At 40.7% G+C, this 134141-nt stretch overlaps 7 protein-coding genes and 1 non-coding gene across 13 annotated transcripts; 4 read left to right on the plus strand and 4 right to left on the minus strand.

The window, feature by feature from the left end:
• Window positions 1–5665: 5665 nt before the first annotated feature.
• Window positions 5666–34418, plus strand: slc45a2 (solute carrier family 45 member 2). The gene is made up of 7 exons (XM_004549708.3): window positions 5666–6856; window positions 9406–9582; window positions 20418–20779; window positions 22048–22191; window positions 24178–24301; window positions 24778–24983; window positions 34135–34418. Exons 1-7 carry the CDS (start codon window positions 6385–6387, stop codon window positions 34354–34356), a joined length of 1707 nt encoding a protein of 568 aa, XP_004549765.1. The 5' UTR covers window positions 5666–6384; the 3' UTR covers window positions 34357–34418.
• A 6974-nt stretch (window positions 34419–41392) lies between these two features.
• On the minus strand, window positions 41393–43446 carry rxfp3 (relaxin family peptide receptor 3). The gene has a single exon (XM_004549710.2). The coding sequence runs from the start codon at window positions 43329–43331 to the stop codon at window positions 42093–42095; it is 1239 nt and encodes a 412-aa protein (XP_004549767.1). The 5' UTR covers window positions 43332–43446; the 3' UTR covers window positions 41393–42092.
• A 13607-nt stretch (window positions 43447–57053) lies between these two features.
• btc (betacellulin, epidermal growth factor family member) lies at window positions 57054–64331 on the minus strand. 2 transcript variants are annotated; one of them, XM_004549712.4, is made up of 5 exons: window positions 64032–64331; window positions 63299–63406; window positions 59101–59255; window positions 58658–58804; window positions 57054–58511 (listed from the first exon to the last, which is right to left on the minus strand). In XM_004549712.4, the coding sequence occupies exons 2-5, from the start codon at window positions 63368–63370 to the stop codon at window positions 58367–58369; spliced, it is 519 nt and encodes a 172-aa protein (XP_004549769.3). In that variant the 5' UTR covers window positions 63371–63406; window positions 64032–64331; the 3' UTR covers window positions 57054–58366. The 2 variants fall into 2 exon arrangements, with proteins under 2 accessions (XP_004549769.3, XP_004549768.3); XM_004549711.4 differs by having other exon boundaries at window positions 59101–59221; window positions 64032–64329.
• A 2694-nt stretch (window positions 64332–67025) lies between these two features.
• On the minus strand, window positions 67026–68447 carry gng10 (guanine nucleotide binding protein (G protein), gamma 10). Of its 3 annotated transcripts, none has more exons than XM_004549714.3 (3): window positions 68231–68447; window positions 67297–67424; window positions 67026–67199 (listed from the first exon to the last, which is right to left on the minus strand). In XM_004549714.3, exons 1-2 carry the CDS (start codon window positions 68309–68311, stop codon window positions 67299–67301), a joined length of 207 nt encoding a protein of 68 aa, XP_004549771.1. In that variant the 5' UTR covers window positions 68312–68447; the 3' UTR covers window positions 67026–67199; window positions 67297–67298. The 3 variants fall into 3 exon arrangements, with proteins under 3 accessions (XP_004549771.1, XP_076742734.1, XP_076742733.1); XM_076886619.1 differs by having other exon boundaries at window positions 67026–67217; XM_076886618.1 differs by having other exon boundaries at window positions 67026–67424.
• Window positions 68448–69419: 972 nt separating this feature from the next.
• On the plus strand, window positions 69420–71780 carry nxnl2 (nucleoredoxin like 2). The gene is made up of 2 exons (XM_004549715.6): window positions 69420–69929; window positions 70768–71780. The coding sequence occupies exons 1-2, from the start codon at window positions 69628–69630 to the stop codon at window positions 70934–70936; spliced, it is 471 nt and encodes a 156-aa protein (XP_004549772.1). The 5' UTR covers window positions 69420–69627; the 3' UTR covers window positions 70937–71780.
• Window positions 71781–71909: 129 nt separating this feature from the next.
• On the plus strand, window positions 71910–111164 carry csgalnact1a (chondroitin sulfate N-acetylgalactosaminyltransferase 1a). Of its 2 annotated transcripts, XM_004549716.6 has the most exons (9): window positions 71910–72216; window positions 75694–75882; window positions 87432–88759; window positions 92993–93209; window positions 95227–95328; window positions 105251–105429; window positions 105683–105777; window positions 105993–106074; window positions 108395–111164. In XM_004549716.6, the coding sequence occupies exons 3-9, from the start codon at window positions 87949–87951 to the stop codon at window positions 108688–108690; spliced, it is 1782 nt and encodes a 593-aa protein (XP_004549773.3). In that variant the 5' UTR covers window positions 71910–72216; window positions 75694–75882; window positions 87432–87948; the 3' UTR covers window positions 108691–111164. The 2 variants fall into 2 exon arrangements, with proteins under 2 accessions (XP_004549773.3, XP_076742735.1); XM_076886620.1 differs by lacking the exons at window positions 105251–105429; window positions 105683–105777; window positions 105993–106074; window positions 108395–111164 and adding an exon at window positions 98693–99114.
• Window positions 111165–115808: 4644 nt separating this feature from the next.
• On the plus strand, window positions 115809–127695 carry plpp1a (phospholipid phosphatase 1a). Of its 2 annotated transcripts, none has more exons than XM_004549719.5 (6): window positions 115809–116400; window positions 120481–120632; window positions 121959–122239; window positions 124781–124838; window positions 126311–126487; window positions 126655–127695. In XM_004549719.5, the coding sequence occupies exons 1-6, from the start codon at window positions 116343–116345 to the stop codon at window positions 126772–126774; spliced, it is 846 nt and encodes a 281-aa protein (XP_004549776.1). In that variant the 5' UTR covers window positions 115809–116342; the 3' UTR covers window positions 126775–127695. The 2 variants fall into 2 exon arrangements, with proteins under 2 accessions (XP_004549776.1, XP_004549775.1); XM_004549718.5 differs by lacking the exon at window positions 120481–120632 and adding an exon at window positions 119053–119207 and having other exon boundaries at window positions 115813–116400.
• A 3668-nt stretch (window positions 127696–131363) lies between these two features.
• On the minus strand, window positions 131364–131435 carry trnae-uuc (transfer RNA glutamic acid (anticodon UUC)). The gene has a single exon. It is a non-coding gene; the product is annotated as a tRNA-Glu (tRNA).
• Between the last annotated feature and the right edge of the window lie 2706 nt (window positions 131436–134141).

Here is a 134141-nt window from a genome sequence, read left to right on the forward strand (position 1 = left end):
GATGTAGCCATTCTTGTATTTTGCTTGTTTACATTATTGTATTTTGCACAACTCTGTTGCTTGTGAAGCTCGCACACAAGAACATGTGATGTGACAATAAAAGTGATTTGATTTGATTTGATTTGTTTTGTTTTGTACTGTCTTTCTAGAATATCATGAAATTTACATAAGTAGACTGTGATTTTACATGTCAAAGGTAAAATAACATAACATCACTGTAAATATAGTAAAACACAATTTACTTGTTTTTTAAATATATTTTTTGTACATATGCATATATAGATTGTAAAAATACATTCACAAATGTATCATGATCTCACAAATATCTGTCCGTTATTTGAAAGATCGAACTGTTGAATTCAAATGTAATGCTATGGAAAAGTATATAACATGAGTCCTATAAGCTTGTGTTACATCACATAAGTATTATTATTGTTGCTATTTAGGGCGATCGTGGCTCAAGAGTTGGCAGTTCGCCTTGTGATCAGAAGGTTGCCGGTTCGAGCCCCGGCTCGGACACTCTCGCTATTGTGTCTGTGGTCCAGACTCTTCACCTGGTGCAATATGGCAGCCTCGCCTCTGTCAGTCTGTCCCAGGGCATGCAATCCATTATTATTTAAACCAACTGTTAACTGTATATTTGTACATTTACGTATTATGATTCATATTGCCACATTCATTGACCTTGTTTATAGGTAATTTCATTGTTACGTTAAAATGTTCCTAATTTAATGTCTAAAATCACTTGGAAAAGGCAGAATCCCATGTGAAATTAGTGCAACAAACTCTATTTTCATTACTGAAAATGACTGTATTTTCATGAGAAAGTTATTTTCTGTTATTTTACGCTAGTATTTTGGCGCCCCAGCTGCCGGAATATTACCGTTTTTTTAAGATGTTTTTGTAACAGCTATTAGGCTTAATAGTGAAAACTTGGATACGGCTCCAGCAAGGCACACACATCAAAGCGTGTTTTGGAATAGATAAAAAAAAGGCTAACATTAAACTTCTGAAATGGCCTTCCCAAAGCCCCACCAACTCTCTCTTGACCCCGCGTGGATTGGAGAAAATCCAAAATAAATTCAAACTTGTACATCTAATTCTTGTTTTTAAAGCTATTCAAGATGTATGCTGTACAATCCTGGGAAAAGAACAGTTCAAAGAAATCATTGTGAATGTGTGTGTGAATGGGTGCATGACTGGATGTGTAAAGCGCTTTGGGGTCCTTAGGGACTAGTAAAGCGCAAATACAGGCCATTTACCATTTACCATTAAAAGCTCAAAATTACCGTGACATTTATGCCCATGATGAGTGCATCTGCAGCTCTGACCACAACAACTATAATGTGAAAACTGCTTTGTATTTAGAATGTCTCTTACAGTTCTTTTAATGCCCACAGACTCCATAGTGCTTACATCGGATGTCTCTACTATAAAGCAGGAATGGGGTTTAGCAAGGTAACTTTAGACTTGGGTTTTCAAAGTTAAAGAAGAGGAAAAATAAGTCTCTAATAAGGATTTTAATTGCCTTGCAACATTTTGAGCTGTTCCTCAGACTTCAGACGCTTTAGAAGTCTTGACGCTTTACTTTGTGGATCTGTCTCTTTTTCTAATAGGCTAGATCTTTTTTTTTTAAATCTTTTTTTTATTAAGTATCACTTCAGCATTCGTAAAGCTGAATATTGGGATATATTGGTTGTCTATTCTAAATATGAACATGACAAACACAAACTAATCTATAAAGTGATATCATATGCACAATGTAGAGCAGTCTCAAAGAAAGTGGATTCTCCAGTGTAGTGGTTTACATTTTCACCTAAAATAATAAAAGCTCCCCAGTTTGATCACACAAAGAGAAACCAGTCCCTTTGGCATTGTCTCAAGAAGGGCATCTGGTGTAAAAAATAAAAAATAAAAATCTGTCAAATCAAACATGTGGAGCTGCTTGCCATGATGACCCCTTGTGTGCATAAGGGAGCTGCCGGGAGCAGCATTCATTAGAAAATGAAAATGACCTTTTTCTTCTCACTTCCTACATCTGACTGCTCCCACCTTTACCCCAAGGGATCACATGCACCATCACTTGATTAACTGAAAGTACTTCTGTAGTCAACCACAAGCCCCTTGTGATTTCATGGTTTATTGTACGAGTCGTCCATCATAGCATGTGCTTTGAGAACCCTGCTTCAGAGTTTAAATGAAACCACACATTATATATAAGTGTATGTGTTCCAGTAGTCACACATATAGACTTTTATAGATACATCATATGGAAAATATTTCCAAAAAGAGTAAAACAAAGGATTGAGTAGATGCTGACATAATTAGTTTTCAGCAGTCATTTAAAGCAAACCAGTTCACTCAGTGCATCATTTGTCCAGTGGAGGTTCTGAAGTCTTAAAGCCTGTCTCCATTTTTCAAAGGCTGTCGAGCACGGCTTTTTAAATAAAGGTCACATAGATGCATCAGATTCCAAGAAAGACTATCTTATAGATTCACCGCTGTCAGTATTTACTGACTCATCATTATAAAAGTACCTCTTACTCTGTAATTTACAGTGTTGATTAGGTGAAAGTTAAATTAAAGAATCTTTGAGAAATTGGTGATGGGGCTAAAGAGATTTATTATCTTAAAAATTATTATAAGTGTCTCTTATCCATACATCTAAGGTTGTTCCATCCATTCATTTTATTTCTGTCTGCTTATAGCACATCAAGGAGTATTTTCCAAAATCGAGGGGAAAAAAGAGCAGCTATATTTCAGACAGAAAGCACATAGGCATTAGTTCTTAAACAACAGCGTATTTGTGCCTACCTCTCATACATAATGCCATGTTTCGCCACCAGAAACTGACAATGCAGAAAACAATATGTCACAATTAAATTCATTTGAAATAAATCAAGTAGTTTTCTTAACTGACACATATTTAAACTGTGCCACTTAAAGTCATCACTGGTATTATTCCATACATTTATTACATCAACAGAAAACCTCCCCCCCTCCCCCCCCCCCCCCCCCCCCCTTTCTTTTAAATTAGTTCTTATCTTGACTTAAAAAAAAGGCATATTCATCCTAATTCATAATTGGTTGTTATTAACTGGGACATATCCCGGACACCTTGAGCTTTTTTACTTTAAACACAATCAGCATAATTTTGAAGTTTTACCCTTGTAGTAGTGAAGCTGTTGATGAATTTGGGGATGTTTTTCCCCCCAAGATGAAATAGATGGTCCTCGTTAAAGGGCACAGTCGTACTTAAAGGTCACAGATTGCAGAAATTTACTCCTACATCTGTCTTCCTGAACTGTCTGAACAAAATGTTACTGAATGACACTGGCAGTGCTTCAGTTATAGCCTAGCCACACTTTTACTTTATAAAATAGCACCAAATAACCACATGCAGCCGAAGCTTTGGCCCTGACCTCTTTTAAGGTGAATAAACTTAACAAGATGACATTGTTATTCTTAGACACAGGAGAGGAAATATAACACAATTCTGGCCAACACACTACTGCAGGATTCACAGCCGGCAAAGAGTTTGCACATTTCAGGCCATGGTTCACCATTTGAGTGTATGCAGGCAAGCGTGTGACGACTGTTTTCCCATATACTTCCATAGGACTGGAAGTCTTTTTGCACTGGGTAAATTGTTCCAACCTCAACAATTAAACTATGTTTTATTATGTCTAGAGGGTAAATTAGAGAAAAAACAATGTTCTCTTAACATGGCATCCTTGGGTAAACATAAATGTCAGCTTGTTAGCTCAAAGCATTGTCCCGTGATGCGTATTTTAACTGGCACTTGTCCTTTATATGAATCTTTTAAAGACTACCAATATGAGTTCAGCGCTTCCAAACTGCCTTTTTTTTATTTGTTTGTTTTTAGGTTAAAGGAGTGGTGACTATTAAAGAAACAGGCGGTCAAAGTAAATTCTCCTGAGCCTGTTCTGATGTCATGGAGATTTGATTAAGACCACATGAAAGACTTTTTCGTGGAAATGCTAATAATTCACAGAAATCTGAATCAAGCGGTTTAGTTAATCAAATGCTATGCTGGTTTTTTTTCTTCTGATCACTCAAGATGTTTGGAAACCGCTTAATCTTGATGATATAATATGTTGCAAGAGAAGTTCAGCTATGAGATAAGGGGCATGAAATACTATTTCAAATGAATTTAAACTCATAAAAAAGAAACAAGTACAAATAGCTCAGGATTTCCTAACTTCATTTGATGTAATTGTTAGCATTTTATTCTGGACTGGACCTCTGGGAAGTGGTACGTCACTCCAGGGTGTCCTGTCACGCTGCTTAGCACTGATTTGTCCTAAAAGATTAATCCTTTATTATAGAGATGGGGACTTATACATACTGGGGACAACTGCTGGAAGATATACTTTCAGGATGAAGTCTGAATGGTTGAAGTACGAACAAAGGATGGTTTGTGTGTCACTTGCATGCAGACTGCGTGTCTCCTGGTTCATGTCCTCTGATGATACACACAAGATGCTAATTTTGAGAAAGACGCTTAACTTTGAGACTGCCCTTTAGGTAGCAGCCTTAGGTAACTGTAACTGCCAAGTATTTAGAGGTCACAGCATTCTAAGAGATTCTGCTATATCTAATGTCGTCATCCACACTTGAAGAGCTTGACAATCAGCCTTTTTCTTCTTTACTACAACACCAATAAAAACTTGGCTCCAATAAGCACATGATGAGATGGTGACAGTAAGAGAGACAGTGGATCCACACAACAAAGTAAAAATCCCAATTGTTATCTATAATGTTTACACAAGAAGTGATTTATATAACCTTAAATTAAAGCAGGGATGGAACTGAAACTAAATGGTAAAGAAAAAAGGAGATGTTCCTTAAAATAGTAGATATGAAAGCAACAGGGGTGATGAAAAATGTAACAATATTGTAACAAAATAAACTAACAAAAAAGAGAGTTAACTTATTCTGACCTAACTATGATTAAACTGAGATTAAAACAAAATCAAGAGGTTTGGGGAGGGGGTCAAAATAATACAAAAGCACCTGAGCTGCCATTAGTGCTAAATTAATATTGATACTTATGGATTGCAGTTATAGGGATTTTTTTTATGATATAGTAGTGAGGACAGTGTTTAATGATTGTAATGGTTATACAAAAAACCCTTATTGAAGATTTAAGAAATCAAATCTATTTATCACGGCTGCTATGTCTTAAGTAAAACAGCACATGATATCATGTCATAATAGGCCTTTTTCTCCAAGTGTTTCAAAACCACCCCCATGACTTGACATTTATTGATGTCAAGTCATACATTTTGTGTTTATTTATTCTAAATTGATCTGTAGCTCAAAATTTGGCATACACAGAGGCAATAATACTGTGGAGGCATGAAATATAACCAAAATGCAAGAGTTAACCGGTAATGTTACAAAGGAAGGCTGCTTAAATGTACAATTACCACCCCTCTCCTTACCCTGCCTCCAACCAAAAACTGAATACCTGCACAAAATGACATTTATTCAGTTTTGAGTTGCATAAAAAAAATCAGTCAATTAAACTAACCCCCTAAATTAGATTTGCAACAATTAGGTTTACATCATAGCTGCCATAAATTAACAGTATTTAATTTTTTAACAATATTTCGAATGACCAGAATCATTCTGTAATTGTTCATTCATCAGTATGCACAAGCTGTTTATTCAAATGTATTATTTTTAATGCCAAAATATAATTAGTGTTGTTGTCCACAAATGTTCAAATTAATTGCTTTACAAATATGCTGATAAAAAACAGTAAAGTACACTTTTGGATTAAGATCACACATTACAAATATTTACTTGCACTCCTAAACAGATAAATATTGTTTTAGCTGTTGTTTCAGTTGTACAGCACACTAGTGTGCCGGCTCACGTTTGGATAGAAAAACATGAATTTAGCTTTGTGAATTCAGTCATCTTTACTTGTTTTAAAGTAAACACTACTGGCCAGTCATTAGTGGCCAGTAGTGCCACCCATTGCCAAAACTAACTCAGCCCCATGAGCTGCCCGAGGCCTTTACTAGACAGAATAGGAAAAGCCATTCTGTAATCTCTTTAAAACACTCCCTTCTTTTTCCTCCTCCCTTGTCTTTCTCTCCTCCTCGCCGAGTCTTGCTCAGACCTTCACATGCAAAATAAAGCTGTGTGGCGCTTGAACTCTTTGCTCAGCTATGCAGTAGTGAAGAGGATTAACTCAAGCCAAGCGCCAGTTTTGGCATTTCATCCATCCCTTGGCAGACGGAGAGAGACTACCAAAAGCTACCTCTTTGCCTCTCTTCATCTAAATCTCCTCTTTACTCCCTTCCTGTTCTCTTTTTCTCCTTCTGTCCTTTACCCCCCTCATTTTCAATTATGACTCTGTTATCAGAAGATCAGTCTGTGAGGCCCCAACCCTGCCGGATCTCTGAGCCTGGCAAACACATCAGCACTTCTCTGCACCAGGACTCAACAGACTGCAATGGCAGCAATGTGGACTACGTAGACAGTGTGGAAGACTCTGTCTTCGGAGCTGTGGAGCCTCACAGGCGCTCTCGGGGGCGCCTTATTCTCCACGGCCTGGTCATGTTTGGAAGGGAATTCTGCTATGCCGTGGAGGCAGCTTTTGTCACGCCGGTGCTCCTGAGTGTGGGCCTGCCCCAGAGTCTGTACAGCTTGGTGTGGTTGATCAGCCCCATCCTGGGCTTCCTGCTCCAGCCCATCATCGGTTCAGCCAGCGACTATTGCCGCTCGCCGTGGGGCCGGCGGAGGCCTTACATCCTGGCACTGGGCATCCTCATGCTTGTGGGAATCACCCTGTTCCTTAATGGAGATGCTGTCATCTCAGGTGAGGGATCAGTGAAGAAAACTTGAGGGTGAGGAATTCAGACAGAACAAGAGTGGTGGTAGTGTGCTATCTGTAATCTTGTTATGTCAGAAAATGCTTTGAGGCCACGCTAGCTTTGATTTAAAAGTATTCCAAAGATTTACTATCAGGCTCCACTCCTGTAGCTCCCACTTTGGATTCGGGAAACAGGCACCCTCTCTACTTTGAAGAATAGGCTTAAAGCTTTCCTTTTTGATAAAGCTCGGGCTGAATCAGGTGACCCTAAGCACTCTCTTAGTTACACTGCAATAAGCTTAGGCTGCTGGGAGGGGCTTCCTGTGATGCACTTAGCATTTTTTCTTCATTCACCTTGTTTCACTCTCTGTGTTTATACACCACTCTGCATCTAATCATTAGCCATTATTAATCTATGGCTCTCTTCCACAATAAATGAATGTCTCTTTCCCCTCACGCCCAACCAGTCAGGGCAGATGGTTGCCCCTCACTGAGCCTGGTGTGAGCCTCCTGTTAAAAGGGAGTTTTTCTTTCCCGTTGTCACCAAATGCTCCTGTGATCATTGGGTTTCTTTCAAATATTGTAGATTCTTTATGTTACATACCTTATATAAAACGCATTGAGGTGATTGTTGTAGGAATTGGTTTGATATAAATACATATGAACTGAACTGATTTAGGTTTTGCTGTCTTCTTTTACCTTCAGGACAAGGTTAAGGGCAAGTTTCAACCTCTTTGTAAGACTTTTAAAGACTCTGAATCCAAATTTCTACTTGTGCACAGATTTTGGGGGATAAAATGATACATTCATCATGAAAGGAAAAAGTAGGGCCCAGAGATGCTCCATTTGAATCCATTAGACCAGCGGTCCCCAACCCCCGGGGGTTGGGGTATAAGCCTGGTATAAGTTTTATTTTGTTGTATTTATCCGCGACACCTTAAAGGCCGGTCCATGAAAATATTGTCGGGCATAAACCGGTCCGTGGCGCAAAAAAGGTTGGAGACCGCTGCATTAGACTCCAAACAGCATCACAAGAGCGTCTGCACACGAAAGAATCTGTTACCATTAAAAGCAATATTAGGTTGGGTAAAAAGCCTTCTCTTAAAAAACAGAAACACTAACTGATTCACTGCTGGCAGTGACAGCGTGTGTGTGATTGTTCAGCATCCTGTGGAATCATTCAGAGATTAAATGCACATTTGGCCATAATTTAAGTCACTCTGATTTGAAGCACATCATCCACTTAACCCGAATCATTGTTTTTGATTGAAAAATCATGAAAGCAACACTCTGCAAAAATGTGACAAACTCAGATTCAGAGGTTTGCTTTGTGAGGAATAATGGAAATCGGTGTGTATGGGCAGCTTTATTTGCTGTAAGCTGTACATTTAAAATGCAGCAATCAGCTCAACAGTAACATTCGTTAAGTGTCTTAATTGTGTGTAGTTTGAACCTTTTTCACTCTTGTGCCGTCTTTGCCTGGATATCAGCTGTCAAAACACAATTAAACTAGATGCAGTATTGTCGTGGTTAATTTCCTTTTCAATCAAACTTAGTAGCGCAGATGTTGAGAGTTTTTATACCATGCTGAACATCACATTCACAAGTCACTGCTATGAGTTTGTTGGGTTTTTTACCTCTTCATTTATAATTTTGATGGTGCAAAAATAAATGTAAAAAACCCACTCTGTTCTGATATACACACACAAAGAGAATTGTTTTTCTTCAATATCATCCAAAGTGTTCAAGGTGGTTCAGTTTAGCCTGAAGCTGTTAGAGGATTTTTTGTGCGTGTTTTCAGGCAAAAATTACAAAAATAGACAAATAAACAGCCAAGGAATTAAAGATAAAGGCTCCTGGCTTTCTTATAGCGCTCTTATGAACTATAAAGTATGTCTCCTGACGTAGGCTGGATAAGCTGATTATCTCTCCATGTTCCCCGGGGCCGTAGTAAATGCCAAAGCGGTCGTTTGACATAATGTTTTCTATTGTTGTAGCTGCCCTCTTCTTAAAGATGAAAAACCTAACGCTGGCCTGCATCTCCCAGAGTTGCTCTTTTGGTGTTAAATTGTTTTTTTACTCTTTTTTTTTTTGCGACTTCAGACTTTCTTTTTAAAGAAGTGACAAGTTAAAAATCCTTCCTTTACCTGTAGTTTTAATGGAATGATAAACCTGTCTTTCAGTATTCACTTGTATCTCTTAATGAAATGGTAAAATTGTCTTTAATAACTTCTAATTACACTTTCTCTTGTGGTGTTATTTGACATCTTTCATATCTCTAAAAGAGCAGCTTAGTGTTCAAGCATTCAGGTTTTAAAATATAATTGCTATGGCGTCAGTTGTAATAGGTTTTCTTTTTTTAATTATTGTATTGTTATTTTAAGTGCCTTCTGACGTGCTAGTCCTCTGAGGTTCTTGTGATGTGTATCAAGACTAATTAAACTTGTGAATGTGACAGATAAGGCTCCTTAGTGTACTGATGTAGTCAGTGTATTATTATTTTAATCTTTCTCTGTGGTACGTGCTGAGTGCTGATGTGTACTGTTGTTTTCCAGCACTCGTCAGAGATAGGTCTCTGAAAAGCATATGGGCCATCGTGGTGGTGATGTTTGGAGTCGTGCTGTTTGACTTTGCTGCAGACTTCATCGATGGACCCATCAAGGCCTACCTGTTTGATGTATGTTCACATGAAGACAAGGAAAGAGGTTTACACTACCATGCTCTCCTCACAGGTATGTAGCACAAACACTGTTTGGTTCTTGCTTCAATACTCACAGCTTTTGTGTTTTGTTTAGACTTATTAATGCCGGTTACGTTGGTGATTGTTTCCTTTTGATGGATTTGGACTTTAGTTTGGCAATAATTTTATGTTCATTCTGCATCTGAGCAACTCACAGTAACGCTTTATGGAAGTAAGCCTCCAAAACTTCTCCTGCTGTGACTGAGTGGGCGGAGATGCACATATAGAGGGAGTGTGAAAGTTTCAGTGAACTGTGTCTGTTTGTCAGCGTGTTAAACTGTGGGTGGAAGCTATGTCTGTTTTTTTTATTTGTGAGTGCAAACAAGAGTTCACTTGGGAAATGTTCGATAATTTCAGATATATACATATATGCTTTTCTTAGTAAATTTGTCTGTAACAATAAAAGTTAGGTCAGGCTTGGTTGAAGCACGAATATAAGAGCACAACTGATAAAACAGCTGGCTGATGATATTAGCCAATATAATGGTATAGATAAATAATTTTCATTCATCAACTAATAAATGAAAATTTAAAAAAGTAAAGAAGAGATGGGTATAAATGTCCTTCAACCATGTTATGAGTTTGGGCCTTTTCCCACTAGCGGGCACTCTTTATGACACAGAAAGAAATTTTTTTAAGGTTAATTAATAGAAAACAAGAATGTTGTACTCATAAATATACATTGATTTGTGTGTAATTTTGTCTTTCAATAAAGTAATGCATACTCTGGAAATAATTCACTAAAAATACATGCGGTTTGCCATCATATTGCGCTGTCATCTTTAATTCCATCACTGTATGCTTCATGTATATTGCTAGAAACCAACCACATAAATAATACATCCATAAGTTCCTTTCAATTTTAAAATCCTCTTTCTTCTTACCTCACGCCTCATCTCAGGGCTGTGACAAACAGAACCATGCATGCACATGCTATTTTTTTTACTGATAATGTCATAATTGCTAGCTGTCAGCAGATTAGATTTACCCTCCCATCTCCGGACAACTGACAGCGAGCTGGCTAAACAACAATAGCAACAGTTCGTTATAAGCTAACATTATGCCAGCTAATCTTAGGCTCGAGTGTTCTAAAAATCACCCTTTGATTAACAGTGTGATGATATTTCCACATAGTATGAGCTCTAACAAAGTTAGAGCTACTGGCTAACAGCAAAAACTGCAGCGCTTACTGCCTGGCTCTTGTCGTCAGGGCATGAACCACCACAGTGCCTCTTGGTGTTTCTGTCCTTGCTTGACTGTTTGCCTTCTAGTTTTAATTGTGGTGTATTTTGCCCTCTTTGAAGGCTGTTGGTGAGAACCATGCGCACATGACGTATCAGAAGAATACAATGTGATGGATGTTTCAAAATGCAGTTGGTGGCACATATGAATTTCAGTTTGCTCCCTGTTTTTCCTACAGGGTTGGGACACCTGTCAATACTCATATAAAGCCAAACATAAGATGTATAAATATCTACACAAATGTTTGTGTCATGTGCCTGAAGAAAAGAAATATCAGCCAATTTTTTAAATTTTTAAATCACCAAATGTTGGTCTCAAATTTTCTGTATCAGTCAGGATCTACTGCCAAAAGCATTTGTTAATCTGTTTTCACATGCATATGAACTTAAGTGACATCCCATTTTTAAGATCTTGCTTTGTGTACTGGCGTACAGTCATGTTGGAAGAGGAACAAAGCTAGGAGCATGAAATTGTCCAAAATGTGTTGACATGGCGTTAGCAGTTCCTTTCACTGAAACTAAGGGGCAGAGCCCAACACTGAAATCCTTGTTCTTTTACCTAGCCTACCTCTCTGTGGCTCATTTGCTGTTGTTCCAATTCACTTGGGTGGAAAGACTGTGGAATATGTAGCAAGGAAATTTCACGACTGGACTTCATTTTGCTCCTGAGAGCAATCCATTCTTTCACAAATGTTTCTAGAAGCAGTCTGCATGCATAACTGCTTGATCACCTGTGACCACGGTGACTGGAACACCTGCAATTCAATGATTTGGATGGGTGAATGAATACTTTTGGCAATATAATGCATCTGAAAGTAACAAAATAAAAAAACTGTCTCCAGCGCATCTTGCTTTATTGTTTATATTCATTTGATGATATTTCTCATGTTAAGCATAACATCTGTGTTTAGTAGAGAGGATAATGCTCTTTACAGTTTAAATGCTCTGCTCAATTTAAAAATTGCAAACACGCCAATATAAACTGTTCATTACTACTATAAGAAAAGTCTAAGCATTAACAAAGGATGGTGATTGTGTGTATTCATAAGGGATTGCTCAAATACTGTGAAAACTGTAGGGTTTTAGTGTTTTTGAGCTCAATTCTACAGTATAGTTTTACAGTTAAAAAGTCGAACACCAAACCAAAATGCAGGACAGGTGAATGAAAAATTGAGCACAACCCATCATTCAAAAGCCTGTAAAACCACTTTTAGGAGCAATAAATTGAGATGATCATTATCAGTCTCTCACATTATTATGGAGGGTTTTGGGCCCAGTCTTCTTTTTATAGTTGTTTCTGTTTATTGAGGTTTGCAGACCTTCATTCACACACATCTCTATTAAAGGTCCACTACAGCATTTTTAATCAAATTGAGGTCTGGGCTGTTCGGCTATTTTGTTGTAGATTTGCTGTTGTGCTTGAAAACGTTGCAGTGTCTCATGACCAAATTTTGATTAATCTTTCGCTGTTGGACAGATGGCTTGACATTTGACGCTGGAATACTTTGGTATACAAAGGAGTTCACTGTCGACTCAATGACTGAAAGGCCCTGTGGCTACAAAACAAGCCCAACTCATCAGCCTTCCACTACTTCTGCATGTTGCAATGTACACTATGACCAAACATCTTCACTTTGGACTGCTCTGTTCCAAAGGTCTTGTAGTTCACTCAGGTGCAACGCTGTAACCTGTGAGGTGCTCAGCGCAGGTTGTGGGATTTTTGAGTTTTGGGGCATAACCCTCTTGTCCAAGGCCAGAGCATGGAACTGCAGTGGAGCTTTTGTGTGAGTGCTCTCGTGCCTTTCATAACTTTGCTCACTACATTAGCTTTTACCCAGCACTTCATGTTATGGCCAAATGGTTGAACTGATGAATATATTTTCCCTTTTGCTGAGCAGGTTTGCACTACAAAAAGTTCTCAGGCACATATTGGATGTAGCATGACATCAACCAGCACATCAGTTTCTCCTATCAGTTTTCATTTCCGTCTGATCCTTACTTCTGATTAAATAACACGTTTAGGCACACAAAGCTGCTGCTGTGCTTTTGACAAGACTCTTTGGCAGGAGGGCGAGTTAAACGCTTTTCAGTGTGGTAAATTCATTTGCACCTCAAAGAAAAGGGGTAAAAGATTAATATTATCACTTTATTTACGTTGCTGGAGGTATAAATTCAAATATCCTTTAAAAAGTTAGTATGTATACTAGCCTGCTTGAAGATTAAAGTTAAATATAAAGTTGAATATAGTTTGATGTGCAGACTTTAAGATCCCCCCTGCTTCCCCCAATTTCCATTTCCAACATTTCTGGAAGGCAGTGTAATTCTTTTTAATAATTTGAACTGAATATAATTTGAATATAATTTCCATGTCGATACCCATAATATTTTCACATTGGATGAGTTCACAATGAACAGATAAACCTGCAGCATATTGTAGTGCAGTAAATGTGATATCTTTGTATATTTTTGTTATTTCCGATGCACTAATGAAGCATTATAAACTTAAAGAATATTTCCCAAAGTAACTCACAAAGAAAGACAGACAGGAAGTTTCTTTATGGACATGATGATGATGTTTTCGGTGTGAGCGTAGTGGTGTGCTCAGCTCAAATGTCAGCAGGCACTGGGTGGTGTGAGCATTTGAGTGAGGCAGTAATCCAGCCGTGAGCTAGTCATGTGTTACAGTCATGGGTCTTAGCTGAGAGAGACCGGAGCCAGGCACATGACTGCCATGTCTGGTATGTGAAGTTTTAGTACTGTACTGAATACTTTTACATCTGAAAGTCACGTTTTTAAACCATGTTAATCAGTATAACATGCATATTATTACTGTACAACAGGATTTCGTAAAAAAATAATTCCATCGATAGCAGGGTTGAGCTAAGACTGAGATGGTCATATGAATCCAGTTTATCAGCAACATACTAATAACTGTTTGACGAGTCATTAGTCAAGCTGAAGGCTAAGACCTCTATGTGCATGTTAAGTATTAATCTATAAAGATTTGTTTTCTAATGTTTTCGGACTTTTTCTGTGCCCTGAATCACCAGAACAGCGTGCTCTCTGTGGGTGTAGACCTCCTGATTTCCAAATGAACCTCTGGGTTTTCCTCTCCTACTTAACAAAACATAGACACAGTGGAGCTGTGACTCCCTCCATCGGAGACAGGGGAGGGTTAGGCAAGGACAAATTTGCATGTTAAGATATAATTTAGTGCAAAGATATGAGTTTTAGGGTTGTAATTAATGTCAGGAGATGAACTTTATCTGTGGACTTTTGTTTGCAGCAGTGCTTTTTAAAGCTTGCTGTTTTGCTCAGATGAGGTTGTTGGTACCACCAGGGGTACTTTGGAGAATTGGAAAAGGTGTGAAACTTGGGTTTTTTTCTTATTTATAACAATGTTAGTCCTGCATTATTCCTAAACGAATTAGGATTCTTTTTTAAATGTAGCTTTGATAAACTGCATTTGATATTCAGCATTCTTGTTTTCATTGCTACGGCAATGTGTGAGTAGGAACCCTTGATTCTAATATTTAATGAAGGATTAAATGTTACAACAGTATTCAGAGTATAGTGAAAGAACGCAATTGTATGAGGCCTTTTTGTGCAATGACAAAAGAAAGCAAAGAAATAAAAGAGACCAAGAAAAAGACCTAAGAAAGCATGTGATCATTGCAGAGAATGACAAAGACTTTATAAACCCTGTTTTTTAGATTATACAGCCAATTCTTTGTCATAAATAAGGAGATGTTTTTTGAACTATTGTATGTAAGTGATTGTCATAACAGGTTTGTTGTTTAAAAAAGCTCAATGGCTCAATCCTTTATTGTACTTTTTGTGGTGGCAAGGGGGTATTTGTCCTAATAAAATACTTCACGCTGGGATGCAGTATTTATGATGACAAAAGTTTGATAACCATGGGTTTACATTTTTACAATAAATCTATGCGCTGTTTGCAGCACCATCACGACTGAGAACAATCAGCCTTGAGTCTAACCACTTCAGCCTTTTTTTTTTACTTTTTACTTGAGTGAAACTGTAGGTGCAGACAATAGAAATCTCAACTATTACAGTGGTAGACAAGACCAGAAAGAAAAGAAAGGAACTCTCTTGAACCAGGAATTGATCCCACATCAATCTTCAAGTCATGCAGACATAAGTGAAGCGTGACTCCTGAAGTGGTTATTACTGTACCTGCCAATGACTAAAATGTAGAAAAATAGCCTCTATTGAGGTGAGCAACTATAGAGGGCTGCAGAGGCAAGAGTTAGTGGACAAAGTTAGTGATTCAACAAAAACAATCAAGTAGTTTTATAACACCAATTCATAAAAAGTTTGGATGCTGTGTAAAAACAAAATGAGACAGTCTGCAAGTCTAATAAAGTTTATTCACAATAGAGCACAAAGAACATTTTAACATTTTACTATAAGATATGAGCTCATTTTGAACACATCTCAAAATGTTCAAAGTAAGAGGTGCTAAAAAGAAAGAGCTGAATGAACATTTTACAATGAATTAGGTTATTTGGAAACATGTCAGTAACACGATTGGGTATTTAAAAAAGTGTCTTAGAGAACATCATCTACAGTTCATAGCATCCTGAAAAGATTTGAAACTCTGGAGAAATCTCTGTGGGCACAGGACAAGGCTGAAAATCAATACTGTCTGCCCGTGAACGTCTGGACCTCAGACTGCACTACACTAAAAACAGGCATGATGCGATCATTGAAATCACTGCAGGGGCTCAGAAACGCACAAAAAAGCCATATATGAACATGATCGAAGCTCATTTCAAACGGGCAAAGTGGAAATTAGAAAATCATGGGATTTTCTAATGTAGGATGGCCCCTACATCTTTCTTTGTCCTCATTCTAAACAAGTTTTCTGTGTGCTAATGTGAATAAAATAAAATTGATGAAATTTGTAAATCACTGAAATCTATTTTTTGATTAACATGTTACACAGTGATTGCCTACATTTTTTTTGAATTGCTGTGTAATTCTGTCTTTTTAATTTTGTTATTTGGTTATTTTGCTTATGGCATGTGGTCAGTTAAACACGTAATCACGTTAAAAAAGAAAACTCAGTCTCTTCCTGCCATTTTAGAATAGGCACTTTATAAGAATAACTTCATCACATTATAAAAACTATTAGTGGTGTACTTTTATGTGTTGCAAAAGCCACCAAGTTATAGAGAGGCAGTGATTCACTGAGGGTTCACTGAAGGTTCACTGAGCTATCCATAGCTCAGCAAAATTATGACGCTGACATAAAGAGACAGCTGTCTCCATTAAGCAAAATGCTCGATAATGACGCGGTCCATCTCGAGTGTGGAGGCTGTGTCGTTAATCAAAGACTGGTGTGATATGTCTCTCCAGCGTTGTGTGCGGGTGATAATTCGCTTCATAATAGTACGCTGCGACGGTGACAGACAGGCTAAATCCAGATTCCTGATGAAATATATCCATTGCCTGGATGTTGATCTTAGCTTATGTCATCTAATCTTAACACTGACATTAAAGTACAGACAATCTACATTTGAGCTTAAGCACAAACACTTGTGTTAGAAATACTCTGGTAAAAATGGAAGTATTGATTCAGGTTCTTCATGCAAATAAAAGTGAAACACTAAAAAGTAACTCTTTTTCAACTCCACAAACAGCTTTTGTGCAAACCTCATTGAACCTCCACCTGCCAATTTCATTTAACAAGCAACACTGCAAGAGTGCAAACCTTCACCGTGGCAGTTCACTCTCTGGGCAGTATTTGTATTTAAGAAAACAGTGTTGTATTTTTTATGAATTCATTTTGTTTTCATTGGGGTTTTTTAAACACACTTTCAGACGTTTGTAGTGCAGTGAAAAAAATTGCAAAGTTCAGGCTTTTGTTGTTCGTTTTGTTGAAACCTATTTTGATATACTTGACAAAATTTAGAATATATATATATATATATATATATATATATATATATATATATATATATATATTATCAATTTTATTGTTATGGATATAGTACATGTGTAGCATTCATTTAGTATTTTTTTAATATGCAATAATAAATGCCAAGTGAAAGTTTTTGCTCACCAGCTTATTTGGTTTTCCAAAAAAACAATACAATAAAATAAATTTAAAATGTATTCAGGAGCATTATACTGTAGTCTGTATAATGTATTTAAACAGTTAAAACCTGTAGTACACACTTGCAAGAATCATAGTTTCTAAGTTGTAAAGCTTTTTTGTCAATTTTTGACCAACAAATCATTAAGTTGACCTTGAAGACCTTTTATTTGTTAGCCTGACCCCACTCTACACCCCTACACAGTTTTACCAGAATTCATTCAAAGCTTTTCAAGCTGTTGTGAAAAGCTATCGTGTTTACAGACAACATGACTCATGCTACCAAAAACATAAACACTTTGGCAGAGTTAATAAAAAAATATTAATTCGTGGGAATATTTTTTCAGCCTTGACTCTAATGAATGTACTCTGCTTAAACATCTGCTATGTAGAACGCAAGCAGAGGAAAACAAGGGAATTAAAAAAAAAAACTATTTGCTGTTACCTACATTATAGATGGGCCACTTTGCCTAAACAGAAAAAGTTAGGAATGGATTCAGAAGTTGTGGGAACACTAAGATCAATTTTCAGTTCAATTCAATTTTATTTATACAGCACCAAATCACAACAACAGTCACCTCAATGCACTTTATATTGTAAGGCAGACCCTACAATAATAAATACAGAGAATAACCCAACAATTATATGACCCCCTATGAGCAAGCACCTTGGCGACAGTGGGAAGGAAAAACTCCATTTTAACAGGAAGAAACCTCCGGCAGAACCAGGCTCAGGGAGGGGCGGGGCCATCTGCCGCGACCGGTTGGGGTGCGAGAAGAAAGACAGGGTAAAAAACGTGCTAGGAAGAGAGACAGAGATTAATAACAAGTATGATTCAATGCAGAGAGGTCTATTAACACATAGAATAGAAGAAGAAACACTCGATGCATCACGGGAATCCCCCGGCAGCCTACGTCTATTGCAGCATAACTAAGGGAGGATTCAGGGTCGCCTGATCCAGCCCTAACTATATGCTTTAGCAAAAATGAAAGTTTTAAGCTAACGTTAAAAGATCAATGTTAGTGGTACAGCCTGGGACAAAAACAAAACAAAACAAAACACTAGAAGTAAGTCACATTCATTTCTTTTGTGAGTCCCAGTGGAGTTTGTGTGCATGACGTGATCAGTTGAGCAGCGCTGCCTTAGGTCTGATTTAACCCACCGAATTTAACAAGATATAACCACACGATCCACAGTGGGTGATTTCCAGTCCCTAGACAGCATAAACCTTGTATAAAGGTGGGATTCAGTGAGTAAATCTAATAAGCATTATCATCTTAAATTTATATTGATGCCTACTACCCTTGGTATAACCAAACTCTCTGCACCAGTTCAACAGTGCATCACTGTAAACTTCACCACAGCAATGAAAAGTAACCAGTGTATCTTGCACTAAATTGCCCAGTATTTTCATGTTATCTTTGAATAGCGCAAAGATATACTTAAAGTTGTTTTGCAGGATATTTCACAGTATGAAAAAAAACAACTAATTTCATCAACACATCAGGTATAAAGCTGATATCAAAAGCTTATGAAATTGAGGACATTTAAGCTTTAAATTCTGAGTCTATCAAATGTCACTGAGCAGCACTTAAAAACAATCTCTCCTCCCCCTCTCCTCTTTCCTCATCGTTGAGTAAACTTCGCTCTCATTCTTTTCTCACCCTGGGAAATACAGCAGTGATCCTTCACACTGTCTGACAAACTGCACAGACTGTTGTGTTTGCTGACATTTGTTGAGCTCTTTAAAAGATGCATTTAAAATGACTTGCCACTTAAAAAAATATTACTCCCTTTGTGCTCGCTCCTCTTCTGCAGCGCTATTTCATCTCGTCATGTGTCATAAGAACCGATGTGGGATACACCAAAAGGATTCCCTTTTATATGTTACTGTTTCTCCATTTACAGTGAAATCAGTTTGATGTCTGGAAGGTGAGTGAGGTCAAATAGCTCCCGTTTGAATAAACCTAAAGTAACAAGTGTTTAAATACTCAAATAAAGCACAGGTATCCAAAAACTCTATGTAAGTACAGTAACAACATATTACTTTTCCCACATCTGAAAATATTCAATTTTTTTCTGTCATGAGTTTTGAAATGTGCTTGTCCAGTGGTGTGTGCCAGTAAAAGTAATAAAATTACTTTTCTATTCATTTATGGAACATACTGTATGTACAGTCACATTTGGTTCTTTTAAAGAGTGTCAACAGATAAATGCGGTTTGCTTGAATAATATCTCAGATAAAATCCACTTTTGAATCGGTTATTTGATCCAACTGATTTAATAATTTAATTTTCTTTTATGGGAAAAAGTACGTTTATTCTCGGCACCAGAAGCTGTTAGCAAAAACTAGCTTTTGTAGCTTGTTTCTTTTGACTATTTTTCAATGCATAATTCCCAGGGTTTCAGGGTTTTTTGGAGGGGAATGTCTTTCATGTGCTGCCTGTTTCAAATCCATCACCTTACACTTTCCTGCAGATGGCCTCTAATCATCTTCCTCTCTTCACTCTTTGATATGATGCAAAATTCATAGTCGTTTCAGAGATCACAGCAGCCCCTCAGGCACTGAAGCAACAACAAACCAGAACATTTCTACCATTATAAAGGAAATGTCAAGGCATTGAGTCACATAATTGTATGTTCAATGACATGTTCACCAAATGTTTTCTTTTTCTTTGCACCCTTTCCATAGAGGTCAAATTTAACCAGTCTAGTCCTGATGACATACAGATTTAAGAATTACCTGATGGAAGATTTTGGGATGAATCTTCTTCTGGATGCTCTTGATTTGAATTTGGATAAACTGGTTTAATAATAAGCAGAAGCCCACTTTTTCTGATGTTTTTAGCCTGGATAAAAGATCAGATAGAGATTTTTAGATCTTGGTATGATGACATTACCAGAACAGTAGGCCCTGGATGTCAGAGGTTAAAAAAGATGGGCTCCACTGCCTACATAACAAAAGGCACTAGATAATAATGTGAAATAGGTTTATCAGAGGAGATAAACTAGTTACAGCTAGTTGAGTTAAGCTAGTTGGTTTACACCTTAACTGCTTTGGTTACTGTCAAAGGTGTCATGGAGTCATTTATCCACATTATTACAGCTTTAAGCAACTACAGAAAGCCCGATAGAGACTAAAAACAGAGCTTAGAATCAAGGAGATGTTTGATTTGCATTCTTTAGTTGGTCTTAACACAACACACAATAAATGTCAGTGCAAATAACTGTTTTCTAGCTACTTCGCCATATCAGTTCAAAAGGAGGTTTCCCAACTCTTGATGCTGTCCCCAAGCAGTTGAAAATAGTAGTTATTTCATCAGTCACCGCTCTAGTCACCATGTATATAACTAATAGAGAACAAGTGCATTTGATTCCTCCCCTTTACCTCTCACTGCTCTCAGCCATGCTTCTAGAACAATTCTTGGATCTACGCATTGTTTTAATCTTTCATTCTGTGTGCACCAGGCCTGGGCGGAGCATGTGGTTACCTGGTGGGAGCTATGGACTGGGGTCACTCCGCGTTGGGCCGTCTCTTTGGATCCGAGTACCAGGTCATCTATTTCTTCTCAGCGCTGACCTGGGGCATCTTCCTCACTGTGCACCTCTTCAGTATTCCAGAGCAACCTCTGGGCAAGGCACCATCTCCATCTGATTCACCATCCAGCCCTCTTCGCCTGCTGAGCTCTCATAGCAATAGTTATGGAGCACTTAAGGAGCCTGTCTCTGCTGTAGTCTCTCCATCTGTCACAGATCTCAGGCCCAGATCTTTCTCAGCCCTGGGAGAAGCCAATTCAGTGACCTCAAGTGTCAAACAGCCAAACAAAGAGGTATGTAACATGCATAAAAAGTCTTTCAGAGAGTTTAGTGCATTAAGTGAATTACACAATACAGAGAGCCAATAAAACTAGTCAAACCTTGAAGTTGCCACAGACTATATTGAGATTCAAATGGTTAGTCAGGGTACGCTTGGCAGAGGCAACTATGGAAATAACACACTGAGTCTTATAGGAGTTTGAATACTTTCTCTACAGTAGTAAATGATGTGAGATGCAGTATTCAGGGAGTTTCAAGACTATTGATACACCTGCCAGTTCATCTTACTACTCCTGCTTTGCTGAATGCTTTGCAGAATATCTTAGTACTTGATTTGCCCCCCCCCCCCCCCCTTTGCTTTATTGACACCAGCCATGCAGCTGGCATGAACTCTCCAAGTTTGTATAAATCCTGAAAAACTATGCTATCCCAGCAGGATCTAAGAGGGTTCCACAGAGTATCCCAAAGGCCGCTGAGATGCAGGAATGCCTTTCAAGAACCCCTATAAGTACAGAGTGAGGCTGGGGTCAGCGGAGTGTTCAGGAAAGACCAATAGAACACATCTGCCCGAGTGTCATCTCAACAACTGCTTCAGTGCAGACAATACAACTTCCAACTTTATAAGTTCCTGCATTAAAAGTATATCCAAACTTTCCAAAGATTTTCTAGACTTATATATTTGACTGATGTGATCTCAGTCTTTTACATTTCAGAGGGATTGATGTGATCACCTTCCTCAAAATCACCTTTAAAGTTTTCATTTAAGTGTTTGATGAATTATCTCTATGATGTCGACTTTTTGCCTGAATATTCTTCCTCCTTCTTTTGTAGATTCAGCTTTCCATTGATGCTTCACATTTGTTTGTTTTTTGCCTGTTATATTAGAAAGGTTTAAGAAAAAAGATGCTAAAAGAATTGCTCTGTATATATCTGCTACACTAGAAAATTAATAAGGGATGATTGTTCCAAAGAGCGTAGTTGTTTTTTTCTTTTTCAAGTCTTCCTTTTGCTTTAATCATCTCCTATCCTTAATCCTAAAGCCAACTCCTTAGTAGTAGTCCTTTATGCTGAATCCCTTCATTCAATCTAATTACAGCCTTTTATGGGGCATGCATGTTTTTTTAATTGTAGAGTCTTTTGAAGTGTTGTCACTCATGGGCTAAAAACACCACTAGCCGTGAAATACCAGCAGACTAATGAGCACTCTGAGAGGGTTTTTTTTCCTCCTGTCAGTTTTTTAGCTGCTGGCACTGATGTCTGTGATGTTTTTGTGTATTTGCAGGACCAGAAGAAGATGACGTTCAGGTTGCTGATAAAAGCTATTGTCAATATGCCAAGTCACTACCGCTGCCTGTGTGTCAGCCACCTGCTGGGATGGACAGCGTTCCTCTGCAATATGCTTTTCTTTACCGATTTCATGGGACAGGTATTGATTTGCATGTGTCTCCAGTGAGCTTTTTAGAATTTCAAATAGTAACCAATCAATAATCTTATTTAGGAAGCTGGGCCATTTGCGACCTCATAAAGGTTACAATTCTACTTGATATTTATCATCGCTGCGTCCTTTCTTTCACATGTTGCTGTCAGATTGTGTTTCTCGCCAAGGCCTTTGTCTGGTGGAATAGATGAGAAAAAAGTGTTTATTTTTCTAAAGCCTTGAGTTTAGAATTACAGCCAACTCACCACAACGTTTTTGAATGAGGACTGCTAAAATGCCAGCTGTTGCTAGACAGCTGCAACTATAAACTGTACCAATAAAACTTCAGAGCAGATGTCTTCAGCTGGATATTAGTCCAATTAACCACACTGCAAGTGTTATATTTGCACTAAAAATGCTACAAAAGGCACTAACAAAAATGGATCCAGTTCAATTTCTCAAATTAACTGAGCTGATTTCTAAGGTCTACCAATCTCAAAGCCCTTAATGATGCATTACTTTAATCAATTTACATACCAACAAGCAATTTAAGCAAGTTAAGAAAATCATTTTTTAAAAAGGTCATGAATAGAGCCCAGCCAACATGCAATATTTGATGAATTAAAAATCAAATATTTTGATATATTGCTGTTTTCTTCTTTTAGATACAGGAAACCTAAAAAAGATTCCCCTTACATTAATACTTATTTATTCACGATATTACACACCATTTGTTGTTCGTGGTGTTCTGAACACGTCTTCCCGACAGGAAATTGCAGAGTACCTGTTGGTGGATAAACTCAAGTGGTGTTATAAAGAACTACTGTTATTTTTTGCATATCCAAGTGTCAATTTTTAAACAGATATGCACAATATCTGAACAATAGAGGGTTTTTTTCCCCCAATATAAGGTTATTTTCTCTATTTTATCAATTGTTTTACAATTTGTGTGTGTGTGTGTGTGTGTGTGTGTGTGTGTGTGTGTGTGTGTGTGTGTGTGTGTGTGTGTGTGTGTGTTGTGATCTAAATGTGTCAAGTAAAATATAAAGGTGCTGCTTTTATTCCAGTCTGTTACAGCTAGTGGTCTGTCTATAGGTGACCATTGGCTTTTGGAAGACTCCTTCCTTCACACTCATTGGCTAACAACGTAGTCATTAGCAATGATTGTTGTGATGTCAGACTGTGAGCAGCATTAGTGCTTGTGAGCTTCTGATTGGCCATCAGATCTAGGAGTCAGGGTTTAATCACCACCTGTTCAATGGCCTTGGTGTGTTCTTGACGGTGATTTTTTTGAATTTTCATATGAACAGCGATAATTTTTCCAAATAAAAACAGAAAATCCTTGCATGTGGAAACCGTCTCAATAATCCAAGCAAACAAAACAAAAACAAATAACATATAATTATCTAATTTACTCAGTTAGTTTGGTTTGCTTTGTTTGAATATGGCAATTTAGTCTTTGGCAGAAACAATTAACAAAAATCATATCAGACTTATGTGATATCCCTTAAAATGACTTACGTTCAAATGAGGTAAGGTTCAAAGCAATTCAAAGCAACAACATTAGAGAGGAAAAGCAACATACTGCAACATGTATCTGCGTTCAAGCTCCATTAAGCTGCCTGCTTGTGTGGGGGCAGATGGAGGGTGAAGGGAGGTGCGGCGTGTTGTTATTGTTGTGTGCAATCCTCTGTTGACATGTGCCATTATGATGAATGCTTTCAGTGTCACAGTGTGAATGCTGATCAAAGGATGCTCTTCACACCATGACTCTGCCTCGCTTCATTAAGCACAGATGCACCAACTTATCTAAAATTGCAGGCTTATTTCTTATCTGCAATGAGAAATGCATAGTCAGGCTCCCTGTTCTGCAACAGGGCTACAGATGTTTTGTTCATAAGGAAAATAAAAAATAAAAGCCTGATTTTAACAAGAAGTTGGCCAGTATCTGATATACAAATCCTTCCTTTTTAAATGACCCTCCTCTCGTTTCAGATTGTGTATAAGGGGAATCCGTACGCCGATCACAACTCTACCGCCTATGCCACATATGAGAGGGGAGTAGAAGTTGGCTGCTGGGGATTGTGCATTAATGCAGTGTCCTCTGCTCTCTACTCATGTAAGTGGCAGTAATGTGTGAGGGGAAGCTATGTGAGAGAGTGGCAGGTGGAAATGGATAACAAAGGGAAATTACTGCTTTTGCTTTGGGATTGCAGGGAACTCCCTTAGCATGCTTTTGCCAAGGCATCCTGACCTGCGTTATTCTGAACACGTAAGTCCACATGTATGCTTCAAACATCCCCTGTTAAACAGCACATGTGAACCTGAGAGAACTGTTGTGCTACATACAGGGTAAAGCTCAGCCAAATAATGAAGGCTTGGCATGAACTCAGCTTTTTTAGTCTTTTGCTGTTGAGAAGGAGTCTTGGCTTCTAGGAAATGTCCAATTATATGTACAGACGGTTTTGGTACATCTAATGTACGCTAATCTAATGTTCACATAATTATCTACCCTGACTCCACACGCCTCATGCGGGTTTGTTGATCCACCAGTAATTTTAACTTTCCGTGACGTACATGTCTGTGTGTTTTCAGATGTGCAGCGCTTCCTCCTCTCATACATCGGGCTGAAGGGATTATATTTTATGGGCTACCTTGTGTTTGGATTGGGCACCAGCCTGATTGGCCTTTTCCCCAACATCATAGCAACGCTCGTCCTCTGCAGTGTGTTTGGTGTCATGTCGAGCACACTCTACACCATCCCATTCAACCTGATAGCAGAGTATCAACGTGAGGAGGAGGTAATAAACTGGCAGTAGAAACACTCACTAGCTAAGGAATTGTTCAGGTTTCCTCAGTTTAAAAGGATCACATGGTTCTTAAATGAGCACATTTGTATATTGTACACGATACTGCATAACTATAGTATTGATTTTCCGTTTTTTCCACAGTGTAAAACATGTTTTGTTGTCAGTTTGCAGATAAATAATAACCCCATACTCCAAAATAATTATCTTTTTCCTAGTATAACTTTTGGTTTTGGGAATGAATCAAATGTAGCCCTAATGTGTCCTTATGTGAAACTGTAACAGGAACAAATTGATTGACAAGCAATCAATCAAGAAAATAATTTGCAGATTACAGTAAAAACATAAAAAGAAATGATTATTTCTGGTGTTTTTTAAGAAGCATACTGTAAGAATTAAGATGATCGAACATTTCTGAATGATGTGAATGAAAACTTCGATTTAAAAGGGTACATAACGACTGGAACATTTAGCGTAGCTACTTCCTTTAATCATGCTTTCCGATCAAAATTGGAGACTAAGATAAAGCATTGCAGTGATGTGCAAAATCTTAAGCCACACCTCAATCTTTATATTTTCGTCAGAAAATGTGCAAAAATATGTCAATATACATGGGAACACGGTATGTAAGGCAAAAACAGAGTGTGTCTGATTCTAATTCGTTTGAAAGTCAATGTTTCGTACGACCACTTTGGTGCTTCAATAGGGCCTGAGCTCTCTCAGGCGGCTTTCTTGTCATGTCTTAGTCTTCAGGCAAGTTCTCCAGGCGCCTTGAAGGACATTCAAAGCCCTTCTTTGGATGTTGGCTGCCCTTTATTCCATGGTCTGTTGAGATGATCCCACACTGCTTCATTTATGTTGAGGTCTTGGCTTTAGGGGGGTCCTTGGTGGCTGATTTTATTTTGTGTTTTTCTATCCGATTTTTCTACCCTGCACTGGCAATGTCTTTGGGATCATTTTGATGCTGGAAAATGAAGCCTCTGCAAATAAGCAACTTTTCAGATGGTATTCCATGGAGGATTAAAATCTGAGGGTACTTTTCTGTATTAATAATTCCATTCATTTTGATAAGAACCCAGACACCTCATGCAGAAATGCAACCTATCACAGAGCCTCCGCTGTGTTGTTACAGATGGCTGTACCAGTCACTGTTGACCATGCCTCCTGACCTCCTCTTTACATTCTGATTTGAACCAAAATTTTCAAATATGGATCCATCACTGCATAAGACCTGCTGCCACTGATTTTCCAGTTTTTATAATTTGGTATTCCTCTGCCTTTTCTCCTTTTCCCTTCCTGCTAACCTTCGACTGAGAACATTTGCATTGAGGCTGCTAAATCTGTCAGGTATGTCAGGTCTCTGCTGGTTTCTTTTTTTTTTTTTTTATTTCTTAAGGACATGACTTTCAGATACTGTACATCTGCTGCAGATTTTTTTTATTTTTCCTTTAGGCCTGCAACTTTTGTCCTCAACTTGGTGTATAGTTTTCTTAAGCACAAACTGCACGCCATGGTGAGATATTCTGAGTCTTTGGATGTTGTGTATCTGTGTTATCTTTGGCATTTTTCATAGATTCAACTAAGGAAATGAGGAAAACAATCCAAAGTTTTTTCATCAGGCTGCTGGTAACAAAGTGTTTAAAGTAACAAGTTAAAAACTGGTTCTTTTTTTGTCTGATATGTGTAGACACGACGCTGGTTCATCTCTTGAGTTAGGTCTCTTTGTATTCTTAAACAAGGTCAGTCAATCTTCTAAAAATGTGGACTGAAAATGAGTGAAAAGGTAGCCAGCATGCACAGACAAACTCTGAAAGATCTTCAGAAAGTCTAAAGAACTATTCCAGGAAAATCTGGCTCCTTGGAAGCAACATATAAAGAAGTGAGGTGTGTATTTACAAAAGACAGATCAAGAATGAGGCACTTTAAAGCCCCCGAAAAAACTATCCTAACTATTAATCCCATAACACAACTGACTCTACTCCTTCTGGCGGTTTTCTGTAGAAGTATTTAAAGTCCTAATGGAAACCAGAGATATTCACGAGGCTCTCCAAAACCATAAATATATGTCATTATTTATTCATCAATAGAACGAACGACTGAACTGACGTTTTTGTGTTAAATTGTTGTAATGCACCTTTTATACCTGTTAAATGGGGAATTAATTGGTTTAAATATATCAAACAGTAGCAATCATCTGTCAGTCAAGTACACAGGCATTCATATTTTATTGTGAATTTGAAATTGCATCATTCAGTGTTACATCATTGTTAGAGGCTGTTCTGCAGAACAAGATTTTTGGCAAGATTTTGCCACTTATGTAAGTTACATTTATGCATTTAAATACCAAAAAAATAACCGTATTTCCCGGACTACAAAGCGCACCTGAATATTAGCCGCACAAGCTAAAATCAGGGGAAAATCCTGTTTTGTACATACTGTAACGATGGTTAAGTGTTACTGGACAGTGACATGTTGGTTTTCTCTGCACACTGTTGTTGTTCCTTTAAGATTCATGTTTGGTTGGGCTGCAGGAAGTAGTGAGGGTGGTGTACAGGAAGGGGTGGGGGGACCTGGTTGTTCTGTGTGGGTGCCAGGCTGAAGAGAGGTGTAGTTCGAGAGCGCTTCCCCCTGAGTTAACAACCCGCTGGCTTATGTGCCGAATAAACGGACAAACTGAGACCCCAACCGTCTGGTTCTTGTGAACGTTACATTGGTGTCAGAAGTGAAGAAAGAAAAAAGAACCCCAGAACGCCCGAGACCCTGTTGCCGGCGACGCTTGCCGTTACGAGACGAGGATGTTGCCGGGCAGGATTAAGAAGGAGACGGAGGAGAGGGAGGTTCGTCCGCGCTCGCCCGCCCATGGAGTGAGGGAAACGGCGCTGCGGCTGTCTGCCGAGGCTGGATTTTCTCCAGGTTTGACTAGGCTCGGGAACTGTTCGCACAGCGGCCGCGATTCCGGCGGGAAGGCGCCAAGCGAGGAGTCGACCTCGCTTGGCGCGCCGTCACGTGATGTAAACAAACATGGCGGCGCCCAGCAAGCTGCAGCGAATATAAAAACGCCTAAGTTCAGCGGCAAGACGCCATGGGAAGTGTTTATCGCACAGTTCGAGCTGTTAGCTGTTGCAGCTGGCTGGTCTGAGGAACATAAAGCTCTCCAATTGGCTTTGTGCCTGTGTGAGGATGCAGCTGCATGCCTGCTGCTGCTGACCGAGGAGCAGAGGGGAGATTATAATGCTCTGGTCGGAGCACTTCAGAGGCGCTTCGGGCAGTATAACCAACCAGTGCTGCTGAGGTCGGAGTTCCACAACAGACGCAGATTGCCAGGTGAGCCCCTCCGCATTTTGGCCCATGAAGTCGAGTGCCTTTGCCGGAGGGCGTATGACAGCATGCCACCATCAGTGCAGGCGGAGTTAGCTCGGGACCAGTTCCTGCAGGCCCTGAGCCCTAAAGAGCTCCGCATGCAAACTCAGCTTTCTCGGCCGGCCACACTCAGTGCAGCCCTGGAGCTAGCGTTGGAGAGGGAGATGCTTGCAGGATCCTCTGGGGGCGCTGACGACGCACACGTGGTGAGGGCTGTGTCAGCACCTGTGGAACAGATGGAGACGCCAGCGGGCCTGTGCAGTTTGGTGCAGACAGCTTCGCTGCAGTCGCCTTCCCCTCGGGCTGGCCCACACCGCCGACCTCAGAGCTGCTGGGGATGTGGACAAGTCGGACACCTCATCAGGCAGTGCCCTAAGCTTGCAGCGGTTCAGGGAAGCGCCCACGGGCCCGTGTAGGCGGGAGTACACGGGCCTGGGAGAACGACATCCCTACACCACCGCCACCTCCACCCGGTGCGGCCATCACTGTGGGCTGGACCCAGGTTGGCGGCTTTTGCCATGTTCCAGTGACGATTGCGGGGGTGTCCTGTACGGCCCTGCTGGACACGGGATCCAATGCAACGCTGGTCCGACCCGATATTGTCCCAACCGGAGCTGCTGTACAACCGACTAATGTGCAACTTAAGACTGTGACCGGTGATCTGGCCCCAATGAGAGGGAAGGGAGTGTTCCAGTTCAAGGTGGGGGACCTCGGTGTGTCTTATGCTGCCTGGGTGGCTGACGTGCAGGACGCCTGCATCCTTGGGCTGGATTTTTTACGAGCCATTGGTGGTGTACTGGACTTAGGCAAAGGCCTCCTCGTACTCTCTGATGGGAAGAAGGTGCCGCTTATTCCTCCCCCGGTCTGCACAGCATCTGCCGCGGCGTCCACCTCCACCGCAGAGACCCCTGCAGACCCGCCAGCAGAACAGCGAGCGGAGGAGGAGGAGGAGGAGAGGCTCTCAGCAGTGAGGAGTATCTGGTCAAAGAACTGTGAGGGGCTGACTCCACAGCAGCAAGAGAGTCTATGGCAGGTACTAAAAGAGTTTAGTGACATTTTTGCCCTGAAAGAAAGTGATGTTGGCTTGACACACTTGGTAGAGCACGTCATTGAGACCGGGGATGCCCAGCCTATTAAAGTGCGCCCCCGCCGCCTGCCCCTGGCTCATCAGGAGGCTGCAGACAGGGAGCTGTGTGAAATGATGAAGGCGGGCATCATAGAACCATCTGATAGCCCGTGGGCCTCCGCGGTGGTGATGGTGCCTAAGAAAAAAAGTCCTAGGATGCGTTTCTGTGTGGACTACAGACCACTCAACAAAGTGACGAAGAAAGACTCTTACCCCCTTCCCAGGATTGATGAGTCCCTCGACTTAGTAGCCGGGTCCTCCTGGTTTTCCACCCTGGACCTGCGGAGTGGCTACTGGCAGGTGCCACTGTCCCCGGAATCCAGACCGAAGACAGCCTTCTGCACTAACAGGGGACTATGGCAGTTCAAAGTCCTGAGTTTTGGCCTTTGCAACGCTCCTGCGACCTTCGAGAGGCTCATGGACAGTGTGCTGGCTGGCGTCCCACGGCAACGGTGTCTGGTTTACCTGGATGATCTTCTAGTGCACGGGAGCTCCTTTGATGCTGCCCTGGATGCCCTGAGACAAGTGTTGGAGAGGGTGGCGGCTGCAGGCCTGAAGCTGCATCCCGACAAGTGCCACTTCATGAGGAGGGAGGTGGAGTTTCTGGGCCACAAGCTGGGTCGTGAGGGCATCAGCACTTTGGAGGAAAAAATTCACACCATTACCGAGTGGCCCACACCAGCAGACCAGAAACAGCTCAAAAGCTTCCTAGGACTGGCATCTTATTACAGGAGGTTTGTGAAGGGCTTTTCCTCCATAGCCGCACCACTCTTCCACCTGCTGCAGAAGGACCGTGACTTCATCTGGACCCAGGACTGTCAGCAGGCGTTCGACACCCTCCGCAGATTGCTGACAGAGTCCCCAGTCCTTGCCCCCCCTCACCCCGCCCTGCCTTTTGTCCTGGACACTGACGCAAGTAATGTGGGGCTGGGAGCGGTGTTGTCGCAGGTTGGACCGGAAGGGGAGAAGGTGGTGGCGTACTTCAGCCGGGTCCTGAACAGGAGCGAGCGGCGCTACTGTGTCACACGACGAGAGCTGTTGGCTGTGGTGGCGGGGGTGAGACACTTTAAATACTACCTGTGCGGCAGCATTTGTTGTCAGAACTGATCATGCTGCCCTTCAGTGGCTGATGTCTTTCAGGGAGCCAGAGGGACAGGTGGCTCGCTGGCTGGAGGAGCTCCAAGCCTTCAATTTCACCGTGGAGCACAGAGCAGGGACGCACCATTCTAACGCAGACGCCCTCTCTCGCCGCCCATGTGCTGCAGCTGGCTGCCGTTACTGTGAGAAGCGAGAGGAAATAGAGCGGGAACTCACGACAATAGACGGAGCAGCACAGCTCGCCTGCAGGGTTCTTCTGGTGGTGGATGCAGCGGAGTGGAGGGCACGGCAGGAACAAGACACAGACCTGCTGCCGGTCCTGCAGTGGCTGGAGAAGGGGGAGCAACCCCTTTGGGATGAGGTCACTGGGTTTTCCATCTGTACCAGGGGGCTGTGGGCCAAGTTTGCAGCTCTCAGGCTGAAGGAGGGGGTGTTGGAGCGTGCCTGGAAGGATCCTGCCACGGGGGAGGAGAGGTGGCAGGTTGTGGTGCCAAGGTCGCTGAGGTCAGCTGTGCTGGGAGCCTGCCATGGGAGCACTGGCTCTGGCCACTTTGGGGTCTCCAAGACTCTTCGCCGCCTCCGCCAGGGCTATTACTGGGGTCAACAGCGGAGGGATGTGGAGGACTTTTGCCGCAGCTGTGATGCATGTTCCTCACACAAAGGGCCACAAGACCAGTCCCGGGCTCAGCTTCAGCAGCAACCAGCAGGAGCCCCAATGGAGCGAGTAGCTGTGGACGTCATGGGCCCATTTCCTCGCACAGACAGAGCAAACCTCTATGTTCTTGTGGCCATGGACTATTTTACCAAGTGGCCGGAAGCATACGCCATCCCAGATCAGGAGGCTGAGACGGTCGCTGATGTATTAGTGGAGGGGATGTTCAGCCGCTTTGGAACAGCAGAGACCCTCCACAGTGACCAGGGGCGTAACTTTGAGTCCAAGGTATTTGCTGCCATGTGTGAACGCCTTGGGACTAAGAAAACCCGCACCACCCCACTTCACCCCCAAAGCGATGGGTTGGTGGAAAGGTTTAACAGGACGCTGGCCCAGCAGCTAGCCATCCTTACCTCAGAACACCAACGGGACTGGGATTACCATCTTCCCCTTACCCTCATGGCCTACAGGTCGGCAGTGCAGGACTCCACCCAATGTACGCCTGCCCTGCTCATGTTAGGGAGAGAGCTGAGAACTCCTGCAGAGTTGGCTTTTGGGAAACCCCCGGACGCGCCAGAGGCACCACCGGGCCGGGACTACGCAAGGAAGCTGCAGGACCGGCTGGATTCTGCACATTCCTACGCCCGGGAGCAGCTGGCGAAGGCAGGCCTGCGCCAAAAGAGGAATTACGACATCACCACTAAAGGGAGGCACTTCCGTGCTGGGGAGCTGGTGTGGGTCTACAGCCCAAAGAGGAAGAAGGGACGGTGTCCTAAACTGGATAGCAGCTGGGTGGGGCCTTGCAGCGTCCTAGAGCGAGTGGGGGAGGTTGTTTACAGGGTGCAGTTGCCTCCTAGGGGGAGGATAGTAGCGCTGCACAGAGACCGGATGGCCCCCTACAGAGGACAGTCCCTCCCCTCCTTTCCAGAGGGACGTGTACAGAGCGTCCATGACCCTGCTCAGAGGGGCCCCCGACCGGGGCTGCGTTCCCCCCCCTCGGACTCTTCACCCCAAAGCCCCGAAGCTCCGCGTCCTCCTCAGGGGCTCAGGAGGTCAAGGAGGGAACGTAGGCTACCGCCCCGCCTCAGAGACTGTGTCGTTCCCTCGGGGACGAGGAACTTATTGCTGGGGGGGCAGTGTAACGATGGTTAAGTGTTACTGGACAGTGACATGTTGGTTTTCTCTGCACACTGTTGTTGTTCCTTTAAGATTCATGTTTGGTTGGGCTGCAGGAAGTAGTGAGGGTGGTGTACAGGAAGGGGTGGGGGGACCTGGTTGTTCTGTGTGGGTGCCAGGCTGAAGAGAGGTGTAGTTCGAGAGCGCTTCCCCCTGAGTTAACAACCCGCTGGCTTATGTGCCGAATAAACGGACAAACTGAGACCCCAACCGTCTGGTTCTTGTGAACGTTACAATACATTAGCCGCACCTGACTAAAAGCCGCAGGTGTTTCAATGTTGACTTATCATATGTAAGAGAATATGCACAAAGGGAATTGTCAGGAAAGAGATGGCTGTTTGGAGACACATCCCTTTTATTAATATTTTGAAAAACAAGTTATGGGTACATATTTGCACAACTTTTTAGGTATATGTAAAAGTAGCGGTAATTACAAGTACGAAACATGTGCTGTGCTTCATAAATGAGTAACAAATGTAGTACATAACAATAACCTACAGCACACCAGAAAAATAGATTCGGACTACCTTTTAGGCTCAAGAAAAGTCAGTCATTCACCACCATCTTCCTGCGCACTAAAACCACCAAAGTCCTCTTCTCCAGTGTCGGATATGAACAGGCTCAGGGTGGCTTCGTCATCCACTCTCCGCTTCTCTCCTTTGTTGTCACTTTCAAAACCAAAGAAATCCTCGTTGTCAGTGTCAGAGTCGAACACCCTCTGAAGGGCCGTGGCGGTGTCCTCCTCTCCATCATGCAGCAGTCCAGCCCTTCGAAATCCGTTGGTGATCGTGGATGTTTTCACACTTTTCCACGCTGTCAGATTCCACCGAAGTTGAGCATAACTTGCTTTTCGCAAGTTTATTGCCGCTCGTCATCCACGCCTCCCGCTGAACGCGTAGCGCTACTTTGAAGCTTGTTTTTCGCGCTACTTGTAGGGCACTATGTTGCCTGGCGGATGGACATGTGACCAACATACCACTCTTGAACCCCGATACTGTGTGTCTGATCACATGCCCTTCCAGGCAACGTAGTGCCGTACAACAGCAGAACAAACAAAACAAATCGTCTTACGATATCACAAAAATCATGGACAATCCATAGAAAAGCCGCACCTGACTAAAAGCCGCAGGGTTCAAAGCTTGTGCAAAAAGTAGCGGCTTATAGCCCGACAATTACGGAAAATAAAAGATCAGATTTTCATTTTAAAGGTTTGGAATAACACTAAACTTCTTTTCCCTTTTTTTAAGTGTCCACATAAATGTTTTAATACCGCTTATAGTATTGCTGCAACATTCTCAAAAAAGTTTATATAGTTCATCTATAAAACATTGGTTTATAATGGAGCACTGTAACAAAAAATAATTTCCCCCAGGGATCAATAAAGTATTCTGATTCTGATAAACTGCAATGTCATTCATAAGTGGTTGCCTCAAAAATCAATTGTTTATTTTTTTCTGTCACGGTCAATCAATACCTGATTGAACTAAATCAGGTGAGAGTTTGATGGAATTCAACTTGCAACAACTGAAGCGAGGCTGAAAAGAATCTATCTTTTTAAGAAGCTGTTTCTTCATATTCTCAGAGCCGTCTGTTTATCCAGCTGTTTGTTTGTGTTTTTTGCCACAGCCTCTCTGATTAAACTGAAATTGATGTTTCCATATATTGCTCTCTTGTTTTCCCCTCCCCGCCATCCTCCTCTTCTCTAATAAACCTACAACCTCCTGTGCTTCCAGCAACAACTGAAGCTGCACGGAAGCAATAAAAGTCCTCGAGGTTCGGGAATGGACTGTGCCGCCCTCACTTGCATGGTCCAGTTGGCTCAGATCATCGTGGGCGTGGGGCTCGGTGCTCTGGTCAACGCGGCAGGAAGTGTGATCGTGGTGGTCCTCTCGGCTTCGACCATGTCTCTGCTCGGCTGCATCTTCATTGTCCTCTTCATCAGATATGTGGAATGAATGATTCTGCTCAAATACAAATTTTAATGATATTGTTTTAAATAAACAATGATTGCTAATTATATCATCATAACGTCTGCAATTTTTAATCTTACCTCAGTGGCCAATTAACTGCTAATTATGACAATTTTTTTTAGGTTTCTCTGGTCTGATAGATCCTAAAAATGGTCTTTTTTGGCTAAAACAGCAACTGATATCTTCTTCAGCTCTTGTCTCGTGGTGCTGCAGGCCAGATATTTGCCACATTACAATGCACATAAACAATTTCATGTAGCTATTGATACTGTTAGTTCATTAAGCAACAAAGTTTCACAGCAGTAGTCTAAAGTGCTTGCAGGCATCTGGATCTCTTTTAGCTTCTTGGAGACATTTCACCACCCATCTGCAAAGGGTTCATGACATGAAGACACCAAACCAAGAGGGGTTTTCACTGAAATCCACATTGCTGAATGATCTGTGCGCCGGCATGACTGGTTGACAAATGGCCCGGAATAGTGAAGGGACCAATAGTGAAGGAATTGGACAGGAACAGATCAATAAGATCGAAAAAATCAACAGCACAGCAGAAGTATAGACAGTGGTTGCAGTGGATGACTTCATTACTTTTAAAACTCTGCTTCAGCTCTTTGTATGCTATAACTTCACTCATCTCTGCTCTGCCACGTCTGAGCCATAATATCATTCATTTCATTTCATTTCATTCAGTATTACAAAAAAGCCAGAGTAGCCTTGCAGGTCAAATTTTATCAGTCACACCTGTTAATGCAGCTCCCGTCTCCTAGATCGTGGCACTTGTTAGTGTGGGTTGGTTTTACAGGCTTGTACAATTGGTCCCAATGGAAGATATTAAAGGCTAGAACAACCAATTAGAGCTTTTTGGACAAAGGGTAAGACACCTGGATGTCAAGTCAGGCTCGTCCACATCAGCTCCAGAACCCTGTATTATCTACAAGGTAAGACTCATAGATTAAGACTTTTTTTTTTCAGAGAGCCAAAATCAACTTCCTGTATAGGAGTTTTGTGGGTGTACTGATCAACAGTATAAAGCATTGCCAATAAGAGCAGAGGATCCTGCAAACTGATGCACGACATGGTTGTAAATACTATCACTAGGAGTTTTTACGGCAATGACGGATCTTGGAGCCTCTCTCCTGGAAGTTAGCATACGCTAGCAAAGACATGGCAGCAAAAGGTTAAGACATTAGCAAGCAAGGCTTTATATTATCAGCACACATAAATTACAATAATTTGTGCCTGAAAACATGTTAGTTGATCAATCACCAATGACGTACAATAGATCTGGGACTTACAGATGAATTGCAGTTAGCAATACTAAACAATACTACCCAGTAAAACTATCCAATAACATCTATTTAATTTTAATCTACCTACAAATACCTGTAATTCACCATAGTTGATTTTAATTAGAGATCTTGTCTTTATCCCTTTTTTCTAGTGTTCATGTTCAGCTAAGCCGAACAACTGGTGACTTTAGCCCTTTCAGTGTTGTACAATTGAGAAAGAGAGTGTTAACAAGTTTCATGACAAACTATTCATTTATGGACTGCTGTTTTTTTCTTCTATTCGGGTTGCAAGGAGTGTTAAATTTGCAGCTGCATCATTAGAAATCATGTCAAATTTTGACATATTTTCGATTTACTGTCCAAAGCTATGTCCCATTTAGGTAATTGGTAACACAACGACCGAGACTGCCCCGGCTTGGACAGTCTCGGTCGTTGTGTCCTTGGGCAAGACACTTCACCCGTAGCCTACTGGTGGTGGTCAGAGGGCCCGGTGGCGCCAGTGTCCGGCAGCCTCGCCTCTGTCAGTGCGCCCCAGGGTGGCTGTGGCTACAATGTGGCTTGCCATCACCAGTGTGTGAATGTGTGTGTGAATGGGTGGATGACTGGATATGTAAAGCGCTTTGGGGTCCTTAGGGACTAGTAAAGCGCTATATAAATACAGGCCATTTACCATTTAAAATATTTCTCAAAGGCTCTCAGGTTAATTTTTTGAATCTAACAGACAATTTTTTTGACTCAAGGATGAACTGATTACAGTTAGTTAGTTATCAAGGTGACTCCCACACAGAACACAGTGAAAATTTTTAACAACAAATATGGACATTAGGACAAAATATCACACCACTGTCTAAAATGATCAAATAAAGAAGTAACAGCATTTTGAATCAAACCAACTCGTGTTTATGTTATTGTTTTTATTATTTATTTAGTGCACACCCAAGAAGGGTAGAGACAAATGCTCTGTTATATTGTGGTTCACCAATTACATGATAAATAAAACAGAAAATCTAAACTCAAGAGAATGCAATTTGACCCGCGTATGTTTGCCCATTTACAGAAAACATATTTCTAAAGGTGCTGCTGAGATTAAATTTTCACCTGATGTCGGTAACAACTCAATCCAAGCATGCAAAGAAATCAAACTATAAATGTCACTAAAATTGAACTCGTTAGATGCCATAATACACCACGTTTGGAGGTCAAGAGGCACTGCAAATCACCCCCAAAACACCATACCAACAGTCAGGGGCGATTTTAGCCCATTTTTGGGGTGCTTCAGCACCCCAAAAATGAATCAAAGCACCCCAAAGATTTCTTACTTTTTTTGACAATATTTGCTGTTTGTGAAACACACTACTAAAAATATAAAAAGCATACAGTACTTAATTGAGATGGAACACTTTAACAACAAAAGTATAGATAACCCAGTGTATAGATAACAGTGTTTCAATATTTATATCTTTTATTAGATGTGCATGTGGTTTGGTTATTTGCCTTTTGGTTGAAAGTACACTGAGAGAGGACTTTTTTATTAGTGATTTTAAAAATATATATTTTTTTAATCTAATTGAATACAATCTATTTGTGTATGATTGTCAGTCCAAAGAGGGAGAGAGGAAAGAGGAGAACATGAGGAGAAAGTACAAGGTCAGGACGAACCAGGTAAGAAAACAGACAGGGAACAGTGACAGGCACAACAGAAACTGTTAAACTGCCAAAGGAAAAAAAACACAACTAATTTTACTCGTACAATCTGGAAGTTGTGTTCTCCCTATATTAAAGCTGCTATACAGAGTCTGCAAAACAAACTGGGTTGTCAGCCCTAGCACTGCATTACCATGTTGAACTTCAGTCAGAGGAAGTCACGGTTGCCAAAAACTTTTTGAATCTCAAGAGTGAGGCTGGTGCCATTCCAGATATGTTAACATTGTACAATCTTCTGGATAATCAGATCTTCCCCACACTGAAAACTGTTATTCAGGTTGCCCTAACAAACCCAGTTAGCAGCTGTAGCTGTGAGAGGTCTTTTAGTGTCTTGAGTCAGCTCCATACCTGGCTGAGAAGGACCATGGGTCAAAGCAGACTCCAGCACCTGGCTGTGATGTCAGTTGAGAAAGAGATGCTTGAGAGACTTGACCACCAAAATGTGATAGACAGATTTGCCAACCTCAAGGTGAGGCGACATAGGATAAAAGAAAAGAAAAAAATCTGCAGAGCCATAGTAGCATCTGCACTAAACATCTTTTCATACATTGTATACATTGTACCAAAGGCCAAGGTGTCTCATTTTTCTAATTTTTTAATAGTATTTTGTACATTTGTACATTTCAAGGACTCTATTTTTGGATTGTATTTTTTTATGTATCTGTATTATATCATACATACACTTTAAAAGTGAATCTCTGTCCAAAAAATGCACCCAGTTTACTTTTTACTCACTATGAGAATCATTGTCATGATCAGTTTTTGTTTTTTTGTTTTTAAATTCCAATCCATTCTTCTTTAGAAGCATTTAAATAACCTTTATCAGATTTGATGGTTTTGTTACAGACTGGTCAAAAAAGTGTTTAGCTTTTCTTGCACAAATGTGGGATTAAATTGTGTTAAAATGTACAAAACAGTGATGTCATGTTTTGTGACGAGGACCCAGGCACAGAGAGACTTGATGAATTTAAGAATCTTATGATTTAATAAAGAAATTTGCAGACTTGCACAGAGATGGTAAAATTATGATGACTGATAATGGAGATGAAGACAACAGACGATGAGGACAGGGAGGAACGGGGGTTTAAATGCACTAAGGAGACAGTCAGAGGGAACTCAGGAAACTGGAGACATTTAAGGATGCAGGGACTGACAGAGACAGGGAAGAAGGCTCATCATGACGAGTAAAGTTTTTCTTGCCTGGATGGGCAGCTCTCTGGGTGCTCAGCACCCCCAAAAGCTCTGATTCTAGCCAACAGTGTAGTTTGGAGGTGGGAACATCCCCGGTGTGGGGCTGATTTTCAGCATACGTGAATGAACTGGACGAATGAACGGAAAACGCACTGAGACGTTCTTGATAAAAATATGCTGCCATCTAGCAGGATGATGAAGATGAAACGAAGGTGGACGTCTCCCGTTTCAAGACAGTAATCCCAAAAGCACAGCCAAGGAAATTCTCAAATGGTTTCCGAGAAAGAAAATTAAGTTGTCATCTAGAAAGTATTAAATACATTTCATCAAGCTTGCTCAGTACTTTTTCTCTGTGTCATTTCTCATTATCAAACATAATTTATCGACATCTATGGTTTAATTTCATTGCATGTGTGGATTGGATTGTCACCAACATCTGGGGAGAATCTTTAGAAATATATTTACTTGGCAAATTGGTGACATATTAAATACTTATTTTACCCACTTCCTATATGTATTTGGAGATTATGTATTGGAATTTCAGGAGCGGGGCCACGCCTCCAAACCCGCGTCTTCCGGTTGTCATCTATATAGGTTACCCCCTTCGGGGCCTTCCCCAGACCGCAGCTCAATTCATGTCCAAGCGTTCACCTTTACCTACTAAAACCTAAAAATGAGGACGTGAGCCCAGCTAGTGAAATATAATAACTGGAAAGTTGCTACATCTGAAACCTACACAAACGCAGTATTTCACAGATTTGAGGTAATTCCAAAAAAGTTGGGAAGAATGTAAATAAAAAAGGATCTGCAAATCCCATAAATCCAGATTTTATTCACAATAGAACATAGAAAACATGTCAAGTGTTTGAACTGAGAAAACATTCAAGCGAAACATTAGTTCATCTTGGGATTTGATAACAACAGCATGTCTCAAAAAAGCTGGGCAATAAAAATAAAACGCTTGAAAAACATTTGGTGCTAAAAAGAAACGGTTGGAGAAACATAATAAACTAACTAGGTTCATTTGCAACAGGTCTGTAGCCTGAGTGGGTATAAAATGAGCGTCTTAGGAAAAGTTCCACGTGGACAAAAACTGGTGAAATTGCACTTCTTTTTCTTATACTAAAATTTACTGGTTTCACTGGTCTGGCCGTACATGGCCTTGGATGCAAAATGAGTTTGACATTCCTGGTCTATAATATCATCAAAAAGATTCATAAAATCAGAAAAGTTGATTTGAATTAGACTGAGGCAAAGTGGAAAACTGTTCAGTGCTCCCATCAGTGCTCATTTAAAAAGTCTGCATCTCTGATGGAATTAAGGTGCATTAGTACCTATGAAATTGGCGGATCTGAAAAGACACCATCATTGATGAAAGCTTTTAGAGTTCCATCCAGGTGACATCTTTTTCAGCGAGGTTCTCATGTATTTCAGCGAGACAGTGTAAAACCACACCCTGCATGTATTACAACAGAATTGATCATAGTAGAGTCCAGACACTGAACTGAGCTGTCTGCAGTCAGACCTTTCACCGGTTGAGAACATTTAATGCAACATGAAATGGAAAATATGACAAAGAAGAGCCAGGAATGGAGCAGCATCCCTCTCCCAACTACTCTCCTCAGTTCCCAGCTGTTTATAGACTGATGTGAAAAGAAGAGAGGATGCCACACTGTGGCAACTTTTTAGACATGTGTTTGATGCAGACAAGTTTTCCTCAGTTTATTATGTCTTCTGCGTTCTACTGCGAATAAAATATGGCTCTACAAATTACTGCATTCTGCTGTTATTTACATTTTGCACAATGTCCCAACTTTTGAAATTGGTGTTGCACATTTATAGCCAATTGAGTGAATAAGATAAATAGAGTTCACAACAAAAAAGCCTTTGCAGATTATCTAATCATATTTGCATCAATGTCCTTTACATCCAGACCCATGTGAGGAGGAGATATTAGATCGCCTTCTGAGCAATGAATATTACATTAAAATTTCTAATCATGATTTTAATTCAAGTCATTTTTTATTACTTCCATCAAAGGGGATTTTACTTACTTTCCACAGGTCCCATGATATGTGTGCGTGCACTGTGGGTTTCAGATTGAACACCCACATGAATCATTTCTCTGGTGTACTAATTTAAAACCGAGGTCCTGGAGCTGTTTGGCATTCACTTCACTAGATTAGCCTGTTGCCATGTGTATATATATTCTCTTCATTCCATAATGTTGGTTATTTTTGTGGGTTTGCAAGACACCTGTTAGTATTTCGGTGTTTTTGTTTCTTTTTCTGTCACTGTTTTCTGTCATGGGCTCACAGCTTGAACAGACGACGAACTGAAGGCTCTGGAGGCATATTAACCAAATGAGTCTTTAAATGGTCTTAAGCACTTAATTGACTGTATTATTTATTTATTTATTTTTTGGGGGGGGGGGGGGGGGGGGGGGGGGTTCAATGTGGACACATAAATAGCTTTTCAGGGAGGATTTTATTCTGCTCACACTGCATCATTAACACGTGAGAAAGGGAGGAGAGGGAGGAGACTGAAGCTGTCAGTGAAATGCCATTTTTGACTGCTTTTAAATTCGATTTATATTTACTGAGAACTTTGCTCTCTGTTTATTGAAAGTCATCGCTGCCCTCTCAGCGAATGGATGTGAGTAAATGAGATCTGATTATGTGCTCCCATCTAGCAGTCACAAGTGGTGGGGTTGAGTGGGGTGGTGTTTTTAGAGGAATTATTACTCATTCTGTGATAGGTTGTGGTCACTCTCATTTTGGCATGTAAAGGTATACGTTTGTATTTTGATTTCTAAATAATGGAGCTTGAAATGAAAACACTTTTAAAAGCACGTTTTTCTAAATTCATCAAATTGCAAAAAAGAAAATCAAAACAAAAAGCAGCTAAATAAAAATGAATCTCCCATTTAATTTATTTTTAAAATTCAGTAAATTCTGCAGTAGCAACAAATATATGCAGTGTCCGTCATACTTAATTATAACACCTCTTCTCCATATGCATCAATCAAACTTTGCCTCCCACAGTTCAAAACATCAGTCTATGCAGCCCTCCGTGGACCCCCCTCCCCCCCCAACACACACACACACACACACACACACACACACACACACACACACACACACACACACACAATCAGCACAGGTCTGTGAAACATTCTCTGTAACATTATAGTGGCATTTGACAACTAAAGGTCATTCAAGATAAGGACGGGGCGAAGATGAGTAAATGTCTCACATTTTGTTGATGCACCTTACCTGCACATTTAATATATGTTTTGACACCTTATTAAAATATGCGTATTTTCTTATAGGTAAGAACGCCAGTAAGTTGGCTTTTTAAAATCTCAACCAGGGTGAAGCCAAAGTAGCATTTCTGTGGACAAACATGAGTCATAAGCGCTTCTGTTTGACGTTTTTCCTCCTCCAACTTGGACAGCTGTGAGGCAAACAAAACTGACCTGATTGATGTAAATGTGTATGAATACAACATCACAGAGGATTTAAAACGTGCCTTAGATTAAGCGCTGTTCTGGGGTAGGTCTCGCCTGTCATTGTAAATCACTTCCCCGGGAGGATAAAACACCACTGCGGGCTCCTCGGGTGCGCACACGGGGACCAGGACCTGCCCTTGCTCGTCCGCCTCCGGCTTTGTGGTGGCTGTGATCGGTCTTAAGGTGGTCAGAGTCGGCGAGGTCATCCGCCAGAAGAGTTTTTTCAGCGCTTTTCTGAACTCCCGCCTCATAAGACAGTACAGGATGGGATTCAGGCAACTGTTGGAGTGCGCAAGGCACACGGACACGGGGAACACGTACACTTGCATGCTGTAGTACTCGTAACTGAAGTGAACCACGTTGAGTTTCACGAGGATGCCCCAGGCTGTGAGAGCCTGGTTGGGCAGCCAGCACAGAAAGAAGGACAAGACCACTATGGTGACGGACTTTGTGACTTTGGCGCGTCGCTTGGCGCTCGAGGTGTTGATGTTTTTGGAGGTGATGAAGCGCAAAAGGAGCAGGTAGCAGGCTGAGATGATGCCCAGAGGCACCACGAAGCCAAGCAACACTTTTTGAGAGTGATAGAGCGCGAGCCAAAACTGCGCCGATCCGTTGGTTTCCGGGAATTTGACGAGGCACAGGTCCTCGTTGGAAACTGTCACCGTCGTGGAGAAAACCGCGTGCGGCAGAGCGGCGGAGACGGCGAAAACCCAGATGATAACGGTGATGGACCGCGCGGAACAGCAGTGAGCCCGCCTCCGCCTGCCTTTCAGGGCAGACGCGAGTGACCAGTACCTCGCCACGCTCATGGCGGTCAGGAAAAAAACGCTGGCGTACATGTTCATTGCCGTCACATAGGACACTATCTTGCACATCGCTTTGCCGAAAAGCCAAGTGAAGTCCAAAGCGTTTTCCACAGCCCAGAAGGGCAGAGTCAGGACGAACTGGAAGTCAGTCACCGCCAAACTAGTTACGAAAAGGTTGATGGAGGATTTTTTCCACACATGTTTAGACTTCATTAAGTACAAGACCAGCAAGTTTCCAACCAGACCCAGCGCGCAAACCAGAGAGTAAATGATCGAGATGATAATCCTTACAACAGCGGCTCCATCTCCCACAGAGTCAGCTTTCTCAGAGTCTGGCAGGTGGAGGTAGTCCTCGTACGAGCTGTTGGTCGTGTTGAAAACATAGCTCAAGTTAAAGGAAGCAGCATAGACAATCCCTGGCGAGCCTTCATAAGCAGTGTCGCTAAATTCTCCAGACATTTTTTAATTAACTTTTATCCACGAGAGTGTTTAAGTCATGATCAAATCCAAATGACTCGCACCACTGAAATAATCTTTGTATTTGGCTCTATGTGCGAGTTTTCTGCGAAACAAAAACAAATAAAATGTTTCTGTGCGCACAGGCGACACAGTTCTTCACGAGCTTGTGTTGCTTTGAGATTTTGTCAGTGCGCCTCATCTCTCCAAGAAGCTTCCTGACGCAGCTCACGTATAAACGTGGCGCTGTCTTTGGTTCTGGTCCTTGGTGCAGATACCACGAAGAGGGTGGGGGTGGAGGGGTGTTCCACGGACAAGAAAATTCAGAGCATGGAAATAAATTGTTAAAAAAAATTGAAGTGTCTTTATTTTATGCATGAATGTATTTATTTCTTCAGATCATCTGGAACATTTTCTTCCTCACATCGCACTCTCTGTATCATGCACAAACCCTACACACAAACATAAACACCGATTGTCAGACACAATAAAAGACGATTTCTTGAAGGCAGTGTTTTATTATGAATCTTTTTTCTCTTATACTGATTCCACTTCAGAACAACCTTGTGCGCAAGTAACCTGAAAGTCAGAGAGTCACCTGCCTTAATGCCGCATGCATGTGACACGACAATGTCGTTCATCATACAGTCGCACAACCTTCAAAGACACACTATCGTGTGGAGTTTCGAGGACACGCGCTTGGCAACATAAACTTTAAATATCACTGGAACCTGCTATTATTCCTGCACTACATTAAGAGTCACAAGAGTGGTCCTCACAGCTATTCAACATGCAGCTGAACGAGAAAAAGAGTAGTTACGATATAATTGCCAGTTTTTTGGATCAACTTGTGTATCAAATTCACCTCTTCTTTTCCCGTTCATCAAAAAGTAGCCACTGAGGGGATAAACAACCAATTCTGTACCCGTTTCTACAAAATAGATTACTCAAAATGTGAGCTATTACTCCAAAAGACAAATGGAAAAAAGGATCTTCTATGAGTTCACCTTGTAGTCTCAATTTTGACTCATTTTTTGCACATTTTTGAAGTTCCCACATCAGCTCATCGAAGCTTCAAAGAAAACAAAAATTAACCTTCAGAAAGTTGCACAAAAATCTTTCGAAATGAATTTTTTCTAGGAATGAACAAGCCAGTGTCACTTGCATGCCACGTTTCCTCAGTTGTGTAATCCACAGTGGTAAAGAATCTTTAGATCTTTTGTCAGAACGCAGCAGACTCTTTCTTACTGCTGACAGTCTCGTCCTACGTGTTTCAGTAACTAATTACTGATTACTTCCCCAAAAAAGTAATCCCGTTACTTTACTGATTACTTATTTTCAAAAGTAATTAATTACTTAGTTACTTTTTTAAAACACGATTTACAACCTGAAGAGGTGATAAAGTGATACATCTTTCAGCCCAATTCTACTTTTTCTACATAATCCATCATACAAAATGTAATCAAATGGAAAAGTCTCTTTTTTTTAACTTGTTTTATCAGTTTTAATCTTTTAACTTTATGCATCAAGCAAAAATTTAATTATATGCAACATTCTCTGACTTGAATAAATTAGTTTAAGATTTAAACCTATTTTCTACACATTCCAGCCCATAAAATAAAATATTTTTTGTGTTTACACTCACTCTTTCAAATAGATGCAAGTAAAACACAGCAGAAAATAAATAAAGTCAAAGACTAGCGGTCCTGTTGCTCTATTTTCACCAGTAAAGCAGGACTGTGGTAGGCGGAGGTTTACCCTGGTGCAGGTGTGCCGCGGTCAGTTGAAGAATCCGCGAGTTTCTCTGTGAATTTCCCATTACGTCATTTTGCACTCCGTGCTTGCTTGGAAGTTTAGGGGTTTTTTCGCTGTAAAAAGAAGTTTTCTTCCCACGCACGATGGACGCTAATGTTTTTGTCACTTTTTATGGAATCAAACTCAAAGTAAGGTCAGTACTTCCACGCTTTAAACGCTGCACACTCATACTCTCTCCCACAATCGATATGTGATCCATTGTTGATCTGCACACAGCTGTTGTCACTAAAGGCGTGTCACTAACGGCGCACTCGCTTACGTCACTGTCGTGAGACATTCTCGCAAAAAAATCACGGTTTTAGTAACGCAGTGTTCCTACGGGAAAGTAACGGTAATCTAATTACCGTTTTTGCAATAGTAATCCCTTACTTTACTCGTTACTTGAAAAAAGTAATCAGATTACAGTAACGCGTTACAAGTAACGCGTTACTGCCCATCTCTGGTTTTCACTAACAGTAAATTCCTGCTGTATCTGACTATTATGTGTATTATGAGTAGAAGTGACTGCTATTGTGCATCGGAGTGCAGAGCTGAACCAATCACAGCCGCAGCGTCACGTCACGTGACTTGTTACGTACAGCACAAGTGCCAAGCCGCACATGTTTATTTGTTTGGGAAGCAGCCAGCCACCCTACCGCCCGGGTAATGGAGGAAATGAGTGTGCCGAGTAGAAAAATCAACCGAGCGTGACCGAAGGTTACCGAAGAGAAAACAGATGATGGTTCCAATGCCGGAGAGATTGTCGAACGGAAGAGCCATAGAAGTTCCGTAGTGTGAAGGTATTTCGGCTATTTCAAGTCTGACAAAAAACAGAGTAGCGTGCACTGTAAATTGTGAAAATGAAAATAAATAAATAAATTACATAGCACTGGACACAATCCAGGCACAGCAGAAAGAGCATTAATAAATGCCTAAGTATGCAAATATTTAGTATATTATTTGGCGAACTTCATCAAACAAAGCAGCTGAGAAAAAATCTATATATACTTGAGAAGTTTCTACCAGCAAGTTTGCGTTTCAATACCAAGACTGTATATAAAAGATGGGCGTAGCTTCAGCGTCTCAAAAGAGAAGCTAATGCAGAAGTGCCTGTAAGCCTGAATTCCTTTTAAAGGCCACCAGGGGGCAATAGCAACAGAATTCTCTCACAAATTCATGGCTTCAGTGACTCATTTTTGGTCATACTGATTAAGAAATTATCCATTTTGTATATTTTGATCACCCTAATTGTCAGTGATATGCTCACTGACTCTTAACTGACAAGTTATTAACCAATGAGCATATGGTTTCTGCAGATCCCTCGCTCCACCATGTCTGTTTTTAAAACATCAAAACGGTAATGAAAAAATGTTCATCTTAAGGTTTAATAATAGGAGTTCACGGACCGACGGCTGTGTTACATTAGTAGTAGTAACTATCTGGTTCATTTAAATCTACCTCTGGTTTGTCTTCCACCTTGGTGTGATTCACGTGGGCAGGTGTGAAGACGGTAATTGGACTTAAGTGTGCACCAAAACCACAGGGCCAAGAAGACCTTTAGAGAAGGTGGCCTCAGTCCAATTCCAAAAGACTAAATGCCTTCCCAATGCCAGGTATGCTTTGCATTCTGGGATGTAGCAGGTTGCCACAGATGTGCAGCGTACACAAACAGTCAGCCATAAAATTAATGTAAATTGTAATCCAGTATGCCAGAACACAGCAACTTCTTCCTGCATTTACTTGTTTGTTCTCGGTGTGAAACACCTGCAGATTGCTAATCTGGTTTAGGATTTATTCCTTTTTTCTTTATTCGTTTAACTTTTGTTTCATAAAGGTAAGATTTGAATTAACCAAACTAAGATTGTTCCATGAATCAAATTCACTGCCAGCATTTTCCATTATGTTGGACACATTCCCATTTAGCTTGATGGGCACCACCTGATAAAATTGGTTTTAATGTGATCTAACAGCAACTTACCCGCTGCTAATGCAGAAAACCCAATGCAACCCAAGTTTAATCTCTTATTCCAAGAAAACAAAATCTGAAGGCAATTCAGCTTTTAGTTCTTAACCTCATGTGGAGTTTAGGAGCACTAGGACTGCTTGACATTAGTGCTCTACATTTTTAAGCTAACTTTATGTCGCGGCTGAGGCAGCAGTCATGTGGTAGAATAAATGAGGACCCAAAATGCAGACGGCGGTGGAGATGCGAGGGGAAGTTTATTTACACTGAAAATAACAGAGGTGAGGGCAGAACTGAACATAAACCTAAACTGGGTGAAACTAACAAACAAACCTGGGACATAAGGTCAGCGGGAGAAACTCAGAGGTGGCAGATGAGGACGGCTAGACAGAGAGCGAGAGAGAGAGCGAGAGAGAGAGAGAGAGCGAGAGAGAGAGCGAGAGAGAGAGAGAGCGAGAGAGAGCGAGAGAGAGAGAGACAGAGAGAGAGATGCAGAGGACCATGGAGAATAAACACAGACAATCTGACAACAAGCAGAAGCCAACACACACTATAAATACACACCAGGTAATGAGGAGATGACACACAGGGGTTGACACAGCTGACACTAATGGACATAATGAGAAGCAGACCTACAAAGTAAAACCGGAAACACACAGACTGTTTTACAACACCAAATGCAGGGACCCGAACGGAGCACAGAGGGAAGACACGGGTAGGGATAATAAACACAACAACCAAACCCAAAGAACTAATACAAATTCAGAATAAACACCAAACACAAGATGAAACCAAAATGAAACACAAAATGCTGGGTCAACGACCCAGGACCATGACACTTTAATTACAGTCTTCACACCACTGGGACTGTGAACATAAATAAGACATTAAGTCCAGGCCTTGATAGTGAACATAATCTTCACATTCTTTGGTTTTTACAGAAAGTCCAGTCCAGGTATAAATTGTCCCTTTGGCTGTTACATTTAAGAGAAAGGTCAGGAAAGGTCTCCATTTGCCAAATCACACAACAGTCTGTTGGCTCAAGGCCAGAAAAAAAACCAAACATTTAATACATGGAAACTACATCACATTGTTACACAGTGTTTACTTGAGCCAACACTAATGTGGATATACAAATCAATACAGCTGTATCAAATGATAGCAAGAGGAATAACAAAGACCATTATACAGACTTTCTGTTATACAGATTCTATTGGCCTGTTTTTGAGAACAATACATGCTCAAGGGAAGGCTGTAAACTCTCAAGAGCCTCAGGAGAAAGAAGGCAAGAGAAACTTTGAGCAAGAGCGTAATGGTGTAGAAAATCTCAAAAGAGACAGTCGGTGCATCAGGAATGTGGAGAATATGTGAGGGTCATGCTGTAAGCACTTAATAAAACAATGTAGTTTTCTGAGATTTGGTTCGAAAACATTTTGCTATATTTTTTTTTTTTTGTGTGTGTGTGCTTTAATGTTATTGCCAGTGAGTAACTGACTACTTGAGGCACGTAGGCCAAGTCACAGTGTTCTGGCATCAAGTTCTTGATGCCAGGTCTCTCTTGGAAATTAGATTTTTAATCTCAATGATATTTTTTTACCTGGATAAATAAAGGACTAATAAAAAAAAATCTTGATCCTGCAGTACCCACATTTTCTTGTTTTTTTTATTTGTTAGCAGTGTGGGGCCTCAGATAAAACTGGAATGGCTGATTAGTAATTTACATATGGCTTATCAATTCTAGCAGTAAGTTAACCAGTTCAAGCAGCAGTTTCATTGGATAAGACACACAGGATCAAGGGGGTGAAATGAGCTATCATCAACAACGATGAAGGAATTTTATTCACATTATCCATAAAGCCAGGTGGACAGGGTTCATTTTCTGTTCATGGAACTCTAAATGAAAGATGAGATTGTCTAAACCCCAGAGGTACTCTGCTTTCAGTGAACATTTGCTCTTTGTCTTGATCTGATAAGCCAAAAATCTTCCGAGGAAACCAATGTATAGGACACACCTCCACGGATAAAATACAAATAAAAGCTGTGTGAGAGGGAAAATCTTTGCTGTTTCAATCACAACTGCCTGCCTTCTCACTAGATTTCAACTTGTTTTAGAAAATATCTTCACACAACAGCTAGAAAAAGTAACTTAGAGAATGACACCTGTACCAGTCTATGCCTAGATCAGGTGTTTCAAACACAAGGTCAGCAGGCCAGAATCAGCCAGGCAAAGACTCCACAACCCAGGCCACTGAATGGCTTTGGAAAGTAGGAAGGAGGGCATAAATTTCAACTGTATTTTGATAAGTTTCTATGTTTTTCTATTGATAAAGACCCCTCCCAAAGCCATGCGACACCAAAGTAAGTAACAGATATAAAATTAAATGACCGAAAATTATAACTATTATATATGATGTATAATTATATATGTGTATGTGTTGAATATGGAGCTACCAGGTAGGAGGAAAAAAAGAATAACTCAGAGAAGAATTATGGATGTGACGAAGGATGACATGTGGAGGGTTGGCGTGACAGAGGAGGAGGCTAGGTACACAGTGAGATGAAAGCAGATGAGCTGCTGTGGCGACCACTAAAGGGAACAGCTGAAAGAAGAAGAATTGAATTTAAAAGGATTCAAAGTTCTGATTTACCTACTGGCTCTATGTTAAGTATCACTGGTGAAAAACAAAAAGTCAAATATTTTCTTCTCAAATATAGCAGATCAAATATGAACCAGCATTAAACAGGAATAAAGTTAAGGACATACAGGCCTAGTACTGTAAAAATCATGTATTTAATGTAAAGATTTAGAACTGCCTTCCAGATCACATACTTTTCTACTGCAGCCCTTACAAAGTGTGTATGTGTGCACACATTTAGAATAGTCACATCATTGCACCTTCAATTTTAAGTCTCTTGCTGAGTATGCAGAGGTCTGTGAACATGTGACTTACTGAATTATGTTTATTAATTTAAATGTGGTTGTGCTCTGCTGACCTCCAGTGGCATTATTAGGACCTACAGCAGCTGAACACAAACTGGTTGGAAAAGTGGGAGGATCCAAAGCCCAGCAACTCTTCCTGGACAACTCCCCAAGCTTGCTTCCAATGCTGATTTAAGTGCCATCCGGTGTTTGGGAGTTACAGCACAGCTGTTGGAGCCCCTATAGCTGGCAGAAATACCAGAGAACAGATGGAGCTGATAGCAGTCATGGTGGAGAGTGAATCGAGATAGGCTTGTAGTTACATTTCATCAAAGGTCTAATGTCCACCGGAAATAAACACGCACAGTCATTTAAGGTGTTGTTTATGAAAGAGGTTTTTACTGCCTCTAACAAATTAAACATCTACAACAGTTTGGCAGGTTTCCGTCTCTCTTATCACATTCATTTCTAAGTACAGCAGACACACCCCTCATATAGAAACTCCAGCATACCCTTGCTCTCGCACTTTTGAAGTCAGCTGCGTGCTCTGGCCCAGTGAAATTAGGTCAAAGATACTAAACTTTCACTGTCAACAAAGTCTAGCAGAGATTTACACAGACATTTTTTTTCACAGTGTGATTGGTGTTCAGAGTATTTTTAGTGCTTATTAATCAGTTGGTTTCATTTATGCGGATAAAAATGTGAGAATTAGCCCACTTTAAAGACATCCTAGGCAAAGCATTTCACTGTGGCAGAAGCCAAGAACAAGTCAGTCTTGTCTCCACCTGCAACCAAGACCATTTTTCACATGATCAAATTCAAACTGACTGTGACCAAAACAAATCACTGAAAACAGAGATTCAAGGGGTTTAATCATGGCATTGCATGAAGTCCTGCAAACTACAGCTGCTGAGAGGATTGCACAACCAATCACACCTATACACCAACCAGTCACCTGAGGCTGGCACCACAAAAGTGAGTCAGTCAATAAAAAGTCCCGTGTCAGCTTTACTTTTTACTGCTCTAAAAAGTATGTTTACAGCCTGGTACGAAAAAAACAAAAAATAAAGAATGCCTATGGAGAGCTGGAATGGGGTGGGCTTTTGGATAATGGAGTTTGGTTCATGGCTGCTTTGATTGACAGGTGTCTAGACACTGCAGCTGAAGTCAATAAATGTCTCTAGGCTTCAGCTTTGCTACTTTGAGCCATTAAACTGTACCATACCATCATTTGTTGGTACCTTGGAAAGTTATCAGGCTTTATTTCATTTTCTAAGTCAGACAGATGTTTTTGATAGGATTTAAGGGTTGTTTTCTTTCTTTCCTTCTTTTAGATGATGTAGCAGTTTTACACATTTGCTTAACACGTGAAAGATCCCTGTTTTAAGCCTTGGAGTAGACAGAAATCCCTTGGGGCTAGTGTAAAAATGTGCCAAATCTAATATGTGGAGTTACCTGATGCTTCATCTCCTTGTGAAAATGGCAGCAGCTTTTTTGTTTTTGTTTTTTGAGCAACATTCTGGTCCACACTGCATTCTAACTGGTGGTACTAACATACCATGAGGCACATCAGGGGACCGCACTGGGGTAGGGCAGCCCACTCCTCTAATGTAGGTATACTGTGGACATGCTGCACATTTATAATGGCTCCCTGTCTGCTTAGTGTGAGCAACCCACATTCAGCCCATGCCATGAGCTGCCCCACTGGGGCCAATCTGGACCTAGGCTCTACATTACACAGTGGGTTGCCCACTGTGTAATGTAGGCCTGTTCACAGTAGCTCCACATGGGCCCCAAGAGGGCATCTTTGCTGGGATGGCTGCGTGCAATTTTATGTAATACAGTGTATTACTGCAGTCTACCCTGACTTCCCAGTCCAAATCGATACCATGCTATGAGTAGTATGTAAAACATTAGAGCTTGTAATCTGTACTGCCACCGTGGTTTACTTGTGATTTGCTAAAAAAAAAAAAAAAAAAAGCATCGACCAGGCTCTATCCACGAATGTACTGTTGTTGTGTTTTAAAGTACAAAGAGAAAAAAGGCATTGCATTGTACTCCAGGCAGTGGTAGTGATGAGCTAATAGCCTGTTTTGTTTTTCAACTGCTATTCCTGCAACATGGTTGACTCAGTTGTGACATCCCTCCCATCTCTGATGAAGTGAAAGGAACGTGACATATGCGCACAACACAGAGAAACAAAGCAAGTGCCAGCAGGTATGTTAACAGGAAGTACACAAAAAAGACAAAAAAAGAGCTGGCATTCTAATAGGATTAGTTTTGTAAAAGCTGTTTCATGTCATTGAGATTCTTTGTTTCAATATGACGTGTCAAGTATCGTTAAAGTTTGGTTAGACCAGTTTTTCTTCATACAGAAATGATCTTCCAGAGATGCAGATGTAAAGTAGTAGCGCAACAGTATTTAGCGCGAGTTGTCAGCTGTTCATGGGGTTGGCAATTCCATCTCCCCTTTCTGACCCAAAAACACGACCTGATGCGTCCACCTGGATTTGCATGGATGCATCAGTGTGTGTAAAAATCTGCCTGTGGATGAGGCTGATAGTATAAAAAGTGCTGGATACAGTAAATTACAGTTAATTTACCTTGGAATCAACTATGACAATAGTTACAGCCAATATAACGCATAGCTGTACAATACAGTGGTGTAGACTCCCGATCACGTGAGGACCTTGATAAAGGTATAGTCATTGCATCAACAGGGACCAAGGCCATTTGGCCAAGGTCAGCAGTGGCTTCTCTCTGACTTGTATATCAACAAGACATTAAAAGCCTATTGTTCGGGACTAGAATGAGAGAGCATATTTCTCCCACACTAGCTTGATGATTCAGTAGACAGACACTCACTCTATCTTTAACACCATTAAAAATGACAGTTTTGATAAAGCTAATAATTAGGGCTGGATGAGGCATCCCTGAACCCTCCTGCTGTTATGCTGAAATAGAACTAGCATGCTGGGAGCGTCCCATGATTCACTGAGTGTTTCTTCTTCATCCAACTCTTTTCAATCTGGGTTTATGCATCACTTTGCATTTAATTATTAGTTATTATTATTATTATTAATCTCTGCCTCAGTTCAACTGTGTGTCTTTTGTCCTGTCTCCCTCCCAACCAGTCGCGGTGGATGGTTCGCCCCTCCCTGATCCTGGTTCCACCAGAGGTTTCGTAATGTTTCTTCCCACTGTTGCCAAATGCTTGCTCATAGGTTTTTTCTGACTGTTGGGGTTTTCTTTGTATTATTGTATTTTCTTTATCTTACACTTTAAAGCACCTTGAGGTGAGTGTGGTTGTAATTTGGTACTATATAACTAAAACTGACCTGAACCTGTGCTTGTGTCAGATGCCTCACAGTATGAAGGCTCTACGTTTTAACCTGTCCAAAGACTTGCTTGTCCGGTTAACTGGTGATTATGAAGTGGCTCCTTGATGTGACAATACAGGGAGTGCAGAATTATTAGGCAAGTTGTATTTTTGAGGAATAATTTTATTATTGAACAGCAACCATGTTCTCAATGAACCCAAAAACTCATTAATATCAAAGCTGAATGTTTTTGGAAGTAGTTTTTAGTTTGTTTTTAGTTTTAGCTATTTTAGGGGGATATCTGTGTGTGCAGGTGACTATTACTATGCATAATTATTAGGCAACTTAACAAAAAACAAATATATACCCATTTCAATTATTTATTTTTACCAGTGAAACCAATATAACATCTCCACATTCACAAATATAAATTTCTGACGTTCAAAAACAAATCCGTGACCAATATAGCCACCTTTCTTTGCAAGGACACTCAAAAGCCTGCCATCCATGGATTCTGTCAGTGTTTTGATCTGTTCACCATCAACATTGCGTGCAGCAGCAACCACAGCCTCCCAGACACTGTTCAGAGAGGTGTACTGTTTTCCCTCCTTGTAAATCTCACATTTGATGATGGACCACAGGTTCTCAATGGGGTTCAGATCAGGTGAACAAGGTGGCCATGTCATTAGTTTTTTTTTCTTTTATACCCTTTCTTGCCAGCCACGCTGTGGAGTACTTGGACGCGTGTGATGGAGCATTGTCCTGCATGAAAATCACGTTTTTCTTGAAGGATGCAGACTTCTTCCTGTACCACTGCTTGAAGAAGGTGTCTTCCAGAAACTGGCAGTAGGACTGGGAGTTGAGCTTGACTCCATCCTCAACCCGAAAAGGCCCCACAAGCTCATCTTTGATGATACCAGCCCAAACCAGTACTCCACCTCCACCTTGCTGGCGTCTGAGTCGGACTGGAGCTCTCTGCCCTTTACCAATCCAGCCACGGGCCCATCCATCTGGCCCACCAAGACTCACTCTCATTTCATCAGTCCATAAAACCTTAGAAAAACCAGTCTTGAGATATTTCTTGGCCCAGTCTTGACGTTTTCAGCTTGTGTGTCTTGTTCAGTGGTGGTCGTCTTTCAGCCTTTCTTACCTTGGCCATGTCTCTGAGTATTGCACACCTTGTGCTTTTGGGCACTCCAGTGATGTTGCAGCTCTGAAATATGGCCAAACTGGTGGCAAGTGGCATCTTGGCAGCTGCACGCTTGACTTTTCTCAGTTCATGGGCAGTTATTTGGCGCCTTGGTTTTTCCACACGCTTCTTGCGACCCTGTTGACTATTTTGAATGAAACGCTTGATTGTTCGATGATCACGCTTCAGAAGCTTTGCAGTTTTGAGACTGCTGTATCCCTCTGCAAGATATCTCACTATTTTTGACTTTTCTGAGCCTGTCAAGTCCTTCTTTTGACCCATTTTGCCAAAGGAAAGGACGTTGCCTAATAATTATGCACACCTGATATAGGGTGTTGATGTCATTAGACCACACCCCTTCTCATTACAGAGATGCACATCACCTAATATGCTTAATTGGTAGTAGGCTTTCGAGCCTATACAGCTTGGAGTAAGACAACATGCATGAAGAGGATGATGTGGACAAAATACTCATTTGCCTAATAATTCTGCACTCCCTGTACATGTTTGGGGTGACCTCTCATCCAGTGTCTGGTTTAAAGTCTGTAGAACTGGATAGAGTTGAGCGTAAGATAAAGAAGCCTTTATGCATCAAATACATGAAGTCTGTTGAAATAATGTGAATATATTGGCAGCAGATGACTATCTGAACCTAACTGTATGCACCACAGTGCTGTCAGAGGCATAAACAGATCATCAATCTGCACCACACAGTGAAGCCGCAATTATTAGTGGACCACTGGAGCAACACATAACATATGTGTCATCTCAGTTATTTTGTTTTTTGTGAAACAGAGAAGCTCTGAAGAAGTTTTTGCATTATAAATTTTCCATTTCTAGTACATCCACTCCCCTCCTGCAGATAAGGGACCACAGTGAGTTTCTGCACACTTACCTTCCAATCTAGACAATAATCTGCAACATTGCCTTTGAGACCGTCACAGAAGCGAAACAGGAGGCACCACACAAAAGACTGCAGATCATGATTTTCAAAAAGTGCTCCGCTGGGTAGGACAATATCAGACCTCAAAATGGTGAGAACTCACCAATAAGTACACTCTGCTAACACAAAGCTAACCAGACCAGCTGCATTCATTTATATTCATATTCACCAGACGGACATGAGGGTAAATCTTCTTAATATAAAATAAATCTTCTTACTCATCTCTCTGCATTTTCAGACACCCAAATAATTAGTTTGAGTTGACCTCCTTGGTGTAACAGTATGATATCTCTGTCTGCCATATTGTAAACGACGTATAAGAATAGCTTGGACATAATAGCTTAGCATGTCGATACCTAATAGAGAATGTGCATGGCATTTAAGGTTCTACTAAGATGACAAAATTGTGAATTTTAAACTCTTAAGATAATTTTGAATGTAGTAAAATCTATCTCTCATGTTTCCTTAGCATACTTTTAGGATAATACATGTAATAGATGCTGTGCATGTGCATGACATGTAATACAAAAGTATTTTACTGTGTATTTTACAGTTTTGTACTGTTTTTCTAGAATATCATTCAATTTACATAAATAGACTGTGATTTCACATTTCAAATGCAAATTAATGTAAAATCACTGTAAATGTAATAAAACATAATTTTCTTGTTTGTTAAATGTATTTGTCTGTACACATGCATATTTAGATATATAAAATGATTCTTATAAACTTTTTTTACATCAAATTATTATTATTATTATTGTTATTTGGGGCGATCGTGGCTCAAGAGTTGGCAGTTCACCTTGTAATCAGAAGGTTGCCGGTTCGAGCCCCGGCTCAGACACTCTCGGTCATTGTGTCCTTGGGCATGACGCTTCACCTACTGGTGATGGCCAGACGGGAATTGTAAAGCGCTTTGAAGGTCTCAAAAAGCTCTATATGAATGCAATCCATTATTATTTAAACCAACTGTTAACTGCATATTTCTGTACATTTAAGTATTATTATTCATATTGCCACATTCATTGACCTTGTTTATAGGTAATTTCATTGTTTAATCACATTAAAATGTTCCTAATTTAATGTTGAAGAAGCCAAAATCCCATGTGAAATTAGGGCAACAAACTGTATTGTCATTACTGAAAATAACTGTATTTTCATGGGAAAGTTATTTTTTGGTATTGTTTTGGCACCCCAGCTGCTGGAATATTACTGTTTTTTTAGGATTTTTTTTTTACGGTGTATGCAAAGCTGTGATGGTTTTAAGGATAAAGTCAGTTACAGGATAATTCCCATTTGGGGATGTAATGCTGCAGGTTTGTGCCAGCAGGATTACATCTCTTTATGTCGTAGGATGATGGTGTGTTATGTTCACTGTCAGACTGGTATTTTTTGGCTCACACTGCTGACACAAGTTACAGCACCATAGCAACATAACAACCCCCTGCAATGAAGCATAATTATGATTTAATATGACTGCAGTATGTCTTGCATGTTTGTTTATGTAGTCCAGAGTCTGTGTTGTGGAGGATGAAATAATAGTTTCATATGAAAGGTTACAGAGATACAGTTATCTGCAGGAATTTGCACATCAGCAGCGATCGTGAACATTTATTAGCCTGCAGAGTAAAGGCATGTTCCATTTATTAGAGAGCACCACATAGTGTCAGTTTCATTCGAAAAGACAAATTAGAAAAAAATGGCTGAAGCAAATGCAAATGCACAGTGCACGTAGGAGGCACATTTACTGACAGGTGACATATAAACATGAGAACAAGCTTCTCTGACTTTGTCCTCACTCTCTTCAGACTGCATTTAGAGCTCATACACATACAGATACACATTAAAACCCCAAAGTGAAAGGCTAGCAAGTTTGGAAACTGTCTCATACAGTGGAGCGCTTTTAGTTAAGCCAAGCCTCCACACACAGGCTCAGCTGTTCAGCCTCTGTAGCTCAGAGGCTGCTCGGCTCCAAATATACAGATCAAAACAGCCTTCAGCACAAGTTCTCCTTGTCCTCCTCCAAACCAGGAGAATCCAGAACCTCATTTTATACATACTGTATATATGTGTGTGTGTGTGTGTGTGTGTGTGTGTGTGTGTGTGTGTGTGTGTGTGTGTGTGTGTGTGTGTGTGTGTGTGTGTGTGTGTGTAATTATACATGCTTTTCTTGCATTGCTAATGTTTCTGAGTAACAATATTCGGTGTTAGTTCATTTCTGTGGATTGCTGAATACGTGATAACTGTTGATTTTACTGGTGCCTGTACAATAAACACTCTGATCTTGTGACGTGACACTAAAGCAAAACCAGCCTTAAACAAATAGGAGCAATACAAAAATGACACAAAGCTACTAAAACAGCAGCTGGCAGTACTCTTGAGGATTTCTATACATCTAATGGTTTGTTCACATGACGGGAGTTTATGGAGTGCCGTATCTTCGTGCAGTCCTTTTTCTTCCATGTCTTAGTGTCCATGTGTCGCCCACGAAGGGCACTATCTGGTCAGCCGGATCAACTGTTATCACTGCCTGCCAAATAGTGTCACAGCCTTTTCCAGGATAGCAACAGTTTATTTAGTGCGGTGCAGCCCAGCAGCACTTAGTCAGAGAGTAGATGAGCCTGTTTCTCCACAGAAGTGGAAAAATCACCCGTGCCAGCACACCAGCAGCTAAACACAGCTCTCCGACTGATATTTATCATAAATCCTGGACGGCATCTTCTTTGCTCTCACACTTCTTTGAAGAGTGTTAAAAGGAACTGTATAAACTCCCATAAAGTGCACCGACAGATGCACTTTATCCATAAATGCCTCGGTGCCGTTCACAAACCTCCGACTGCTTAAGCGAAGGTGACAGCTATCATCTTTTATGTATAAAAGATTCCCAGACACGTTCCTCAGCTAGGTTCTCATACAGAATTTGTGAGGGCTTGCTCTGCTGAGTCCGGCTTTAAAGTTGAGCCTGTTGCATTGCTGTCCATCATCATGCCAAGCTTCTCCGTCCCATTCCTTGGTTCCTCCCTTTGTCTGTCCCTTTGCAATCTCCTCCTACGACTGAGAAAGAAACAATCATGGCCAACAATCAAGAGCCAAGAGCTAATCATCAGTATGCAGCAGGCATCCACTCTGATCCTTTACATGCATTCCATACAATGGTGAAAAAACATTTCATTTAGCCCCTCACATGTACACAGACTTACCGTGAACAGATGCAGATGAAAACAACAAGAAGAATTAATAGCACAAGCCCTGCGATGGCACAGGTAATTATGATTCTCTGTCTGGCTTGTATCTGCACCTCCAGATTTAGGTACTCACACCTGGAACCAATGTAACCGATCTGACACCTGTGACAAAGAACATAAAATGTGTTCCTAACTTCATTTTCGTGTGCATTTTTCTTGCAAGGCATCTGTTCGTCTACTTCTTTAACATGCTCGGACGGAACCCTGGAAGCATTGTCGTGCAGGAACATAAATGACAGGGCTTTCTTTTGCACCCTGTTGTTTGTTCAAATAAACATCCTTGTTGTCAGTCTCTTGTCACTGTCTCTGCTCCACAGCTAAATGATTTTGCAGAATGAGTTTTGTTTAAATTACATTTTGCACAACTTGAAAACAGAGTTTGGAAATCTGCGCCTCACCTGCAGGACGGTGCATCCTGGTCCTTTATGTAACGACACTCCCCATGGATGCAGTAATACTCAAGTTCCTCTGGGCATTTTGAGAAGTGCCCATTCGACTGTCCAGTATCTACTGTGTCTTCTGGAGGAGTAAAATGTGTAGAAAGGGGAGGAGTCTAATCATTGTTAGCAAGCACGTATAGAAGCTCATAAATACAGAAATTAAACAGTGAAATTTGTCAGTTGTTCTATATAAAGCATAGTTTTGGTAAAATAGTCTACTCTGCCTGTTTCCATCAACAATGACCCTGTCACTATTACTAGGCATAAAATAGTCCCTTATGAAAGCCCTCACAAAACTACAACTTGGGCTGGTAGCTGGAGTTTGTTCCCTTTAACCTGAGATAGATGAACTGTGTTCCCTTGTTACTTGTCTTTTTAAAGCTACTCAAATGCTTATATGTAGCTATGGAGTCCTCCAACTGTACTTATGGGGAAAATGTGTATGTTGCATATCGAAGCTATTTTCTTGATCTTATGCCAAATCAAAAATATACTTTGTTTAGAAAAAGCAAAAAGCCTTTTTTGTTTATGGTTTGAAAAAGTAAAGCACAATTTTTTTTAATTAATATTACTATTTATCAAATTCTAATGTCACTGTCACTGACTGTATACAAAACAGATAGATAGATATATCGAGCATATAGACACTGAGTGAAGTCAGTGTGTTAGTGCCTTAACCCTGCATTCTTTCTAATGGTCAACAGGGGGAGACTATTGCGACTGCCAAAAGAAATCAGATTGTAGAGAAGTCTTTGAGTAAATTATCCTACGTTTGATTTTGGAAAACATTTTCTTAAAGGACTCAATGTTTTAGAGCCTTCTTCAATACAGCATAATGCTTATTTTGTAAATTATGGTTCCAATAAAATGGTCACCGCTGAGAAGTCCTAGTGCCATGTGCTGTTCTTGATTTCAGGTATCGGTTGCACTAAAACAACTTCTAAGAATAAGCTGTATCATTACCTAATCAGCTCAGTCTCTACTTCAAATAGCAAGACCAAGTTCAAGTTAGAGCCCCCGCTGCTTTTCAGATTTCTGTCTTTCATATCGCCTGCAGTGTATGGCTAACACAAAAAGATTTTCTTTATGTGCCTAGTATATAGGCCTAATGGAGATTCATCAGTCACCTTGTCTAAATGAACAAATGTACCAAAAGCAAATGAGCTCATTTCTCCAAACGTCTATTTCTGTAACTGTGTCATGATCTTCTTTGATGTACTCCCTCACCTTCTGGCATGGCATGATGTGTGTATATATAGACTGTTTGTAACACGATCCACTGAAGAACTGTGCAATGCATGCCAGGAAAGGCCTGGTGTCATCGAGATCTCATTAGACACGTGTCTCTACAACTTGAGCTCCAGAAGAGCTGGGATGCTCTGCAACATCTCAATAATAACTGAATATGATGATTTGCAAATCTCCTTATTCCATATTTTATTCATGATAGGACATAGAAAACATATCAAATATACGAACCGAAAATCCTTTAAGAAAAGGTTTGGCTCATGTTGAATTTGATGGCTGCAACATGTCTTTAAAAAGTTGGGACTGGGCCATGTTTAACACCAGTCTGTAAACAATTGCAGGACTTTTGGAAAATTAATGTTTTCCCATTCTTATCTGATATGAAATTATAGCTGCTCAGCAGTCCTGACTCGTCTTATTTTCCATTTCATGATGCATCAAATGTATTCAACTGGTGAAAGATCTGGACTGCAAGCCAGTTTAGCCCCTGAGCTCTTCTACCATGATACTTATTGGCCTTGGGGTTAGGGTTAGGCTTTGCTTTGGAGACTTTTGACCTGAATGCTGATCATAACCAGATTGTCTTTGTCCTCCTTAATCCGGAGCGCACCGTGATCCTGTTTTACAAAAAGAATTTCAAATTTTAGTTTGTCCGATGACAAAACAGTTTTCCACTTGCCCTCATTTTAAATGAACTTTGGCTCAGGCTGCATTTCCGGATCATGTTCATGGCTTTTTCTTTGCACGACAGAGCATTTGTAGTTGGCACGGTGAACTGTGTTCGCAAACATTGATGTCTTGAAGTGCTCCTGAGTCCGTGCCAAAACGTTCCTGCCAGAATCATACCTGCTTTTAATGCAATACTGATTTTTAGCCTTGTCTCTTACCCACAGAGAATTCTCCAGACTCTCTGATTATTTTGATGATATGATAGTATTATTACCGTAGATGATGAGATATTATATTAAAAGTGCTTTGAGAAATATCATTCTAAAATTGTTCCACATTCCACATTTATTTTGCAGATTGGTGAACCTCTGCCCAACTTTACTTCAGAGAAACTCTGCTTCTCTCATAGGCTCTTTTTAAATACGTTATCGTGTTAGTGACCTATTGCCAGTTAACCTAATTAGTTATAAAATGTTCCTCCAGCTGTTTTTTTTACCACTTACTTTTCCGGTCTTGCGTTGCCCTCATGACAACTTTTTTAAAACATGTTGTTGCCATTAAATTCAAAATGAGCTCATATTTTTCACGTAGTAGTAAAATATTCCAGTTAAAAGACCCGACCTATTTTCGAAAATCCTCCTGTTTTTGTTCACATTTTTGAAGCATCTCAGCTGTTTTGGAAATCAAGTCGTTTCATTAAAATTCTTTACAAAATGAAATGGGATTCTGTTTTCATCCTCTCCCTTTTCTCTATCACAGACACACATGATAAAACACACCCTGACAGCTGCTGGTTAGCCATGGAGATGAACTTCTGACCACCGGTTTCATATAACACTTCTTCTGAATACCGCTATCTTTACAAGCGGCTCTCATGACATTATCTTTGAATATTGAGCTTGTAAAACAATAGTGCTGCGACATCAATGAGAGCGCTTCACTTGTTAGCTGAAACACGAGACCCAGTTTGCTGTCATGACCTCAGTGCTGAAAGGAAAAATCTCATGTTACGAAGTTTAAAGAGATAGTCTGGGAAGTAGCTTTATTTGCTGTCTTGCCAAGAATTAGCCGAGATGGGGCAACCGATACCACTGTCACTTCGTGAGCTATAAAGCTAACACTAGCTGCTGGTTTGCTTAGCAAAAACAGTGGAAAACAGGACATAGCTAACCCGAACAAGTCTTTAGACCCTATAAAGCTCACAAACTAAAATACTACATCTTTAAAAAAAAAAAAAAAAAAAAAAATCACAAATCAAAGTGAAAAGCGGTGCTAAATAGTGTGTTTCAACCTGTTTCTGCGCTTTCTGCACACCTTAGCTAAACAACGGTGATTGTTTTATAGATATACAAACATAAAGTCAGTTTTCGTTTCAAATCTTAAATAGAATCTATTAATTTCAATTCTTTTCAAACTATTAATTTGGACTGATTAGAGCTTTTCTATTATATAGTCAGCTATTATTTTAATTTTATTTTGTGTCTTTGTCTTATATTCATTTTAGTTTCTAGAGTGAAAGTGTAAGTTTTAGTCTTTTTTAATCATTATTGTATAGAGAGCATAATTCAGATGCGAGAATAAGGAAATCAGTAAAGGTATTACAATAAAAACTCTGAACTTTCTGGAAGAAGTTCACATACAGTCTTCTAGATATCCACAGTCTCAGTAAGCATGTCCATCAATGTCTTATCAGCAAAGTCGTAATAAAAACTTTCACCAACAGATACTAAAACTAAGCATAATTCCTCAATATTTTAATTTTATTTTAGTTAGCTTCCTAAGTTCAAAAAATTATCTAAATTAATCTACATTTTTCCAAAAGAATACACACACACACACACACACACACACACACACACACACACATATATATATATATATATATATATAAAAATTTGTGCTATTGTACTTAATCCCATATAAAATACAACACCCATGTTATGGGTCTTATCTAGTGGTTTATTTCCCACCAAAATCCATCTAACAATGATGAGATTGTAGTTAAAATTTGCTTAATTACAGAAATTACTCAGCAGAGGTTGTTGACAATACCTCTGTACTAAGGGTTGATACATTTTATATTGTGTATTGTATATTGTGACTCCTCAACAATATACTTTTCCAAGTGCGTCTCATACCAACATCTGTCTTACTACTTCTACTACTGAAAAAGTCAAACCAAAGAAGCAGTTATGACACCGTCACAGAAACGCCCCTTACACCACCTTTCCATATCTACCTGTGCAATTGTCTCTGTTGCCATGGAGATGACAGTCGGACACAGTTCCAGTGGGAGGCGCGTCTGTGGCATTCCACTCTGCCAGGCAGTATTTGCATAAGGTCAGAGCTGCAGCCAGGAGCACAAACAAAAAGCCAATCACACACAACCAACGTACGTACACCTGCACATTTTAACCAGCGTTTAGCCGCATTGTACTTACAGGATCTGGACAAGCGATGACAGGACTTTTACTACTCTATAAACATCCTCTATTACTTTTCCTAGTGACTGTATTGGCAAATAATTGTTTTTTTAATATATAAACCTATAGAAAGGACAACGTCACAAACAGTTTCCAAAACTTATATTAAGGGAAGCCTGATTTGATGATGATTAATGATCACAGAAGATGCACATTCCTTGTGCATGAGCTTTTCATTTAATCATTAACCACAAGTGAAGCTTGTTGTACAAGTACAATTATTCCACAAGTTGCTTAGCAGGGAATTGCCCGTAAACTTGTTTTGGCTCCATTATTTTGATAACACATGGTTTTAATACCAGTCAAAACAACATAGAGCTATTCAAATGACATTTTAAAAACTAGATATGAGAAGAAAACTGGAACCGTACAGGACATGCATTTAAAACAAGAACTATTTACATATCATTTTAATATTATCCTTTTGGGTTTTTAGCCTTCTGCTTATGGACAATGAGAAAGAAAGGTGAACAAGAGAAAAGATCTTACCGATTACTATTCCTACATAGAGTCTGTGCACTTTGGCCATCTCCTCACTTGATAAAAGTTTTCATCCAGTATATTAAAGTTCAGTGTCATTAACAAACAAAAGTCAAACTGGTTCAGTCCTTTTTCAGGGGTCAGCGACCTTTGAAAAAGGTGTGGAAAGGCTGTGGAAGTTCCCCAGTGGCGTGTCGTATTGTGGTTCTTCATTGATGGTGGCTAATTTCATAATCAACCGGGAAAGCTTGAAGCTATAACCAAAGCACGTCAGCTCGCTGACTCTTCTGTGACTGACCTGAGCTGCTGGGTGTGAGAACAGAAAAAGGAGGCGGCACTGAAACCGAACTCCGATCCCCGCCCATACTTTTAAAGCTTTAAAGGAGAAGACAACTCCATTCAAGCTATTCTGTTTATTTTCTCTGTAGAGAACAAGTTTGCCTTTATACCTGAGGTTTGCTTTCTTAAGAATGAAATGACAGGTGGAGCATTCATTGACAATACGTGGCACCGGTTTAGCTTAAAAGGACTTTAGATTCTATTTTTAATTTTCCATTCCACTGTCCTTCCCTCATTCCCTGGAACAGAAAGCAGATAAATGTAGGTGGATGGGTAGGAGATAAAATCTGATAGTAAAATAGATGGCTGGAACAGCTGGATTCCTTGCAGGTCTGCACTGATTCCTGGAGAGTTTAAGGAAAGTGAAATAAAGTTTAATGTGGAAGTTTAAATGGTTGTAGCAACCTTCTTTTACTTACACTTTAAACTTCAGTTACATCATTTCATTTATTCATTTTACTACTTTTAGGTGAAAACTTTCGAAGAAAAAATAGAGTAAAGAGTTTAAAAAGAAAATAGGAGTAGTGGAGAACCACTCGTCATGGGAAGTCCCTCGGCTTATCGAATAGCATAGCTTTAAGGTCACATGATCCAAGCCTAACTATCAGCTTTATGAAAAGGGAAAGTTTTATTTCTAATTTTAAAAAGTGGAAAGGGTGTCTCAAACACAGCTGTTCACAGTAGAGAGGCCCAGTAGCTGAAGGCTCTTCCTTCCATTGTACTTTTGTAAACTCTAAACCTGACCAGAAGATGGTGTAATTTCACACTTTTCCACACAATAAGTGGAGTAGAGCTGGAGAGCCAGAATTCTTGCTGATTGCCAGGTGTTCAAATACTTATGTGCAGCAGTGCTATACAAATAATGTCATAAAAATTATACAATGTGATTTCTTAAATTGTTGTTTAAATGCTGTGTGACACAGTGGGAATGCACCGACAATGTGAATTCCAGACCCCTCCATGATTTCATGATCGCAGAGTGTTCAAATACTTATGTTGCTCACTGTATATGTTTGAGTCTATATGCATAACTATGACCCTGTATGGATGAAAGAAAATCCAAAATCAATTCAAACTTTTGCACCCATTTCTTGTTTTTGTTAAAGTCATTGAAGATGTGTAATGCTACACAATCATTCGACATTGGAAAAGAAAAAAGAATAGTTCAAAGAAATCATTAAAATCTCAAAGTTATCATGATGCTCGTGCCGTACTTTAACTCCTTTTATCACATACAGTTTAGAATCACCAATTAACCTAACAGGCATGTCTTTGGACATGAGAGGAAGGCGGAGTAGTGCAGGCACAAGGAGAGGATGCTAACTCCATACAGAAAAGCTCCAGCTAAGATTCAAACTAGGAGCCTTCATCCTGTGAAGGCATAGCACTTCACCACCTTGCCACCTTTAAATCAGTTTAAACTGGATGTTTAAGCTGGAGACATGAACTTGCAGTCAGTAGCTACAGTGGCTTGCAAAAGTATCCCCCCCCCCCCCTTGAACTTTTCCACATTTTGTCACATTACAGCCACAAACATGAATCAATTTTATTGAAATTCCACGTGAAAGACCAACACAAAGTGGTGCACACGTGAGAAGTGGAACGAAAATCATACATGATTCCAAACATTTTTTACAAATAAATAACTGAAAAGTGGGGTGCGCGTAATTATTCAGCCCCCTGAATCAATACTTTGTAGAACCACCTTTTGCTGCAGTTACAGATGCCAGTCTTTTAGGGTCTGTCTCTACCAGCTTTGCATATCTACAGACTGAAATCCTTGCCCATAAAACAATTACCAGCACTTCTAAAGCTCAGCGCTTAACACCCATTTTATTTTTCTTTTCTTTTTTTTATATAAACATATATCTACACACTGACTGTAAATACATGCTTACATATGACAATAGTGTCTTAAATCCTTTTTCTCTGACACTCTGAAATCCAGACTTCTGCCTAAATAAACTGCAAAGATACACGAGAAATGAGAACTAGGAGTTTATTTAAAGCATCTGCAGAAACCGCTAAAGCCTTGTTTGCAGAGCAAAGGTTGCTAGCAAAGGAGGCATCATGACAGGAGAGCTATTGAGACTCGCCCATGCAGCGACAGGAAAAGGAAGTGATAAGGCAGAGCTGTCTCGTGACTGGCTAGACTTGTTTTAGGGAGATTAAACAGTTTCTTGAACAATGTAGACATATAAAAAAATAGAAGTTCTGTTTTAAAATAAAATATACAAATGAACTGACTAAACAGACAACGACTTATGTAAACTGTCGCGCACAAATACAATGAACAACATGGTTTTTATATAGTTTGTAAAGCACCTTCTGCACAGAGTGCATTTATTTTATTTTATCTAAGCATTCTCTTCAGTTGGAACATCCAAAAAGTTTTAAAAGGCTCAAAGGATAAATGAAAAGTGGCATTTTGTCTTTGCAGTTTTGAACAGGAAGACCCAGTTTCCTCTCTCTGGCTGTGTTCCTGACTTAGACTGAACATCAGGAAGCGCAGACGCCACGAGATTCCAAGGCATAATTTAGAGCTCAGCAACAAACATCCGCTTTGAAAGCTTTACAGATAATCACTGTAAGACTGTTTGGTGCAGAAATGGTGTTTTCACAGCACTTTGTAAAAGCAATTTAAAAGAAAAACTGAAAAGACTGTACGTTCACGGGATGTGCTTTAATGTGTTTCACCAAAAAATTGATGATTTACAAAACTGTGTAAAAACATTTTTAGAAAAACATGAAATTAAAATCTATTACACTATTAAAAAAACAAAGCAAAATTAATATCTTCTTTGAGTGGGATGCCACTTGTATCCACTTTGTCTTCCACTGCAAAAGGTGCAAAACCTTTTATTCCACATTTGAAATCGAGACGTAATAACAGGCGTTACAAAGAAACAAAGCTGCACATTTTATGGACCCTGACCTTCACACTATGGCACAAGAGCGTGGTTCTCTGAAAGGGTTGCTGCCTGTGGGGACTCCAACCAGCAAGGCGTCTTTTCCTGCGTTCTGCAGACAATACTGCTGGAGCTCTGCAGCTGCCTGGGACACCTGGAAGCAGAAACATAAAAATACACTCAGATGGTACAACTTTGTAACTCACATAAAAGGATTAAAAAAACACACACACACAAATCAAGTGCAGGCCTTTTGTTTTCTAGGTTGTGCAAAACCAAAAACTGATATGTGTAACTGACACCCAGAGTTTTATTAGCATTTACAAGAGCAGATTTGACAAATTTATAAATTCCTTCATTTAAAAAAACTAAAACATTCATAAGATAATATAATGCTTATAATACAGAATACAGTGATAGTAATACAATACATAATACAAAATTATAAATAGTTAAATACATTTATAGATTATTAGGGTTGTAGTTGAGGTGGCACTATTTTAAATTGAATATACTGATTACCCAGTTTATGTTTTTAAATTAAGTAATACTTAGTAAATAACCCAAATCTTAAAATTATTCACAATAAATTGGAACTTAGTAATAAAAAAGCTAATGCAGCTTATATTTATAATCAGAAATCTTGAACTTTTTGGAGTTTTTGCATTAAAAATAATTTTTTGACTTAATGATTAATTAATGGTGTGTGTTATATTAATCTAAAGCATGTATGTATTCATTAAACTATACAGAGTGACTTTTCTGTAGTGTAATACCGTACACTGAGTGTTTTAAATAAAATAGATTAAACAATCTTATTCTAAATCTTATTCTAAAATTAATCTAGTTGCACTTTCCCAACATTCATAATGTACATATTAAACAAAATAGTTACATCAATCAACAAAAGCTAGTTTGTAGAAAGCAAGCAGTCGTGTTCTGTAAAGATGCCAGTTTTACCTTGATTCTTTCCACACTGGCCTCAAGCTTCAGTTGTTCTACCAGCCGTCGCATGTTGGATAAATTGGAATTGGAGGTCATGTTGTTTATAATTGTTTTGGGAGAGAAAAAGTCCTTGGGAAGGAAAAAGGGGGAAAAAGATGTCTCTTTAGTCTTTTGCTCTCTGCAGTTGCCTTCACTAATGGGCAGCAAATGCTGGACAGGAACAGAGTGGCCGGGTTTCTTTCCAAATGACCTCAGTGCACTCAGCTGAAGAAATAAGGAGTGATACAAACACACTGACCTCCCTGTGTACTACTAGAGACTTCATAGAAAAGTGTTGTAGAGATGTATTTTAAAAGGGAATTCAAGCTCCATTCACCCAGATTAAAAGTACTAGTATATTCAAAAAAGACTGTAGTCATTTTAATAGTGCGTTTCCTTAGAGATACAATTGAACACCCCCCCCCCCCCCCCCAGGAGTAATGATATGGGTTTTATAAAATATAGCTTTTCTCAAATATGGCACAAATACATCTGGAATCTACCATTAAATATCTTTAATGATTTTCCCCCAATGAGGCTTAGTATTAAGTAGCTTTATGTACATAAAGGTTTACATAAAATGTTATCCAGTACATCTCTGTTATAACAGATGATGTCATTAGTGACATTATTAATGAATCCTTTCATTTTTGTTTCGTGTTTTCCTCTGTTGTGTTTTAAATTTCTCTCCCTTCTGTTGTTTTTGATACAGAAGCTCTTTTAATAAATTATTACTATTGTGAAAATGATTTATCCTTTTCTGTCAGCGTTGCTTGTATGCATTAGTACTGAGACTAAAATATACTCTATTTTCGTCGTTTGTTTCGAACATGTAAATAAAAAGTAAAATTAATGAATAGCTTTCAAAACTACACTGAAGACACTGAGAAGTGAGATGAAGTATAAACAAGTTTATAATAATTTACTGATGAGTAATTATACCCCGTTTAATGCTATTTGATCATAATTAACCTCAACACACATACGCACATGTGATTTTTAAACTTCTTTAACGTTGTCTAGTTTATAGCTTTGCGCATGCGTACACCGATACCGGAAAGCGTCACGAGACGTCGTGCTTTACCTATCGCTATGGAGTAGTTACGACAACTATGCTAACTGACTGCTTCTTAATGCAGTGTACGTGCGCGCGCGTGTGTTTTACCCACGTGGCTAATGAATTACGGCGGTTTCTGCGTCCTCATTGGTCCGCAGGTGATTATCGGGATTGGCTGTAAGCTACTTTTGCGGAAAGGTAAACGGAAACTTCCCCGGAGAGTCCACACTTCTGAGCGTTGTGTTCAAAACTCGGCAACAAATATGAGCTAAACGAAACTCTGAACAAAACTCAAAGCAGCCGGACTTCAGCAGACATGGTGGAGGTATTTTCCGGACGCACACTCCTGAACAAGGACGGAGAGTTTGTGGATCCTGAAGAGGCTCTGCGGAACAAGGTGGTGGGGATCTACTTCTCCGCGGGATGGTGCCCGCCGTGTCGGGACTTTACCCCAATCCTGTGTGACTTCTACACGGAGCTGGTGGAGGAGAGGGATCCTCCGGCTCAGTTTGAAATAGTTTTTGTGTCTTCTGACAAGTCAACCGATGACATGGTTGAATATTACCACGACATGCACGGAGACTGGCTCGCTCTGCCTTGGACGGATGATTACAAAAAGTGAGTTTCATAATCTAATATTTCACATTTGAACTTAACGTAACATAATCAGGTGTTTTATTTATCTTATACCTACACAGTGCAGTCTGTACAGTCTACTAGGCAGTGATCCAGCTTATGTAAAACGCTGATGCGCGTCACTGTCGAGGATTAGGTTTAAGCGACATCAAGTCCAGAGTGTTCTCTTCAAAGTGTCCTTTATTTGTTTATTTTGATTTCCAGATCACGTGATTTGAGTTATTGGAGGGTTGCGTGACTAAATCAAAGTCAGATCCGTACACCTGTGAGTGCAAACTTTTCTCTCAAACATTTTTTTCTTAAATAAAAGCAGTTATTTATTTATTACATAGCTACTTTAAAGTCGAGTATCAAGTTGTTCAGTTTCTAATCTTGGATGGAGTTGCAGCTATTCTGTTCATTTCTTTTTCTTCCCAAAGTTAAAACTGGACTCTTTGAATGTTCTGTTTAACCATACCAGTAGTGTGATTTAAATATATTCAGCAAAGCAGATGAGTATTGAAATAAAAACATCAAACATAAAAACATCCATGTGCCATTAAGTTAGCAGCATTTGAATGCTGTATCTAAGCAAAGTGAAGCTGTTTTTCTTACATTGTGTTTAGGTGTGTTGATTAATTGCAGCCAGTAATCATCTTTTATTTGTAAAATTTGAATTTGTGAGATATCTGTAGCCACAGTTGCCATCAAACTGCGTTGTTATGTGCAAGAATCTCACATGTATTCATGGAAAACTATCAAGTGTATAATAGATTCTTTACAGTGGAAGAAGTGTCTTTTTCTAATAAAGGCGCTTCTTTGTCTTTTTGTCCTCTCGCAGTGAGTTGAAGCATCGCTACAAGATCACAGCAGTGCCCAAACTGGTGATCGTGAAGGAGAACGGCGACGTGATCACGGACAAGGGCAGGAAACAGATCCGAGACCGGGGCCTGGCCTGCTTCAGGTCCTGGTTGGACGCTGCTGAGATCTTTCAGAACTTCAAGGGTTAGGAAAATAGAGGGCCTAACGAAGCTAATAAAATCTTCCTGCTTTCCATTTCAGTGTAGCCGTCTGACAGGTCGCCAGATCACCGGACAGCTTATGTTTCTGTTAGATGAAGATCTGCTTGTTTTTAATTCATCTTCTGCCCATTTTCCCGTCAGAGGTCGAACACCAGTAGTTAAAAATGCAATTTCAATGAAACATGAGAAAGAATAATCGTATTTAGATTCCAGTAATTCTTAAGAGCTGGTCTAATGATGGTTTTGCAGTTATTACTTGGGCATAAGGAGTCAGTCTTGTAGTGTAGTGGCCATATAGTTGGAATAATGACACCGTCAGTGATTAGACTGGATTCATCCAGTTCTTTTTGCCACTGGATGTGAAATCTGCCTGTAATGTAAAGGCTTGACTGCACAACCAAACCACGACGAGGGCAGCGCTCTTATTTTTACTCCCAATACCTGAAATGGTAAGAAATGGTAGCTGATGAAACACCTCTTTATCTATGGTAAAGAACAATTGTGAAGTAGTGGGAAAGAAACTTCTCAAATTGCAGATCTTCTGTCATCCTATGCATTAACGATAAACCCTCAGGCACGTCCGATAGAGAAATTGACCATTTCATGTGACTAATTCAAGCCAGCTGCTGCCGTTAAAGTACATGTATACAGTTAATGCGCTCTTCAAACATTTAGCCAGACTTTGCCTCTGTTAAATATGTATTTTGTTTCTATATTACTCACCTTTGTACATAAATGTAGTTCTATCTCAAGCTGCCTGTATATTTTTATATTCTGTTTTTAATGAGTTGTTAAGATGGGCTATTATTAAAAATTTAATAGAAGAAAACTATTCTGTTTTAATTATGATTATTATTACTATTTTTTTTTTCAAGGTTTGATTATGTGTTGTAGTGCTGAAGAGCTGTTTGATGAACAAACAGAGTGATTCCCTTTTGCCTCATTAAACTGTGGAAAGCCCACAGGATCTGTTTCCATCGTGCTGGCACATCTACACGCATGGTCCTAATTACCTGTTTCCCTCGTGTGCGCTGACACAGCTGTTATCACTTTGTGCACGAAGCATCCAACAGACCTGGTGAATAATGATGCGTGTGCGCGGGCCATCTTCTCCAGGTCTTGTCTGCTTCTTAAAAAGAAGACAAGACCAGAATCTCAATTCTGAGATGAATTGAGTCGAGCATCCAGCGTCTCTTCAAGGACCTTCGTCAAATCTCAGAGGACTGTGCAGACCAAAAGATCTGAGTTTATTGATGCAAGTCTTCAAGGTAACATAACTCCAACTGCCACGTTAGATGGATTATTTATTGTTAAAATATACTGCAGTTTGCATCATTATTCCTCTGGGGAAAAGGATGAAGACGGTGCATTTCCACGGTGTGCCATGTGGTGTAGCTGCAACACCATTTATGAGTGTGAAGACTGACGGTTCAGTTTCGTCTTATTAAAGGGTGTTTTCACATTTATCTGCTTATCGCGGTCAATTGATTTTTCATCCGAGTGGGAGAGATCTGAGTAATGTCTGAGTATTTATTGATCGTGTTGAGGAGTTATTAAAAAGAGAGCCACCGGCATGGGACCCTATTTACCGCTGTTCGGTCTATTTATAAGGCAGTGCGGATGAATTTTATTCATTCATATAAAATCCTTATGTCCTTTGCGTGTAAAGGCCACTGATTTCCTGGTCCTCTAATGGCAACGAAAAGTAACTTTTCTTGTAGGCTACCCGTTAAAACATTTTGCAAGTAGCCAAGGATATACATCTAAGTGTGTAATTCCTTCAAGTTCAGAGGCAAACGCTGGACTCTTCTGTTTATTAGATATCTCTAGTTTCTACTTACTTGCTCATCCAAAATTGAATAAATAACTTGTATATTAATGCAGATTATGTTTCTAAAGTGTATCTGAGTACTTCGCCACCGCTGTGTATCGATACTCAACAAGAGAACTACATTTTTACTCCAAAGACAACAGTTTTTGCTCCGTGCCTGTCACATGATTTGGGTCCTTAGAGAGCCCCTCGGGTCACTTGTAGATGAAGATGTGGGCTACACATTTGGACTTCTTGTTGGCCTTACAAATGAAAGGCAGTAGTGTTTCCTGCTGCTGTAACGGTGTCTTGAGTAACAAGGCTGTCTTTATGAGAGGACCTTGAGGGAGGGAGGCGGAGAGCTGGGCGGACCGGCGGACCTGCACGGAGAGAGCGCATCGGGGTCAAGTTGATCACATTAGCTGTCTGACTTCCGCTCATAACCTTCAAAATAAAACTTGTTTAAAAATATATATAGTCCCCCCCCCCCCCCCTCAAAGGTTGTTGCTAGATTTAACCTGCTGTCATTCAGATTATTCATCAATCAGTAAAGTTGTCGGATTTAAAAACCTGAGGCAAGTCAGTAAGATTAATAATTACATGATAGGGAGAAAGCTTTCTGAAGAGTTATATAATAGGGTGGCCAGAAAGGTATACATGGAAAGATGAATGAAAATGTAGACAAAATTTTTTTTGTATTATCAGAGCTCTTGAGTTTAAAAACAAAAAAACTACAGTAGTGCCAGGAATATACAGATTGTTTTCCTGTTTTGAGCAATATCATAAGAAAAACAAAGCAATACGAACTCTTTTTGGTTTTCCAAACACACAGAACACAGAGAGCAACTAACAATGTCTTTCTCACTGAATGGACGGAATAAAAATAGTAAGGGTAAAGTTAAACAAGTAGACATTGCATGTGGGGGTTAATGTACAGTGAGATTTGATAAATATTTCATAATTTCATCTTTGAAAAAAACCTCCAACCTTTCACTGTTAAACTGATTTTTACATGACTTAAGGCACAAAGAAGTAAGTGGACGACTAACAGAGGAGCATGATGAGACTTTTCGCAAACAGAACGCCAGTATTTTGTACTGCAAACAAGACAACTTGAGGGGAAGGAATGGGGAAAGTTACCCTATGTTAAATGCAATTTCCCCAGTTGGCTGGGATACTTTTTTTTTTAAAATCACCATTCAATTAAAAAGCAGTAGTTTGGGACACAGTCTTCATTGCTTTTGTTTGTTTGTTTGTTTTTTGTTAAGTTGTTGCTGGTTTCCAGTTTCCAATCATGATGGCAACAAGCCACATCATCTCTTAATTACTAGCGGATCAGTACTTTGTTTTTAACGCTTAAGTTCAGTATGTAGCCCACTGGACTGTATTAAATAAGTCGTTTTCTTGGAAATGAAAACAACAACAACATTACATTGATTTAGTGGTCATTATAATGTGTTCAAAAGTTGCAAAAATAATATCATGATTCATTTCATAAATCATGACACACTGCTCTCCCAGAAGTTTCCTTTATGGGTTAAAAGTATCAGTATCGATCAGCATCGCCAATACTGGCCCTGTATTTACAGTGGGGCAAAAAAGTATTTAGTCAGCCACCGATTGTGCAAGTTCCCCCACCTAAAATGATGACAGAGGTCAGTAATTTGCACCAGAGGTACACTTCAACTGTGAGAGACAGAATGTGAAAAAAAAAATCCATGAATCCACATGGTAGGATTTGTAAAGAATTTATTCGTAAACCAGGGTGGAAAATAAGTATTTGGTCAATAAGAAAAATACAACTCAATACTTTGTAACATAACCTTTGTTGGCAATAACAGAGGTCAAACGTTTACTATAGGTCTTTACCAGGTTTGCACACACAGTAGCTGGTATTTTGGCCCATTCCTCCATGCAGATCTTCTCGAGAGCAGTGATGTTTTGGGGCTGTCGCCGAGCAACACCGACTTTCAACTCCCGCCACAGATTTTCTATGGGGTTGAGGTCTGGAGACTGGCTAGGCCACTCCAGGACTTTCAAATGCTTCTTACGGAGCCACTCCTTTGTTGCCCGGGCAGTGTGTTTTGGATCATTGTCATGTTCTCATGATCATTTTGACCCCACGGGATGAGATCTTGCGTGGAGCCCCAGATCGAGGGAGATTATCAGTGGTCTTGTATGTCTTCCATTTTCTGATGATTGCTCCCACAGTTGATTTTTTTCACACCAAGCTGCTTGCCTATTGTAGATTCACTCTTCCCAGTCTGGTGCAGGTCTACAATACTTTTCCTGGTGTCCTTCGAAAGCTCTTTGGTCTTGGCCATGGCGGCGTTTGGAGTCTGACTGTTTGAGGCTGTGGACAGGTGTCTTTTATACAGATGATGAGTTCAAACAGGTGCCATTCATACAGGTAACGAGTGGGGGACAGAAAAGCTTCTTACAGAAGACGTTACAGGTCTGTGAGAGCCAGAGATTTTCCTTGTTTGAGGTGACCAAATACTTATTTTCCACCCTAATTTACGAATAAATTCTTTACAAATCCTACCATGTGAATTCATGGATTTTTTTTTTCACATTCTGTCTCTCACAGTTGAAGTGTACCTCTGGTGCAAATTACTGACCTCTGTCATCATTTTAAGTGGGGGAACTTGCACAATCGGTGGCTGACTAAATACTTTTTTGCCCCACTGTACTTGGTATCACTTCTACTCTTAACCACGTTTCATTATCAGAAATTGTTGCTTTTAAGGATTTGTGGTTTAATTGAACAAAAATCGAATAACTAATATGAACTGGGGAGCTTTGAATAAGTGCAGGTAACTATTTTCCATTTTTAGTGCTTTTATTTTTATTTCTCTTTTTAAGCTAATGTAACTGGCTTGGATGAAAAGCTTTAGCAAAGCTTGATACATAATTAGTGCATTTTATTGTGAAGGCAGCAGGCTTCTCGTGTTCCGGTGCTGTTCTCGCTGCTCCGCGGTACAAACGCTCACACCCGCTCCTGGACAACCGAAGAGTCGTCTGTGGACCGGTGGAGGGCTGCAGGACGGTTCCGCAGCACCGGGACTAAACAAACCTCCGCTCCGCTCACAGTGGACCGGACTGACGACTGCTGGGACAAGAGGTAAGTTGTCCGCATGAGAGGACGCTGAAATACAGATGTAGCCTGTCGATAGCCGTACTGTAAAATAACAAAAGCCTAATATTTTAATAGGGAACATGTGCGGAGTTATTCTCACTTATTCTCTATCAGTGCAAATTGTTAGTTTATATTTGGATTGTCTGTAATTACAGGGTTTAGCGATCAACTTTTTGTGCGTAATTACGCCCAACTTATCAGATCATTTCCCCCCATAATGCACTTTATGGAGATATCAGGAAGAGGCAAAGAAACGTGCAAAAATGTGTCCACAATTTTGAATTTAACTTGTGTTTGTTTTTGCAGCAGCGCCTTTTCTGACATTTAATTCATCCATCCCACACTAATATTTAATACCAATGCAGCACTAATCACTGACGGGGTCCAATCAGTGACTCATGTGTAAGGTCACTCCAGACCAAAACCACATAGAGGATCTGAACAAAACATCACCCACAATGATTTCAGCTGAGCAGACTCAGATAATAAAATTACATGCAATCAGTCAAAGTGTAGGCTTCTTTCTAACAGTATCCCACTGAATCTCACTCACTCTCTCTCTCCTGCTCTCTCTCACTCTCTCTCACACACACACACACACACACACACATGCATACATCCAGTACACACTGCTGGAGGTTTTTATCACAGAAAAGGCTCTAATCCTGCTTAGTGCGCTTACTAACAAGTACCTAGCACCCTGAAATATTTGGCTTGCATGCTGGCAGAGTAGATTGTTTTTTTCCCTCAGACTTGAAGAGTGAAACTTGAGGGATTACTCAGCGTGTGAGTTTGTTTGGCAGGCAGACCGTGTGTGTGTGTGTGTGTGTGTGCTACAGGTCTGTCATGGTGTGCACTTTTTAAAAGCTGATGTGACAATAACATCAGCTTTTATGTGTTAAGTGCACGTCTGTGAATGTTTACAGTTTTGCTCTCCCATGCTGCACCATCGTGTTTCACATTTCAGACAACAGTGTCGTGCGGGATAATTAGCCATTGACATTTCAAATGCTCTGATGTAACATCCCTGCAGCACAGTGACAAATGAGATCTGATGATATTACAGTCACCCTCGCTATGTGTCTTTTGATTCTTTCAGATGGTTCCAGTCTTGAGAAAACTATTGAGTTAAATGCAGATCGCATAAATGGCACTGATTTATCGCCCTGCGTTGGTAGGGCCGGCTGACAGTTAACAGTATAAATTATCAACAGCAGATGGTGGAGCTGGTTTGGTAGCAGTTAAAGAAACCTGTTGTAACCCCTTAAAGCCAAACCACAAGCCTTCACCTTAGCCTTGCTGCGAGGTTAGAGTTGAGAAACGTCTGATGGTAATTTCTGTTCTGCGGTGTGCGGCTTCAGGGAGAACAGGGAAGTCGTGAGTTTGCCTCATAATTGTTTAGTTTTTTTTCCCATTGCACAAGAAAAGCAACGGTGAATGCGCTGCAGGTGTTTCTGGTTGAGATGAGCAGGTGTAAAAAAAATGTGGATGCGCCGGATTTCTTCATTTTCTGTCAGCTTCAATTGTTTGCCGTCTTGCCATAATCTGTTGTCATCTATTTATAACTGTCCACCTGCAACCGTCACCGTCAACAGCGGTAAGACCCGTGACACAGGGAGTGTCTCACTGTGTAAACCACGATTTATTATATTACATCGCGATTATGCAGAGGCTTACTGTGCCCTCTATGAATTGGATTGCGGTTTTCATTGTGCTTCTGTGGATGAGTTACTGCTGTCTCAGAAAGGGCAAATTAGCGGGCAATGTATATATGTGTATATAACCATCCATCCCTTTCCTTAACTGCTTATCAGATCCGGTGTTGCACTGGCTGGAGCCTCTCCTGTAATAAGGTGAAAGGCTTGCTGCTGCTGGCCGGCAGGAAGGGTGGGGGGGGGGGGACAAGTGCGTCAGATATCAGTGTGTTAGTCTGTACCGTTAATTCCCCTATTATAAGAGGTCCAATTGCACTAATGGACATTTCACATTCATAAAAAGCAGGAAAAGGTTGAAATTTCTGACATCAGTGAAGCAGAATGTGGGAAGTAATTCGATTTTTTATTTTTATTTTTTTTTAAACTTAAGAAGTGTCTGCTTTATTTTCAGAAGAGTTGCCACTCTTTATTCCCTGCTGCAATGACCCATTTTCCCCATGGGGACCATTAATGTTTAATCTGATCCAATCTAACCTAACCGTGAAGAAATGGAGCACTTGAAGAGAGGGAAAGCAGGGGGCGGGGTTGGACGGTGCATGTTAACACAGACACTTGTAGTGAAGTAGAGGCGTGTAGGCTTTTTCGTTGTTTTCGTTTTTTTTAAAGGGCCTTCCAGATGGCACGCCGACTGGAAGGATCCGGAGAAACCGGCCCCTAATGAATGGGAGGGAGAATCACCTGAGGGGACAAGAAACATCAAAGAAAGCTTTCTCTCACCTTCCTACCCTCAAACAGACTCTTTTAATCCCGACTTTTTCCTCTCTCTGCTTCATTTTCTCCTTGCAGCATGTATCTCATCTACTCGCTTAATAGTTCCCCTCGAGTTATCTGAGGATATAGTTGTCAAACTCACCACCCACTTTCTTTCCCCACTCGTTTTCAAATTTTATCTTAATTAATCTCTCCTCCTCTCCTTTCCTTTCCTCTCCTCTGCTGTCCTTCCCTAGAGGATGTTCCCCAATTTTCCAGTAAGATAGCCAGAGGGCAGGTTCAGACAGCACTGTGTGAAAAGAAGACATTCAGTGAGGCCAACAAGCACACAAACACATTAACATCCCTGCCCTGCACGGTAACAAGTATACCACTCGGCAGAGGCTTCAGAGCTAGGATGAAGGAGAGGCAGACAGTATGGAGCAGAGTTTAAGCATGCATGCTTCTGTGGTTTGTACGGTTGCTTGTAGACATCTCAGGGGTCAGTTACTCACAGACAGTTTATGTGTATGGAAGGAAAGGGCCGAGGTAGGAGGAGAAGGTTGTTTTTAAAGGATTAATATTCTCTCATATGAACGTGCTTTACAGATGAGTATATGAAATGATGGGACTTAGAGGAAGATTTAAAGAACGCAACATTTTTTGCAACCACTCATAATTGTATATGGTCAGTAAAAAGCATAGCAATATACTGAATTTTCTGATTTATTTATTTGCATACAGTAGATAAAGCTATTGCTCCTAGCTGGCCCTGGAAGCCTGCCTGTGTTGTGAGATTCCTGTTTTTTGCCTTCAATATTTAGTTTTGCTCACTGCAGCGCCAAATGTGATGGGAGGAGTGGGCACGGCTGCATCTGGGTGGGTTTACTATGAAGGGAGTTGAACACAGCCAGGCTTCCTTTGTATTAGCTGGCTCGAAAAATACCAGTCAGAGATAAAAGTGGCTGCTTTGCAGGTCATGTGGCTCTTCTTCTGCACAAAGTGATTCCTATGAGTGCACCCACTCCAATCGGGGATGACGATGATAATAAAATGGTGATAAAATTCTATAAAGAACAGTAATAACACAAAATTAAAATATGACACGTTTGCAAATAAGGCGAGAAAAAAACTGTTAATTTGGAATTTAAAGCACAGAGCGGTAAACATTTTAATTAATTTATCGCTGAGCGCCCTCTCAGTGCTGCTGTTTATTTCTGAGATGACGACTGCTCATTAGAGCCCTGAAACTTTAAACTGGATCCATTTAAACATTAATGGTTGTGTATCCTGATAACAGAGACGTTAGCTTCCCGGCACAATATAGGGAGATAAATTTTATGACTTGATAGACGTGTTGTGTGTTCCGGTAGCTGCAACTCCAGCAGTGTGAAAGAAGCTTAGAAGCAGATTTTTAAAAAAAAATATACATATAAAAACATTTATACATTTTCCCAGTCACCAAATAATACAACACACAGTTTGCACTAGTGTAACTTTCCAGCTTGGTTTAATTTGTGACGTTAGTAAAAGCGGCTTAACAATTTGCACATGTAAATGTACTCGCCCATTAAGGAATCGATATTGGACTCAACAAATGCTGTAAATAAAAGAATGAAATTAATGCAAAGTCTGACCATAGTTTGCTCCCTACCAGCTTATGTGTTCACCATAAGTTACCAGTTGGTGATTTAGGTAAAAAGAGAGCCACATGACACAGGAAACTCTGACTTTAAGCTAAACCATTAATCTTGCTTCTTAGTACACCCCTCTAGGATTCACATGGTATCGTGCTTGTGACTGTTTGTGTAGGTATTTGACTGCACCCACTGAAGGATTCTGGGCATGCAACCTACACAAACTTGCTTGTGTGCAGAGAAAGAAACCAACCGGATGTAGCTCGACATGGATTATATGACGTGAAGAAATGCAATCTATGATATGTTCAAGTTGAACGCTGATTATCTGAAAAGATTTTTTTTTTTTTTTATCATTTTATCTTGAAGACGTCAACTTGGATCCACTCTTTGAAGCTTGCCTTTCTTTCTTATTGTGGTTTAGTAACAGTGCAAATAGATAAATGAATCACTTAAAGCACATTTGTTAATGATTAATAGCTGATTAAAAAAAAAAAAAAAGTCCACTAGGTTCACCAGTGTATGAATGTGTGTGGGAATGGGTGGATGACTGGATGTGTAAAGCGCTATACAAATACAGGCCATTTACCATTTTTACAAGAAACAGTCGATCAGTCACAATCCATACAGTTATCTCCAGAGAAGTTGCCGGCTGGGTGGCAAATTTGATTGGCTGACTGGCCAAAAAAACAAAAAAAAAACCAACAAGAGCTCTGCTGGAGGACAGTTTATGCATCAGAAACTGTTCAGTAATCTAAAATTTTTTTTATAGATTGTTTTGAGAGATATTGCCGTCTGTTAAAATAACAAACCTCGGAAATATTGGAAAGTCTGGCGCTTGACTGTTTTTGTGTACAGCCGGCATTCTCTGTTTTCTCAGATTATACTGTGCTCACCTTTGTTCTAGATTGTATTATTGTTAATTAAAAAAAAAACCCAACAACTTTGCGCACCTTTTCCCGTGCTGCAACACATATTTTGGACACTGCCCTCTAGTGACAATTAATAGCTGAAACATGTAGACAACAGTTGCGTGCAGGCTCTGTGTAGACAATCACATAGGTGTGATTGTAGAGGCAGAGCTGGACTTGACCAGAGGCTCTGTAGCCACTCCTGATATGTCAAGTCATTACACTCAAGCTGTGACCTCTGAAGTCACGGGAAGTGGCATAATTTGCAGTTCCCTAAAGGTGAGTGGGTTATAATCTTCAGTGTTTAAATGACGGCGTGTTTGGAGCCTGTTACAAAACCAGTTTTGATATGATAAATAGGCATGAAAAAACATGCAAAGACAGAAACCCCCCAGCATTTGATTCAAACCCAGGACCTTTTTACTGTGAGGCAACAGTGGTAACGACTCCACCACTGTGCCTCCCTACGTCTAGCCCGCTTCTTTAAATTGTTTTAAGGTTTAAAATGAATGCATAACTCAGGGCGCGGCCACTTTGAATAATTCACGAGTGCCATTTTTCTTTGTTTGGGGATTTGTTTTTGAGCTGCTTCCTATTTGCCAAAATTAGCATTGCACAGTGAAGGACAGATAAAGGAACTAAGCTAGAAAGCCAGTGCTGTCATGAGCTGAGAGCATGAAAATATGGTCACATCTACTTTCCAAACCCAACATGGCACTAGGCAAAACAGCTGGGCTTAAGATGGGAGTCCACAAACTGTGGGGTGACGTCACTTTGGCGACATCTATCTTTCTCTCATAATCATGCAATCTGTGCTGGCATTCCTTTTATATCTTCAGTCTGGCGCTGCCACCATCCCCACTGATGTCTGTGGGGGAGTATAAACAAGCACATCTTGAAAACAGCTGAATGCGAAGTAGGGTGAGTATTGAAGTCTCTTTTTCAGAGACTAAGATTTATGAACAGTTTGCTTGTTTGTTTGTTTAGTAAAATGTGGTTTTTCAGAGCGTGTTCTGGCATGAGCATGTTAAGATTTCCCCTCATGTGCACTGTAGATCTGAAAACGATCAAAACCCAAAATGCACAAAGTAATGGAAAACAGTGGCTGCCATGAACAGGAGAGAAAAAATCTACAACTTTGAAGTGCAACTATATAATAATTCAATAGGAGATGCAGATATGAGAGATAAAAAGCTTAAATGTGCAAAAGTGCTGATAAAATCCTGAACAGTATAAGTACAGTGTCTTCTGTGTGTTTCTGCTTTACAACCACCCCGCCTGATTTTCCAGGCCATTGCACTCTCTTTCACACAAACACTCACACCCTTTGAAAAGATGCATATACTGTGAATTCCCAGTGCATATGTTTTTATGAAAGAGCGGTCTGATGGAGACAACAAAGACAGTCTGCTCTTTAAAAATGACAGCAGGGATTAAGATGCTTCGTTTGTCGCGATGTTGCGGTCACGAGGTTGCTTCTCAAATGCCTCAGGCACTTAAAGGTTGGCCTGAAGCACAGAGAGGGGCACACAAACAGAGATATGCTGTCACCTGTGTGTGATTTCTGCTTCACAAGTGTGACTGAGACTCACAAAATGGGGCAACGGACAGAGAAGAAATTCATTCTTTCTCTTCCCCCCCCCCCCCCCCATTTTTTTTTCTAAGTGCAAACTCCTGCAGCTTCAGCTACTCTCTCAATACTCGTTGCTACACTTTGCTCACACGTTATCTCCTCTCTGACTTATTTTCACAAAGATGAGCACAACACTTCTAACAGGTGTCAAGAGGAAGACAATATTTTTGATGCACAGATGCGCCTATTTCAGTAGAAGCACACACAGTGAAACAAACAGGCATAAATCCCCTGGGGACAGGAAACAGCAGCGGGAGGGGAGGAAGTGATTTTAGCGGCTGACCCAGATGCTGCTGCTGGGAATATCTCTGGTCACCAAATACTAAATCATTCTTTTTCTCGGTCCTTACTTTCTTTTCTTTGTGACAGGCAGATTATTTTTCCGCTCTCTACTAGATGTCTCTCTGCATCTGTGTTTCTATTTCCGGCATATCTAATAATGGGGACAGCACATTTATCAGCTGCGACATCTCAAAAAGTGAAGAAATGTAATGTGTTGGTAAACAAACTAGCGTTCGTATTGCCTGTAGATGTATTTGATGCATTCTGCAAAAGAAACGTGGGAAAAAGATTTCTCAAAAGAGTAGCTCAGTGTACTATGAGGACTGAAACAACCATCAGGAAACTGTTATCAGGTGTTGGCCCTGCCAAGCACTGACTTAAAGGTGGAGGTTGAAGAGACACGGTGGCAGAGAGAAAACACAGGAACTATTGTGGTAAACTTCACGGCAGGTTTGTTTTTTGGGCTGTTGAAATTGATTTATACTGAGAATCTGATCAGTTTATATGATTTCCTTTCTGAGAAACAGTATGTTTGGATTTACGGTAGATGCAGACATCTGTGGTTTTCAGGTCTCTGAAGGATCTCCACAACAAAGTTTTCTGCTAGCACAGACGAAAACTTTAAATCAAGTTAGAAATGTTTTTGAATCTATAGCCACACCTGCACATAGAGTACTTGAGGCTTTACTTGGCTAAGGGATTTGAAGCTTGAAGTGCTAACACAAGAATCCTAACAGCATCAGTGGTGATATGCTCCTTTTAAACACATGCAGTCATGTCAATTCACTTCAGTTTTATTTACGTAGCGCCAAATCACGGCAACAGTCATCTCAAGGAACTTTATATTGTAAGGTAAAGACCTTACAATAGCACAAAGAATACCCCAGCATTCAGATGACCACCTATTAGCAAGCATTGAGTGACAGTGGGAAGGAAAAACTCTCCTTTTAACTGGAAGAAACCTCCAGCAGAACCAGGCTCAAGGAGGGGCAGGCATCTGCCGCACCAGCTGAGGGTGAGGGGAGTAAAACGGGACAAAAGACATACTGTGGAAGAGAGGTGGAGATCATAATGCCTAATGATAACTAATGGCAAAGTGAAGAAGAAAGTTTTTCAGAGGACTCTGTGCAGTCCTGTCAAACTTTCAATTTATCCTTAACTGCTTTCATAGAAATTAAGAGGATGAGTAGCAGCCAAGTGCTGCTACTACTTGATTAAATGAACATCATTAGATAGACTCACAGATACAGTGTGAGTCTATCTCTGCAAAAACATTTGGTGGTTTTTTGCTGGTGTGATATTGTGACATTGTGTTAACACAATGTCACAATATCACAGTGGACCTGACCCTGCAATACTCGGAGAAACTGCAGAAAGTCCAAGAGCTGCATGCCAAACTCTGCATGCCTCAGTTAGCATGTTACATGTTTAAGTTCAGGACAGTACAATTAGAAAAAGACTGAACAAGTATGGCTTGTTTGGACGGATTACCAGAGGACAGCGTCTTTTGTCTAAAAAGAGGATCGCAGCACAGCTTAGCTTTGCAAAGCTGCAAAAGAACAAACCACAAAACCTAAGAGATCTATGCATAAACGGATGTCCACAAACCTCAATGGACTGAAGCAACGCTTTAAAGAAGAGCAGGCTAAATTTCCTCCAGAGCCTTAAGAGAGACTGATAAAGTCGCACAGAAAATGATAAATGATTGCATTAAGTAAGTAAAGGTGCTTCTACTTTCTTTTTCACAGGCCTGAATAATGTCTCTCACTATTTTACCATAGCTTGTTAGCACAGATGTAGCACATGTCAGACACATTGTGAGAATAAACATTTTATGAGCATGCGTTTACTTTAGTGCTAGATGGTAACAGGAAACTATATGCCTGTAATTATTTCTCTGCGGTGTTTTTGAGTTGAGGCCACGGCTATCCCCGTGGGGAGTCAAATAACCAGGGCTGAATCAATTCATTCATTCCGGTGGGACTCGGCGGTTTGACTGCAGGACTCTGCTTATAAATCAAAGTTACACCAGCCTTCTTTGCAGTGATGAATCTTTCTCACATACCTTTATGACTTGGAATGACCACATTGCCATAGACAACATATACTTTTGTTCTGTCAGGGGTACATTTGCAAAGGTTTCAAGAAGCTGAACCAAACTAAAATGGCGCAGGGAGAGAACAATCACCCCAGCCTTAGTCAGCTGATGGCTCAGTTGACGATAATCAATCTGCATGCTAACCTAATCACCTGCTGGCTGTAGCTTCATACTCTCCTCCCACCACGAGCTTGCATTTGACAATGCAAAGCAGCGCATTTGTTCCTCAGTAAAAACGGGAAATTGACCATCACAATGCCAGACCCAGGCACACGCTGTAATTCGTGTGAATGGCTTGTGATCACATTTACTGGCATTAGTTCGAGCGCAACTGTGCTACAGGAAGTCAAAATCATCTGGAAAAACCAATGTAATTATTTAGAGGAGGTTCCCTGCAACTCTCAGCTAATGAGAAGCTTTTGTGAACGAGCCAAAATGAACTGATTAAACTGCCATTAATGTCATGCCACATGTTTTGAAGATCCATGGCTCCATATAATGATATCATGAGGACTTTTTCTGTAATTCAAAGGACGATACTCGATGTGAGGAGCCGCAGCACGCTCTCCAGCACTAACTCAGCCACTTTTCCCCGAGCGTCCTCTCCTCAAACATTTTTTAAGTCAGCAGCGGAGGTCCTGCTGGAGAGACGCCCTGTCTGTCCTGATTCAGCCAGCTGTTAGAGCACAGTCCAGTATTCACTTCTGCCATATACTAATCCTTTCATTACGCTCAGCTTCAGGCTGTCCTGTCAAAGAGCTGACTGTGTGGGGAGTCAAGAGAGACCGGGACTGATACACAGAGATACATTTACAGATACATACAGGAACACTGAAACACCTTCCCACAAGAACATATATATGCATAGACACGCACACAAAACGTCTATTTATGCTCAAGACTTGCATTCAGACATCCAGATACACCATACTGCTGCTCACCTTTCCCACGCAGAAGACATAAAGTACAGAGTTATCGCTTAAACTTTACAGCTTGTTGTTCACCACTTAGTTTTACTTTGTGACGTTTGACGTTTTTGGATTACCACAAAACACAAAGCACGTCTGGTGCTGATCATGTCAGTGGTTGTATCTGCATTTGGCTGGTAGCGGTGAATGTTTGTCTGTTGTGTAAGATCAATTTTGTGCTGACTAAATGTTCTAACATGGCTAGATCAAGTCTTTTTGGGATGACGGTTCCTTTTTTGGGACAAGTTGTTATTTTTACCATCTGTGCCAGACAAAAAGTCATAAGATCATCACTTTTATTACAGTTTTTCTTTCGTAACATAAATCGATGGGATATTCTAACCAAGCCCACAAAATTTGTTCTAAAACGGTGGTCCAAACAACTAACGTTGCTATCCACAAAGCCATCCCAGTAAAAATGCTGCTCAAGAGCTTTTGTGAGGAAAGTTTAAATATAGTCCTCGAAAAAAACAACAATGCATAACCCATCATTCAGAAGCATGTCGAGGCAATAACATGGACTAATGGTTTTCTATATGGCTATCAGTCTCTCACATTGCTATAAAGGAAATTTGAACCACTTTTCTTTACAATGTTGCTTGTTGAGTTTTGCAAGCATTCATTAAATACATTTATTTGTCTTTGAAGGGCCTACTGCGGCACCTCAGTCCAGGTGAGGTCTGGACTTTGACTGTGTCATTGCAACACTTTGATTCTTTTCTTTTTTCAGCCATTCTGTTTTAGATTTGCTGCTGTTCTTTGTCCTATTGCATGACAATTTTGTGCCAGTTGACAAATTGTCACATGGATGGCCTCACATTTGTCTCCAGATCTCCAGATCCACATTTGCCAAATGGTGGACAAACCAGACATCTTGTGGTTAACTTTAACATGAACATGTTAAATGAGGACTGCAGAGTCGGAGATGTAGCTTTTTGATTTTTTGCAGTTTGTCTGAGCATTGCATAATCTGAGCTTTATGCCAATAAGTTCATCAATTGCATCAACAGCACCGGGCTGATAATAACTCTTTTAATTCATATGGAGAAAGTAAGGGTGTATTTACTTTACTGTCTTTATTGCATGACTGTGGAAACATAAAGAGCAATAATATGACACTACAGTCCACTTCATGTGCACATACCAATACACACACTGCAGGTACAAATAGCTGCATAGGTGTATACATATTTTCCTCTCTATTCCCTGATCTCTCTCTCTCACTCACACACACACACACACACACACACACACACACACACACACACACACACACACACACACACACACACACACACCTTAGCACATATGAACTATAACTTCTGGAGTTTCAAGCTCACGCTCCCTTACTTACTGCGTCATATCTTCAGTGACAACATTGTTTTCCAGGAGCTTTAGTCCTGAGGCAATGCTTGGTTTGGCAACTTCTTGCCACCCTAAAACTAATATGTCAGAGTAGCCTGGTCTATTTCTGATTCAGTGCATATTTAAAGACACACCCTCCAGTGTTTAGAGAAAGCTGGTGCACGTCAAAATGTTAAAAAGAATTGTTTCCAATAACTGTCCTTTCTGTCTCTCTCCTTTCTGTTTCCTTTGTCAGGAAAACAGCTTTGGAAAAAAAACAAACAGATGACTACTGAGGATTAGAGTTCTATGAATTTTTTTTCTTCTTTCTTTCTGCATCAGTCGCATTTGTATAGGAGACTATTTGGCTGAGCATTCGGATACTGGAAGGAGGACAGGAAGAGGACAACATGGACTTAGTGGGAGAGTCAGAGCAAACAGATGAGTCACTTATGAGTGACAGATGATGCAACAGTGTCTGGAACAGTTTCTTCTCACAGACCATGGAGCTAATTGGACCAAGAGAAAGGAAGAAAGTGTTTTTTCACAAGTGTCTGCCTTTTTTCTTTTTTTTCCTTTATTTTACCAGTGACACAACAGTCTCAGGCAGTTGGGAACCAATGACCTAATTCAAATTAAATGACCTCACACTGATATGTAGCCCGCCTCCTCACCGGGTGATGGAACATAAACACAAGTCAGACATCATTAAGGCCAGAGTGTGTGAGGTTACATGATACCTCTGTGGGTTTAACCAGGAGGAGTGAGTTTTGATGTTGCGTGCAGTGATGTTACGGCGCGGACTACTGTTGTGGGTGTCCCGTGTCGGGGGGCTTCTGGTGCTCCTCTGCTGCTCACTTTCACTCCTTTATGTGATGAGATGCAGCCCGCCATACTCTAATGACCCTCCACTGAGTCATATATTACCCCACGCTGGATCTAATCATCCCAGCTTGGGAGGCACGAGGCCGGAGACCGGAGCGGGAGCCGCTGGGGTCGGAGGAGCTGGGCCTGCCCACAGCGGCGGTCCTCCGAGTGCCCACTCTTACCAGGTGCTCCTCCAAGAACGTGAGGAGCAGCACCGCCTCCACATCTCCTCCTTGAAGAAACAGATAGCTCAGTTGAAAGAGGCATTGCAGGAGCGCAGTCAGCAGTTGAAAGGAGTACAGGAAAGCCTGAAAAGAGCCAATGGAGGCCCAGCAGAGGGGCAGGAAGGAGGCGCTGCCTCACAAGGAGGTGGTGTTGGAGAAGCTCAGGTAGCCAAGAGCCAGCCGGCGGACCTACAGGAGTTCCTGAAGGCCCAGCTGTCAAAAGCTGAGGTGACCTTCGGCATCAGGTTGCCCAGCGAGTACGCTGTAGTGCCATTTGAGAGCTTCACCCTGCAAAGAGTATACCAGCTGGAGATGGGGCTGACACGTCATCCGGAGGAGAAGCCTGTGAGAAAGGACAAACGAGAGGAGCTTGCGGAGGTCCTAGAGACGGCTCTGCATAGCCTCAATACGCCTTCATCTGAGCAGGACCGCAGGAGTGCAGTGGAAAAGGCCCAAGCTAGCAAAGTCTACACACCATCTGACTTCATAGAAGGTGAGAGTATGTTAAATCTCAACCCAATCTCCTGAAATATGTGTTTATCTGCAAATATTTTATCAAAGGTAAACGTGTATGGTATCAACAGAAGCATCAAAGTCTCAGCTTAAAGCTTAAAAGTTGCACCTTTTGAAATGTGTTGGTTGCAGCGGTATGGCACAACTTTTACTTGAAGGGTGAATGTTTCTACTTCAAGTTTCACTACAGCTCAGAGTGTTTGCAGACAAGGCGGCGTCTTCCACGCAAGCTACAGAGCAGCCAAAGCAATCATAAGGAGGTTTTTGTTGTAGCACCTTCTTTGCACCCAGCAACCAACCAATACCAGTGACAAATACCCACAGTGCATCGCTGTAAAGGATAGCGCCACACTGGATTTGTAATGCAAGATAATATGAGGGCCAGCAACACAATAATCATCCTATTTTTTTATTGTTATGTAATTGTATTTGAATGTGCTAAATTGCCCTGCTACTGTTGGCTACTGGGATATTGTATAACTAATATATAATTAAGTTTCTTAAGAGCTACTTGGTTGTGTTCTGCCGCTGATTTCACTCTTTGCCTTTGAATTTAACAAATTACACATTAAATAATTAATAATAATAGAATTAAATGCATATTTCTTTTTGACACTGTGTTAAATCTAAACTCCACTAACCACATTTGTTTTACTGTCAACAGCGTTTCTCCTCAGAACACAATTACTCTAATATCTTCTGCTATCTTGCTTTACCTTTCTCTCCTTTTCTTTTGTCAACATGAATCCCTGGAAGGTCAGAAATATGTGTATTTGTGTAAAACCACAGTCATTATATCCTCCTAGTTTGTTCTTCTGCAGCTATGATCATAACCTCAGGAAATGAGCACAGCTGCTGCTCAATCACAGCGCAGGATCTCTTCAGACACGGTGTTTTAGTGTGTGTGCCTACTCTTTGAAGGTCACTATCTTCACTGTGTGAGCGGGTGGAGGTTTTAAAGAGAGTGATGGGGCACCTAGCTCTGTAGAAATGAGCCAAAGGTCACCATGTGGAGCTCCATGCATCTGTGTTAGCTTGTGCGTGGTCCTGTGCAATCTAGGTCTGTGTTTATGTGGTTGTGGCTTTAAAGGATGTGCGTGCATTTGTGCATCTGTTTGTGTTCACGCAAGTGGTCTCCACATTTCTTTAAGTCAGCAGCAGGGAAATGCAGTTTTTTTGAAATGAAATGGAGACACTCGCTCACATCTCTTGGGCTTTTTTCCCTTTAATGGGCTTGGACATCGATTTTAGGTGATTCTCGAACAAACAACGTTTTATCCAACCAGTCAGACAAGTGAAAGCCAGTTTAGATAGCCAGACTAACACAAGCATCTTTGGGGAGTTTGAGGGCTGCATTAGCAATCTAGTGAGCTGAAACTGTACACAAACACTAGAGGTATGCAAAATGAACTTGCCAGCAACTATGTTGTGGCCTTAGAAAGAGAAAAAGAAGTGCAGTTAGACTAAAAAGACAGAGACAGGAAGTGGCGGCACTCAGTCTAAATAGTTTAACGTATTTACTAAATGAAAGATTATGGTGTCCCTTTGGGAAATGAGGCCTTGGCTCACAGGAAGCAGGCCAATTTAACAGGAAGGCCTTAATTCAAGCTGCTATTAGGCAAAATCTATGGCCGCAGAAATCCCTCTGTTCTCTTCTTCTTTTGACATCAGTAGTATTTTGACTCTCTTCCATCTGTCTGTCTGTCTTCTGTCTTTGAACACCAAATGCCTCTTTGCAGGAATGAGTTTTTTCGCATTCCAATTTCCAATTTTTTGTTCCACTAGCCTCATGGGGTATGTTTGCAAGCAGTAATCTGTTAGTAATGTCAGAGTAATTGGAAAACAACCTCTCTATGGGGAAACAAGCTGACATACAGCGTCCATCAAGATAACTGACAGACACCGTGGAGAATGTGTGTGGTTTACGTGGCCTCATTGCCTTATTTTTTCCACACAAATCATATCAGTCCAGTAAAGAAAGTATTGATGACAGAGATGATATTTGTAAAAAATAGGATTCCATGAAAAAAAATGAAATATTTTACATTTAAAAACTAGAGATGGAAAAATATTTTACTTAGCGCACAGAATTCTTATGGGGAGTCAAAAGAAAGATGCACTGTGGAGAAACCAGGAAAACAAAATTATTACGTGAACTCAAGAACAAAATTTAAAATCTGCCTTTGATTCTGGATTGTATTATATTGTCAGCAGTTACATTAGAAGTGTGATATCACTCTTTTACCTGAGGGATGAACATAGAGCTAGAGCCATTTCCTGTTAGCTAAGCCTAGCTTAAACACACACACAAAAAAAAGGTTTTTAGAAGTGCTCCCAAGACTCCAAATGACCTCAGCAGGTAGAGTCTGCTCTGACCCTTATCCTGTAAAGAGCATCGGTGTGCTCCAGTCTAGTTTATTATTCAGGTGAACACCCAGCTACCTAAAAGAGTCCACTATCTCAGTATCCACTCCCTGGATGTTCACCGGTGTCAGTGTGGTGGGTCTGCGTCTCCGGAAGTCCACCACCAACTCCTTTGTTTTCCTGGCTTTGATCAGCAGGTGGTTATGCTGACACCAGTCTACAAAGTCCAGAGTCCACTGTCTGTACTCTGAGTCGTCCTCACCTGTGATGAGGCCGACTATGGCACACTAGCTTCAAAATGTGGCCTCCTTGTTTGAGGCTTTATAATTTACAACTTACCCTCCTAAGTTTTTTTGTGAACTTCAATCAAACCTGGTAATTTACTTTAATAAGCAGACAGATTCCTATAAATATGACACTTTTTTCAGTACATGCTTACATCAGTAAAATTACCCCAAAAAAACAGACTTTAAATTAATATAAATGTAAAATAACATGAAACTAAATAAACATTTTTTTAAATTGAGAAAAAAAAAAAAAGCTAAGCCTAGCTTAAACACTGCAAGCAGATGATAATGGCAAATCAGCAGAGAAACAAAAGCAGCTTTCAAATAATTGAGAAACTGAAATGAAAATTATTTAAATGAGTCCCGCAAATTCTTAGTGTACAGGGTGGGCTATTTATATGGATACACCGTAATAAAATGGGAATGGTTGGTGATATTAAAGTCCTGTTTGTGGCACATTAGTATATGTGAGGGGGCAAACTCCTTAAGATGGGTGGCCATTTAGAAGTCGGCCACCTTGGATACAACGTGGATAATTTTATTCTTTCATGAGTTATTTACAAGTTTCTCGTTGTTCACAGCCATTGACATGTTGAAGAGGTTAACACGTGAGGAGCGGATCGAAATTGTGTTGATATCTGGTGAACGCAGTAACCGGTTCAAAAAAGCGCCCCTCTGACAGCTAAACCCATCTGTTCTCTGATTGGATTGTTACATTTGTGATTGACATGACATTGACCAATCAGATGAAAGGAAGAAAAATAGGGTCAAAATTCATACTTGTAACTTGCAGGGTTTTTTTTGGCTAAGTCCACACACAAATCTTTTTTACGCACACACAAATTTTGTTTACACATACAAATCCTGATTTACAAGTACAAAATATTTATGACCACATTTTGAGCCCATAGATTCTGGGAAATGCAGTTTTCTAATGAAAAATACCTGTTAAATGCTCCCTTTTGGCAGAAAATTAAATCTATAATTAACAGCTCTCACTAAACATGTGGCTAACACTTAAATCACTTACAAAATAACCAAAATGCTGTTATCAAACAATACATGTACATGGTCCAGTAAGCTGGGGTGTTTACATGATATTCAACTGGTACTAAGATGCCCAAGGTGTGTCAAGAAACTAGGCCCGAGGACCGTTATCCACCATCTGTCTGAACCTTTGATAGAAGACAAAAACCTTCGAAATTCTTACCCTGCCATCTGAAAGTCTCAGCAGAAATCGAGGCACCACACTGGGTAGTCTTTTTCTAATCTTATTTGTCCACTTTTGGTGAGCCTGTGCCAACTGCAGTCTCAGTTTACTTTTCTTACCTGAAAAAAGTGGTATGGATCATCTTGAACATGTTTACACATTTCAATTAATTGCGTCTATGCCATTTGATTAGCTGATTAGATATTTGTAATAAGAAGCAGTTCAACAGGTGGATGAGTGAGCATATAGTGGAAAACAATTACACCCTTACTGTTTTATAAGAAGAAACAATGATGTTGACTGTATTTAACTTATCTGCTCCTGATTTCATGCTCCAAATCTCCCCCGCCAGGTATCACGCGTACAGAAAAGGACAAAGGTACGTTGTACGAGCTGACCTTCAGAGGGGAGTCAAGTAATGAATTCAGACGCCTGGTCCTCTTCCGGCCCTTCGGACCACTCCTGAAGGTGAAAAACGAGAGAGTGGACACAACCAATGTGCTCATCAACATCATCGTCCCGCTCTCCCGACGCACGGACAAGTTCAAGCAGTTCATGCACAACTTCAGGTGAGTTAGATGTTTTGACCTGCAAAGTCGACAGACAGTTGCACCCCTATAAATTATTCGTGGCGGCTCTTTCTATCGCATGTTACTAATTCAGAAAAATGCGATACTCAGTGTTATTCAAACCAAGTTTCAAACTTTAATTAAGGATCAACCAGACAGAGACAGGGGCTGAGGAGATTAGAGGGAAGAAAATTAACATCAGAGCGATTTTATTTTTACTTTTTTTGGGCATGTAATTAACATTATTGAAACTGCATGCGTTGTCTTATCAGTTAATTTATTTTGCTGCTGGTAGGCATAATCTGAATATAAACAAATCTGAGAGACTTAAAATGACTCAGACCAGAACATGAATAAAGATGTTCTCGGTGATCACAGCCATTTTTGTCACCTCATTACCATAGGGAATCTATTTTCATACACACTTTTAACGCGTATGACTAACACCTCAAACACACCGCACTGTAGCTTCAACCACACGTAGAGCCAAGCGGGTGCACGCATGAGACAAAATCACAACAGATTTTTTTTTCTTTAAGAAAAAGGGTCAGGGTTAATGGAGTTTTCTAAGGTGAAAATAAAATGAGTCATTTCCGTAATTTTCGTAATAATTCACACTCACAGCTATCAAATCTAATCACCTGAGAGCAAAACATGCTTGGTTCAGCCCTGCAGCCCGTCAAAGCTGAGGAAATGTCTTCCTTAATGTCTGTGATTTATTGTGCTGCTGCTGCTGCTGCTGCTGCTGCTTATCACAGCTCTTTTTACATGGTAAATCCTACTTTAGTGGCAGTGTTGCAGCCCATTAAAATGCCCCCCTGGCAGACCAGCGGTACTTGATATACAGCACGGCAAGAAGTGTACTTACTTGAAAGACTTGGGGAGTCGCTGAGCAAACACTTCACCCTCATCTATTATAAAAGTGCACTGAGTAAGAGAATAGTGTGTGTGTGCGTGCGTGTGTGTGTGTGTGTGTGTGTGTGTGTGTGTGTGTGTGTGTGTGTGTGTGTGTGTGTGTGTTCGAGATAACATTGGGTAAATCCAAGCTTATTATGAGTTCTTTGTCCACAGTTGGAATTGAAAATATGCTTAATATATTAAAAGGAAAGACTATGGAGATAAAAAGTCCTGCTTATGAGATTTGTTTGTATGCAGGCAGATTTTTAAATTGATTTCTTGCTTTTTACACACTCAAATAATTAAGAGATGGGTTTTTGTCTGCTCTGGCCCCAGCACAGAATTAGACTGCCTCATCAGATCCCAACAAAAAATCAATTTATTCCAATTTACTTCTAGACCAACATTTATAGAGGGCCTTTTATGCGACAGCGTCAATAATTGCAGCAAAAATGTTGGCTCAATATTCCCCGCACATTTTATTTTTTTTCAAGCATTTTTTCCTCATGTTGTGTGCTATGAATGCTATGAATCGCCTGCCCTAACGTCCCTTTGGGGAAGATGTTGACAAACTGCGTGTGCACATCTGCGCATTTGCATGCGTACCTCGTGGGAGAGGTGAATTATCTGCAGCGTGTGCTTGTGATATATTTGACACGTCTCCATCAAAGAGCTTTCAGGCATCTCCACCTGGTGTCTGTTTTACTCACAATAAGAGCTTCCTCTGTGTGTTAATACGGGGTCAAAATGGGGGGAAAGCCTTGAATACAGATACAAACGATAAATTTTATTTCCTTTTTTAGAATAAATCATCAGGAAATAGTGAATGTTTAGGTTCCAAGATCCAGTATTCAGTCTGCTGGCCAAAGCCCAAAGAAATTCAGCTTTATAAAGCAGAAATCAGAAAATACTTGGCTCTTATGATGAACTACTTAAGCAGCTATTCATTTCATTATTACAGTTGTTGTGTTTTGGCACTGCATGGATAGATCCTCCAACCAAAGCTGTATTTTTAAAACCCCTCATGTCCTCTTCCTTCCTGCACACCCCCAAATCCCATTCTCCTCACACACTTTCATCCTTAATATCGCTTCCTTTGCATGTTTGTGTTTATGTACAGGGAAGTCTGCGTGCGTCAGGACGGCCGGGTCCATCTGACGGTGGTGTATTTTGGGAAAGAGCAGATGAGCGAAGTCCAGAGCACTCTGGAGAACACATCCAGGTGGGTTGGAAGTGGAGCCAAGAAGTGGTCTTTGAATTATAATTCCCAACACAAGAGTATGAAATGCAATTTACGTAATGAAGTGAACGCAGCCCCAGCCGTGTACCCGCTTTTGGAACGTGCTGTAGAAATGTTTCCACTGTTTCAACTCTTACTCTATAAACATTTCCTTGGTGCACAAAGCGCACACACCTCCTGGCTCGCCATTCTGCCACAGCCAGTCATCTGTCTGATAAATAATAGAGCAGTGTGCCACCCATGCCGGGTAGCTGAGAGCTACCAGCCAGCACAGATAAATTACAACAAGCCTGTGATCCTGCTGCCCTCTCGCACGGACACCCACATCTCTCGGAGAGGGATCGCTGTCGCCCAATCGGGAGTCAGATCCGCTGCGCCGCAGATTCCCTGAGGGGGTTGCTATGGTGACACTTGTCGTTTCCCCAGCCTCGAAGGTTTTTGTGTGGCCTTGAATCAGTAGGACTATCACCGGGATCACACAGCGTGTCTTTGTCTCACCGTGCTGAGAGGAAACCGTGGAGATTTAAAAAAAGATAGCATTGCACGGTCTTAAAGCAAAGTGTCAGATCAAGTGTAGAGAAGGCAAATTTAGAACCTGTGAATGTGAAAGGCAGACACAAAAAACATACAGTTAACCCGAGGCCTCATTGATTTTAGTGTGGGAGCCTTCTTAAATAAGTGACAGTGAAAGTTTGTACAAAACAGAAATTGAAAAGAGTTGGAGCTGAAGGTGCAGTCTGGGAAAGAACGGCATTAAATAAACTGGAATTTCCGGTAGTTTTTCTGCTTTGAACTTCCATCTCTTTGTACTCTTCTCATTCTACTGTATTCCTGAGCTGTGTGGAAACATATCTGGGTGTGAATCACTGGGTGTAATCAAGCCTGCACTCCTCTTCCCTTTTATCTAACATTCAGGCTGAGGCTGAAATGACTGGGAATTATCATGGCTTGTTGTTCTCGTATCTGGGATCTGACACAGACAGACTATGCACAGATACAGTCAAATGTAACCTGCTCTTTAGCTTGCAAGGAGAGGTGCACGTCTGTATGTGTTGCTGCAGGTAATGATTTATTTTTAAGAGTTAAGCATTATTCTTTTTTTTATAAGCGGACTGGAGTCTATAAATGCCAAGTATAGTGACAGAATTACATCCCAGCTCTAATCTGACACTTTAACTGTTGTCACCCATTTATAGCGTACATGAATGGACTGGTGTTGGAAATTAGCTTTAACTATATAATACCCTGCTCACTGCTTTTAAAACTGTCAGGGTTTTTTTGTTTTTGTTTTTGTTGTACAGCTATAAAGATTAGATAAATTTACATAAACTAGTACATGGCCACGCAGCAGTATTGTTTGCTGTGTTTGTGCAGTTGTTAAGCTAATCACTATGAGAAAAGTCAGAAATAGCAGTGGTACTTCCTGTTTATATAAATAAATAGATAAATATAGGAGTCATTGTGTGCAAAATGGATTTACGTCTGTGTAATTAAGGGACCACATCAACCAGTCGTTGTCTGGTTGTCTAAAAAAACAAGTGTATTTGTTGTACAGTCATCATCCAAACACTGCCCACCCCCATTAAGTGTGTAATAAATTATTGGTATAATAACTGTCATCATGATTGCATAGATGTAGTGATATCTATGGGTAAACCATGAATTCTGTATAGCTATATTTTAGACTTTTCATATAGTCTATAAATACAGTGAATATAGTAAAATGATGTTATACATAGGCAGACAACTATTCTCACTCACATACACACCTGTTGCCAATTTAGAAGCACACATTTACCCAACATGCAAATGCAAAGGTGCAGAGAGAACCCAGGCACTGGGAGAACGTGTAAACAGCACACAGAAAGGCCAGCCAAACACAACACATTCTTGTTATGAGACTATAGTGCTAACCGTCATGCCACTTTGTCATGAAATCAAAATGACACAATGCTTTTATAAAGTGTTATAGATGCATAATTACTATAAATGCACCATTTTAGCCCTTCGGTAAATGGTTGCCTATATCAGATATAGAAATGAACCTTCAGGGGTTTAACATTTACCTTTTTCCTATTTTGGTTGCTCAAAAATTGGCAATGTAGAAGGATTTACCAGGTAACCAAACAGACAGATTGATACCATGAGGTAAACATTAATGCTAGCATGCTAATGATGCTAGCATGCTTTGATGTTAACCAACATACTTTAACATTTTAGGGTTAACATCTCCTCACTAAACACAAAGCACAGCTAAGCCCTGATAGGTGCAGTTATACAGTGATTTAATTAAAGTGCAAGGTGTCGCAAATCTTCTAAGCTTTTTTTTAACTAAATGACATCTCCCAAATGTGAGCTAATGCTTATTTTATTTTTCCGTTTTTTGTTTTTATCAATTTTTTCCTTTATACATACATAGCTCCGACTTACAATAGTACTTTCTAAGTACATTATATTATATACCCTGCAACATTTTCTTATTTTCTTCAGTTTATCCAGATTCCACCCTAAAAACCAAGTCAAGGAGAGGACTGACCAGAGGGCTGTTTCTGTGAAACGAAACTGGTTCACACAGAGCACATGCCTTAATTGGCCAGCAAGTCAATATCTGTTTGCAGCATGTTGGCATCATTAGCGACTGATAAGATTCTGCACTTCCAGCAAATTCAATTTAACACTATAACTTGGTTTAGTTTGTCACATATCACCTCTAGCTATTTGTCTTGGTGTTTTTTTGTTTTTTCTATTAAATCACATTGCAGTCACACTCCCCACTTTTAAATAGCACAGTGTCCCTGCTCAAATTTGTTTGGGAAGCATTTACATGACTACCCACAGCCAATATAAACTACTTGAGGCCAATTTCCCAAGAGCCTAACAAGATCTAAATTGTCCGGGCTCTCAGGCAGCTTTTCAGCCCATATCAACCTCTCTACAGGGTTTAAATTATTACCTTTTTTTTACTGCAGGTGATCATTATTTGAGAGTATACGTATTAAAAGTCAGTATAAAAGTATTTGCTATTAAAAAGCAAGGTTCCAGAAAGCAGGGCCTTACTCTCCAGCGATTCTGTCTTTTTTTAAACATACAGAAAATCAGTTGCAGCTTTCAAATGTGGTTCTTAACACATGCACACTTCAAAGCCTAAACTCAGACTCAAACCCACAGGGCCTTGTATGTTTTCGAGCCTTACATGCTAGAAGATAATGATTCAACACAACATGAGTGGAGCAGAAACCAATGGAGACGGAGAGGGGGGCGGATTGTGTGTAAAGGATGGAGAAGAATGAGTGATCTGTTCTGTGGAGATACCAGTCGATACATATGAATAATTACTGTGTTTCAGATGCAGAGGGGAGCCAAAGGCTGAGGGAAAAACAGAGCGAGAGGAAGTAAGAGAAGAGGTGTAAAGATAAGATATCAGAGCTGAAAGAACTTGAACAAACCACAGATTTTTCCGGGGATGGAAAAAGGGTGTCACCAAGGATTATACATGAAAATCTCACAAAGATAAAAGGCCCAGAAATTTGGAGAGACAAAGCATCAAAGGATGAGATCACTTTGTCATTCCTTTCTCTTTATCTTGTAGCAACTTGCCTTTTGCAATTTGTGCCATTACTTCATTGCACAGAAGGGTTAACGATCTCAGAAAAACCCACTGGGAGCTTTGAGTGAGCACGAAAATAAAGTTGAGAAGTTGGAAGAAGATTATAAGTGTATGAAATAATATCCAAATCTCTCATGAGTTTGAAAGCTGTCCAATATTCATTATGAAGAGATCTGATGCCTTTAATACAGATCTATTTTGAAAAAACCATTATTAACTTTGGTAGGTGTCTTGCCTAAGGGCCTCAGTCAGAGAGTGATCATGAGTCTACATTTTTTATAGTTTGCACTTACCCCTTTATTACATGCGTGGACTGCTGATTCCCCTGCTCGCCATAAAGAACAAGCATCCAGAGAGGTTATGCATGCCACCCCCTGCTCTGTAAACAGAAGACAGCCAAACATGAAGTATGAGTCGTTTAAAATTTATTGCACGTAAAAAAATCATAATTTGAAAAGAAAAAAAAAAGCAGCTACTGGCATTGCTGAATACAGAAAACACTTGAGAGATGTTGAGTAAGTGGAAGTTGACTTTTTTATTTATATTTTTATGTATGTATTAGGTGGAAACTACAGTTGTACCAGTGAGTCTGTGAGGCTGGCCTAAATGCTAAATGCTCACATATTAATATTTAGCAGGTGCAATTCCACATCTTTATTTTTGCTAATATTAGTAAATCAGCACTAAGGACAATTTATAGCTAATCAAATATAGCTTGTTTTGATCAAACAAATATCTGTTATTACAGAAACTGGATTGGAGGGTGGCGAGGTTTTGCAGATGCATATGATGGTAACTTTTGGGACGTACAACAATCGTGACAGTGTAGAGTGACTCGCCTGCAGCCAATTGGCAAACGTTGGAAAAAAAATGCATATTACTAAGAATATGTATTTCCTACAAATATGCACATATTCTTTTTTGCCTTTTATTAACTCGTTGACCAAGACTTCCTAGCAACTGCTTTGGTAGCTAGCAGATTGTGTCCCGTAGTTTGCATGAAAGGCGCCAACTTGTCCGGAAACACTTGGCTACTATCCAAGCTGGAGTGAAACTGTGAAAAGTGCGACTCAAACTGGAAACCCACAGGAGACCGTATTCCTTCAAAGTAAAACTTGTGCCTCTTGAAACATGTTAGCACAGCTTTTGCTTTTAAGGATGTTTTCCATGTCCGGTTTGTGTCAAGTTTTGCCACTGCACGGCTAGTAGTTAGAATTAGTTTGCAGACAGGTCAACATCTTCTATGTAAACTACTATCGACTGAGGCTTTTAATGCAGGGGACAGATGTAATCTAGCAGCATCCAACAACCAATATGTCAAACAACTCTTTCATGGTATCACGCTAACAGCGTCACAGCTAACAGATTGACTAGCACTAGCTATTTATTTTGATTAGGCTGTTTATTTGTCAGCCTGATGTGATATTAAATAGGGTGCCAACTTTGGTTAGTCATTAAAAAAATAAAATCCTGGATTCTAATCCAGTCTGTGTATTCTCTTTATGGATTCCTTCTGATTACTCTGGCTTCCTCCCATAGTCCAAAGAAATGGGGTTACACTTTGGCAAATCATTCAGACATATACCGCATGACTAAATTGCAAGCTTGCTTCTGTGATATCTTCAAGAAGTGTTGAAAATGAAGAGAAATGTGTATATGGCCTCATATTAGATGCACCATATTTGCAGTCAGTCCTCCCCTCCCTGTCCTGACTGAGCAGAACTAACAGGATAAGACCTGCTGCTTAGACACAACAGGGAAGCTCTTTACAGATTCACTCAATCTGACACAATTTCAACAATTTCACTCCTACTAAGTACCATTAGGTACCATCACGCCTACAGTAAACAAATTGACTATTTTAGATCATAAAAGTGTGTGTGTTGGGAGGAGGAGGCTGATGCCTGTGGGTAGGAAGGGAGAAAAAGAGCAGATATAAAAAGTAATTTAGAAAACAAGGATTTATTTCTGGATTAAGTTGACACACAAATGTGGGGTCTATGCTCATATTTCTGGACTTGCAGTCATGAGACACAAATACACATAAATGTGTGGAAGCATTATTCAGAGAGGAAAATCACTTGAAGCAAAGCTTAGATTCTGTATTAAGAGCGACGTAGCAGGCAGCGACTGCTTTGCAAGCCTAGAAAACCGCTTTATAGTCAGCGTCATCTTTTCCTATTCGAGCCAGGAAGCATTTTAGCAGTGGTATGTTAAGTAATGGCACTCATTCAATATACAAACTCTTGATGTCTAATATTAAATAAAATATGCATGACAAGATTTTTATAAAACACGCACACACACTTACTTAGCCAGTAAAAGTGTATCCCTGGATGAACTGTTATTAAAATGAACCAAAGAACAAGCCATGAAAATCCCAACTGATTAAAAGAAGATAATGAACAGCAAAATGCCTTGAAAATAAACCGCTTACTCCAGTATCAAATTACAAGACAATAACGTTGATTATATTACAAATAAATTAACTCAAGTTCCCTGTTGAAGGGCCCTCACAGGCTGCCTCATCCAAGCTTTTTGTCAGTCACTCCAGAAAAGGAAATGCAATCAAGTCAGTTATCCCCCCTGCCCACAAACATACCTCTACCATGTGCTTGATTGTGGAAATATTTTCAAAAGCACCACCCACTCGCGGACCAGAAGGAACACTTATACCACATGCCTATAGGATTGAGCAAGAGACAAACTCCTGGAAACAAGTGGAGACGGTAGCATTTTGTTCCTGAATAATATTAGTAATCAGGATATTCTGACTAAGCTAAATGTCTCTGTAAAAATTAAACACACTAAGCAGCTAGATTAGCATAAAGACTGGAAACAAGGGCGAGGCAGCCTGGCTCTGTCCAAAAGTAAAAGTTTTTTTAGGCGTATTTTAAGCTGCTCCTTAATCTCCCAAGGGATGGATCCGCATGTTTAATTTGGCACAGATTTTCCAGATGCAGCGCTCCCGTTTTCATCTGGGCTTGGGACCAGCAGTAGAAGTGAACTAGCTTGTGGCCCACTAATGCTGGGTTTGTGTCTCCTTCCAGTCAAGGGACCTTTCACATGTACAACCAAAGTGTCAACCACTACACCAATGGACCAATCTGACATCTAAAATCAGTTTTAAAGAAATAGTCGGGCATCTGACATCTTCTTGGTAGCAGGTATGTAGTTAGTGGTACCACTAACTTTACAAGTCCTCACAGTAGTTTAGCTTAGTTTGGCATAAATACTGGAAACTGGGGAAAACGTCTAGCTCCACATCTCTGTCCAAACGTCCTTAAAAATGGTATCTATAATGTTCACACCTTCTATATTGTTTGTTCATTCTGAAATGATGATCCCAGTTTTTGTTTCATTCTTTTAAAATCTTCAATGCGAAAATGACTTTAGTTGTTCTCAGTGGATTTCCTAGCAAACAGGGATAAACTACAGCTTTAAAACTAAAGACACGAAACAAAGAGCAGAAGGACGTCCGGCAACTTCACATAAATTCTCGACGTTACTGTGCGTTCTGGTTTGTTTGCGAGAAATCATGATGTATTTGCAGACTGAGCCGATGGGAAGCTCGTCTCCCATTAAAGTAAAGCCTGAATCAACATGTGAATAAAGCTCCTGTTGCGTTAACATTGTTTAAGACAAACAGAGCTATTGTTCTCCGTCTCTGCCATCTGTGGACGGTTTAGTGCCAGCGGGTGGGTCCGCGGGGACTCTTGTGTGTAGACGGTGAAACAGACTGACTCGGCTTGAGTTTATAGACTCGAGATGTAGATGTGGAGGCCAGGCTCCGTGCACTGACAGCACAGAGCGGGCAAGTTAGCGCAGACATCCAGATATTTCTACCTGTATATGAACATTTCGCAGATTTTCTAAAGTTAAGACAGTTCAGGGATGTGAAAGCTTTTTTTTTTTTTTGTCTGTGTCTTTAAATGACAGGCAGAAGTGGTTTTTCAGACTATATAAAATAGTCTCATTACTGGTGTCATGTTTTTGTTTCTTTTGAATTTAGAGCCACTGGGGACCAGAGGGTTTCATGTCTTATTTATGGGGGAGGTTGAACGGAAGGGAGCGAGACAAAAGCTTTACACAGCAATATACATGAATCAATTTCACACACTGAACATTGTTGCAAACGTGACACACTCGCACAGCGGGGATTTAGAAATGTGGGGAGTATGATTCAAACCACCTCAGGCCAAATGTTTCTTCTGGTCATCCAGATTTTCCTTGACAGAGCGTGTTTCCCAGCATCGCATGGATGAAGGAGGGTGATGGATGCAGTTTGTCCTGCTTCACACTGAGATATGCGAACTGTTTTTTTTTTCCCTTTCTTATTCATCCTTTATTCAAAGCCCATGCAGTTGTGTGTGTGTTTTTGTCTGAGTCTGTGAATGCGCATACATGAGGAACGGATTAGTCACAAACAGTGTAAATTGTTATGCTTAAAGAAAAGCCGCAGCTGTGTACATCTGGATCCAGCTGTTTCTCTTCACTCGTGCTTCAGCCTTGAACAACTCAGTGGCCAGTGACAGAACCAGCTGAGTTTCCCATGAAGCGGAGTAAAAAGAGTGGGAATTTGAGCTGATGTGCACTTTTGTGCGTCATCATGTTTAATCTCTGGGTGGAACGTTCAAAAAGCAGAAATCAGAGGATTAGAAATTCTAAAGTTGGTTAAGCTGAATTGTGGCGCATGGCCCTTCAGCGAGATGAGCTCTCAAGATTTGTGAAAAATGTGTGAGCTGCGCTATATTTCAGTGTTAAAGTGGCTGCATATCAAACAGTCAAATCACCATTACCAAAGTTCATTACCACCAAGTAAGATTTAAACACAATTCAGCTAAGTAGAAATCATAAATTAGAAACACAGTTGCAGCACAGTAATGTTTTGTGAGGGGAAATTAAAGTGTGCTAGAAAAATTACTCAATCAACAGCAGAGCCCTACAGCTAGAATTTATTCAGCAGCATAAATACGGCAATTAATGCTTAATATGTGGTATGTAGATAAAACGGAGTCATATATGGAGCACAGAATCTGCAAACATAGGAAAGATCTGCCATATGTTAAATAATAATGTATAGAAAATGTCTGACACCACTGCAGTGGTAGTAGTGCAGCCTCACCTCATAGCAAGTAGCTCCTGTCTTTGAATCCACTGGCCGGCTGTGGCCTTTCTGTTCTCCTGCACCTTTCACGGGTTTGCATTGGGTACTCCGGCTTCCCCTCATTGTGCAAAGACATGCATGTTGGGATAACTGGTGATTTAAACTGGCTGCAGGTGTGAAAGATTTTATGTCTCTATATGTTAGCCTGCATTAGACCGGTGACCGGACCTGAACCAGAGAAGCGATTAAGAGAACGGATACAAAAGATGGCCTTCAAATTATGCCGCGAAAACAGTTTCATTTCGATATAAGGGGAAAGCATTTGGAAGAATTGAACATGACTTATTGAGATGTGGGATTTAATTAAGCTGTTTAGTGATTAGACTCCGATGACCCATCGTGGGAGAACGGATCGTCAGAGGTGATAGGAATAATGACAGGACCCACCCGAATTTAGACACTAGTGGTGAAGATGAAGATGGAGGCTTGGATGGAGCTCTGTTACCGGGGTGAGGCAGTGATGGGGAGGAAGCGGGTTGCATGAATGATGCGATGATGTCAGCACTGAGTTTGATGGCGTGGGAAAGTGAAAGTGACTTGAAGAATAGACTCGCAGCCCAACATCCAGGCAAGCAGGCAGATGAGTGATTACAGATGCTCATAAACTACATTTGTTCAGATGAAATTATTAAAAACTGTATTTATTTGAGTGCAATCAATAAGAGAAGTAAGTTCTGCTTCTGTAGTGGGTAAATTGTGGCATGAGGATAACTGGGGACAAAATGTGAAGCAAGCAAAGTTGAGTGAATATGATTTTTGTAGGCTCTTCTTCTTTGTGTCGGTGCCTCCGTCTACAGAACATACATTATAGCAGGTCTCACTACCATCTTGTAAATCTTGCTGCTTTCCTTCTGTTGCAAATCACTCCTGACATTCATGTCTGCCCACTCCACCCTGCCTGCACTTTCTTCTTAACCTCTCTTAATGAGTCTGCTGCTTTAGATTGATATGATTTTTGTAGGCAAAATAAACAACAGTGCTTGCAGATAACACCATGCTGTTTGTTATTTCACTGGAATTCAACTTTCTTTCCTATTAATTCATTAAATTGTGAGGCTTTTTTTCTAGCTTCTAAAGTGCTTCTAAAGTTGGCTAAATTACCCAAACTACTTCTCTTCGCCTTTCTAAAGGGAAGCAAATTTTAAGAACTACACGCTGATGCAGCTGGACGAGGAGTTCTCTCGGGGGCGGGGTCTGGACATCGGCGCCCGAGCTTGGAAGGGAGGCAACGTGTTACTTTTCTTCTGCGACGTGGACATCTACTTCACCGCCGACTTCCTCAACACCTGCCGACTCAACGCACAGCCTGGTGAGATGACTGCTGTAAACTCCCATGAGACATGCGGCATGCAAAACACTTTAATGACAAGACAAAATGCCAACTCTGGGTATTTGTAACAACCCTGGTGACAGATTTTTATAATTGGATTTTCAGTTATCTCAGGCTGAGTTGAGTGGGCCTGTTAAGTTTTCTTCTTATTTTCTATTGTGTAGTAGTAATGCACACATTCCCATCAGATTACAGCTGCTTCATCTAACAGTTCTTTTTTTCTGCATCTCAGGTAAAAAGGTCTTCTACCCGGTGTTATTCAGCCAGTACAACCCCAGTGTGATCTATGGAAGTCCCGATCGTATCCCAGCAGTAGAACAACAGCTGGTAACACACACACACACACACACACACCTTCTTTTCATCCCTTTTTCAAACCCTGCCACGCACTTGTGGAAAATACCACACTCAGCGTGGCGCTGCATTGCAGAACAGTTTAAAAACACTTCACCTCTCCAGTTGCTATAAGTGGACAAATCCTGTGTGTTGGACTAGTATTTCTTTCCACACGCTGTTTAACGCTCGCTTATTTCCTCCTGTAGGTGATCAAGAAAGACACGGGCTTCTGGAGGGATTTCGGTTTCGGCATGACCTGCCAGTACAGGTCCGACTTCCTCAACATCGGTAAATATGACGGTTATTTACAATCCTGACACGGGCATCGTGCCCATCGGCGCATCTTTGCAGCGAGGACTTGGTAAACAGTTGCTCCTGGGGGCTGATTATCAGTGTGCAGGTGTTACGTAACGCAGGGCGAAAATGGTCCTCTGAAAATGTGCACTTTGCCACTCTTAACGGCGCCACCGCTTAATGGATGTAAAAAAAAAAACCCTCACGGCCCAAATGGTTCAGTATCGCATTACTTTTCTTAACAGGGAGGAGATTTTATTATATCACTCTGCGTGAAACAGCTCTGAGCTGCAGCAGCATATATTAGCATATCTCATCGCCCCGTGTCCTCTCCATCTGTATATCTGGCAAGGAATATTGGCTCTGTAGACAGATTTACATCAATTTAGTTTGCCTCCAAAGTGAAATCAATTCGAGGCTACTGTGGAACTCTGAGTGCTTTATTGTTTAGGGCCCACACACATGCACACACATTCATGCAAATGTCCTCACTTAACTATGCCAAATTGTAAAACACAGCTCCAAGGCCAGGAGTGTTGTAAAAGGATAGTTTGGCATTATGGGGAAATAGTAATGTTAACTCACTTTATGTTCCAAGTTGTATTCCACTTCATGTATTTATTTATGAGCGCGTATCGATCCCAGAGCTGAAAACTAAATGGGATCTAAAGAAAAAAACACAGAAGACATTAGAAACAGAATGAACAGCTAGCCTGGCTCTGCTGAGAGATGATTAACTAACACAATATAAAGATAAATATGCAGTAAAAAAAAAAAAAAGTTTAAAAGAGTTTAATTGATGCATGGCAAGTTGGCAGATTATTTTACATAAACAGAGGCCAGCTGTTTAATCGTTCAGCGGTGGAGCCAGGCAGTTTTTAGAGGAGGGGCAAGGATGAGACCTTTAGTCACATTATGGTGGTGCAGAAATCGATGTTTGTCGCATCATTATTGTCATTATAAGGATGTAAATACACTCATTAGCCATGTTATTAGGCACTCCTTGTTAGTATCAGGTTGGGCACCCTTTTTTCCATCTGAACTGCCTTTCTTCTTCCTGGCACAGATTCAAGAAGGTGCTGGAAACATTCCTCAGAGATTTTGGTCCGTGTTGACATGATAGCATCACACAAAAGTCTGCACATCCATGATGGGAATCTCCCATTCTGTCACGTCCTGAAAGTTGTTGACTGGATGGAGATCAAGTGACTGTGGAGGCACCGAACTGAATGTCACGTTAATGAAACCAGTCCAACCACACGCATCAAGGCAAAGCGTGTAACAGACACGCTGGTCCGCCGTGTCCATTTCCCCCTTTGGATCTCTAAAACGTAAATGTACATGCATGCAGAAGTTGCAGTGATCTGCAGTAACAGCAGAGGGAGAACTACCGGTAAATCTCTTAGGAAAAGAAGGAATGCATGTAACGTCTTTGTAGACTGATAAAGTTTTATTTCCAATTTCATTCGTTTAAAAAACAGCTTTAATCCAAAGAGCATGAGATGGGTGGAAAGAGGATTTCCATCTGGGTAAACAACAACAACAACAAACTGAGAAAAACAATTACATCCTAATTATTTCCACTCAGCTGTAAAGTGGGTGAGAGAAACAAATAATGTGGTAAGTGGGTCTGCTTCTGTGTTTGTGTCACAGATTTCTAAAGGAATCTTTAAAATGAGACGGGGAACAACGAAACACGTGCGAGAGCTAAACACGATTAGCGTCCACAGTTTCCTTTCTCACCGAACTCTTGATGTGAAATGAAATTATGTGTCTCCCCAAACGTATTTCTTTATAAAAGCATAATTTAGTGGTTCATGTTTGCACTCTTTGTTTCATCATAAGGATGTCCTTTTGTTTTTTTTAGGCCACGAGTGCACATTCAGAAACAAGCACAATGCATCCATTTGTGCAAATGTTGTGTCTTATCTGTGTTTGCCCCTGCAGCTTGAATTTAAAACAAAAAAATGCAAAATAACAAAATAAGGCAGACAGGGAGAGACGGCATAAACAAAATAAAACTGCAGGGAGGTACAAAGTGCAACTGAAAGCAGGCACGAGGAGTTCTGGCGTCTAATGTGACAGGTTTAAGATCGCCTGGTCACAAAGCCCAAATGTCTTTTCTGTCCCCACAAGAAACAACAAAACAAGGCCGTGGTTATGATCACACACCACAAACTCTAATCAGATTTCATAATCAGCATCCAAAAACTCTGGAACTAAAAAAATGTTTAGAAAATTGTAAAAATAAAATAAAAAATTTTTTAAAATGCGGAAAGTTTCCTATCGCACGCTCTCCTTCTGTTCTGCCCAGGAGGTTTTGACATCGACATCAAAGGCTGGGGCGGCGAAGATGTTCACCTCTACAGGAAGTACCTCCACAGCAACCTTCTGGTGGTTCGAGCGCCGTCGCGAGGCTTGTTCCACCTGTGGCACGAGAAGCACTGCGCCGACGAGCTCCCGCCCGACCAGTACCGCATGTGCATGCAGTCCAAGGCCATGAACGAGGCCTCGCACGGCCAGCTGGGGATGCTCTTCTTCAGGCACGAGATTGAAGCTCACCTCCGCAAGCAGAAACTGCAGCAAAACTCGAACGCTAAGAAGACTTGAATGCTGGAGTCAGCGGCTGAATTACGGTGGCTCTCTGTGCAATCGGAGCTGGTGAACCCAGCTGATCTGAACTTTATGCTTTAAGCGGATTGCTGTGAAATGCTCCTGTTTGCTGTCTTGCTGAGAACTATTGAGATGGTCTACCCGGGAAAATCCCTCCCTGTCTTGTTGGGTTAAGTTTTTTTTGTTCATCTTTTGGTTGGGTCTGTCTAGTTCTCTTTTACCTGCATTTCCAGTCTTTGCACTAGGCTAATGCAGGCTTAAGTCTGTCTTGTCATCTAACTCACACCTAGAAAACAAACACGTGGTTACCAAAATCTAAAGCTTCTCCTTTTAATGACAAGATGTGAGGACTTTGTTTTTAAGGACTCAACATAACAGAAACTGTTTTGTCTGCGCATCTTCACTGTTGAAGTGGAGAGTCGGACACTTCCTGCAGCATCCATCTGTACTGTAAGGTGCTTTTCAGCGCTCTCCAGAAGAAAACGTGGAGCCTAAAATTTTGAGCTTTAAGTTGACTGTGAACTGCGTGCCTTCTGTGAATAACTCCTGAACACTGTCTGCTCTGGATGGTCAGTAAAACTAAGTGATCCTTCCTGCAGGTTTTATATAGATTGGGGAACACTGCCACCTAGTGGGCGGGGGTTGAATAACGTGCTTGTGAACAATTAAGGACTTTTATAAAGCCTTAAATGGTCTTGTAGGTTGTTTTTAATATATACATATAAATTATTGTTTATTGGTCTTCTTTGTTTTATTAATATTTTTAATTTTTGTAAATGCTACAAGCTTCAGGCAGTGTTTGGTGTAGGCGTTTCACTTTTGTAGTGAAGTGAGAGTATAACATGAATCACTTAATTTCTGGGTGTTTCCCAAAAAGTGTGGCATATACAGATGGGTTAGAAATGACAGGAAAACCCAACACAAAGTTATGAATCTTAGTAAGTTAATTGACTGCCAGTTGTCAGGTGTCTGTCTGTCTCACACATTGGTCCAAAATATGTGTTTGAGCAGGCTGAGATTTGGAGACTTTGAACCCTCGTGTCCTGTAGACGGGGATTGTAATCACATCTGGATAGACATGTTTCATTAAGCGATTGAAGGTGGTGCGCTGGCTTGCAGCAAGATTTCCCTCTAAGTAGGGATGAGTGGACCATTAGGCGTGAGGTTGAAATGCCCGTCACAACATAAAATCACTAAATCCCCTCGCTGTGGGGTTCTAGCATTCAGGCCTGTACCGGTTTTTGATGCCAGACATGAGAATGGGATCAAGGATGACTCATCCGGCCATGGCACTTATTTCCACGTTTCTGACAAATAGTGCTTTAGTGGGTTTGTCCACAAAAAGTTCAGCTGTGCATTCATTTTGATACAAACCACAGCAGCATCTCTGTCTGTGTAGCTGATGATGGATTGTTATGCTGATGTCGTCAGATCGCTGACACTCTGCCACCTGAGGAAGAGTCGCTCCGTTTGTCTTGCACACATCAAATATGCGCCATCAGTTGTTGTTTTTAAACCTACCCACTGATTTGTTTTTCCACTCTGCTAAATGCAGATGTCACTTTAGTCACTGTTCCCTGTGAAACACCAGCGAGTCGAGCAGTCTCGGCGACCAAAGCTTCCTTTCTTCTTCATGCAAAAGCGAAATCAACTGGACCTGCCCACCATCTTTTAATTTGTAACCCATCTTTACATATTTATGCCCACAGTGTGACTAAAGATCACTTCCTTTTTAAATATTTAAATTAAGATAGACGTGAACATGTAGGCTACTTTGTGTTTTCATTTACTTAATTTGCGGCCACATAAATTAATGTGATAAAATGTAAATGTAAATTATTGACGATGACTCAGAAAGTCAGAACGGGACTTTTAATCTTAAGGTTTTTATTCCACGTGACTCAAATGTGACAAAGATATGAAAACTTGCCAGTGCAATACTAAAGAAGAAATGTGACATTACACATGTTTGAGTGTAGTCACAGAGATACACAGAGATACCTGACTTGTCTTTTGTGTTTTATTTTACACAAAATCACATTCTTCTGTGTGAAAGTCATTCAGATGATCCTTTTATATTTGATTCTTTTATGTTCAAGATATTTCTTTCACTCCATGTAAATGAGCTAAATAAACATTTGTTTATACTTTATGACTTTGCTTATGTCATATTCTGTAGTTATCAAATCCAGTATACCTATAAGATGGTTTGCATTACAGAAAATATTCTTTTTTTCTACTTTCAACCGTATTTTGACACGTGTAATAACACAGACATGTTCATCTCTGTTTAGTTCTTTCTTATGTGTTAACTCTTGATCCAAAATGTCCAGTACAAATACATTTTTAAAAAGTAAAAACAAAAATGTTAAACAGAGAATATATTATTACAGGATAATACCAAATAATGCTATTTATGTTTTTTTTTTGTTTAGTTTGCTTATTTTCACAATAAATGTCATCTAAGTTTTTACGTTTTTTCTGTTATTTGATCATTTTTGCAGCGTCTGTTTTTCTTTCATTACACTGCTTTTTTTCTAAATGTTTTATGTCAATAAAGACATCAAGGCAGAGCCAGTCGTATGTTCTTTAAAGGTTAAATAAAGTCCTCTTCGCCATATTGATTAAAGCAGTGTTTCTCAACCAATGTGCAAGATTATCTGGTTTCATCATGCTAGGCCAACAAACCATTCGGGGGTTTTTTTTGTTTTTTTTTTAAAGGGGGCATTTGCATCACAGAAGAGCCAATGATGGTTCTGATATCTGGGAAAAAAATAAAAATAAATTATATATACATATATATATATATATATATATATATATATATATATATATATATATATATATATATATATATATATATATATATATATATATATATATATATTAGGGGTGCAACGATACACACAAAAAAATGTTCATGCCTTTTTAATTTGTCATTTATTAAAATTATAAATATATATTTTAACTCAAAGGTACAGTTTTTAAATTTAACCCTAACCCTTGTGCGTGTTTTTTATTTTGACAGCGAATGCGCACCTGCGGACCACTTATGTGCAGCCCTGGTTATATAGCTCATCATATTGCAGCCACAGAAATTCTTTTGTCCATGAAACCATAAAGCTGCACTTTCTTTTTGCCTTATAGTCTGATTTGTCATAACTTTTCCGTTTTGTGGTAAGCTTTTCTTTGGCTGTCACTTCTTCACCCTGACCTGTCTTATTTGGCTCAGCAGAACTGAAATATATATCCTGCTGCTTTTACACACGCATTCACATAACGCTCAGCGATTCTCTGGGCGATCAACCTCTTACATGTTTAAGCTGCGGGAGATTTCACTTGTCATGTTTGCGTAGTAAGCTAACAATTAATAAGATGATGTCAGAGGAATTGGTGCACAAATTATCACCACTCACCAATCAGTACTGTCGCTCTCTATACACAGTTCGCGCGATTTCAAAGTGAAAGCAAAAAAACAAGCGCAAATATGTCACATATTGACAGTGGCTCACCGATGCCAATGACATAATTACCCAGCTACATTTCTGAAAGAATGCAAAAGCATTGACATATATTTTTCCTTCCTACAATAGCCCGACGGGCAGGGCAGAGATAGATTTTGGTAGCCCGACTGGAAAAATCGCTAGCCCCAGGACGTGGGGCTAGCGATATTGCGAGCCCTGTATCTGATTGAGGAATCACTCATCTTTGGAAAAGAGAGTTTATTACAGAGAAATGGCTCTTTCCAAAATAAAAGCTATACTATCTGCTTCTTCTGGGCTATATTCTCAGCAGCATATTAAACATATCAGGTCCCCATAAGGAGAATCATTGTAGCATGCGTGCTTGTTGTTTTTGTCTTTGCACTAGGATGATGTCGGCGTAAATGTGCAGTCATATTCATTGTGTTCCCACTAGCGCTTTCAGGTTAATCTCGTTGAAATGACCTTAACGCCACAACACGGCAAATCTCCGTTAACGAGCTACCGCCGATCCCCCGTGCATGGGGCTAGACGGCCAACACGTTAACGAGCTAACTGCGCTAACACACTAGTTCCCACCCATGTAATTGAGCATTGCATGGCACATCCAACATACTGTTTTACTTTAGTCCATGACTCGCTTACCTTCAGGGTCATATGTCACATGAAAACCAAAATAATTCCAAACGCCAGATCTGAATGAGGGTGGGGGAGGTCCATGTTGCAAGGAGAGCTTAACTTCTGTCTTGCTAGCTTGCCCTGCGCTCTTCCTTCTGACTATGCTGTCTGTGTTGAGCGCTCAGTGGATCTGCGCTCGACAGTGCAGCCTAGGCGGAGTAGTCGAACGCAGATTCACTGAGCGCCCAACACAGACAGCATCGTCAGAAGGAAAATTGATAAAATAAATTACAAATGTTGTATTGTTCGATACATATGCGTACCGAACCGAAAGCACTGTATCGAACGGTTCAATATCGATACGAATAGGGGTGCAACGATATTCGTATCGATATTGAACCGTTCGGTTTGAACCGCAGATCCACTGAGCGCTCAACACAGACAGCATAGTCAGAAGGAAGAGCACAGGGCAAGCTAGCGAGACAGAAGTTAAGCTCTCCTTGCAACAAGCAAATTGAACCTCATTCAGATCTGGCGTTTGGAATTATTTTGGTTTTCATGTGACGTATGACCCTGAAGGTAAGCGAGTCATGGACTAAAGTAAAACAGTATGTTGGATGTGCCATGCAATGCTCAATTACATTGGTGTGAACTAGTGTGTTAGCGCAGTTAGCTCGTTAAGGTGTTGGCCGTCTAGCCCCATGCACGGAGCGATCCGTGTTAACGGAGATTTGCCATGTTGTGGCGTTAAGGTCATTTCAACGAGATTAACCTGAAAGCACTAGTGGGAACACAACAAATATGACTGCACATTTACACCGACATCATCCTAGTGCAAAGACAAAAACAACAAGCATGCTACTAACTTTAGCCGAGTCATTTAGACAGCTGTTAGCACATGATTCTCCTTATGCTGCTGAGAATATAGCCCAGAAGAAGCGGATAGTATAGCTTTTATTTTGGAAAGAGCCATTTCTCTGTAATAAACTCTCTTTTCCAAAGATGATGTGATTCCTCAATCAGATACAGGGCTTGCAATATCGCTAGCCCGACGTCCCGGAGCTAGCGATTTTTTCAGTGGGGCTACCAAAATCTATCTCTTCCCTGCCCGTCGGGCTATTGTAGGAAAAATATATGTCAATGCTTTTGCATTCTTTCAGAAATGTAGCTGGGTAATTATGTCATTGGCATCGGTGAGCCACTGTCAATATGTGACATATTGAAATCGCGTTTGAATTTGCACTTGTTTTTTGCTTTCACTTTGCAATCGCGCGAACTGTGTATAGAGAGCGACAGCACTGATTGGTGAGTAATGATAATTTGTGCACCAATTCCTCTGACATTGTGTTATTAATCGTTAGCTTACTATGCAAACATGACAAGTGAAATCTCCCGCAGCTTAAACATGTGAGAGGTTGATCGCGCAGAGAATCGCTGAGCTTATGTGAGTGCGCGTGTAAAAGCATTTCAGTTCTGCTGAGCCAAATAAGACAGGTCAGGGTGAAGAAGTGACAGCCAAAGAAAAGCTTACCACAAAACGGAAAAGTTATGACAAATCAGACTATAAGGCAAAAAGAAAGTGCAGCTTTATGGTTTCATGGACAAAAGAATCTCTGTGGCTGCGATATGACGAGCTAAATAACCAGGGCTGCACATAAGTGGTCCGCAGGTGCGCATTCGCTGTCAAAATAAAAAACACGCACAAGGGTTAGGGTTAAATTTAAAAACTGTACTTTTGAGTTAAAATATATATTTATAATTTTAATAAATGACAAATTAAAAATGCATGAACATTTTTTTGTATCGAAAAAATATCGAACCGTGACACCAAAGTATCGAACCGAACCGAACCGTGAATTTTGTGTATCGTTGCACCCCTAATATATATATATATATATATATATATATATATATATATATATATATATATATATACATATATATATATATATATATATATATATACATATACATACTAGGGGAGGCAAACATGTTAATACAGTGTGTTAACATGTTTAATACAGTGATTTCACTTCTTTACAGTGGGGGAAAAGAAGTGAAATCTAAGTCTTTAAGTTATCGGTCCTTTAAGACTATATATCTGTTTATTTCTCGTGCATTAACAAGTAAGCAAAATAGTGATGGCTGTTGAAGTAAACTTTTAAAAATTAGCATATCCTCTTCTTTTTAACTTTCTAACCTCTCTTTAACTTTGTCTCCAAACTGATCAAACTGAGACCTGAAATGTGACTCACTTGGATTTGAGATTTGTTCACTGATGAATATGTGATCGGGGACATCATGAGCGTGTAATACATCAGGTATGCAAACTGAATTTATAAGGTTTTAGGAACTAGAGCTGTTGCAAATGGCTGTGCTGAAGTTAGTGTTTCCTCTTTTAACTTTAACTCCTTCATGGTTTTAACTTTAACTCCTTCATGGACATTGGACATGCAATGTTTTGTTTAGAGGGTTATATAACCAATGTCAGTCAATTTTTTGTGTTTAAATATCTGCAGATAAATCAGGGTGATCACGGGACTGAAAACACTGGAATGTGAATCCATGCTAAAGAAGTGCGCACGTTCAACCACCGGACCCTAGAGGGCGATATTGATACAGCGGTTCAATGAAAAATGTTTATTTATTTGTGAAATTAAAATGCAAAAGGCAGTTTCTAAAAGGACAGCACGCATTAAACTTTTGTTTTTGTTAGACATTAGCTATAATTATGTACATACAAATTATAAGCCATAGCCTAAAAAAGCCGTTCTCCACATCTTTTAAGATGCAATAAAATATCCAAACAATCAGGCCTAATATTAGTTTAATACATTTATTTAGACATTCAGGGTCCCCAGAGGCACATCTTCATAATTCTACTAATTTTCTCAGCGGAAAAAAAAGTTAATAATTGCCTTGTAATTGTAAAAACCTTTTTTTTTTTCAACAATCTACCGATATTACTTGAACGCACCATTTTAAAGCTTCATATTTCCCCCAGCTTCACGCGGGTACGTGAAGGCAGCAGCGGGCCTTGCGTAGCTGCGATCTCCTCGGGTCTTCTCGGGTCCGCCACAGGCTCGTGTTTCATTGGATACACACAGCGACACGCGGGACAGCTGCGAGCCGAGACTCGCTGTTTGTTTTTATCACGAAGCTTTTTTTTTTATTTATTCCAAATCGGCTGTAAATCCATCATGAAGCATATGCGGAGTCATCGGCTGCGCTGCAGTTCACCACCACCGCCCCCACCCAACTACAACAACATCAACAAACACAGCAGCGGGGCCGGTCTGTGAGCCACACTCGCTTCTTTTGATATGCAGCTGCTCTCCTGTGTCCGGGGTGGTCTTTGTGTTTATTTGGAGGGCGTCGGCTTTTATTGTGCTTTTTAAACAGCTCGCTGCTGCCTTCCTTTGGCTCTCATTCAATCGGAAGGAGCACAGCAGCAGCTACGTCCTGAGGAGGAGCGTCCCCCTGGTGTTTTATTACGGCAGAAGACCCGGCAGCAGACAGGGACTCAGGAAAGCACAGACAAGAGACAACATGTTCGACATGAGAGGGATCCCCTTTGTCCTATTAGATATAGTCTGTCTGGTTCTGGGTATGTATTTAAACGCCTTTTTCCCGTCCTCGCTTTTATGTACTATGCTGTTAGTCTTTTTGATGTAAGCCGATTTAGGAAGCAGGTATAAACCTGCTGAATGGGTATTTAGCAGCTTTCGTTCACGTGAAGGGAGTGGTGCTGGATTCACTGACGTTGTATTTACAGTGGTGCTACAGTACAGCTGTAATATGTGAGCTTATCTTCAGCAGCTTCTATGCAAACTGACTTTTCAGTTTGTGCTGGCAAAGCATGTGCTGATAAATAATTATGACATTAGACGCAGTGTAAAACTAATAATTCATGCGTTGAATATCATATTAATTACACTGTACCAGTAGATTTCTCTCCTGATCTTGTGGTTTGGTACTTGTGGCGCACTGACTTATTCTTTTACATATGTAAGGGGAAGTTTGGAGTCTATATGCTGCTCTATAATCTGTGACTCATTTAAGCCAAATGTAAATTTCCTGACACTTAGTTTAGAATACAGTGCTACCTCTGCTCAGCAAAGTTTCCTGATACATGTGACCACACTTTCCCTCCCTCAAAAGGTCTGAAAGCACTGCAGAGCAAATCTGAAACTGTACTGTTGACGTGTTGAATAGCCCCACGTGGTGGGACCCGTGGATTGAGTTAGAGACTCATTTCTCAGTCTCTGTTCCTACCAAAGATCTTCTCCAGACACGGCAAACACAAACTGGCCATTAAAGTGAAGCAAAGAGATTCTACCATTATAATGAAGAGCACTTTTTAACCACTCCCAACAGGGCTGGGGGGCTGGGGCTGCTTGTCCCCGAGCCTGGTTCTGCTGGAGGTCTCTTCCTGTTAAAAGAAAGTTTTTCCTCCCCACTGTCGCCAAGTGCTTACTCACAGAGTGTCGTATGATTCTTGGGAGTTGGTCTGTTGTAGGGTTTGTTGTTGTGGCTTGGCGCTATACAAATAAAATGTGATTAAATTTAATTCATATCATGTTTCAACAGGTCTTATAGTCGTGTTGATATTTCTCATTTGGCCATCGCAGTAATTGCTTTGTCTTAGATTTAAGGTGAGCAAAAAGAAACATATATCAATTAAAGGATGCAGATTTCTTTCTGCTCTACACCTGAACCTGTGTTGCCCTGAGAAGCTGCTTGACTGCCTGCGTGCAGTTCACATTCACCCTTTAATTCAAAGGGGCTATTAAATTACAAGCAGGCATCTTGTGAGAGTCTGTTTCCAGACAGATGGAGGCTGTTAGCAGCAGTCATGCACTGCTGCATGTTGTCAAACATGCACATGCATGTTGTGCTGTTAGAGTCACAGGAATGTCATCTGGTAAATGTGAGATTAAGATTTTTCTTTTTTTTTTCTTCTCTGCCTATTTGTTTGTGTTTGGCCGCTCGCAGCAGTTGTAAAGTTAGCCGTGAGCTGTCTGGTGTGCGTTTCAGTCCCAGCTTTCTGGCATCTCCAGCTGCTCCAGGCTGTCAACTTCAGCTGGTGAGGAGCTGTCCCTCATGAGGGTGAGGACAGCTGCAGAGGAGGCGCGCAGAGCGGAAATACCAGGCCGAATGAATGGGCAGTTTATTTGTAGATGATGGCATATCCTGGCGTTGTGCATCTGTGCGCGCCCGTCCATTTGCAGCCTTGCGCATTACCTTTCACTGATGGACTCATGCTTTCTGCTTAAATGAATCTTGTCTTCTCCGCACCGTACAATGAGCTAAACAGGCCAAACAGCCTGCAGGAATGGCAGCAGCATTACATCAAGACTTTGGACTAACTAATCAGCCCGTTCTGGTATCTTTATGGTATTTTATCTTAGCCGAGTCCAAAGCTCCTCTCACATCTGTGTGAGTCAGTCGTCCAGCCACAAACCTCTCAGCGCAGTTTGCTGACAAATTGCCCAAAGAGTGGTTATGTCACTCGTGCCGGAAGATGTTTTCATAAATGGCCTGTATTTATATAGCGCTTTACTAGTCCCTAAGGACCCCAAAGCGCTTTACATATCCAGTCATCCACCCATTCACACACTGGTGATGGCAAGCTACATTGTAGCCACAGCCGCCCTGGGGCGCACTGACAGAGGCGAGGCTGCCGGACACTGGCGCCACCGGGCCCTCTGACCACCACCAGTAGGCAACGGGTGAAGTGTCTTTCCCAAGGACACAACGACCGAGACTGTCCGAGCCGGGGCTCGAACCGGCAACCTTCCGATTACAAGGCGAACTCCCAACTCTTGAGCCACGATCGCCCCTTCATCTTTAAAATGTAATGTTGCAGAGTATAAACCAGTATTTCTTGTGTAACCTGATGTAGTTCTTACTTACTATTAGGACAGGTACTGCATTTCATTACAAGGTAGTGCAGCTGTTGTAGATGTTCAGTCTTTTTCACCATATAATCACCAGTCTGAAGTAGTCCTGAACTAATGCCACACATTGTTCTTATTGTTCTTGTTCTTCAACATTATTAATAAAAATAAAATAAAGCAAACAGCTTTTTATGATATATTGATTTGTGATTTTGTTCTTTTCATCAAATTTAACGACACAAGTAATACATAATAAGGTTTGTGCCGTTTGACACCTTCGTTCTGTATGATATGTTGTATGTTTTTTTAACGTGTGAATTTTTTGCTGTGGTAATTCCTCCCGGTCTCTCCTTCCACAGGAGGTCTGCCTCTGGCAGCCTATAACCTGGGTAAGATCCGTCCCTACCAAAGGGGCTTTTTCTGTACAGACGACAGCATCAAGTACCCTTTCCACAGCAGTACAATCACCTCCACGGTGCTCTACACTGTGGGCTTCGCCCTGCCCATTAGCTGTGTAAGTAGGAGTCGCTTAAAGCAGGCTGAACATACATACACGACCCGCTTCACAGCCAATATATTGACTTGCCAACAAGCACGTGTTCCGTTCTGAGCCGGTTCCTGTGGTGTGACGCATAAGCGGCTGTTTTAGTGCCCCACCTGCATGGAAAGCAGTCTTTACTGTTGTTATCAGCTTTGGCAAGTCAAAATATCCACTGTGAGGCGGTCTGTGGGGACTGAGAGAGCAGCACATCAAAGAATAAACACCCAGAGTCGAATGGAGGACAGCAGTGACACCGCTGACTGTTACTGAGACTCTGAATATGTGTCGGCTGCTTTTACTGGAGGTGTATTAAAAAGAGTTAAAGGTGAAGGAGGATGTCCACTTTACAACTACTGCAGAACAATTAATAATAGTTTATTTTATTGTCATTGTCAAGCACTACAGATGGATTTGTGGGGGGAAAAACCCTGTAATTCACTTGTTTGGTTTCCTGATGCAGTCAAAGAACTCTAAATCACATTTAGTCCAGCAAAGCACACAATCGACTATTTCCAGATATTTAATTGTGGATAATGACTGAGGCCAGGCCTTTTGGAGGGGTGTGGGGGGTTGGTTTTATGTAAACATCAGAGAGAACTTTATGTCTCTGTTATTAATCTGTGCAACAGACATTCAGGCTGCGTCCTCTGTTCCTTAAAATAGCTGGAATGCTCTTCTGGAACAGAGCGGTTGTTTCTGGAGAATGACGGGAAGAGCAGGAAGAGCGTCTGCTTTCTGCTGCTTTTGTAGCATCAGTGATTCATCCCTCTCTTTTTTTCCCTCAATGTCTAATAACTGCTGTTCAGCGTTATTGCGATTGACTCCATTGTTCCCTGTCTGTTTGGGAGGATACGTGGGGATATGGAACAGGACCACTGAGGAAGTTTTTTTTCTTTTTAGGAAAGAGGAAAGTGTGTTGATAACAAAGAGTCCGAATCCGCCTAGAAACACGATCGCCGCTGTTCCCAGCACAGGAGCAACGGAGATGCACCTGCTCAGCTCTAATCTTTTTTAGGATTGACTTTTCTTCATTAACAGAAACACTAACCACAGTTTCACCATCTGTCGCTCTAACACTTTAACTATTAATGATGTTCCTGAAAGCCGGACTTCAGAGGAGCGTGGGCTTTTCCTCAACGCCCTCTCACGTGGCTGCTGGCTCTTGCTTTGCGTGGTGGAGAGATCTCTGTCCCGCTGACATCTTGTAACCTGTATTTGTTTCTCTGTCTCATTGCTTCTCTGGTAGCTGGACTCCCATTTGCAATTCTCACTCTGCGACACAGTCCTTTCCACCGGGGCTTTTTCTGTAACGATGATTCAATCAAGTACCCCTATAAAGACGACACCATTTCCTATCAGTTGTTAGGAGGTGTCATGATTCCCGTCACGGTACTCACTGTAAGTGCACAGTTTTTGTTTTCTGTTCACTTCTGTACATCTTTTTTTTTTTTACTCTTCTTCAGTTTGGAGTTTTGCTGACTGCTTTCATCCACTTCTTTTTTCTTCTTATACTCGTGACCCTGCTTAATGGAACTGCATGGTTCTAATCCTCAATGCATGATTTGTTTTGCTTTTTAAAAAACATTTTAACCCCACTCTACTAATGTGCTAGCAGTTTGATTTGTTCAAATCATTTTTGAATGTTCTACATTTAATGAGGAAACAGAAAAGAGGTAGGGGTTTGTTTTTTTTACCTGACCTAATCTGCCGCCTCGGGCTTTAAAATAGAGCAGATGTGTAACCTACAGATGTGAAGGTCTACGCAAACCTTCTAGTGATGACGGAGGTCAGGTTTTATCGTTTTAAGTAATGACACGGCTATTTAGAGTTGTTAAACCTACCCTATTTTTAACTGTAAGTCGAGATAAAGCAGCTCTTCTGCTGTAAAGTAATAATGAAGAAGCAGTGTGTTTGTTTAAGCCTTCGAGGCCTGTTGCCTGTTCATAGCGTTGCAGAAACATGATAACGTGCTCATAAGCCTCAGGTTTCATTTAAAGTTTCAGATGAACTGAAAGAGAGAGGCTTACTGTGTTAAGTGGACATCCTCCTGTGACCTCAGCAGCTGTTGCAGAGCCCTTCTGATTACCGTCAAATGAGCATTTATGTATTTCGAAAGCAGCATTATGAGAAGGATTTTCTTCGTTGTAAAGGATTAGATCAGAAGATCAAAAAAAACAAATTTGTCAGACATTTCGTTCATAATGTCATAATCTTAGCATAAAAACTGGAAATGAAGAAATAGCACAGATTCAAAGTTGGCTCTGCTCTGTGTCTGGTTCTGTTGGAGGTTTCTTCCTGTTAAAAGGGAGTTTTTCCTTCCCACTGTCACCAAGTGCTTGTTCAAAGGGGTTTGTCTGGTTGTTGGGGTTTTCTCTGCATTATTGTAGAGTCTTTACCTTACAGTATAAAGCAGCTTGAGGTGGCTGTGTTTGTGATTTGGTGCTATATAAATGAGATTTAATTGAATTATTCATAACCACATGTCCAGTCTTTGCTAATTTGTGGGTTTATATTCAGGTCCTGATTTGACAGAAGAGTCAATCTTCTGATCTAATTCTTGTTTAAGAAGCAAATCATCATAGATGAGTCTTCAAAAACAAAATCAAAACAATGATCCTGGGATTTTGCCTCCGACGTTCATTTATCTGCATCTTCTTTTTAAATGTGTCACTCTGTCATTCTGTATAAAGGTGTAACTCTGTGTCCTCCCGCCCCTCGTTGCAGATGATTGTTGGCGAGTGTCTTTTAGTTCATCTAAACCGCATCAAGTCCAAGTCGTCTTTCGGCAGCTACGTTGCCTGCCTTTACAAAGCCATCGGCACCTTCGTTTTCGGTGCCGCCATGAGCCAGTCTCTGACGGACATCGCCAAGTATTCGATCGGCCGGCTTAGGCCGCACTTCCTGGATTTGTGCAGACCGGACTGGAAACTGATCAACTGCTCTGCAGGGACTTATATTGAAGACTTCACCTGCACTGGAGACGCGAAGCAGGTCAACGAGGCCCGGTATGTATGACCCAGCACCAGGAAAGCAGAGCTCCAAGCACAGAGCAAAAATGATGTCTAGGCTAGCTTCTCAAGTGTGATGATTCAGTGCTTTATGTTGTATAATGTCTAGCTGGCCTTTTATTGGAAAAAAGCAAACCATTTAAACAGATCACCATGGACTCTGATTCATCTTTTTATTCTGATGTTTAGATTTGAAACTAGCGGTTGCAGCCCGAGTTCAAATAAGAATGAATTTGTTTCTTTTTTTGATTTCAGATGTTGAAACGAACACCTCTTTTCCAACTTTATGCACACCAGCTTTGTTTGTTTTGGGGTTTTCTTGTTGTTGAGCTGATTATTGGAAAAATCCTCAGGCCATTGTTTTGTAACATGTTCACAGTGTAAGCACAAAGGGCAGAGGTGAAGCATGTCACTGAACAACCTCTGAATAGCCGTTTTAGAGTTGTGCTTCTGACTTTCAGCTTGTGCTCAGCATCACTTGCATCTATTACTGAAGCGTAAATGAGAACAAGCACATCAAACCTAGCAACGTCACTCCAATGTGAGAAATATGTAGGTTCCAGTTATACGTGTAAGACTGAGTTGAGATGGCCCCTTTTGATATTATAAATAAGCTAGATTCTCAGCACTTACTCAGCACCATATCCTGCAGGAGATAGTGGTTCAGCAGCCGCAACCATGAGCTGTATTTGTAAGTACACAACTGCTGCGATCTGTTGGGGTTGATGGGAGGCAGACAGGACATAAAGACACACTGTGGAAGAAAGCCAGAGATTAATAATAACTAATGATCTGTGAGCACACAGTAATTCATTTTTAGATTCACACAGCCTAAATGTATTTGTCCTTCCTGGCTGAGGCTGCAGCAGGATTATACTTCTGAAGTCTTATTTGTTCTTTATAATGTTCTTGTAAGAAATATCCAGCTTTACTCCCATCCATTGTCCATTGTTTACCGCCACCGGCGGCGTTAGCACCACCGCTCATACCGAGACCCAGAAAAGCCGGGTCAGTTAATTCAGTTGAGAACCACATGACCGCTTGATTTGATTTTGGTCGTTAGGGAAGGGAAACAAACCTTGGTTATGTTGCACTCCTTCATAGTACAGTCATCATTAATGATCTTCTGGCATAGATAAAGATCGTTTTTAAAAAAACAGCTGGGAAGTGTTTAGATGTGCTAAATGGGTGACATCTGTAATGTGCGCAGCTGCAGCGCGAGCCGCTTTGAGTAATATCACAGGAATGTAAAGCGTATTTTGATTTAAGGTCTCTGTCTCTTATCGGCTCAGAGCAGGAGGAAGAGTATTGGGAGGAGAGGATTTCCTCTTCTCAGTCTGACGGAGGCCCGGCCACAGAGGAGTGATGCGTGTTTATTATGGGCTGTGAGGAGGTTTACGTTACATTTGCTTCTCCCCTTCTTTATCTGTTTAAAGCGAGACGGGGAAACGTTTTGCTCGAGCTGCGGCCCTTGAGCGTAAAGGGCCCACCTACCCTTTACCGCTCTGGGGTATCTGCTGTATGTTTATCAGGGCGTGGTGCACAATCATTGCTTCCTGGAGCACCATTATTACTCAGCAGTCTGCTTTTTTTTTAAATAAAAAGCTGCTCCCTGTCTTTGTTGGCATCTGCTGGACTCTAATGCATCTAATAACTGCAACAGGAGAGGAGAGAGGAGGCTGAGATAGACTGCCCAGCATCATCTTACAGTAATATGACACCTCTGTGTCTAAGGTTTACTGCCCAGCAAAGACACAGCTCACTGTCAACGATTGAGTTCGTTTCCATGGACATGAAATCACAAATATTGATTTGTAAGGTGGCAATCATGAATTTTTCATCCTGTGATCCCTCACAGGATGCCACAGTCCTAATCTGATGCCACTGTTGGGGATTTATGGAGGTCGGCATTGTTATCGTTTACTCTGCTGGGTGTAACTAACAGTCGCTGCTGGGGAGTTGATTTATAGATTAGCTTAATTGTTAATGATGATGAAGATTTTCAGCTTTGCCATTTTGAGGGATTTCCTGTAGAGCTTTTAAAGAAAATAAGTGTCATGTTAGCAGCTCTGGGCCTAAAGTGTGCTTTTAGGTCAAAGGATAATTCTGGGTTTTTATTACAACCTAGTATATTTCTCGTTTATTCCAGCTCCTGGGGCTCATGCTAACCTGGCTCTCTAGGGTTAGGGGAAATAAGATGTTGAATTTAAAGCAGAGTATTGCAAGTATTGGTTTATAGAGATCCTTAACGCAGTGGCGGATTTTTTTTTTTTCAAATTCCTCCACATAATCCACTGATTTTCAACAAGCAGCAGGTTGTTCTGCGCTGCAGTCCAGGCCCTAAATCTGATCAGTAAAAGCCTCCTGACTGGGAAAATTGTGCCACAGTATCCACAGTGTGTGCACATGAGTGCTGATGTGGTGTTTCAAACGAGAGCTAACTAAAGCCGGGGACTCTCCAGTCAGCTCAGACTGCTGTGTTAATAAAAACATGTCCTTACTCGGGTGTTGAGCTGTGCTTTTGTCTCTCTGTTGCAGGCTCTCGTTCTACTCCGGCCACTCGTCTTTTTCCATGTACTGCATGCTCTTCCTCGCTGTAAGTATCTCAGCCAGCTGCATGTTGATCTGTAATCCCATCCATCAATGTATGACTTGACCAGTGTGGCGGCTGAGGAAGCAAGGTTATTATAGTTAACTGAAAACTAAAATTCGATGTCAAAGAAACATTTTAGCTAATCAAAAAAACAACAACTAAAGATCAGACTCCTTGAAAAAGTAACTAAAATGAATTAAAACAAAGAGAAAGTTTTAGTATTTGTTTGAACTATCCATCCATTCTTATATGCTTATCCAATCCAAGGTCGGGGTGAGTGGGGGATTTTCTTATAGTTTATAATCTATCATTAAAATTATAACTTTAACTAATTATAATTAGATTGAAACTAATAAAATCTTAATTAAATTCAAATTCAGTGAGGGTAGGGAGAGAAAAAAAACAACCAAACTAGTTAGTTTAGTTTTTATTGTTTGAAAATGTTTAGCATTTTCAAACAATAAAAACTGAAGTTACTTAAGCAAACCTGCTCTGGAAGCAGAAATAAAAGTGATTAGATGTTACTTGTCCCCCACAGAGTGCAGGAACTTTCCCTTTATTTCCCAGCAAAGCTCCACTTTCTGCATCTTCCACCTGTTAATGTACAGCTACGCCCGTCAGTCGTTGAAAACAAGGAAACTCTCCTTCAGATGGTCTAATGGACACAAAGGCACAACTTTTCACCTCTCCGCTACGCTGACGAGTCCATAACTGTAGCCACGTTCCTGGTTGTTTAGACGAAATTATGCAAATGCTTCACCAAGGCTGTTTATGATAAGCTGAGTGTCTGCTGGCTGTTGTTTCATGGCGTCACGAAGCAGACATCATTATGTTCCAAATGATTACTTACAGTTCTTTAAGGTTACATCTGTGCACCTTCAACCTCGCGCCCGTTATCAGCAGCACTTCCGTGTGTTGTTCTGAGGAGATTTTACTGCCCAGCACCGATGAACTTTGCGGTCTGCTGACTCATTCAACAGCAGCAGATATAAATACACACAGGGACAAAGTCTTGGCAAACCTCTCACACACACCCTCCGGCAAAGAGGAAGTTTGAAGTATGGAAAAGCGCTGCCATTTAAATGACATTTGCGTCAGAATTGAAGTGCAGCAGGAAGACACGAAGCATGAATCTTTGCAAAGCCATGGAGCTTGTCTGTCCTTGGGGCCACACCCTGTTTTAAAAATAAACAAATGAACTCACTGGACACTGTTCCTGAGGCAAACAGAGATATAGAGACATTTATCAGCTTAGATCATCGATCAATTGCAGATAAACGGCCTGCATTGAACAAATTCCTTCTATCAGTAAAATTCTGAGACCAGCAGGGTTTTTTTCACATCCTTTCCCTTCGTGAACGTCCAGCCGCTCATTGCGGAAGCGGGAACAGAAGCGTGTACTAGGCTTTGACAGTGACACATGTGCTTGTTTGTGACCGTCTGTACTTTAAAAGCATGGCCCTTGTGTTTCTCAGCTCTACCTGCAGGCTCGGCTCCAGGCCGACTGGGCGCGGCTGCTGAGACCGACCATCCAGTTTTTCCTGATTGCCGCCTCTGTGTACACCGGACTGTCGAGAGTGTCTGATTACAAGCATCACTGGAGCGACGTTCTCACCGGACTCATACAGGGCGCGCTCATGGCTCTGCTCGTGGTAAGTCCTGCACTGATCTTTAAGTTCAGCCCGCAGGGGGTTTTATATATCACCCCCTTCTGGCAGTCAAGGTAAGTACTCAAACGCTGTGTGTAGATGTAACTATTCAAACCTCAGTAGCACTTATTTTTAATTATTTTATTCATTTATTTTTTTGTCTATTACAGGTCTTCTTCGTGTCAGACTTTTTCAAGCCACAAATGGAGTCCCGTAAAGAGGCAGACATCCCACACACAACTCTGCAGGAGACGCCGACAAATGGAAACCACTTTGAAAGCCCTAACTAAGCTAAGTGAGCAGTGGAGGCGACCTCTGCTCTGTCCAAACGCACGCCCGGGATCCCAGCTCTCTACCTACCATCTCACGCCAATTATCTCTGATACCCTGCATGGATTTACAACGTGAAGTTACTTGATTGTGCATTAAGTGCGCCGGTGGACAAAACACATCCTAGAAAAACCCACACTGGCCTGTTCAATTTCAAGACAGTTTGCTGTCTCGTCCACCACTTCTCCTCGTGGCTGGAGAGAGCTGAGACAACCTGTACAATCCCTGTAGTTAAGCTGACTGAAGCAGATGTAGGTTAGGGGCTAGAGGTTCTGAGAGGATGGAACTCTTTTTTTTTTTTTAGCATGTATGAATCTACTGAACCAATGGAAAGACTTGTCTGCATGCACCCACTAAAGGGTCTGACCACTGCTGGGAGGGGTGGGGAGGTTGGAAACCTGTGAATGTATCTCTGCTTAGTGCTTTTCCTGACCTGGAGTCAGTGTGCTGGATGATCTGCTTTAGGGTCAGCTTGGTCTCCATCCTTCTGACCATGCTGCCTCAGGTTCATTGTTAATTAAAGGGCTGACGGCAAAGCCGATCCCAGACCAGAGGCTGTCGACACAGCTGCCGACTCCAGGTCAGCGCCGTCTTCCTCTCCAGCTATCTAACCTGATGTTCAAATCAGGAAGTTTGATTTGTATCACGATTGGTTAGAGTGCTGCAGAGTTCAAGTCATGTGTTGCCTTTGCTGGACTGCTGCTGCTATTACAGCTTCCTGTGTAACTAATGTAAACATAAATAAATGGACAGCGTGCTTTTTATATAATCTGTAAGTAAACAAATCACCCCACAGTCATTTATTGAAATATGTCAAATATGTACATCACGCTCCCTCATCTAAAAAAACAAGAAAAAATAAAGCTGTTTATTATATCGTTTTTCCTGCATACACGGTTTTTGTCTTTAGTACTCGATGAGGTGCTGTGGGTGGAGCCCGGCAGGAGGCTTTTGATCTTTGTTATTCCGGCAGGAAAAGAAGTTAAAGAATGACTTTTTGAACATGTTTTACAATATTGACATAACTTTTCCTGAACAGATGCGTAATCGGAAAGCTTAGTTTATTGGTCAATCAACATGCATTCCCCCCCCCCCCAAAAAAAAAAACCAATTACAAAAGGAAAATAATTACAAATACAGAAAATAATGTAACAATCAAATATCTTTATTTATAAGTGCCTAAAATTTATTGAGCAGCAGTACATCTAACAAACTGTCTGACAATTGTGAAAAGGCTCTGCTGTTTAGGGATTTAACACAGACTACGTTTTAAGAGAAACTAATAAATATCTGGTGATAAATGAACCATGGCTGTTCCTTACCTTCAGCAAACATCTCTGTGTTGCCAGTAGCTTTAGATCCAGTATGAAGTTTCTGCACTCTGATGATTTCAGGTGTCATCTGCTGCCGATGTTTTAACAAGTCTGAAGTCAACACGATGTCTACCATTAGGGTTTTACAGCACTTCATGTTTCCATTTGCTGACAGGCTTTATGGACATGCAGATTTCCCTTTCTAGTTAGGAGCATAGCACTTGCCTGCATGGCTTAAACTACTACCAATCAGATCTCATCTGGTATTACTGCCTCTGATTGGCCAGCCGGCTTGCCTGACCCTGTACAGAATCTGTGAGATATTGTCAACAACTACCTAACAGCCCCAAACTGCAGACGAGCTGAAGTCTGCATTCAAAACAACATCAGTACTTGAGTAAAACAACTGCAGTGCCACAAGCTGACTGCCTGCATGCAACAGTAACACTGTAGTTATTCATGGTAAACAAGCACCAAGCAAGTACTTCTTACTAGCTGAGCATTTTTCTATTGAACGCTGAAAAACGTCTTCCATTAATAGTCTAACATATTTACTTTCTGATTTTCCTCAAAATTAAGACTTGAAATATTTTTATGTGTAAAATCAACATCATAGAAATGTTAAGTTGATTCAACACAGTCACTGTGATAAAAACAAACAAGTAAATTAAATCCTCCCTCAGCTATTTCAGCTCAGTTTTACTTTCTTGTTATGATGCCATTCATTATTTCGCAGCTGAGGTCAGTGCTGGCACTCTGATGTCGGTGGACTCAAACCGCACACAATAAATGTCAGTTACAAGTGCGGCTCCAGGGTGGTAGAAAAAGCTTTCATATCCTTATTTAAGGATGTTCAGGAGAAGCTTCTGTTAAAGGTGGTTTTAACTACTATATACACTTTTGGGTTTAAGTCATGTGGTCTCATCGTTGGGTTGGACCCCTTTCAGATGTTCACAAAATAAGCTTATGGGGCTGTAAGAAGATTTAACGTGGAGAGCGGAGTATAAAATACATTTTTAAATTTTCTTTTCTCATCTCTTCTTCAAGAAAACAACATTCAGAGCAGCTGTTTCAGCTGGATTTTCTCCAAATACCAAATGATGTAGAAACACACAGCCAATCGGGCTGGGAAGCTATCATCTCCAGCTGAACTAGCAGCAGGTGGTCTTTAGTGACAGATGACAGCCCTGTATACACCACACACACACACACACACACACACACATCTTTATGTCCACAAATAAAGGACTAAGAAGTGAGAGGAGTAACAAAAGTCCTGCTGAAAGAAAAAAAAAAGGTCAAAACACTAACAGAAGACACTTAATCCTCACCAGTAGCTCCAAAACACACCACTGAACTCAACACAATAGTGGATCAAGACCATCATCAGAGCCTTCCATCAGCCATCAGATAAATATGGCAAAGTCCAAAGACCATTTGTTAGGCTGAACCCACATAAAAAAAATCCACCCACCTGAAGATGCCAAGAATGCAAAAGGAGCTCTAATGTGCGGGAACAGGAATAAAGTTGTTTATGTCAATGTTCGGGGAAGGATGAATATTTGTACGCTGAGTCAAAGGAATGACTTGTTTGTGTTCGTTTGCCCCCACGTTTTCCTGGAAGACAAAGCAGGACAGCGAGGCGGTGGCTTGATCAGCTGTCAGATCATTCAATTGTCAGAAACTGTTGGACATCATCTCAGTCAGCAGGAACTCATCAGGACTGGAAACATTTACTTTTATCTTCTTTTTTTTATCAAACATGAGCATTTAAAAAACAGGATCTCAGAGGAGGTGTGACGTGAGCTGCAGCAGACGTCTCCTTAATCTAAATTACAACTCTCTGACGGCATCGTGACTCAGGCGATGCTCAGCATTTCACCATGTGAGGGTCCAGTTTCCTTGTCTCATCAGTAATAAATGAAAACAGGGATGTGAACCCTCTCTTGTAAAGCCTCTTGTGACAGTTTGATTATAGCACTACTGCTACTACTCAAACTACAGATTTGTACCATGAAAATAAAGGCCAAAAGCATCTTTTAACAGATTGTAAGATGCTTTAAAAAAACCAGGGATTGAACCACCAACCTCCTGCTCTACCTCCTGAGCCCAACCCGATTTCTGTTTAGAAGCTGCTCCACCCAGCAGTTTGCCATCCACACTGTGGGGTGTGAGATTATTGTTTATGCCAAGCAACCTTTCTCATTTTTAACTTGTTGGACTTCTTTCGGGGTTCCTTACAAAGCTGTGCGATAAGTACCAGCTGTCTTGCACATGAGATCATTTCAAACACCACTTTAGCTGTCAGAGTGATGGAGAGGAATGTGAATGAAAACTGCGTGCTTATCTAGCACCAACAGTTTCATTTATCTGCTAAAAACCTCTAACCCTCATCGTTTCGACACAAAGATTTCACCAGCGCAGCTGAAATCAAAGCTCTTAAATCTCAAGCTCAGCTTCTCTGTGCTGGTGGCCGCGTCTGTGTTGGTAAAGAAAAGAGATCACACATGCACACTTAAAAAAAAATGCATCTCAACTGCTCCGATACTCCTGACACGTACGGGATCACTACAGGTTTTCACTTGGGCAGCAGTTGTCCTTCTCTCCTGGAGCTTTCTTTAGGCGCCTTCCCAGCTTTGACAGAAGTCCAGCTGGGATAACCACATTTACTCAGGGTCTTCTTGATGTGATGTTCTGCTGTGTCTGTGGGGATGGTGTTCGCTCTGTGTTGTAGCGTCCTGATGACAGTGGATGATGAGAGTCAAACCTTAAATACTGATCCTTATGTGTAGGTTTACGGTACACAACAGCTTTTAAATGTCCCCCATTCCTGATGGAAATCTCACAGTCTAAGAAGGCTAACCTGCCACTTTTCATATCCTCCCTGGTGAATATGATGTGTCGGTCCACCGAGTTAATCTGATCTGTGAATTGCGGTAGGTCCTGAGATTTGATTTTCACACGTGTGTCATCCACATATCTGAACCAATGACTTGGTGGTGTTCCAGGGTAGGATAACAAAGCCCTCTTTTCCACTTCTTCCATGTACAAATTGGCCACGATGGGTGAAACTGGGAAAACCTGCAGTCAGCTGAGACTGAAGAAGTCACTTGGATGAGTGACAAAACGTTTCTCCCACTGATGAACAGTCAACTTTTGGATATTTACGTTATACTTTCCCACATTACTTCTGAATGGGAACCCATTTAAAATAACAAAGATACAAAAAGCAACATTTCCCATACCAGGAGTTGAACCCGGGCCACCTGGGTGAAAACCAGGAATCCTGACCACTAGACCATATGGGACCTCTTGGAGTGTTGGAGTATACCATGGTTGTTTTGCTTCTGATGTGACACAGAGTAAGTACAATGCAAACTTGTGACCATTTGGATGAGCCATTCTCATGATTTACATAGAAAGTTGCTTCCTGTTTGGTGCTTTCCCTGTGTGTGGGCAAAATAAGAGCCCACCAAAAAACAACAAAAAAAAAAAAAAAAAAAAAAAAAAGATCAATGCAAGACTCATGCTACACAGCATGAAACAAAAGTCCCTTTCACTGAGCGTAATATTTCTGTGAGATGTGCAGTTCAGCCAGTGCTACCTGCTTTCCTAAACAAACGTGTAAAAAAATGTAAATCACCAACGGTGGCGTCTGTAAGGACTGGAGTGTAGAGAGACGAAAGAAGGACGATAAAGGATCGCAGCAGGAGTTTGAAGCTGTTAGGAAAAGTGGGTTAATCACCAGCCTACAAAGGAATCAGTTTAGTAATCCAGTTTGTGCTGGACTAGTTAGCTTAGCATTTCATTCAAACTTAACCTGGCTAATCCTCAGCACACTACAAACTTACTTTGGTTCCTTAAGTGTTGCTCATGCATTTCTTATTGAAGAAATCTTCGACTGTATAAGTAATTTTAGACCGTATTGTTCTGAACATGTGTAAAGACCTAGAGATACACAAACTGAAAGGACTCATGCAAATTACTTACAGTTTATATGTCAGCCTTTAAAGGCCATACAGGAGGAATTGTCCTTTTCTTTACAAATGCAGGGGGGATGGTGCGGTTGGGCTTGCAATAAATTGCTGGAACACAGCCTGATTTTTTTCTTTGTTTGTTTTTTTTAAACACAATGCAGTTAGACTTTTTGAACATAATGTACAGGATAAAATAAGATCTACTTACGATCATATTAGGAATTTTTCCCACCATGCCACCTATAGGAGTAGGAATAACGAATAACGCCCTTGCTTTCTTCCTGTGTTTGTCAGTATGAGCATATTGGACCGTAACTGAAAAGCAAAATACAATAAAAGGTCACTGATTCTTATCTGACAAAAGGTAGGACTGTAGATAAACAGAGAAGGTTAAAAATGTATAATAATCTGGTGTTTAATGTCATCATAAGGCCTGACATTTACTCCTTGACTCCTGGATTTCTTTGCCTATATTGGCCAGCTGCTGCCTGATTTTAAAGCACGTGACGGTGTGGTGATTCATCCAGATAGATCTTACCCGACAACTTAATACTTAATATACTACAATATATACTTATAGATGCTATTAAAATCAGTGATTTACATACAAATTCTTATCTAATCTGCAGTGTGCACATATAAAAATGCTTACTCTCCACTACATCAGGCAAAGCCCTGTAGTGTTGGAACTGGTAGAAAGACTTGCATGCACTCTGAGTTGATCTCCTCCACATGCAGCAGGTTGAGCACCATGTTGTAGGTTCGTTAGAAGCTGCTGTTCAAAGGATCTGCAGAGCCCTGCACAGCAGGATGAAATCACAAAAACATCAACTGGACAAAAGTACAGCTGTGATAAATCATGTATTCTGATTAAAATGTCAGCTTTTTCCTAAAACGGGCCAAGAAATCTAAATAACTGCAGGCTGAAGTCATTTTCTCCACTTAAAATAGTGATTTTGTAATCACAACCTCTGAACCACAGACATCTTTCTCCAAGACTCAGTGCAAGTTCAGAGCTGTCACAGCGCCAACGAACAGTTTCAAATAAACACTACTTCTTTGAAAAGCTGGCCCGCTGCGTATTTATAGCAGCGCAGCTATAAATGTGTCAAATCAAAGGCAGGGGACAAAGACTCTCTGGCTTCTTTGTGACTCTGTGTTAAGGTTTGACAGCACACCAAGCGGCCTCATGACACACAGAACAACTTCAGAGTCACTGCTGACAACCTCTACTCAGTGGTTCACACAGATTCTTAGTAGGATTGTAATTTGTATGAATGACTAGAAATGCATCAAAGAGGAGTGTGTAGACAGCTGTGAGGTGGTCTGCAAGGACACGATTAGGAAGAAGACTAGAAGTTGAAAACTTCATGACTTGATGGTTAATAAGAAGGATACCAGATTATTCACAGCTGGGCACACCTTCTTATTCACCATGAAAAAACAGTCGCTCTGTCATCCGCTCCTCTCCTCCCAGCACACAAAGACATGTGGATATACTCTATTTCTGCATTGCTATAAATCTGCATCACTCATCTATGTTGTGATGTGGAGAGTGAAGCACTTTTCCAAAGGCCTCTGAGGACTGTGCATTGAATCACACATGGCACTGACTGAACTCCACATTTTTACCTCTTACCAAACTAAAAAAGTGTTCAAATGATCCAACTTTCAATCCAGGCATGCGATCAGCTTTTGACTTGGAAGAGAGATTTTTTAAAGAATGAAGGTGAAGTGCGAGTGCCTGCGTGGAGCTTTGGCACTATCGGAGGCAACAGATGTTCCTGATGAACCTCTTGGAGGGCAGTTTCACTCTCCCTCTCTCAATTTCTCCAGTCCTTAGAGCGCATAAGAGCCCCCAGCTTATAAACAATACGTGGCTGTTTATGTGGCAATGCAAGCTGCAGCGCTTGAAGACCTTATAAAGGCTTCAGAGCAACACGCTGCATAGTAACTGCATACTTCACAATTTATGAGGAGCTCTGCATTTTACTGGCCTCTAACAGAAGCCATAGAAAGACAGATTTCTTTCTGGAG

This window comes from Maylandia zebra, linkage group LG7, assembly GCF_041146795.1.
Source record: "Maylandia zebra isolate NMK-2024a linkage group LG7, Mzebra_GT3a, whole genome shotgun sequence".
NCBI lineage: Eukaryota > Metazoa > Chordata > Actinopteri > Cichliformes > Cichlidae > Maylandia > Maylandia zebra.

Excerpts from the sequence above, each read along its gene's own strand:
- slc45a2 (XM_004549708.3), top strand. The coding sequence starts at position 6,385 with ATGACTCTGTTATCAGAAGATCAGTCTGTGAGGCCCCAACCCTGCCGG. Across the intron at positions 9,583-20,417 it reads CTACCATGCTCTCCTCACAG|GCCTGGGCGGAGCATGTGGT; the intron begins GTATGTAGCACA and ends TGTGTGCACCAG. Across the intron at positions 24,984-34,134 it reads AGTATCAACGTGAGGAGGAG|CAACAACTGAAGCTGCACGG; the intron begins GTAATAAACTGG and ends CTGTGCTTCCAG.
- rxfp3 (XM_004549710.2), bottom strand. The coding sequence starts at position 43,331 with ATGTCTGGAGAATTTAGCGACACTGCTTATGAAGGCTCGCCAGGGATT.
- btc (XM_004549711.4), bottom strand. The coding sequence starts at position 64,071 with ATGGCCAAAGTGCACAGACTCTATGTAGGAATAGTAATCG. Across the intron at positions 63,407-64,031 it reads CTATGTAGGAATAGTAATCG|CTCTGACCTTATGCAAATAC; the intron begins GTAAGATCTTTT and ends TCCTGGCTGCAG. Across the intron at positions 59,222-63,298 it reads CAACAGAGACAATTGCACAG|AAGACACAGTAGATACTGGA; the intron begins GTAGATATGGAA and ends TTACTCCTCCAG.
- gng10 (XM_004549714.3), bottom strand. The coding sequence starts at position 68,311 with ATGACCTCCAATTCCAATTTATCCAACATGCGACGGCTGGTAGAACAA. Across the intron at positions 67,425-68,230 it reads CCAGTGTGGAAAGAATCAAG|GTGTCCCAGGCAGCTGCAGA; the intron begins GTAAAACTGGCA and ends TTCTGCTTCCAG.
- nxnl2 (XM_004549715.6), top strand. The coding sequence starts at position 69,628 with ATGGTGGAGGTATTTTCCGGACGCACACTCCTGAACAAGGACGGAGAG. Across the intron at positions 69,930-70,767 it reads TGGACGGATGATTACAAAAA|TGAGTTGAAGCATCGCTACA; the intron begins GTGAGTTTCATA and ends GTCCTCTCGCAG.
- csgalnact1a (XM_004549716.6), top strand. The coding sequence starts at position 87,949 with ATGTTGCGTGCAGTGATGTTACGGCGCGGACTACTGTTGTGGGTGTCC. Across the intron at positions 88,760-92,992 it reads ACCATCTGACTTCATAGAAG|GTATCACGCGTACAGAAAAG; the intron begins GTGAGAGTATGT and ends CTCCCCCGCCAG. Across the intron at positions 105,778-105,992 it reads CAGCAGTAGAACAACAGCTG|GTGATCAAGAAAGACACGGG; the intron begins GTAACACACACA and ends TTCCTCCTGTAG.
- plpp1a (XM_004549718.5), top strand. The coding sequence starts at position 116,343 with ATGTTCGACATGAGAGGGATCCCCTTTGTCCTATTAGATATAGTCTGT. Across the intron at positions 119,208-121,958 it reads TCGCCCTGCCCATTAGCTGT|ATGATTGTTGGCGAGTGTCT; the intron begins GTAAGTAGGAGT and ends CCCTCGTTGCAG. Across the intron at positions 122,240-124,780 it reads AAGCAGGTCAACGAGGCCCG|GCTCTCGTTCTACTCCGGCC; the intron begins GTATGTATGACC and ends TCTCTGTTGCAG.